Source organism: Tachyglossus aculeatus, chromosome X1 (assembly GCF_015852505.1).
Source record: "Tachyglossus aculeatus isolate mTacAcu1 chromosome X1, mTacAcu1.pri, whole genome shotgun sequence".
Lineage (NCBI taxonomy): Eukaryota > Metazoa > Chordata > Mammalia > Monotremata > Tachyglossidae > Tachyglossus > Tachyglossus aculeatus.
Window position 1 is genome coordinate 81,809,592 of NC_052101.1, and position 144,179 is coordinate 81,953,770.

General features: G+C 44.8%; 1 protein-coding gene and 2 non-coding genes across 3 annotated transcripts; all 3 read left to right on the forward strand.

The window, feature by feature from the left end:
* Positions 1 to 5,328: 5,328 nt before the first annotated feature.
* LOC119920098 lies at positions 5,329 to 5,466 on the forward strand. Its single transcript, XR_005447864.1, has one exon. It is a non-coding gene; the product is annotated as a small nucleolar RNA SNORA7 (small nucleolar RNA).
* Positions 5,467 to 8,428: 2,962 nt separating this feature from the next.
* LOC119920338 lies at positions 8,429 to 8,566 on the forward strand. Its single transcript, XR_005448093.1, has one exon. It is a non-coding gene; the product is annotated as a small nucleolar RNA SNORA7 (small nucleolar RNA).
* Positions 8,567 to 39,427: 30,861 nt separating this feature from the next.
* On the forward strand, positions 39,428 to 103,176 carry WNT7A (Wnt family member 7A). The gene is made up of 4 exons (XM_038772901.1): positions 39,428 to 39,498; positions 41,843 to 42,069; positions 70,461 to 70,732; positions 101,937 to 103,176. Exons 1-4 carry the CDS (start codon positions 39,428 to 39,430, stop codon positions 102,414 to 102,416), a joined length of 1,050 nt encoding a protein of 349 aa, XP_038628829.1. The 3' UTR covers positions 102,417 to 103,176.
* Positions 103,177 to 144,179: the final 41,003 nt, after the last annotated feature.

Below are 144,179 nucleotides of genomic sequence, written 5' to 3' on the forward strand. Positions count from 1 at the left end.
AAGTAGCCCCCCCCCCCCCCCCGGAGCAGATTGGATTGGTCGGGCCGGGAACGTCCTGCTTGGGCTCTGGCTCGACGCTCACAGCCGCTCTACTCGTGTTGGTTCCCCTCTCCGGCAAAGCTGCCAGTCGATATTATTTCCGACCCCAAATTCCTAAGTGTTAATTTCTGAAGTAAGGTGGAAAGCGAGATTCCAGGGGCCAAAAGGGTTGATTATGAACCATGGAAGGCGAATTATTGATAACGATGCGGACAATAATAATAATGTAATGATTATATTATATATCATATATTATATCATATATTATATAAATTATATAATTACATCGTTAATTATTGATAATATTGTTAATATTATATTAGTGATTATATTATAATAATTATAATTATAATAATGTTGGTATTTGTTCATTCATTCAATCGTATTTATAGAGGGATTACTGTGTGCAGAACACTGTACTAAGCGCGTGGGAAGTACAAGTTGACAACATATAGAGACGGTCCCTAACCAACAAGGGCTCACAGTCAACAAAACAAAACATGTTTGTTTGTGCTGTTCTAAGCGCTGGGGTGGATACAGGGTAATCAGGTTGTCCCACATAGGGCTCACGGTCTCCATCCCCATTTTACAGATGAGGTAACTGAGGCACCGAGAAGTGAAGTGACTTGCCCAAAGTCACACAGCTGACAAGTGGCGGTGGTCCGCCACCTAAAACTCAACATGTCCAAGACTGAACTCCTCTCCCTGACTTTCCCATCTCTGTTGACAACACTACCATCCTTCCCGTATCACAAGCCCGCAACCTTGGTGTCATCCTCGACTCCACTCTCTCATTCACCCCTCACATCCAAGCCGTCACCAAAACCTGCCGGTCTCAGCTCCACAACATTGCCAAGATCCACCCTTTCCTCTCCATCCAAACCGCTACCCTGCTCGTTCAAGCTCTCATCCTATCCCGTCTGGACTACTGCATCAGCCTTCTCTCTGATCTCCCATCCTCGTGTCTCTCCCCACTTCAATCCATACTTCATGCTGCTGCCCAGATTGTCTTTGTCCAGAAACGCTCTGGGCATGTTACTCCCCTCCTCAAAAATCTCTAGTTGCTACCAATCAATTTGCGCATCAGGCAGAAACTCCTCACCCTCAGCTTCAAGGCTCTCCATCACCTTGCCCCCTCCTACCTCACCTCCCTTCTCTCCTTCTACAGCCCACCCCGCACCCTTCGCTCCTCTGCCGCTAATCTCCTCACCGTGCCTCGTTCACGCCTGTCCCGCCGTCGACCCCCAGCCTACGTCATCCCCCGGGCCTGGAATGCCCTCCCTCTGCCCATCCGCCAAGCTAGCTCTCTTCCTCCCTTCAAGGCCCTACTGAGAGCTCACCTCCTCCAGGAGGCCTTCCCAGACTGAGCCCCTTTCTTCCTCTCCCCCTCGTCCCCCTCTCCATCCCCCATCTTACCTCCTTCCCTTCCCCACAGCACCTGTATATATGCATATATGTTTGTACATATTTATTACTCTATTTATTTATTTATTTTACTTGTACGTATCTATTTTATTTATTTTATTTTGTTAGTATGTTTGGTTTTGTTCTCTGTCTCCCCCTTTTAGACTGTGAGCCCACTGTTGGGTAGGGACTGTCTCTTTATGTTGCCAACTTGTACTTCCCAAGCGCTTAGTACAGTGCTGTGCACACAGTAAGCGCTCAATAAATACGATTGATTGATTGATTGATTAGAACCCACGACCTCTGACTCCTAAACCCGGGCTCTTTCCACTAAGGCATGCTGCTTTTAGAATAATGACAGCAGTGTTGACTAATAATAATGATGATGGTGTTTGTTAAGCGTTTACTATGTGCGAAGCACTGTTCTAAGAGCTCGGGGGGATACAAGGTGATTGGGTTGTCCCATGTGGGGCTCCCAGTCTTAATCCCCATTTTCCAGATGAGGTAACTGAGGCACAGAGAAGGTAAGTGGCTTGCCCAAAGTCACACAGCTGAGAAGCGGCAGAGCCGGATCCGAACCCACAACCTCTGCCTCCCAAGCCCGGGCTCTTTCCACCGAGCCACGCTGCTTCACTAAGCCCCCTGGGTAGTTACAATATCATCAGGTTGTACACAACCCCTGACCCACGTGAGTCTCACAGTCTAAGCAGGAGGGAGGATGGGTACGTCTGCTGTGTGGCCTTGGGCAAGACACTTCACTTCTCTGTGCCTCAGTTACTTCACCTGTAAAATGGGGATTAAAAGTGTGAGCCCCACGTAGGACAACCTGATCACCCTGTATTCATTCATTCAATCATATTTATTGAGCGTTTACTGTGTGCAGAGCACTGTACTAAGCGCTTGGGAAAGTACAAACAATAAACACACATTTCACATTCCCTGTCCACAAAATGTATCTACCCCAGTGCTTAGAACAGTGCTTAGCACCTAGTAAATGCTAAACAAATACTATTATTATCTATTTTACAGATGAGGAACTGAGGCTCAGAGAGGTTAAGTGACTTACACAAGGTCACACAATCGATCAGTCAATCAATGGTATTTACTGCGTGTAGAGCATTGAACTAAGCACTTGGGAGAGTACAATACAATAGAGTTGGTAGACACGATCCTGGCTCCTTCACTTGTCAGCTGTCTGACCTTGGGCAAGTCACTTCTCTGGGCTTCAGTTACCTCATCTGTAAAATAGGGACTTAGATGGTGAGCCTGATGTGGGACAGGGACCACATCCAACCTGCTTTGCTCATATCAATCCCAGCGCTTAGTACGGTGCCTGGCACGTAGTAAGTGCTTACAAGATACCACAGTTATTATTATTATCCTTATCCACAAGGAGCTAATTATTTTCTAGAGCTAGGATTAATGGCGGAGTATAAAGATATGTATGTAAGTGCTGTGGGGCTGGGGGTGGGGTGAAGATCAAGTGGTTAACGGGTACAGATCAAGTGCATAGGCAACACAGAAGGGAGGGTGAATAGGAGAAATGAGGGTTTAGCCAGGGAAGGCCTCTTGGAGGAGTGTGATTTTAATAAGGCTTTGAAAGGGTGTAGAGTGGGGGTATGTTGGATATGAAGTGGGAGGGCATTCCAAGCCAGAGGGAGGGTGGGAGCAAGGGGTTGGCGGCTAGATAGAGAAGCAGCTTGGCTCAGTGGAAAGAGCACGGGCTTTGTAGTCAGAGGTCATGGGTTCAAATCCTGGCTCTGCCAATTGTCAGCTGTATGACTTTGGGCAAGTCACTTAACTTCTCTGGGCCTCAGTTACCTCATCTGTAAAATGGGGATTAAGATTGTGAGCCCCCCGTGGGACAACCTGATCACCTTGTAACCTCCCCAGCGCTCAGAACAGTGCTCTGCACAGAGTAAGCGCTTAATAAATGCCATAAAAAATAGGCAAAGTCGAGATACAGTGAGTAGGTTGGTGTTAGAGGAGCAAAGTGGGTGGGTGGGTTGGATTGTAGTAGGAGAGCAGTGAGGTAAAGTAAGAGAGGGAAAGCTTATTGAGTGTTTCATAGCTGATGATAAGAAGTTTCCCTTTGATGTAGAGATGGATGGGTGACCCCAGCAAGCAAGTGGTGGAGCTGGAATTAGAACCTGTGTCCTCTGACTCCCAGGCCTGTGTTTTTTTCAGTCGGCCATACAGCCCCTACTCCCTCCCTCTGCTCTACCCCCCTCACCACCCCACAGCACTTGTGTACATATTTATTATTCTATTTATTTTATTAATGATGTGTATATATCTGTAATTCAATTTATTTATATTGATGCTATTGATGCCTGTCTACTTGTTTTGTTTTGTTGTCTGTCTTCCCCCCTTCTAGACTGTGAGCCCATTGTTGGGTAGGGATTGTCTCTGTTGCCAAATTGTACTTTCCAAGTGCATGGTACAGTGCTCTGCACACAGTAAGTGCTCAATAAATATGATTGAATGAATGAATGAATTCTTGTTCTCTCTTTTAACACCCATTAAATCCTACACTCTCTTCAAAAAAAATTCCCCTCAAAGATTAATTTAGCAGAACGTGGGATGAAGAAAGAGCATGGGAAAAAGAGTCAGGGAAGGGAATATCTACTCTGAATACCAAGAGCCACTCACAGGTCTGTGGAGAGGACTCCAAGGGGACCGTGGAAGTTCTACTACTTCTGACATTTGAAACTGGAATGGATCAAGTACAGGACTGAAATGAAAAGTTTTACAACCAAATATGAAAATATACCAGTTCCCTTAAGGGTTTCCATAACCCTCCATACCACAACACAGAGAGTAGAATCAGTATTTCATTATAAAATTTGGTCTCATTCTGTTTTATTGGTTTTGGGCATACAGGCAAGTACTTAATTTCAAGACAGGTGTTATACCTATAGCTATGTCCAAATTTGCCTAGTACAGTGCTCTGCACACAGTAAGCACTCAATAAATACGATTGAATGAATATCCATGTTGCTGGCATATGACTATGTTGTTATTATTGAATATTGAGGGCTCTGTACATCTCAGTGCTCAATCAGTCATCATTTATTGAATGCTTACTGTTTGCAGAGCACGGTACTGAGTGTTTCATATAACAGAGTTGGTAGCCATGTGCCATACCACAAGGAAGGTACAGTCTAGAGGGGGAGATGGACACTAAAATACATTACGGATAAGTGCATAGGTGCCATGGGGCTGCTCTGCACAAAGTAAGCACTTAATAAATACTTTTACTATTACTATTACCACATGGTCCTTGACTTCTAGGGACCAACATTCTAAAGCAGTGCGACGCAAACATCAAACATATGCTACATTCCGTAACACAAATACCATGCAAAGATCATTTGATTATTTTTAGAATTTTTTAGAATTCCTTTTAGCTTTCTTGTTTCAACTATCGTTATTCTTAACTGACAGATTCAGAGTGCTCAGGGGCAACAGCTGGACAGTTTGAGAACTGAAAACCTAGTCAGGTGCTCAATAAATACATCTTGATCTGCTGATCTTCCCATTACCAGCCTAATCTAAAAAGACTCCTTACTTGTGCACTTGACAGTGTAGAAGAGTACATAATCTGCATCTTCTTCAGGCTGATTATCAGTCCAGAATACTTTGCTGATGCTCTCCCCGACTTAGCCTTACTCCCCTCCCACTACAACCAGCCCACATGATTTGCTCCTCTAATACTGACATATTCACTGTCCCACTCTTTCATCTGTCTCACCACCAACCCCTTGCTCACGCCCCTCTTCCTGCCCCCTTCCCCCTTCATATCTGGCAAACAATTTCAATACTGGTCTTTAAAGCCCTACTAAAAGTATATTGCTGTTGTTATTGTTATGGTATTTGTTAAGCACCCCCTCAGAGTCGCACCTGGAGAGTTTCCAGTACTCCACCAGTCTCGACTACGGGAGGAAGAGTCAAGCAGAGGCATACCCATTCCATTCCTAGCTTGGCCAGTGGCTAGCGGGTAGAAGGCAACCTGCTACAAGTCAAGACTCCCCTGTGCTGGGCAGCAGCAGCGTGGGAGCGAGTCGAGGGCGGAGACTCAATTATTATTGTGTAGTAATAATGGTATTTATTATTTAAATATTATATATTAATTTATAATACATTAATATTATTTCTCCACTACGCCGTGCTGGGAAGCAGCACAGCATAGTGGATAGAACACAGGTCTGGGAGTCAGAAGTTCATGGCTCCACTACTTGTCTGCTATGTGGCCTTGGACAACTCACTTCATTTCTCTGTGCCTCAGTGATCTCATCAGTTAAATGGAGATCGAGACTGGAAACCCCATGCGGGACAGGGACTGTGTCTAACCTGATTTGCTTATACCCACCCCAACACTTAGTACAGTGCCTGGCATATAGTAAGCCTTGACAAATGCTATAGTTATTAATTATTATTTATTAAGCACCTTACTATATGCTAAACACTTGGGTAGGCACAAGATAATCAGATCAAACACAATCCCTGCCCCACAAAGGGCTTACAATAATAATAATAATAATTCTGGTATTTGTTAAGCGCTTACTATGTGCCAAGCACTATTCTAAGTGCTGAGAGAGATACAAGGTCATCAGGTTGTCCCACGTGGGGCTCACAGTCTTCATCCCCATTTTACAGATGAGGGAACTGAGGCCCAGAGAAGTTAAGTGACTTGCCCAAGGTCATACTGCAGACAAGTGGCAGAGCCAGGATTTGAACCCATGACCTCTGACTCCAAAGCCCGGGCTCTTTCCACTGAGCCATGCTGCTTCTCAATCTGAGGGGAGGGGGGCAAGGGGAGGTGAGAAACAGGTATTTCAGCCCCATTTGCAAGAGAGGCAACTGAGGCATAGAGCAGTTAAGAGACTTGCCTAAGGCTACCCAGAAGGCAAATAGCAGAGTTGGGATTAGAAATCAGTTTCCTGATGCCCAGGCCATGCTCTTTCTATTAGGCCATACTCCTTAATCTTATCTGTACAAAATAGGCTGAATGAGACTAGTTCCAAAAAATAATCCTGCTTTACACTACTGGTGGTGGAGCAATGACCAGCCAAGGCCCTTTCATTTCTGACACAGCCAACCATATAATTATGTAATAATAACAATAATAATAACAATGACATTTGTTAAGTGCTTACTGTGTGCCAAGCACTATGCTAAGCGCTGGAGTAGAAACAACATAATCGGATCCCATATGGGACTCACATTCTAAGCAGGAAGGAGAGCAGGTATTAAGTTCTGTTTTAGACAGGGTTAGACAATTAGTCTCCCTGTCTTCAAAGCTTTATTGAAGTTACATCTCCTCCAGGAGGTCTTCCCTGACTAAGCCCCCCCCTTTCCTATTCTCCCACTCCTTTCTGTGACGCCTGACTTTCTCCCTTTGTTTATCGCCCTCCCAGCCCCGCAGCACTTATTTATTTGTATTAGTGTCTGTCTCCCCCCATCAAGACTGTCAGCTCATTATGGGCAGGAAATGTGTCTATTTATTGTTGTACTGTACTCTCCCAAGCACTTAGTACAGTGCTCTGCACACAGTAAACACTCAATGAATATGATTGAATGAATGAATGAATGAATGAATGAAATCCCCATTCTGCAGATGAGGGAACTGAGGCACAGAGAAGTTAAGTGACTTGCCCAAGGTCACACAGCAGACAGGTGGCGGAGGTCACATTAGAACCCAGGTCCTTTGACTCCCAGGCCCGTGCTCCTTCCACTAGACCACAGTGCTTATGGAAATCCCGAAAATGTGTAGCCTAACATTTTTAGTAGGTGTCTGAGCTCAGATAATAATAATAATAATAATAATAATGATGGCATTTATTAAGTGCTTACCATGTGCAAAGCACTGTTCTAAGTGCTGGGGAGGTTACAAGGTGATCAGGTTGTCCCACGGGGGGCTCGCAGTCTTAATCCCCATTTTACAGATCTACTGATGGTGTCAAATGCTTTGGCAAGATTTAGGACAACAGCTTAGAAATCTTGGTGGTGCTCCCTGCACTTCTCCTGCCAAGTGAAATGCAGCAAAGATCGTGTCTGCTGTCCCCCACAATGTTTAGAAGCCAAACTGTGATTCTGGGAGTACATGGAAGCAATGTGGCTTAGTAGAAAGAGCATGGGCCTGGGAGTCATGGGACTTGAGTTCTAATCCCTACTCTGCCACCTGCCTGCTGTGTGATCTTGGGCCAGTCACTTAACTTCTCTTTGCCTCAGCTTCCTCATTCGTAAAATGGGTATTCAATACCTAGTCTCCCTCCTACTTAGACTGTGATCCCTGTGGGGGTCAGGAACTGTGCCTGACCAGAATATTTTGCATCTACCCCAGTGCTTAGATCAGTGCTTGACATATAGTAAACACTTAACAAATCCCACAATCATTATTATGGCCAACGGTGTTCTTTAGTGCCTTTTCCAGGATGACTCTGGATAGTCTTACCAGCAATGAAGGAGCAGATACTGCAACAATTTCCACAGTCAACTCACAGGCCTTTTTTCTCAAAGATGATGAGGATCGTGGCATCTTGGAAATCATGTAAGGAAGAACCTATGCAGACAACTAAACAGAACATCCCTCCCCGCTTGCAAATCTCAGCAGGGATATTATCAGGTCTGGGATTTTTGCCATTCTTCAAGGCTCTGAATAGGCAATAGAGACTTCATTCAGTGTTATGGTGAACATCATGAATTCACATGTTGGTATGTTAACTCTCACAGAGGTTCATTCTCAGTGGTATTAAGAAGATCATTAAAACATTTTTGCCATCTCTTTATGACTCCCTATTTATCAGGTGGGAAGGGATTGTCTCTCTTTATTGCTGAATTGTACTTTCCAAATGCTTAGTACAGTGCTCTGCATACAGTAAGCACTCAATAAATACAACTGAATGAATGAATGAATCTGGTGCACAGGTGGAGTCATCCCAAGCACTTAGGCACCTATTTACACCATCCTCAGTGCTTATATCCCATCTCAAGATCGCAACTGGAGAGTTTCCAGTACTCCACCAGCCTCGGCTACAGGAGGGAGAGTCAAGCAGAGGCCTACCCATTCCATTCCTAGCTTGGTCAGTGGCCAGCGAGTGGAAGGCAATCTGCTACAAGTCAAAACTCACCTGTGCTGGGCAGCAGCGGCATGGGAGAGAGTCGAAGGCAAAGGTAAACCGCTTTTGTATTTTTACCAAGAAAACTCTGTGGATACCCTACCAGAATGATTGTGGAGGGAGGTGGAGCATTATGGGAGAGATTTGTCCATGGAGTTGCTATGGGTCAGAAATGACTCAACAGCATAAGACAAGACAAGACTGCTTATATGTACATTTATTCAATTGTGCACACATTTATTTTGATTACTCTGTAAATACTTTTATGTCTCTCTTCCCCCGTTATAGTGTAAACTACTTGTGGGCAAGAAATGTGCCACTTCTTTGTTTTGTATTTCTCAAGTGCTTAGAATAGTGCATTGCATCCAGTGGGCATCCAATAAATGCTATTAATAATGGTGTTTGTTAAGCACCTACTATGTGCCAGGCACTGTACTAAGCACTGGGGTGGATACATGCAAATAAAGCTGGACACAGTCTCTGCCCCACGTGGGGCTCACAGTCTCAATCCTCATTTTACAGATGAGGAAACTGAGGCACAGAAAAGTGAAGTGACTTGTCCAAGGTCACACAGCAGACGAATGGCAGAACCGGGATTAGAACCCATGACTTTCTGACTCCTAGACCCGTGCTCTATCCACTATGCCATGCTGCTTCTTACTCCTCCTCCTCACCCTCCTATTTCACTCTTCAGTAGTGCTGAGGCAATGCATATTGTTCCCTATACACTCTTCAGGGGTGCATAAAAAATCCGTGGTTTGGTTTCTGCCTGCATAGCCTGGACTCTCATCATCCCTGGCATCCCCCAGCTTATCACCCCACAGTCCCAGGTTTCTTTGGAATGCCACAACATAGCGTGGCTCAGTGGAAAGAGAATGGGTTTTGGAGTCAGAGGTCATGGGTTCAAATCCCAGCACTGCCACTTGTCAGCTGTGTGACTTCGGGCAAGTCACTTAACTTCTCTGGGCCTCAGTTACCTCATCTGTAATAGTTCACTCTGCTGCCCAGATCATTTTCTCAAAAACCACAGAGTCCACATTTCCCTTCTCCTCAAAAATCTCCAGTGGTTGCCCATTCATCTCCATAGTCATTCATTCAATCACATTTATTGAATGCTTACTGTGTGCAGAGCACTGTACTAAGCACTTGGAAAATACAATTCAGCAACAAAGAGAGACAATCCCTACACACAACTGGCTCACAGACTAGAAGGGGGGAGACAGACATCAAAACAAATAAAGAAATAAAGAAAACAAGTGCAGAAATGCTCTGGGCATGTTACTCCCCTCCTCAAAAATCTCCAGTGGCTACCAATCAACCTACACATCAGGCAAAATCAATCAATCGTATTTATTGAGCACTTACTGTGTGCAGAGCACTGTACTAAGCGCTTGGGAAGTACAAGTTGGCAACATACAGAGACAGTCCCTACCCAACAGTGGGCTCACAGTCTAGAAGAGGGAGAAAACATAGATGGCCCAGATGGCCGGCAAAAACTCCTCACCCTCGGCTTCAAGGCTCTCCATCACCTCGCCCCCTCCTACCTCACCTCCCTTCTCTCCTTCTACAGCCCAGCCCGCACCCTCTGCTCCTCTGCCGCTAATCTCCTCTGTGCCTCATTCTCACCTGTCCTGCCATCGACCCCCAGCCCACGTCCTCCCTCTGGCCTGGAATGCCCTCCCGCTGCACATCCGCCAAGCTAGCTCTCCTCCTCCCTTCAAAGCCCTACTGAGAGCTCACCTCCTCCAGGAGGCCTTTCCAGACTGAGCCCCCTCCTTCCTCTCTCCCTCCTCTCACTCCCCATCCACCCCGCCTTGCTCCTTCCCCTCCCCACAGCACCTGTATATATACATATATGTTTGTACGTATTAATACTCTATTTATTTATTTTACTTGTACATATTTATTCTATTTATTTTATTTTGTTAATATGTTTTGTTTCATTGTCTGTCTCCCCCTTCTAGACTGTGAGCCCGCTGTTGGGTAAGGAACCGTCTCTATATGTTGCCAACTTGTACTTCCCAAGCGCTTAATACAGTGCTCTGCACACATTAAGTGCTCAATAAATACAATTGAATGAATGAATGAAGTAAACAGGCATCAATAGCAACAATATAAATAAATAGAATTATACATATCTTTACACACATTGAAACAAACTGGCATTAATATAAATAAATAGAATTATAGATAGGTACATATATACACAAGTGCTGTAGGACAGGGAGGGGGAGTAGAGCAAAGGGAGTGAGTCAGGGTGAAGGGGGGAAGGGGATGTGATGAAAAGGGGGGCTTAGTCTGGGAAGGCCTCCAGGAGGAGGTGAGTTTTTGGTAGGGCTTTGAAGTGGGGAAGTGAGCTAGTTTGGCAGATGTGAGGAGGGAGGGCATTCCAGGCCAAAGGTAGGATGTGGGCCAGGGGTTGACGCAGGACAGGTGAGAGCAAGGCACAGTGAGGAGGTTAGTGGCAGAGGAGAGGAGTGTGCAGCCTGGGCTATAGAAGGAGAGAAGGGAGGTGAAGTAGGAGAGGGAAAGGTGATGGAGAGCATCTGAAACTCTAAGACTGAGCTCCTTATCTTCCCTCCCAAACCCTGTCCTCTCCCTGACTTTCCTGTCACTGTGAGACAGGAAGGATGGTAGTGCCATCCACTGTGATGGGAAAGTCAGGGAGAGGACAGGGTTTGGGAGGGAAGATAAGGAGCTCAGTCTTGGAGTTTCAGGTGCTTTCTCTCACCTTGTCCCCTCCTACCTCACCTCTCTTCTCTCCTACAGCCCAGGCTGCACACTCCGCTCCCCTGCCGCTCACCTCCTCACTGTGCCTCATTCTTGCCTGCCCCGCCATTGGCCCCTGGCCAACGTGCTACCTCTGGCCTGGAATGCCCTCCCTCCTCACATCCACCAAACTAGCTCACTTCCCCCCTTCAAACCTCACCTCCTCCAGGAGGCCTTCCCAGACTGAGCCACCCTTTTCCTCTGCTCCTCCTCCCCTCCCTATTGCTCCAACTCTGTCCCTCTGCTTTATGCCCCTCCCCGCCCCACAGCACTTGTGAATATATGTACATATTTATTATTCTATTTATTTTATTAATTATATATATAATAATAATAATGATGATGATGGTATTTATTAAGCGCTTACTATGTGCCAAGCACTGGTCTAAGCACTGGGGTAGATACAGGGTAATCAGGTTGTCCCACATGGGGCTCACAGTTTTAATTCCCATTATACAGATGAGGTAACTGAGGCACAGAGAAGTTAAGTGACTTGCCCAAAGTCACACAGCCGATAAGTGGCAGAACCAGGATTAGAACTTATGACCTCTGACTCCCAAGCCCGGGCTCTTTCCACTGAGCCACGCTGCTTCTCTCTATATAGATTATATATCTATAATTGTATTTATTTATTTTGATGCTATTGATGCCAGTCTACTTGTTTTGTTTTGTTGTCTGTTTTCCCCCTTCTAGACTGTGAGCCCATTGTTGGGTAGGGATTGTCTCCATCTGTTGCCAAATTGTACTTTCCAACCGCTTAGTACAGTGCTCTGCACACAGTAAGCACTCAATAAATACGATTGAATGAATGAATGAATGACATCCAGGTGGAGCACTTAGAACAGCCCTTGACACACAGTAAGTGCTTAACAAATACCACCATTATTATTATAAATATTAGAACCCAGGTGTCTTGATTCTCATCTCCACACTTTTTCCCATTAGGCCATGCTACCTCCCGATTTATTGCTTAAAATCCAAGATCAAAATGTCCACTCCCTAGACAAGCGACTCCCTTCTCTCCTCTCTGCCCACTTTCATTCAAAAATAAAATGGAACTTTAAAAGCCTCAAACAGGAGAATATAGAATGACGGTCTATAGAGGCAAAGTTCTGGACTACCAGCATCCCAAAGTTCAGAAAAAAACTTATATCAAAAAGAAACTCCTTACCATTGGCTTTAAAGCTCTCAATCAGCTGCCCCCCCCCCACCCCTTGACTTGCTGATCTCCTACTACAACCCAGCCCTCACATTTCACTCTAACTCACGGTACCTTGATCTCATCTTTCTCACCTCTGACCCCTTTCCCACATCCTCCCACTGGCCGGGAACTCCCTCCCACTTCATATCGGACAGACCACCACTCTTTCCACCTTCAAAGCTTTTCTAAAGTCATATCTTTTCCAGGAGGCTTTCCTTAACTAAGACTCACTTCTTTTTGTATCTGTACCCTTTAAGCACTTTGATAGTCACTCCACCCCCACCCCATCCCTATACTCTCCCATTTCCCCTGTCTGTAATTTATTTTAATGTCTGTCTCCCACTCCAGACTGTCAGCTCCTTGTGGGCAGGGATCATATCTACCAACTCTGTTGTAATATTCTCTCCCATGTGTACTTATACTTACATTATACTCTCCACTACTTTTTTATGATATTTGTTAAGTGCATACTATGTCCCAGGCTTTGTTCAATGTTCTGGGGTAGATACAAGTTTATCCGGTTAGACACAGTCCCTGTCCCACATGGGCTCACAGTCTAAATTGGAGGAGGAGGATTTGATCCCAATTTTGCAGATGGGGTAACTGAGGCACAGAGAATTTAAGTGACTTGCCCAAGTTCTCACAGCAGGCAAGTAACAGAGCTGGAATTCAAACCCAAGTCCTCTGACTCTCAGGCCCAGGACCTTTCCACTAGGCCATGCTGCTTCTGTAGGCCATGCTACTTCACTTGCCTGCCGTGTGACCTTGGGCAAGTTACTTAAATTATCTCGTTTCCTCAGCTGTACAATGGGGATTTGATACTTCTTTTCCCTCCTACTTAAACTGCAAGATCTGTGGGGGACAAGGACTGTGTTTGACCTGATTAACTTGTATCTACCCCACTCTTAGAACAGTGTTTGACACACTGTAAGTGCTTAACAAGGAACACAATCATCGTTACTATTATTTGCTTAGTTTAGGGCTCTGCACGAAGAGCGCTTAATAAATATTATCATTTGATTGACAGGTAGTGGGCTTTTCAGATGTGGAGATGTGATCCATGCTTGGGAGAGGGTGGATGGAGAAAAAAAAGTCAGGAAAAGGAAACAGAAAACAGGAATGGATGGTAAACACATACCCACCCAGACATACAGGCTCAGCTAGACAAACATGCACACACACACATGCGTGCGTGCGCACACACACACACACACACACACACACACTCTCACCCACTCACCCTGAGAGATGCTACTTAGACACATGTTACTTAGACACACTTACTGAAAGATATATCCAGATAAAGGTCTGGTTTTATAACAGGCAGATTGCTCTGATTTTCAACTGGTCTAGCCCCTCTCTGCTACCAATATGGAACTGGACACTTTTATCAGGTAGAGGCAGCATGGTGTAGTGGATAGAGCACAGGCGTGGGAGTCAGAAGGTCATGGGCTCTAATCCCAGCTCCGCCATTTGTCTGCTGTGTGGCTTTAGGCAAGTCACTTCACTTCTCTGGGTCTCAGTTCCCTCATCTGTAAAATGGGGATTAAGACTATGAGCCCCAGCTTGTACCCACCCCAGTGCTTAGTACAGTGCCTGGCACATAGTAAGCACTTAATAAATACCACAATTATTATTATTATTATGTCCATTTTTCTTGTTTTAAGCACCCAGCCTCCTTATGCCATGGATCCTGCTGCTGACTTCTGCGGCTCCGATGTGGCACTGGAGTTAGTGGTGGAAGTACACTGAAATGCGCTACAACTTGGCTCTGGTAAACGAAAAAGTTCTGGAGGGATCATTCTGGTCTGAAAATTGTTTGCCTGGGGGAGCAACCCTTTGGACTGGTGGCAGGGGCAGCAGTGGCATTCTGGTTAGAAATTAGTTTCATTTCAGTATTCAGCCCTGTCTGGAATGCATACAGATCTGGGAGGGTAATGTAATGCAATGAGGAGAGAGAGAGAGAGAGAGAGAGAGAGAGAGAGAGAGAGAGAGAGAGAGAGAGAGAGAGAGAGAGAGAGAGAGAGAGAGAGAGAGAGAGAGAGTGTGTGTGTGTGTGTGTGTGTGTGTGTGAGGGTCAAGGCTTACTTCTACGAAATGGCCCCTGTGACATAATCACAATATGCTGCCTACCCGATGTAATGCATATGACATCTCCTTGTCCACAGTTTGTGAGGTCCATCAACGGTCATCTTAATCCAGGCTAACACGTACTCATCCAGAAAGACATAGTCAACATAGAGCTGAGCAAATAGCAGGAGGAGGTAAGAGAAGCAATAACAGCCAAGTTCAGTCACTGCTATCCCTGTTGGCTATCTGAAGTCCTTGTCATGGAGCCTGTAGGCAGGCCATCTCAGAGGTTAGTGGAGACAAAACTCCAGACATCACTGGTGTATTGGTAGAGGCTATGGCAAGTTGATATTTCTTCCTCTTACCTTTGCTCCTCCTGCTGTGTGACCTTGGGTAGGTCATTTAACTTCTCTATGTCTGAAGTCCCCTCATCTGTAAAATAGGGGTACAATGACTATTCTCCCTCACTCTAAGACTATGGAGCTGTCTGTTCTGATCTTGTATCGTCTCAAGGCTTGGTATATAGTGAGTGCTTAATAAATGCCATTATTATGATAAAGGAAGATATGGGTATGTATTTTTCCCTGCCAACACCTCAAACTTAATGTGTCTGAAGTAGAACTCCTCATCTTCCCATCCTGTCCTTAGTACACTTCCCCCCTTCAAGGCCCTGCTGAGCACTCACCTCCTCCAGGAGGCCTTCCCAGACTGAGCCCCGCTTTTCCTCTGCTCCTCCTCCCCTCCCCATCACCCCAACTCCCTCCGTCTGCTCTACTCCTCTCCCTGTCCCACAACACTTGTGTATATATGTACATATTTATTATTCTATTTATTTTATTAATGATGTATATCTATCTATAATTCTTTTTATTTATATTGATGCTATTGATGCCTGTCTACTTGTTTAGTTTTGTTTTGCTGTCTGTCTCCCCACTTCTAGACTGTGAGCCCGTTGTTGGGTAGGGATTGTCTCTGTTGCCAAATTGTACTTTCCAAACACTTAGTATAGTGCTCTGCACACAGTAAGCACTCAGTAAATACGATTGAATGAATGAATCCTCCCCCTGACTTTCCCATGACTGTAGGCAACCGCAATTAATCAATCAATCAATCAATGGTATTTATCGAGTGCTTAGAGCACTGTACAAAGTGCTTGGGAGAGTACAGTACAACAGAGTTGGTAGACACGTTCTCTGCTGACAAGAAAATTGCAGTCTAGAGGGAGAGACAGACATTAAAATAAATAATAATTATTATTATGGTATTTGTTAAGCACTTACTATGTGCCAGACAGTGTCCTAATCGCTGGGGTAGATACAAGCGAATTGGGTTGGACACAGTTCCTGTCCCACATATGGCTCACAGTCTTAATCCCCATTTTACAGATGAAGGAACTGAGGCAAAAAGAAGTTAAGTGACTTTCCCAAGGTCACACAGCAGACAAGTGGCAGAGCTTTGAACATCTCTCTCATCCAAGTTCATAGCTGATGCAGAGGGAAGGGTGTATAGGGGAAATGAGGGTTTAGTCAAGGAAGCCTCTTGGAGAAGATGTGATTTTAGGAGGGTTTTGAAACTGAGGAGAGTGGTGGTCTGTTGGATGTGAAGAGGGAGGGAGTTCCAGACTTAAGGGAGAACATGGGATAGATGAGCTCAAGATACAGTGAGTAGGTTGGTGTAAGAGGAGAAAAGTGTGTGGACTAGGTTGTAGTAAGAAATCAGTGCAGTAAGGTAGGAGGAGGAGATGATTGAGTGCTTTTAAACAGATGGTAAGGAATTTCTGTTGGATATGGAGGTGGATATTCTGGAGATTCTTGAGGAGTGGGGAGACATGGACTTGAATTGGTTTTAGAAAAATGATCTGGACAGCAGAGTGAAGTTGGACTGGAGAGGGAAAAGACAGGAGGAAGAGAGGTGAGTGAGGAGGTTAATGCAGTAGTGAAAATGGGATAAGATAAGCACTTGGATGGATAGAAGAGGGTGGATTTTAGCAATGTTGTGAAGATAGAATTGACAGGATTTGGTGACAGACTGAATTTGTGGGTTGAATGACAGATGAGTCGAGGATCATGCTATAGCTTTAATTGTATTTGTTCTGACGATTTTGACACCTGTCTACATGTTTTGTTTTGTTGTCTGTCTCCCCCTTCTGGATTGTGAGCCCGTTGTTGGGTGGGGACCATCTCTATATTTTGCTGACTTGTACTTCCCAAGTGCTTAGTACAGTGCTCTGCACAAAGTAAATGCTCAATAAATATGATTGAATGAATGAATGAATGATCATGCTATGGGCATGGGCTTTGAGAAGAGGAGGATAGTCGTGTTGTTTACAGGTATGAGAAAGACAGGGGAAGGATAGGATTTAGGTGGGAAGATGAGTTTTGTTTTGGACATGCTAAGTTTGAGGTGTTGGTGGGGCATCCAAGTAGATATGTCCTGAAAGCAGGAGGAAATGTGAGTCTGTAGAGTAGGAGAGAAATCAAGGCTGAGGTCAGAGAAACAGCGTGGCATAGTGAAAAGAGCATGGGCCTGGGAGTTAGAGGACCTGGGTTCTAATCCTGACTCCACCATTTGTCTGTCATGTGACCTTGATTTTCCTGTGCCTCAGTTACCTCATCTGTAAAATGGGGATTGTGAGGCCAGTGTGGGACAGGAACTGTGTCCAACCTAATATCTTGTATTTACCACAAGGCTTAGTACAGTGCCTGGCACATAGTAAGTGCTTAACAAATGTTTTTTATATATATATATATATATACATATATATATATATATATATATATATATATGTATATAAAAGGCTGGAGAGGTAAATTGGGGAGTCATCGGCTTAGGGGTGGTAGTTGAAGCCGTAGGAGCAAATGAGTTCTCCTAGGGAATGGGTGTAGATGGAGAATAGAAGGGGACCCAGAACTGAGCCTTGAGGGACCCCCACAGTTAGAGGGTTGGAGGCATAGGAAGAGCTTGCAGAAGAGACTGAGATGGAACAGCCAGAGAGATAGGAGGAGAAGCAGGAAAGGACAGTGTCAGTGAAGCCAAGTTTCACCATCATCTTTGTTTCACAAGCCTGTAACCTTGGTATTATCATCTCATCTCTCTCATTCAACACACATATTCAATATATCACCAAATCCTGTCAGTTCTACCTTCACAACATCTCTAAAATCTACCCTTCTTTCTCCATCCAAACTGCTACCATGCTGAACCATACAAGTGCTCATCATATCATAACTGCTTATCACTGGGGAAGCAGTGTGGCTTAGTGGTTAATGCACTGGCCTGGGAGTCAGAAGGACCTGGTTCTGCCATTTGCCTGCTGTGCAACCTTGGGTAAGTCACTTCACTTCTCTATACCTCAGTTACCCCATCTGTAAAATGGGGAATAAGATTGTAAGCCCCAACTCCTCACTATTGGCTTCAAAGCTCTCCATTACCTTGCCCCCTCCTACCTCACCTCCCTTCTCTTCTTCTACAACCCAGTCTGCACACTCCGCTCCTCTGGTGCTAATCTTCTCACTGTGCCTAGATCTCGCCTGTCCCTCCATCGACCCCTGGCCCACGTCCTACCTCTGGCCTGGAATGCCCTCCCGCTTAAAATCCACCAAACTAGCACACTTCCCCCCTTCAAAGCCCTACTGAAAGCTCACCTCCTCCAGGAGGCCTTCCCAGTCTAAGCTCCCCCTTTTTCTCTGCTCTCCCTCCCCTCCCCAACATCCCGACTTGCTCCCTTTACTCTATCCCCTTCCCCACCTCATAGCACCTGTGTATATATGTACATATTTATAATTATAATTCTGTTTATTTTTATTGTGTATATATCTATAATTTTATTTATAATGATGCTACTGATGCTTGTTTAACTTGTTTTGATGTCTATCTCCCCCTTCCTAGACTGTGAGCCCGTTGTGGGCAGGGATTGTCTCTGGTGCTGAATTGTACTTCCCAAGCGCTTAGTATAGTGCTCTGCACACAGTAAGTGTGCAATAAATGTGATTGAATGAATGAACAGTGCCTGGCACATAATAAGTGCTTAACAAATACCATAAAAAAATCATAATCTGCCTTAACTACTGCATCAACCTCCTCATTGACTTTTTGCCTCCTGTCTCTCCTCACTCCAGTAATAATAATAATAACATTTATTAAGCACTTACTATGTGCTGAGAACTGTTCTAAGTGCTGAGGTAGATACAAGTTAATCAGGTTGGACATGGTCCCTGTCCCACATGGGGCTCACACTTTCTCCAGTCCATTCATTCTTCACTCTGCTGCCTGAGTCGTTTTCCTAAAAAAAGTTCAGCTCATTTCATCCAATTGTATTTGCTGAGAGCTTACTCTGTGCAGAGCACTGTACTAAGTGCTTAGGAGAGTATGATATGACAATAAATAGACACATTCCCTGCCCAAATGAGCTTACAGTCTCCCCATTCCTCAAAAACCTCCAATGGCTGCCCATCCACCTCACATCAAACAGAAACTCCTTACCGTAGGCTTTAAAGCACTCAACCCTCCTCTAGCTGTACACTTCACTCCTCTAAAACCAACCTATTCACATACCTCGATCTTGTCTAGCTCGCAGTCGAGTCCTTGCCCACCTCCTCCCTCTGGCTTGGAACTCCCTCCCCTTTGATAGCTTACAGACCACCCTAAAGTCATACCCTCCTTAAGTCACACCTCCTCCAAGAGGTCTTACTCAACTAAGCTCTCATTTCCCCTGCTCTCTCTCTCTCTCTTTTTCTTTAAATGGTATTTTTAAATAATTATCATATTTGTTAAGTGTCAGGCACTGTACTAAGCCCTGGGATAGATATGGAACAGTAAGGTTGGACACAGTCCAATTCTCCCATAGGGCTCAGAGTTTTGATCCCCATTTTACAAATGAGATAACTGAAGCACAGAAAAGTTAAGTGACTTGCCCAGGATCATCCAGCAGACAAGTGGCAGAGCCAGGATTAGAATCCAGGTCCTCTGACTCCCAGGCCTGTACTCTGTCCATTAGGCTTACTTGTTCTTCTTTATGCACTTGGAGCTGTACCCTTTAAGCACCTGATTATTCACCCCACAGCTCTCCTGTACATATCTTTATACTCTACCATTTCCCCTAGTTGTAAATTATTTCAATGTCTGACTTCCCCTCTAGACTGTAAATTCCTTGGGAACAGGGATAATGTCTACCAACGCTATTGTAATGCACTCTCCCAAGCATTTAGTACAGTGTTCTGCACACTATAAGAGCTCAATAAATACCAGTGATTGATTGATGGATTTGTGATCTTGTAGCTCATTTGTCCATATGTTTCTTACATTTTTAATACTCTTTGACACTTTTGTTTAATTTTTGTATTTGTGCCTGACCTGTCTCCCCCATTAGACTTCAAGCTCCTAGAGGGCAGGGGCTAGGTCTTCTCTTTCCTCTTCATTACCTCCCGGGATTTGGTGTTTAATTAATGCTGTTGACTGACAGACTGATTTTGCAGTTTCCTCTGGCACCTCTGCCCTGTGCAAATCCCATGAGGGCTGGGACTTGTTTTGAAACCAGATCTGGCCAAGAACAGAAGGATAAACAAGGCCAGCTCAGTGCCAGGATGGGCTGGTGAAAACTTTTCCACTGAAGGCCAAAAGGTGGGGGATTGACTCCTTTATTTTTTCCATCCACAGCATGCTCACTGCTCACCCCTGCCATCTCTGGGAAGCAGAGAAGGGGTTCTATGTCCAATAGAGAGGGGCCTTATCTCCAAAAGAGACTGCCTTTGATGCCTTCTCTTCCTGTCCTGTTCCGGGACCCTCCTCAGCCCTCTGAGACTCTTCTCCATCCTGGCAATGATCGATCGAACACTGTTCCTTGGAATGACACAGGCCAGAGCAGTAGGGATGGGAGGGGCCGGGGAGGGGAGCTTAGCTGGGTTTGTCCCTCTATCGCTCGGCATGTGCCCAGCAGGAAGTCACATGTGGCACACGCCTGACCCAGGGATAGTGCAGGGAGGGGAGATATTTCAGGCGTGTGAGGAAGGGCAGGGACCACAAGATGAATCACTGTGGCAGTGATTATCCTGAGGAAAAGCCTTGAAGGGCGGGTGAGCTGTGATAACTGTCCTTCCAAGGTAACAACAAAGCAAATTGTCAGCTGCCCTGAACTGTTAAAAACAGAAAGTGCCCTCCTGCAAAAAGTAAAAAGGGGTTGGGGCGGGGGGGAGAGAAAATGGCCAGAAACCCTGCCCCTGGTAGACAGAGGCCCCAACAAGCCTTGTCCTTTACCTCTGTGCTAACATTCCAGCTAACACACAAAGCAACAGCAAATTGGGAACGGGTAGCTTCCAAGGTTATTTTTAGCAGATCAGACCTCCAACTAAACAGCAAGGAAAACATTTTTTTTTGAAAAGTCAGTTGCTATAAAGCAAGGAAATAAACTTTTGAAACTGTTTTGGTTTGAACCAAGCAAGGTGAGTGACCCAGAAAACTACTGAGCCCCGAGGATAGTCCCAGATCAGGTCAACTCCCACTGATAAAAATACAAATTGTTTTTCGCATGCTAATTGAACCACTGCACTGGAGCCAGTCCTGACCTGCCCTGTCCTGTTTCACCCCAAGGTGGGGCAGGGTTTCCAGCTGACCGAGGTGTCCTGCTGTCCAACCATGGAGTCCCTGTGGTTCAAAACATTCCAGTTGAGACCCAGGTATCCAGCTGGTTCCAGCTCAGGGCCCGAAGTGAAAAGTACCAATACAAATGGAAAATTCACCCACTCAGGGAACCTCTTGTGTCATTTCTACGTTAATTTGTTGGGTTTTTTTGGCATAGAATGAGGCCTCAGAGAACCTGCTGGGTCTGCCTGTCATTCTTGTTTGCCTTCTGCTAGGAGCCAAATACGCTTAGTCAACAGGTTAGTGAAATTCTTTGAATGAATTATCTTTGCTCATTGACACCCTCCCGGGCTGCTATTTGGGGATGAAGGCTGGTGCAGTGCTGAAGGCGTTCTGCTGTGGCCATTTTGTTCCAACTCTCCCTCCCCTCAGGGAAGCACACTGTGTTGGCCCCTGCTTTATGACAGGCACCAAGTTTCAGCATGATCCTCACCCTCTGCATGAATTCAAGGCTTGATTATTCAGGAGATGCTGGTCCAGTTGGACACTATTCAGGTTCCTCTTCCTTCTCCTGCTACCTAACTTTGGGACAGTTTTCTGCTTTTTAGAGCCCCTACCTTCATCTAACTGGAAACAAAAGCAGCGTGGCCTAATGGATAGAGGCGGCCCTGGGAATCAGAAGGACCTGTGTTCCAATCCTGGCTCTGCCACTCATCTGTTGTTTTACCTTGGGCAGGTCACTTCACTTCTCTGGGCCTCAGTTCCCTCATCTGTAAAATGGGGATGAAGACTATGAGCCCCATGTGGGACAGGGACTGTGTCCATCCTGATTAGCTTATATCTACCTCAGAACTTAGTACAGTACCTGGAACACAGTAAGCACTTAACAAATACCATTAAAAAAAGAGAGATCGCCATCTCTATGGATCCAATCTGGGGTGTGGAGTGCTTGCATTGAGGTAGACAAGACTTGAATGGGAGCAGATGCAGTATATGGGAAGACAATCCTCACCTCCGTGGTGGCAGTGGTGATGGTGGCAATGGCAGAGGCTGGAGCTTTTATTCTTACCTGCTCCTGCAGCAGCTATGCTGCTTCTTGTTGGACTCCCTGGAATTCTCATCTCTGACAGAAACCCAGCAAGAAGCGGCGATCTCAAAGTCATACTAAGATGTTACCCCCTCCGGAAGGTATTGCCTGATTAACTCCCTACCTTCCCCATCACTCAGCCACCTCTGATCTTCTATATTCATCTGTTTATTCATGTGGGCCTTTTATTTACATCTATTTTCTCTCTCAACTATAGTACATTTGTCAATTTAAGTCGATGGTCTTCCCCAATGGATTGTACATTCCTTGAAGGCAGGGATAATATTTTTTTACTTAATAATAATAACAATAATGGCATTTATTAAGCACTTACTATGTGCAAAGCACTGTTCTAAGCTCTGGGGAGGTTACAAGGTGATCAGGTTGTCCCACAGGGGGCTCACAGTCTTAATCCCCATTTTACAAATGAGGTAACTGAGGCACAGAGAAGTTAAGTGACTTGCCCAAAGTCACACAGCTGACAATTGGCAGAGTTGGGATTTTAACCCATGACCTCTGACTCCAAAGCCCATGCTCTTTCCACTGAGCCATGCTGCTTCTCATGCTGCTTCTACTTCTATTCTATGTTCCCCAGGTACCTAGTACAGTGCACTGCATGCAGTAAATGCCCTTGATGCTGATTATTATTATTATTATATTTGTTAAGTGCTTACTTACTGTTCTAAGCACTGGTGTAGATACAAGTTAATCAGTTTGTACATTGTACCTGTCCCACATAGGGCTCACAGTCTACATAGGAGGGGTAGCAGGTATTAATCCCCACTTTACAGTTGAAAAAACTGAGACAGAGAAGATAAGTGACTTGCCCAAAGTCCCACAACAAGCAATTGGCAGAGCTGAGATTAGAACTCAGGTCCTCTGACTCCCAGGCCCAGGCTCTCTGCAGTAGGCTATGCTGCTTCTCAATCAGTCCATGGTAGTTGTTGAGCACTAGTCCTGTGCAGAGCACTGGACTAAGCACTTGGGAGAGTACAACAGAACAGAGTTGGTAGACATGATCCCTGCCCTTGAGGAGCTTACAGTCTAGTGGGGGAGCACTACTGAATGAGGAGTAACAGCCCCATCCCCGTGTTTCTGCCCCATGACCCCATTTCTATCTCATCCCCTCATATCTGTCTCTGTCTCCCAATTCTGTTTCTCTTTGTCCTCACAATTCTCCTGTCCCCCAGTCAATCAATCAATGGTATTTAATGAATGCTTACTGTGTGCAGAGCACTGTACTACAACATTTGGGCATCAACCAAGAAAATTATAGTTCTTGAGATTAAAATGTCCTGGTTGAATGACAAGTACCCAGAAGATACATCCTTCAGAATGGAAACCAATGTCAAATCAGCCCCTGGTTTCTTAACATCAATCAATCAATCATATTTATTGAGCACCTACTATGTGCAAAGCACTGCATTAAGCTCTTGAGAGAGGACAAAAGGAACAAATGGCATAATCATCATCATCGTCATCATAATGATGGTACTTGTTAAGTGCTTACTATGTGCCAAGCACTGTTCTAAGCATTAAGGTAGATACATGGGGCTCACAGTCTTAATCCCCATTTTACAGAGAGGGTAACTGAGGCACAGAGAAGTGAAATGACTGGCCCAAGGTCACAAAGCAGACAAATGGCAGTGGTGGGATTAGAACCCAGGTACTTCTGGCTCCAGGGCCTATGCTCTATCCACTAGTCCACAGATTACTTTGTCAGCAGGTTTGGCTGTGGGTGGTTAGGATCATTTAACGTGGCAGAAGAGGGGAGACTTGCAGGCTGATCTATAAATTGTCTTTAGAGAATGCTCCATGTTGCTAATCTCTCTTTCTGCCCTCATTGAACTTAGATTGGACAAATGCATTCCTCAAAACCAATTGTTTCCCAGGCAAAAATCTAAAGCGAATAGACCATATCCCTAATTTTAAGAGTAATTTTTATTACTCTTTTTATTTTTGGTATTGGACTCCAAATTTTTAAAACTGTTCTGTAACAAGAAATTGGCAAATACTTTATAAGGTTCTGTCATGCAACCCACCACTCAGAATGTCCTGATTTCTTAGCAAATTCATTAACAATGAAGACAACGATGTCAAGGGATGGAAATATTTATGTCTCCTAGAGAGTCACCATTTTGAAACTTCATGGTCACTCTGCATTTTTAAAAGGGCTGAAGGCAGAAATAAAGTTTTTCACTTGTTTCAAGGAATGAACCACATGGTCCCTGCCCCCAAGGAATTTATAATCTAATCGAGACATTTACAATCTTATTTAGTTTATGTGAAAACATTGGCTTTATAATGTTGTATTTCAATCCCCTCATTTGTTTCAGATCCTGTACCAAGACCATGTAGCTTTTTAAGGTTTCTTTGCATATGTCCTTGGAATATTTTTCCTTGGGGGAACAGTGATATGAATGAACACTACCATTTTTTCAATTTTATCAAACAGTATGAGAAGCAGTGTGGCCTAATTCATTCATTCATTCATTCAATCATATTTTTAAGTGCTTCACTGAATGCAGAGCTCTGCACTAAGTGCTTGGTAAAGAACAATACAACAATGAACAGTGACATTCCCTGCCCACAAGGAGCTCACAGTCTAGAGGGGGGAGACAGACATCAGTACAAATAAATTAAATTACAGATATATGTATAAGTGCTGTGGGGCTGGGAGGTGGGGGGAAGGGCAAAGGGAGAAAGTCAGGGTGACACAGAAGGGTGTGGGAGATGAGGAAAAGTGGGGCTTAGAATGGAAAGAGCATGGGCCTGGAAGTCAGAGGACCTGGGTTCTTATTCCTGCTCTTCCACTTGTCTGCTGTGTGATCTTGGGCAAGTCACTCAACTCAGTTACCTCATCTGTAAAATGGGGATTAGAACTGCAAGGTCCATGTGGCATATGGATCGTGTCCAACCTGATTAGCTTGTATCTACCCCAGTGCTTAGTAAAATGCCTGGCACATAGTAAGTGCTTAAGAAATACCATTAAAAAAGAAAGTAGAAAGAGAGCCCTGTTGATCAAAATTTAGTCTGTTATCAGTCAATGAATCAATGATATTTATTGAGCACTTTCTGTTTGCCCAACACTGTAGTAATAATAATGTGGTATTTATTAAGTGCTTATTATGTGCTAGGCACTGAATTAAGCTCTGGGGTAGATACAAGATAATCAGGTGGACCCAATCCCTGTCCCATATAGAGCTCACAGTCTTAATCCCCATTTTACAGATGAGGAAACTGAGGTACAGAGAAGTGAAGTGACTTGCCCAAGGTCACACTGCATACAGGTGGTGGAGCTGGGATTAGAACCCAGGTCCTCTGACTCCCAGGCCCGTGATCTTTCTGCTAGGCCACACTGCTTCCCTGTACTAACAGCACAGTAGACGAAGAAGACTTGATTCTTTTCCACATGGAGTTTGCAATATAGGAGGGAGATAAACCTAAAATCATGTACAAATAAGAGGAAGAAGAGCTCAAATAATAGGGTATGTAAAATGATAAAATACAAAAGTGCCCAAGGAAGTAGTGAGTACAAAAGTGCTGAGATGAAAGTAGGGAGGAGGTGGCCTGGGGAGAAGAAGAATTAACTGGAGAAAGCCTTCTTTAGGAGGTGGGAGCTCAGGAGGGCTTTGAAGAAGAAGAGAACTGTGATCTGATGGATTTGAAGGGGGCAGGAGGTCCAGGCAGGAGGAAAGGCATGCAAGAACCACGGTTGGGAGGCAGGGGAATTGAGAAAGAGAAGCAGCGAGGAGGTGAGCTTGGGCTTTGTCTTAACTCTGCCCCAATACAATTTTATTACACTGTATTTTGGGGTCCCTACTCACAATATGTTAATCCAATCTCAAACTTGCGATTTAACACTAACTGGACCACCTTAACATAAGATTGACTTCTAATCTCTTTCCTGTGAAGAGACAGATTAAAGGGGATCCTGGTGCCTTGTAAATCTGAATGGGAGTCGGGGTGGTGGTGACTAGGAGTGCTGTGTAGGCAGCAGCCAAGGTTGAGTGAAACAGGGAATACAATTCAAGCCCTCTGTCATAATGCTGGGGGCCTTTCTGGGGCTCATGGCCTCAGATTCCTCCCTCTCAGGAGCTCCACCTACTATTGCTACAGTGAAACCCCACCTTCCTCAGGAGCAGAGACCCGTGAAGGTAAAGCAGCCAGGGCCTCTAGAAATCTTTAAAATGTTAGGGTTTTGCTGCTATTGGACTGGGGACAGGGGAGGAGAGGAGGAAAATGGGTTAGTTGTGTTTAAGAGTTGTTTCTGTGTTCTTTCTCCCTTACACTGTCACCTCCTTGTGGGCAGGGACAGCCTTCGTTTTATATTTTTTGTACATTCCCCAGCACTTAATACTGTGCTATGCACAATTAGGTGCTCAACAAATATTAACAACATATTTGGTGCAGAGAAAAGAGGTGCAGCACCCCCAAGTAATAACAGCAGTGTTGTAAGGGACAGACAGAGGCTTTGGATAGCTGCAGAGGCTGCCTCTCTTTGGGTTGATTCGGTCCCCTAGACACTAAGCTCACTGTGGGCAGGGAATGTGTCTGTGTCGTATTGTACTTTCCCAAGTGCTTAATACAGTGCACTGCACACAGTAAGCGCTCAATAAATACGATTGACTGAGTACTGAGGGAAGGGGTGGGATTCATTCCCCTGAACACTCCTGCTTCCCCAGTCTGGGCGCAGGGTGTGCCTCCAAGTGATCTCAGCAACCGCATGCTGGCAACAAACCTGCCTCCAACATAACAGCCACTGGAATGCACCCTTGTGCCACCCTAATTATGTGGCCCCAGACCCACATTGCTAGATTGCTCCCGTTCTCGGGAGCCTTGGGGCCTGCAAGAAGTTTTCTGAGCTGCAGGTGCCCCTAGGAGCTGCCTGGCAGAGAATCTGACTCTGACCCCAAAGGAGAGCCAACTGGGCTTGGTTTGTGGAGGAATTCCTCCAGTAGACTTATGTGGGTGAGAGGTGAGGGGTGATAAGAGAGGTGCAGCACCCCCAAGACATGTATAGTGCTTGAGGGTGTGCCCATGCTGGACCGGCTGGCACAAACTGGCAGGGTTTCTGCCATTAGTGGGTCAGCTGTGGGTTCTCTTCCCGGCTCGCATGAAAATAATGCCACCCTAAGAGCAGTATTAGGAGGGAGTAGAGCATAGGCCCTCACAGTCCACAACCCACAGTTGTCGGCCGTTGGTCCGGGGAACTGAAGGATATTATATAACTGAGGTTTACAAAGGATCTCAATTTTTTTTATGATGGCATTTATTAAGCACTTACTATGTGCAAAGCACTGTTCTAAGCACTGGGGAGGTCACAAGGCGATCAGGTTGTCCCCCGGGGGCTCACAGTCTTAATCCCCATTTTACAGATGAGGTAACTGAGGCACAGAGATGTTAAGTGACTTGCCCAAAGTCACACAGCTGACAATTGGCGGAGCCGGGATTTGAATCCATGACCTCTGACTCCACAGCCCGTTCTCTTTCCAGTGAGCCTCGCTGCTTCTCCAGGACCTGACATAGAGCCTGGACTTGCCTTCTCCTTCCCATTCATTCATTCAACCATATTTATTGAGCAGTTATTGTGTGCAGAGCACTGTACTAAGTGCTTGGAAAGTACAGTTCAGCAACAGAGACAATAATAATAATAATGATGGTATTTGTTAAGCACTTACTGTGCCAAGCACTGTTCTTTCCCTGTCCACAACGGGCTCACAGTCTACAAGTGGGGAGACCGGCATCTATACAAGTAAACAGCCATCAGTAGCATCAATATAAATAAATAGAATTATAGATATATACACATCATTAATATAAATAAGTAGAATTATAAGTATGTACATATATATACAAGTGCTGTGGGGGGCAGGGGGGTAGAGCAAAGGGAGTGAGTCGGGGTGATGGGGAGGGGAGGGGGAGCAGAGGAAAAGGGGGGCTTAGTCTGGGAAGGCCTCCTGGAGGAGGTGAGCCTCCAGTAGGGCTTCGATGGGGGGGGGGGGGGGAGTGTGATTGGTGGATTTGAGCTTGGCGGGTCGCGTTAATAACAGCATTTTCTTTCTCAGGATACATTTTTTGTTTAATAATAATAATAATGGCATTTATTAAGTGCTGACTATGTGCAAAGCACTGTTCTAAGTGCTGGGGGGGATACAAGGTGATCAGGTTGTCCCATGTGGGGCTCACAGTCTTAATCCCCATTTTACAGATGAGGTAACTGAGGCTCAGAGAATTTAAGTGACTTGCCCAAGGTCACACAGCAGACATGTGGCAGAGCCAGAATTAGAACCCATGACTTCTGACTCCCAAGCCTGGGCTCTTTCCACTGAGCCACGCTGCTTCTCTAAAAGGTCAAATCAAAGGTCCTGGTTCTCTCTGCTCCCATTCCACACTTTTCTCTCTGCTCACCAAAGATAATGTGCTGGATCTAAAGTGGAACAAAGTTGAGTACCCACTGCCCAGCTCTGGAAGGATGGAAAATTCCTGGCATCATTTTGTCCACCCTGGTAAGAGCCACACTAACACCTAGGGGCTCCCACAGCATGAAGCCTCAAAGCCAGTTAACAATAGCAACTTGTTTATGGGTCTGGGGAACTGGAGCCAACCCGAATTGGTGCTTTGTTGTTGTAATGGAAATGCACTGTCAGAGAGAGGGACAGAAACCAAGATAGAGATGGAGAATAAGAGGTGGAAAGACAGAGGGATAGAAATAGATTGAGGTGGAGAAAAAGAGACAGACATAGTCTGATGGAGACAGAGATGGAGACTGAGACAGAAAGAAACACTGAAGAAGATAAATAGATGGAGACAGAGATGTAGCAGTATGTTCCCAAGATCCCCCAGTCTCCAAGAATCCTAAGCAGTGGGTCCATTATTTGAAGAGTGAGTTGAAGCCTGGGTTTTATGGATCTGGGTCTCCCCTCTTTGGGAACTGCAATTGTAACTGTTCCTTACTACCTCTGCTTTAGCAAGAGAGACCAGGAGCAAACAGCTGCATTGTCAAAAGAAAATCGGGCAATCAAGGGAGTGGAACATTCATTCATTTGTATTTATTGAGTGCGTACTGTGTGCAGAGCACTGTACTAAGCTCTTATTTTCTTCCCCTATGAGGAACTGAAGGGACTAGGGAGAGGGTGGGGTGGGGGAAAGGGGAAAGAGGCTGCAGTGCTAGAAAAACAATGTGGCATAAAGTAACATGTACCTGCTGGTAGTTTTCACTTCCCAACATCATTGTGGACTAGTTATCCGAGGGTGGGTAGGGTGCCAGAGTGAGGAGGAAACTGCAGGCAGCAGGACAGTGGGGACACTGAAACTCAGCAGTGGAATAATCCAGCCATTTAAAATCAGGGCCTCTCCCTCCTCAGGGCCACAACATTGCAATGTCAGTCATGATACCTTATGGGGGTGGGTAGGGCATTTAAAAATAGAAGTCTGGGGGTTTGGGGATCCACTTCAAAAATTCCTGGCCTTCTAAAAGCAAAACTAGGTTTAAGGGTCCCCTTGGGGATCTCACCTCGGCCTCCTAAAATCCAGGAGCAAGCACCTATGCTGAGGATGCCATTCTTTGGAGGGCAGGAGGAGGTGAGAGAGGAGCTCATCCCAGAGGGCTCCTTTCCCAGATTCTTTCTCTTTACACTGTTGAAAGAAGAATGCAGCCTTAGGTAATAGGTCATAGCTAAAAGATTCCACATTTGAAGGAAAATGAATTCCCTAAAGTAGCTACAGTCAATTAATCAATCAGTCAATCAATCAGTGGTATTTATCGAGTGTTTAGTGTGTGCCGAGCACTGTACTAGGCGCTTGGGAGAGAACAATAAGGAATCAGCGAGACCTAGTGGATAGAGCACGGGCCTGGAAGTCTGAAGGACCTGGGTTCTAATACTGGCTCTGCCACTTGTCTGCTGTGTGACCCTGGGCAAGTCACTTCACTTCTCTGTGCCTCAATCATATTATCTGTAAAATGGGGTTAAGACTGTGAGCCCCATGTAGGACGGACTATTCCAATCTGATTAGCTTGTATCTACCCCAGGGCTTAGTACAGTGCCTGGCACATAGTAAGTGCTTAACAAAAAACGTAAAAAAACCCAAACACCATAAAACAAAACAAAACAAAAAACAGTACAGTAAAGTTGATGGACATGTCCCCTGCCCACAAAGAGCCTACAGTTTAAAGGAGGAGACAGACATTAAAACAAATTACTGATACAGGAAATGGGAGAATTTAAGGATATGTACATAAGTGCTGTAGGGCTGAGGGTGGGGTGAATATCAAGTGCTGAAGGAGTACAGATCCAAGGGCATAGGTGATAGTGGAAATTAGGACTTGGGGAATGTTTCTTAGAGAAAATGTGATTTTAGGAGGCTTTTGAAGGTGGGGGAAGTGGTGGTCTGTCAGATATAGAGGGGGAGGGAGTTCCAGGCCAAAGGGTGGACATGGGCAAGATGTCAGTGACGAGAAAGACGAGATTGAGGTACGGTGAGCAGTTTGGCATTGGAAGAGAGATGTGTGCGGGTTGCACTGTAGTAGAAGATCAACAAAGTAAGGTAGGAGAGGGAGAACAGATTGTGTGACAAAGTCAGTGGTAAGGAGTTTCTGTTTGATGTGGAGGTAGATGGGCAACCATTGGATGTTTCTGAGGAATGGGGTGATATGGGGTGATATGGACTGAACCTTTTTTTTAGAAAATTGATTTGGGCAGCAGAGTGAAATATGGACTGGAGAGGGAAGACACAGGAGGCAGGGAGGTCAGCAAGGAAGCTGATGGAGTAGTCAAGGTGGGATATGATAAGTGCTTGGTTCAGCATGGTAGCCCTTTGATGGAGAGGAAGGGGTGGATTTTAGACATGTTGAGAATGTGGAACTGACAGGATTTGGTGACAGACTGCTTATATGACTGAGTTTGAGAGGAGTCTTAAGCAAGATTTATGGTAGTAATAACAATTCTGATATTGATTAAATGCTTACTATGTGCCAAACACTATACTAGATAATCAGGCCAGACGCAGTTCGTGTCCCACGTGGGGTTTACACTATAAGTAGAAGGGAGAGTAGTTATTGAATCCCTATTTTACAAATGAGGAAACAGAGGCCTAGAGACCTGCCCAGCGTCATGCAGCAGGCAAGTGGCCTCTAGACCTGTAAGCTCCTTTTAGACTGCAAACTCACTGTGGGCAGGGAACGCATCTACCAACTCTGTTACACTGTATTCTCCCAAGTGCTTAGAACGGTGCTGGGCACACAGTAAGTGTCCAACAAATATGACTGCTTGATCAATTGATAGAGTGGTGGAGCCAGGAATAGAATCCAGGTTCTCTGGCTCCTGGGCTGGTACTCTTCCACTAGACCGTGCTGCTTCGCTGTGAGGAGCTGAAATGTACTGCAGTATTGAAAACAAATTTACACAAAATAATAACTCCCTTCTGGGCTCAATGTACCTTTGCACCCCCACCCCTGCACTGCTCTCTTCACAGTCAAAGTGAGCTATTCACCTGCGAATGTGGAAAACACCCTGATAACACCACCCAATTATGTCAAACCAATCTGAACGGTTGGGTAGGGGAGTGGTGTTTATCTCCACCCTCAAGTGACTTGGATTAACATTGGGGCTCATCCCCTTAAAACAGGCATTTTCCGAAGTATCTGGGGCCGCTGGGTTCCTGCCCATTGCATAGTTCCCACACCCAAGCAAGGAGAGAAACTGGTCCTATTGGTCTTCACTCCCTCTCCTCAGGCCTCAACAGCTGAAAGGAAAGAAGAAAAAACACCCTCAAGGTGGGGGCTTGTCCTCCACCACTCTTAGCATTTGAAGCGTGCACGCGCACACACACACACCTATTGATTTGCGTACTTCATTTATTTCTTCCTGTTTTTAATTTATCCGTGCTCTTGCTGTTACCAATAGTATTTATATTTTCCCTACTGCTCTCACTGTATGCATTCAATCGGAGTTTACCTTTCTCCCTCATTAGACTGTGAAAACCTGGAGAAGAAGGACCAGGTCTTTTACTCCTATTTTACTCTTCCAATTACCTAGTCCAGTGCTCGGAACACCATGGATGCTCAATAAATACTCCCCCTCTAGCCTGTAAGCTCCTTGTGGGTAGGAAACAAACACATCTCCGAACTCTATTATATTGTACTCTCCCAAGTGCTTTGTACAGTGAGCTGCACACAGTAAGTGTGCAATATGAATAAGACTGGTTGGTATTTCATGGAATGGAATTTCCTTGTTGGAGGGAGGGGGTTAAGGAGAGCAATGCAGGTAGAAGAACTTAATCTCTGAGAAATGGCCAAAGCACAATATAACAGGAGGTTAGGCTTAGTCCAGTTGGCTCCCTGGGAGAAAGTTGATCTTCCTAGCAGGCTGCTACTCAAATAGGTTTGCTTGTACTCAGCTTTAACTCTTGAAAAAAAAAATCCTCAAGTTTGGTTCAATGAGCAAGTGTGGTGAAAACTATCTCTCAATTTCAGTCTCGTCATAGACTGGATCCATGCTAGAATTCCAAGTTCCAACTCTGGTGGATAAATAGGGGTAATCATTGCTTGGGATTGAGATAGTGGTAGGGGCAAAGTCAGAGTTAGTTTGCCTAGCTGCTTGGAGCTAGGTTGGGGGGCTGGTTGGAAATTAGAGCCACCAAGAGAATGGCTCAGTTTCTTGGCTAGGCCCATGTCCATCAGGCTGTATAGGTTTGGGTTCCCTGACCTTCTGGCCAAGGCAGGTGAAGACACCCACCTTTCAGTTGTGGTGGCTGAGGGGCCTTCTTGCCCTCCCTGGAGTTGCAGCTAAAACCTGACCCTTCCCTGGCCCTGGGACTATGGAGGGGCTTTTCTTATCTCCCCTTCAATTCCCTCCCCACTCCTGAGCATGGTCAACAACATGGCCAGGAGGGTAAATGGAGGGAAGGTGGGATAAATACTTCACCCTGTCCATAATTAGCCAGTTTGCCTCTAATAATAATAGTGTTGGTTAAGTGCTTACTATGTGTCAAGCACTGAGGCAGATATAAGATAATCAGGTTAGACACAGTCTCTGTCTCACATGGGGCTCACAGTCTTAATCCCCATTTTGCAGATGAGGTAACTGAGGCACAGAGAAGTCAAATTATATGTCCAAAGTCACACAGCAGAGAAGTGGCGGAGTCAGGATTAGAACCCAGGTCCTTCTGACTCCCAGGCCTGTGCTCTATCCACTAGGCCAAGCTGCCTCTGTCCTCATCAAAGAGCTGTTCAGAGCTCTTCAGTTCCAGTGTCCTCGACCCCCTTGGAATCTCCTCCCCAACCATTTTGGGAGTTCTGATCTCCAGGAAAAAGCATTGTGATAGAGAATGAGAAATTTCCTATTAGTCATAGGTGTCAACGTTTCATTTTGAGTGAGAGAGTGAACTGGGGGCTGACTTCTAGGGAGTGGCAAAGAGCTCTCTTTGCCAACACAGTCCCCAAAGAGATAATGAGACCCAATAAGACCATGCGGTGAGGTTGAGGGGGGGTGTCATCCTCCTTGCCATCCATCCCTGGTCTTTCTTCCCTTCTTTTTAAGATCTACTGCAGGACCAAGAGAGAGACTTTTCGATGAAGGGGTGATGTACAAGGTAAGTAGTCAATAAATTCTGTTGATGATGGTGTTGATTATGTGAGATGTGAGATGAGTCTTCTAAACTGTGAGCCCACTGTTGGGTAGGGACTGTCTCTATATGTTGCCAACTTGTACTTCCCAAGTGCTTAGTACAGTACTCTGCACACAGTAAGCGCTCAATAAATACTATTGATTGATTGATTGATTGGGAATGTTGGTTTTACAGGCTGCTTACATTAGCCAAAACATTCTACTGTGACATGGGGGCATATAGCTTCTGCATATTTAATTCCAATATTTTGATCTAGCTTTTATCCTCTTTAGTTTTACTGACCCAATTCTTTCCTGGTTCTCCACCTTATCTCACTGGCAGCTCCTTTTCAGTCTCTTCCACTGGCTCTTTCTCTGCCTCTCATCCCTAGCTGGCAGGTTCCCTAAGGCTCTATTCTGGGTACTTGTCTCTTCTTAATTTACACTCACCCCCTTGGGAAGCTCATCTGCTCTCCTAGCTTCAGCTATCACAGTTGACAACACCACCCTCTTCCCTGTCTCTGAGGGCCACAACCTTGACATTAACTTTGACTCCTCTCTCTCTTTAAGACCCTATATTCAATCTGTCACTAAATTCCATCCGTTTTTCCCCTATTAAATATCCAGGATTCCCCCCACTTCCTCTCTGTTCAAAAGGCCACCATGCTGGTCCAAGTGTCTGTCACACTTGAACTTTACTGTGGTATCAGTCGACTCACTGATCTCCTTGCCTCCAGTTTCTCCCCTCTCCACTTGATACTTATTTCCCTAATGATCCTGCTGCACACATCTCCCTACTAGTCAAAAAACCTAAAATGGTTATCCATTCTTCCCTGCATCAAGCAGAAACTCCTGACCGTTGGCTTTATGGCATTCAGTCGTCTCTCTCTGTCCTACTTATCCACTCCCTTTTCCTACTACACCCCAGCTCACACTCTTCATTAATCTCTTCACTGTGCCTCATTCTCATCTCTCCTGCTGACAACGTCCTGCTCATGCCTCCCCTGTCCCCTTTTTTATGATATTTGTTAAGCATTACTATTTGGGAAGCAGCGGGGTCTAGGGAATAAAGCACGGGCCTGGGAGTCAGAGGACCTGGGTTCTAATACCAGCTCTGCCAATTCCTTGTTGTGTGACTTTGGGCAAGTCACTTAACCTCTCTGTGCCTCAGTGTCCTCAACTGCAAAATGGGGATTCAATACCTGTCCTCCCTCCTACTTAGCTTTTGAGCCCCAGGTGGGGCAGGGACTGTACCCAACCTGATTAACTTGTATCTATCCTAGAGCTTAGAACAGTGCTTGTCACACAGTAAGGGCTTAACCGATGCCATAAAAAGCACTGTTCTAAGCGTTGGGGTCGATACAAGTTAATCAGGTCCAACACAGTCCCTGTCCCACAAGAGACTCACAGTCTAAGTAGGACAGAGGTGCCTGGAACTCCCCACTCCCTTCAAATCTGACAGAGCACAGCTATCCCTGTTTTCAAAGTCCTTCTGAAATCATATTTACAAGAGGCCAGACCCAGTTAATTTCTAATCTCCTCTGTTTATATTCCCCCTCCAGCCTGTTCTACACTTCTGCACCATCTAACCACTTAAGTATTCACTACCTTCTATAGCACTTTCATCCATAGCCCAGTAAGAAAATCAGTACTTGAACTATTTTAGATATTATTGGTAATAAAATAGATAGGTGTAATCACTGACATTTGTACTCACTGATTGAAATTTGAAGAGCATTGGATGTTCAGCCTTGAGGGGGTGTATGGACAAAGGCAATGGAAACCCAGAAAAATCATTTCTAAGTTCGTGTTAATCACCTTTCCTGTAGAAGCTAGCAGGGTGGTGGGGGAGAAGAACACTAAAATAAATTGCAGAAGGTATTATGTTTGTACAGATTTATTACTCTACTTGTACATATTTTCTACTCTATTTTATTTTGTTAATATGTTTTGTTTTGGTGTCTGTCTCCTCCTTCTAGACTGTGAGCCCGCTGTTGGGTAGGGACCGTCTCTATATGTTGCCAACTTGTACTTCCCAAGCGCTTAGTACAGTGCTCTGCACACAGTAAGTGCTCAATAAATACGATTGATTGAATGAATGAATATTAGGGGAAGAAAAGGGGGATCCGTTCAATTCCTGCTCTTGAAACCATTCCGATTCCTTCCCTGCCCTTGCACCCCCCAGCCTGGTCAGCCCCAAAGCAGGCTGAACACCCCTGCCACATCAGGAACTAAGAAAGCCTCAACTGTCCTTGGACTGAACCAACAGCATTACAGAGAGGCCCAGTGATTGGAGTTAATGTCGGTCTCCCCTTCTAGACTGTAAGCTCCTTGTGGACAGGGATAGTGCTTACCAACTCATTTGTTTATAGTGCACTGTCCCAAGCATTTAGTACAGCGTTCAGTACACAGTAAGCACTCAATGAATACGATTGATTGACTGGCTGACTAGTATCTGGATTAGGGCCAGATGGTGTTTCTACTATCTTTCGTTAAAAAAATAAAACTGCTGGATCCCCTCTAGCTTTCTTTCCCAATCCCATGGATAGCTTCTTTTTGGTTTATTGTGAAAACAGCAATTCGACTCTATACGATGAAATCAATTCTGTTCCCCCTCAGTACTTTTCTCGAGGGAGGGGTAGCTCTCTTGAAGATTGGCGTCTGGCCGAGGCCGGTATTCAAGGCAGGTCCCACCTTCATCCTCCTCCAGCCTCGGCTCCGGTGCAGGGTTTTCCCGCAGGCGATCTCCCGGGGGCTCTTCCCGCTGGACTCCTGTGTATTCACTCAATAGATACGATGGAATGAATGAATGAATGAATGTACTTCTTGCGGCTACCAAGCTGCAGGGCGCCACCGTGCCCACCAGATGGCGCATGTACAAAGAGAACGCTCCCTCGGTGCGCGGCAGGTGGCGCGTGGGCCGCCTTTCTAGCGAGCTGCCGTTGCTGTCTAATCGACGCGCCAGTCCCAGCTTGCTCTTACCCTCGGGGTCTCCGATTCCCGTTTCAGTGCTACCCGGAGCTGTCCCAGGACGGGCAGAGGAAAGGGACTATAGGAGAAGCGCGCTCTCCTGTGCACCCTCGGAAACTCCAGCCCGACCTCTGCGTTGCACACTCCGTCAGCGGTCTGACCCAAAACCACCCTTTGCGCCCCCCCCCCCAACTTCCTACTCTCCAAGTCTCTCACCCCCTCCCCACTAAGGTAGTGCAGAATCGCGCCCCCGCCGCACTTGGCGCGTTGCGCGAGGAGCCGGGGTGGCCCGAGGCGCTGTCCCTTCGCCCCCTCCCTGAGCACGGAGTTGCCAGGGTTCCCTCCCCACCTTCATCGTGCACTCGCCGCCTGACCCCCAGAGAGTGTCTGGAATGGGGTATAGATTCCACTCCCTGTCGACCACTTGTTAACCTCGGAGCCCCGGAGTGGACTACAGGGAGGGAGGTCCCGGGGTACGTGTCGGGAAAGATGAGGGAGTGGGAGGGAATTAAAAATAAATCCTAGTTTTTATTGTTATTTCCCTTGTCAGGATAACAGCGGGAGCGGAGTCCTGATTCCAGGCCCCACCCCTGTTATCGTTCCGGTCACCTCCAGGCCCTAGTGCGGCGAGACGCAGTGGCCAACGGTCCCCACCCCAGTCCTGCTCGGCCCCGCTCCCCACTTCAGGGCCTCTGACTGGCTCCGAGTCCCTTCGGTGAAAGCTAAAAAAAAAGCGAGAGAAGGGGAGCCGGGCAGGGAAGCGGCGAGTTGCCCCCAATGAAAACTCGGTCTTCAGCGTCCCAAGTTCTTTTGTCAGGGTACAAACGCAGCAGAGCGCATGGAGCAAGGTGATCCACACCCCCATCCATGGCACCAGTCAACCTAGGGAGCGGAGAGAGACTGGCGGAACTAGGCCCCCAGATCCTCCCCCCTCCCCCGCACAAGACACCTGGGAAGCAGGAGGGTCCTTCCACCCTTCGGCTCGTTGCCTCTGCCCCGGAGCCAGTGACCCCAAACTGGAGCGAAGAAGCAGCCCCTCGAGGCCCTGGGGTGGGGGTGGGGGCAGGCGAGGTCAAGAGCCGCGAACCAACAAAGTGCTCTTTCTCCGTGGGCGTCCGGCGGAGAGCCGCCCCTCAATAACCCGAGATAAGATCGTCGTCAGCGACCAAGACCTGGGGCTCCGAGCCGCCGGGCCGAACTGAGCGCTTCTCCCTCGTCCCCCAGCACCAGGTTCCCCTGCCTTTACCCCCCCCCCCGCCCTTCCCACTGCAACGACGGCATCTCTGCTCGCGTCCCGGGTATCCCCCCCGTCTACCTAGCGCACACGCGACGCCCTAAAGAGACCCATTAAACCCCGTAGAGGGAAGAAGGCAGGGAGGGAGGGAACAGGAGGGCAAAGGACAGCAGGAAAAATTCTCCAGGGCCGCCTCCACCCTCTATCCAGCCCCGTTACTCGATCTCTCCCGAGAGGGCGGAAAGTGAGTGCTGTGTCCCGCGGGAGATGCGCGGGGTTTCTCTCCTGGGGAAGAGAGGGAGACGGGGAGGGGAGAGGGCGGGGGGCAAGAGAATTTGTGCCCGGGGGAGAGAGAGAGGCAGCTTTGGGAAGGCGCAGCTCCGGGATCGCACCGCGGAGCAGGCTCGCGCCTCTGCGCTCTCACAGCACCCCGATACTCCTCCGACCCTAGCCCATCGCCGGGGACCCCACAAGGTCGCTGGAGAGTCCAGATCAGGAGGCGGACAGCGGCAACCCGGGCAGTGCGCGCTTTCAAGCAGGTGATCGGCGGGCGGGCGGGTTCTCACGCCCCTCTCCTCCTCCTCCTAGCCTCCCCCCCCCCCCCCCGCCAACTCCCCATCCCAGCCTCCGCCGTCTCGCCCCACTCCCTCACCCTCCTTTTTTATTATTTAGGCAGTCCGCCCCCCCAACCCCTCCCCGTCCCCCTTCCCTGAGAACACGCCCCGAATATTGGGAGGAGAGAGATAGTAACATTGAACCAGAGGGGCTCGGGAGAGAGGCGCAGCCCCAACGCTCTGAGTAGTCCCAGTACTCAGGGGGATACGTGCGACACGGAGAGAAATCCAAGATAAAAGGAAAGAGAGAGAGGGAGACAGACAGAGAGGGATACAGAGAGATAGATACCTAGGGAGAGAAACCGGGATAGAAGGAGGAAAGAGAGAAAGAGACCGAAAGAGCGAGAGATCCCGAGAGAGATCCAGATAGACGGCAGACGCTTCAAAGCGCCTACTCTTTCCATCCCAGAACAACCCGGGGGACCTTTCCCATCATAGAAGCACGGACTCTCTCTTCCCGCTCTCACCCCATTGCCCCCCCTGCCCTAGCCTTAGCCCGGGAGCCCCTGTGCGTGATATGGTGATTGCTTTGATTGTCTCTTGGGATTTACGAAGACTGCTCCGGGCTCCTGCTCAGTCTCCGACTCTCCCCGGCCCCCGAGGTCCCGCCTGCTGCATTGCCGGGGGGGCTCAGCCCCGTGCAGGGCGCCCCCGGCCCGAGCCCAAGCCTTAGCCCCGCAGCCCCCAGCCCCCTCCCACCCTGTGCATGACGAGCTGAGCGCCGCCAGCGGGGAATATGAATCGGAAAACAAGGCGTTGGATCTTCCACGTCTTCCTGAGCCTGGGAATCGTCTATATCAAAATTGGGTAAGTCGCCAGGGCAGGGGCTAGAGGGTGGGAAGTCGGAGGATCGGGAGACCTGGGATGCGGAGCTCCTAGCCTCAGCGCCCCTTCCTCTCCCCACCCTCTTTGTCTGGCTCCTGTCCGGACTTGCTCGTGCCTCCTGGGGAAAGTTTGAGGAGCTGGGGTCTGGCGGAGGATGCAATGGTCAGAGCCGGGAGTGGCCAGATCTCCTGCTCAGAACGGAGCGAATCGTGGGGTGCGGTGATCAGAGAGGGGTAAGGATGGGAGAGGTGCGGAGGAAGGGGCTGGGGATAGAGATGCACAAACACACCCAAGTACGGTACAGTATCCAGAGATAACGCGGGCCGAGGACTTGTCCCCTCCGCCGCGCGCGCACAAACACACACACACACACACACACACACACACACACGTTACACGTATAGAGACACAGACATACCTAGGCACAGTTCCCCACGTCCATCCACAAAAGCGAGACTCTCACAGCACGCTGTAGAGACCCGGCGAGGAGTGGACAGCTCTGTATCGCTCCAAGCCCGGCCCTCGCTCGCGCCCCTCACCTCCTTGCCTTCCCCTCCCCTCCTCTTCCTTCTCCTATCCCCAGCTTTTCCAGGCGGGGCTGGGGTTCACGGGGCAAGTTACTCCAGCGGCGAGGGTGACTGAAGCCCCGGGAGGTAACAGGCTCTCGTCGGGGTGGACGTTGAGTCACCGGGCGGAGCGGGGCTTGGACTGGTGTCGGAAGGATTCATTCATTCGTTCAATCGTGTTTATTGAGCGCTTACTGTGTGCAGAGCACTGGACTAAGCGATTGGGAGAGTACAATACAGCAATAAAAAGAGACGATCCCGAGGGGCTAGTTCCCCTCCCGGCTCCCTTCCCACCGAGGGACACCCCGGCAGAGACATCAGACAGCGGCGGGGAGGTACCCCTGGCAGGTTGCTATCCCGTAGCGCTGCGGGTCTTTATTGGTAATTTCAAAAATCTCCAACTACCCCCGCCGCCCCCCCCCCCGCGCACACACACACACACACACACCCCTCACTGCCCTCCCCTCCCCCCCCCCCCCCCATACACACTCCGCCCCTTGCACACACGCCGGCCCGCGCTCTCACTTAGTTATCACAAAGTCCGGTCACGTTCTGGCGAAGACCGGGCACGCTCTTTGATCTTGAATCTAATTACGAATGAGGGGGAAAAAATTGCCAAAGAAAATAACCCAGTCCTCTCTCCCCACCTCTCAACCGCTTCTACTCCCCTATCGCCCACCCTCTCCCCAAACCCCACCCCATCAGCGGGAAAAAGGCGAAGAGGCCACACTGATCCACTCTTTCCTCTGAATGTCACTGTGTTATTGTCCCCAGCAGACACGTTGGGTTTGCCTTCATTACGGGAGGGAAAATGAGGACGATGGTATATATCCGCTCCCCCCACCCCCCCCCGCGGAATACACATAACCCACCAATAACATTAACCTCCATCACAGGGAGGGGATGGGGTGGGATGGGGTGGGGTGGCGGACGAAGAGGACCTACGTTCTAATTCTGGTTCCGCCGCTTGTCTGCTGTGTGACCTCGGGCAATTTACTTAACTTCTCTGTTCCTCAGTTCCTTATCCACAAAATGGGGATTAAGGCTGTGAGCCCCATGTGGGACATGGAATGTGCTCAACCTGAGTAGCTTATATTTATCTCAGCGCTCAGTACAGTGCATGGCACATAGTAAGCATTTAACAAATACCATGAGCAAAAAAAAAGTGCTGTATTTAGAGAAGCAATGTGGTCAAGTGGATAGAGCACAGGCCTAGGAGTCAGAAGGACCTGGGTTCTAATCCCAGATCCCCTAATTGTCTGCTGCGTGACCTTGGGAAAGTCACTCATGTGTCTCAATTACCTCATCTGTAAAATGGGGACTAAGACTGCGAGCCCCATGTGGGACAGGGACTGTGTCCAACCTGATTTGCTTGTATCCAGCCTAGGACTTAGTACTAGTGCCTGGCACATAGTAAGTGCTTAACAAATACGACAATTACTATTATTGTAATATCTATATGCACAATGCCATATAGCATGCATTAGCATAGCATTTATTGCTAATCACCACAATATTCATAGTCCTTTAAGCAAACTTCTCTTAGTTCTTAATGGCTTGAACTAAGGAGCCGATACTGGTGATTACATGCTTTGCTAAGATAAAGTTCAAGTCTTTTCTCTTTAAATAAAGCATCCTGAATTAGTCTCACCCACCCCCATTTCTCCCAACCCCCATCCCCACCCCCATGTAGGGAATCAATGTGACCTGAGAAACTGTTTTTTGCCCTGATGTCTGGTTTGTCTTTCTTCTCCTTCCAGGGGCTTCTCCTCAGTGGTGGCTCTCGGGGCCAGTGTCATTTGTAATAAGATCCCAGGGCTGGCTCCCAGACAGAGGGCAATCTGTCAGAGCAGACCCGACGCTATCATCGTGATCGGAGAAGGGTCTCAAATGGGAATCAACGAGTGTCAATTTCAGTTCCGCAATGGACGCTGGAACTGTTCTGCTCTGGGAGAGAGGACGGTCTTTGGAAAAGAGCTGAAAGTGGGTATGTTACCTTCTTGCAATGTACTGCTGGGGCTGGAACCACAAGGCCACCAATGGGGTCAGGCAGAAGAGGCTGTTTGAGGTAGTAAAGAGTTGAATGAGATGAACTTTATTCTTCATCAGGGATGCTGAGGACAGTTCAAACAAGCTCATATCACCAGGTATCTCCCTGGGACATACACTGCAGGAGAGTAATATGTAGCAAAATAATTCTGCAACTGCCTGCATGTTAGCCTGTATTCCTCCTACAAGCCCAGAGGTTGGGTCTACACTTGCAAATTAACCAGGATCTCAGGCCCTCCAAGGTACTCTCTCAATATTTCAGGAGAAAGTATTTATTTTGGCCTGAACTATTTATATATTTGTAGGCCTGGCTTATTGAAGTAATTTGATCAAAAAGAACTTGACCTAAGAGAAAATGCACATACTTTCACATACAGTCTAACCAAATAAACACTGTGTTTGTTTATAACGCAACCAATGAAAACTGAAAAAAAAAAGCAAAGGGATGATGCTAAAAATTTGTAAAATGGACAACTTCAAGGCAGTCTCAGGCTGGGTAGAAACAGGGAAAGTAAAAAGTTGAGTCAAAAAATGGAAACATTGGGGAAAAAAAGACAACTAGGCAACAACTAAGGAAAAAAAACAGTTCTCTGAAAAGCCGTTGGTTTATATGGAAAAAGTGACTGAATAATTGCAGAACTTTTTACTTAATTTACCTGTTTAAATTAAATTACCTGTTTAAATGCAGCCTTAGAATAATGGTTTCCCTTTACATGAGTCCTATGTATTGCAGAACATACACTGTCACCCTCTCAAAGCTCACTGAATGTTCAATAAGGCATTATCGTGTGTACACTTAGGTACCTTGAAATGTCATATGGGGAAGGGCGAAAGTAGAGAGAGAAAAAGAGAGAGGCTTTTGGTCAATTTGCAGTTTGAGGAGTGATTTTTATTCACCCAATTTTTCTTCCTAAATGAGGAATACCCTAGAACACAATTTTTAAAATGTTATGCATCTTAATTTAAGGAGATCCATGTTACTGTTTTGAGAAATCACTGCCACTATAGTCAGAAATCACTAGGAGTTTTGACAGATAGCATGATTGGGTATAGTACTCAAAATGAGGCTAGGCTGCTAAATTCAGCAGGAGTTAGAAACCTTTGATAAAATTGGACTTTGGGTCCAACAGATCAAGCCACATCAAATGATCACCTTCTGCTTTATCAATACCATTGAGGTTTATTTTCTTTAAAGAAGGGCTAAATTTTCCTCTAGTAGGCTATAGGTATATACCAGTCTGTCCTTCACATTCAAAGCTGATGCTGCTGAAGTGGAACTCCATCTATGTGTATTATTGATGAAGGCTAGCCGGTGCACACAAAAAATATAGTAAGGTGTATTCCCTAGCCCTTTAACCCATTGGATGAGCATTACTCCATCGGCTGCATATTAAGACTGTGTGCTCCATGTGAGGCAAGGACTATGTCCAACCTGATTAGCTTGTATCTACCCCAGTGCTTAGAACAGTGCTTGACACATAGTAAGCACTTAACAAATATCATTATCATTATTAATGCCATGGGTGCTGCTGAATAGCTCTGTTTTCTCTTCAGCTGGTCCCTCTGATGACTAATTGCTGCCTAGAAAGACCCCTTACCAACTCTCTTTTATTGTACTCTCCCAAGTAATAATAATAATAATGGTATTTGTTAAGCAGGTACTATGTGCAAAGCACTGTTCTAAGTGCTGGGGAGGTTACAAGGTGATCAGGTTATTCCACAGGGGGCTCACAGTTTTAATCTCCATTTTACAGATGAGAAAACTGAGGCACAGAGAAGTGAAGTGACTTGCCCAAAGTCACACAGCTGACAGTTGGCAGAGCCGGAATTTGAACCCATGACCTCTGACTCCAAAGCCCATGCTTTTTCCACTGAGCCACGCTCCTTCTCCTAAGTTCTTAGTACAGTGCTTTGCACACAGTAAGAGCCTAATAAAGATGATTGATTGCTTGAAATGGGTTTTGCCCATTCTGCAGACAAAAGCTGTACCAAGACATAGAACACATAAAGAACAGCCTCTGGCCCTACGAGCTTTGATCTTTCTAAAATAACAGGACACTGCTAGATTCATATGCAAATCAATATGGCTTGTGATGGGTTTTTATTTTTTCTTTAGATTTTGAGAAGCTTTGCTTTTGTGTCTAAATCTGGACTGTTGGGATAAGTGTTAATGTTTTTCATTTTTGTGTGAGACTCCTTACCCCATCCCACCTAATCAGAGAAGCCTTCAGGGAGGAGGTGAGATTTGCACTTTGAAGAAGGTTAGAAATGAAATGGTGGATGCCAAGTAGGATGCTGTTGGAAACATCAGGGAAGTTCATTCAATCGTATTTATTGAGTGCTTTCTGTGTGCAGAGCACTGTACTAAGCGCTTTGTGGTGGAACCTGGCGATGGGAAAAGGCCAAAGGAGATTGAGAGAGAGGATCAGAAGTGAGGGAAAGGAGGGAGAAAAAAATGCTGCATATGAGGGATCCTTTTTGGAAATTGTGTGAATGACTGGAATCTGAAACATAGGGTGATGGGAACCCATTGGAGGGTTTGGGAGGAAAAAATAATATGGTTGCAACCAATTTTTAACCAAGTAGTAGAGGGCTTGGAGGAGATTAGAGCAGTAAGTCTGACAGTCAGAGTGAAAGTCCACTTTATTGGGTGCTTGACACCGATCTCTGTTTGAGCTGGGGGCAGTCCACGCTTCGCATGGGTCCTGTGTTTGAGGGCCAGGTAGGGCCAGACCAAAAACAGACGCCCCTCAAGCCCCTCTCTGCCCATTTCTTCCTTGGGTAAGACCAGACCCAAAAAAGGCAACCAGATTTGGAAGACTTTGCTCTAATTTTGTATAGACAATCACTGGGGATTTATTTATTTTTTGTTTCTCCACAAAGGCTTTGAACAGAGAAAAAGCAGCTTTTAATTCCTTAGAAGACTTTGTTAAGCTGCTGTTTTGTCACCATTCTGTCATCAGTGCACTTTTATTTACTGTAAATTAAAAATAAATTTGCCTGAGAAATCCTCCAAATGCACCTACCAGTTCAAAAGGAAAAGCTGTCATATTTGCTTTACCTTTTAATAGTACCTTCATGGGCTTCTTCTGGTACCTTCTTTGTATTGCACTCTGCCTCCCTGCTATCACCCATTCCTTTTCCATCACCACAAAAAATTGGAGAAAAGTCCAGGTGAAAGTTCTTCATGACAGTGGCAAACATTTCATAAACACTTTATTAGAAATCGTTGCTGTCTGTAGCTGTGATGAAATTGTTCCTCCTCCTGCTGCTCCATCCTTTCCCTCTAGCTCTGTTCACACAGGGCTTGGCTGAAGTACTTCAGAGAAAAGAGGACCGACATTAAAACTTAAGAACATAAAAAAAATTGCCATTATTGAATCAGAACAATGGTCTATCCAGTACAGTATCCTGCCTCTTAACTGGATGCTGGAAAGAATGGATACTGGGAGAAACCATCATCATCATCATCATCATCAATCGTATTTATTGAACGTTTACTATGTGCAGAGCACTGTACTAAGCGCTTGGGAAGTACAAATTGGCAACATATAGAGACAGTCCCTACCCAACAGTGGGCTCACAGTCTAAAAGGGGGAGACAGAGAACAAAACCAAACATACTAACAAAATAAAATAGAATAGATATGTACAAATAAATTACATAAATAGAGTAAAAAAATATGTACAAACATATATACATATATACAGGTGCTGTGGGGAAGGGAGGGAGGTAAGATGGGGGGATGGAGAGGGGGACGAGGGGGAGAGGAAGGAAGGGGCTCAGTCTGGGAAGTCCTCCTGGAGGAGGTGAGCTCTCAGCAGGGCCTTGAAGGGAGGAAGAGAGCTAGCTTGGTGGATGGGCAGAGGGAGGGCATTCCAGGCCCGGGGGATGACGTGGGCCGGGGGTCGATGGCGGGACAGGCGAGAGTGAGGTACGGTGAGGAGATCAGCGGTGGATGGATGGATGTCGAAAACAGCAACTACCATACAGTTCCTCCACTCAATCAATCAGCCAATGTATCTATTGAGGGCTTATCCTGTGCAGAGCACTGTACTAAGCACTTGGGAGAGTGCAATAGAATTGAGTTGATAGACATATTGCTTGCCTACAAGAAGTTTATAGCCTAAACATACTGTTGCCCTTTCAGAGGTGGAGCAGGTAGAAGTGGAAGGAGTGAGGAGGAGGAGATCAGTTGGCATCACAGGAGTGTATTTGATTTCTTTTCACTTTCTCCTGCTCTGAAGGGGTGGGAGGGTTTATCACATACTTATTTATATTATTCTCTGTCTCCTAGTCTAGACTGTAAGATCATTGTGGGCAGGGAACATGTCTGCTTACTCTATTGCATTGTGCTCTCCCAAGTACTTAGTAGAGTGCTCTACAAGTAGCTAGTGCTCAATACATTCAATTGATTGACTGATTGCTCAGACCTCTGTTTAGAGCATCTGGTCCACTGCAAGACAGTTTTTTTTTCCTAGTGGAATTTCATCTGGCCATTTTTGTCCTAGCAATGATAAAGCCACATCAGAGCGAGTCTAGCGAGAAGATAGTGTTAAATTATGGGGCACGAACATGGTACCAGTAGGGGCAAACCATGTGTGCAAAGGATTAAATTTTGAAAAACTCTCACATAATCTCCACATATTTTTGGAGCCCTAAAGATTGCTCCCATGCTAGCTAGATAATATTAGGAGGATTTGATACTATTACCTTTTCTTGTAATTCTGTCCAGAAAGACTCAAAAGTGTTAGACTGAGCAGGTGCAGACTGTGAGATTACAGATTACGGATCTATGAGATTATATATGTGTATTCCTGATTTGCAGCGGCTACCTAGGAGTGTTGGCGGCTCTGTACTGTCTTCCTCACCCTGCTGTCCTGCCATCCTGTCCTGGGTTAGATAAGGTTTCAAGGAGTAGAGGAATGGTGATTGCCCCTAATATGGCAGTGGGGTGGTGAGCAGGGAAGGGTAAGTAGGAGAGCTCAAAATAGTAGCCTGTCAATCAGGGGGACATGCTGACACCAGGGTGCCTCTGATAGGCTCACAGGTGAAACTAATGGTACATGGCTCCAAAAATATTAATCTTGTTTACATCGGGCCCTGCCCACTAACATTAGTATAAGCTCCTATAGAATGTAAACTCCTTGTGGGCAAGGACCCTGTCTACCATCTCTGTTATATTTTACTCTCCCAGGCACTAAGTACAGTGCTCTGCACACAGTAAGTGCTCAACAAATATGCTAGATCGTGACTCAATGGAAAGAGCCCGGGCTTGGGCGTCAGAGGTCATGGGTTCTAATCCCAGCTCTGCCAATTGTCAGCTGTGTGACTTTGGGCAAGTCACTTAACTTCTCTGTGCCTCAGTTACCTCATCTGTAAAATGGGGATGAAGACTGTGAGCCCCACGTGGGACAATCTAATCACCTTGTATCCTCCCCAGCACTTAGAACAGTGCTTTGCACATAGTAAGCGCTTAACAAATGCCATTATTATTATTAAGTTGGCATCTAATATTAGGTTTTCTCTGTGCAGATATGGGCCCATATTGGAGTTTTCTAAAGGAAAATTTCTTTCAAAAATTATGTCTGCCCCAGCAAAGTTATAGTTGAATTGCAACCAGAGGTTCAGTGGCCAAACTGAAAGGTACCAGCAGAAAGTATATTTCTGAGCCTCTTCTTAGTCACTCCTACCTAGAGAGAGACAGCATCTGAAATCCTGTGGGCTCCCAGCTTGTGTGAAGTCCTTAAGGGCAGGGATTTGTGTCCACTAGGTGTATTGCATTGTACTCTCCCCAGCACTCTAAACTGCCCAACACAGAGTAAGTGCTCAGTAAATACCATTTATTGATTAATTGATTTATTGATTGATTGAGGTGGCTTTAAGGTACTTAATTTTCAGCCTTGAAAGATCCACAGAAATGTGAGAGGTGTGGTTATGTCTAGACAGGCAAATTGAAATGGAGTTTTGAGGCAATTAAATGGAGGCCACCCAAGCATGAAGCAGGGTGGGAGGATGGGAATGTGATGGGGGTGGCAAAGTCTAAGATTTTTCCTGTCAGGTCCAAGTGCTCAAGTCAGGGTTGCTGGGTTGGCTTGGGGGTGGGGCTAGTGGTGTGTGCCTCCGTGAATAACTGCAGTACCTATAGGATCTCCCTTCTGTGAGTACTAGGTGGGAGAGCAGATAGCTCATCCAAAGTGATAATGTGTCCAAAATAGAAGTTTTAATGGAAAATTAATTAAAGAAAGGCACACAACTGGTGTAGACAGGATAAGAGTTTTTGTCTCCACATCCCAAATTCACTAGAATGTTGCTCAACCCTCCATTTATTTCATGCTCTTAGTGTAGGCAAAGGGTGTTTGCATGGGATGGGGCTGGGAGCAGGGAGAAAAGAGAGAGGATGAGAATACCTGCATGAGACAGACATGCTTTTCGAAGAGAGTTTTAGCAGAGAATATTCAGTCAGGAAGCAGCGTGGCCTAGTGGATAGAGCATGGTCCTGGGAGTCAGAAGGACCAAGGTTCTAATCTCGGTTCTACCACTGGTCAGCTGTGTGACCTTCAGCAAGACACTTAACTTCTCTGTGCCACACTTACCTCATCTGTAAAACAATGATTAATACTGTAAACCCCATTTGGGACATGAACTGTGTCCAACCTGATTATCTTGTAACTACCCCAGTGCTTAGTACAGTGCCTGGCACATAGTAAGTGCATAACAAATACCATTAAAAAAAGGATCCACAGGGAAAACCTCAGCACCTATTTAACCATAACAGTGATTGAGCTGTGATTACAAAACCAAAATGATGAGAGTCACATACCTCTAGTCCTGCCCATATCAGTTTAAATGGCATCAACATAAGAAGCAGCGTGGTCTAGGGGATAGAGTATGGGACTGGGAGTCAAAAAAATCCTGGGTTCTAATCCTGGCTCCACTACATGTCTGCTGTGTGACCTTGGGCAAGCCACTTCACTTCTCTGTTACCTCATCTATAACTGAGACTTGAGAATTGAGACTGTGAGCCCCACATGGGACATAGACTGTGTCCAATCTGATTAATTTAGTGGCAAGAGCACAGGTTTGGGAGACAGAGGACATAGGTTCTAATCCAGGCTCTGAACTTGTCTGCTGTGTGACCTTGGGCAAGTCACTTAACTTCTCTGTGCCTCAGTTACCTCATCTGTAAAATGGGGATTAAGACTGTGAGCCCCACGTGGGACAACGTGATTACCTTGTATCTACCCCAGTGCTTAGAATAGTGCTTGGCACAAAGTAAGTGCTTAACAGACACCATAACTATTATTATTATTATCTACCCCAGCACATAGTACAGTACCTGGCATAAGTACACGCTTAACAAATGCTATGAAAACAAAAAAAAAAAACCCAAAGCATGCTGACTTGACTGGCAGGAAACATCAGAGGTGTTTCAGCCCTCCTCAGGTTTGTCCTTCTATCCCACTACTGACCTGGGTGACCTCAGAATAGTTTCCAGAGTCCAGTAAGGCAACAACAAGGTAGGAATGGGGTTGAGGGGCAAGGCTGCTACCACATCTAGACCACAACAATCAATTATGAATATTTCCCTGCCAATGAGCAGGCACTCATGAGAAAGCTACTAACTGCCTTGTCTCCACAAGTCTGGCCTTCTCAAGGTGAAATGATGCTTAATTGTAATAAAAAACAAAAACAAAAACAAAACAGCTATCAACTCCTCCTTTATTGGACTGAAAACATGGCAGGAAATCTTCCAATCATATTAACTTGAATTCTTATTCTTTTTTACCTAACTGTTGTGAAGATGGCCCAGTATGCATGTGACATAATCATAATAATAATAATGATGGCATTTATTAAGCACTTACTATGTGCGAAGCACTGTTCTAAGTGCTGGGGAGGATACAAGGTGATCAGGTTGTCCCATGGGGGGGCTCACAGTCAATCCCCATTTTACAGATGAGGTATCTGAGGCACAGAGAAGTAAAGTGACTTGCCCAAAGTCACACAGCTGACAGTTGGCGGAGTCGAGATTTGAACCCATAACCACTGACTCCAAAGCCCGTGCTCTTTCCACTGAGCCACACTGCTTCTCATATCCATATAGAGAACATAGTCATATTACTCTCTTCTGGCCTCCACCAAGAAGCTAAATGGAGGATTCCCCTATTCTTCTTTTCAGGTTTGATTCCTCTCTCATTGGACTTGCAGAAACTAGGGATCACCAAATAGGTTCTAATTTAAATTACTTGTGTTCTAGGACAGAGATGCTCCTGGGATGCCAGGGTGAGGTTGTGGAAAGACCTTGCTCCTTATATGGCACAGCTCTCTGCCTTTGAGCCCCAGGGATAGGAGGACAGGCTATGATTTTCCAATACCATGGAGAATTGCTTAACACATCTCTTGGTGGAGACCCCAGCTATAAAATAATAATAATAATAATGATGGCATTTATTAAGTGTTTACTATGTGCCAAGCACTGTTCTAAGTGTTGGGGAGGTTACAAGGTGATCAGGTTGTCCCACTGGGGGCTCACAGTCTTAATCCTCATTTTACAGATGAGGTAACTGAGGCACAGAGAAGTTAAGTGACTTGCCCAAAGTCACACAGCTGACAATTGTCGGAGCCGGGATTTGAGCCCATGACCTCTGACTCCAAAGCCTGTGCTCTTTCCACTGAGCCATGCTTCTTCTCTGCTCACCGGCACTCCGGTCACCCCCTGCCATAGGGTAACTGAACGGGACCCTGCCAACTGATCGATAGATCAACATTTTATTCACCTCAACACCAGAGAAAGCAAATTTACAAAACAGTAGTTATGAAAGGGGGCTCATTAGTGTGAAGGAAGCTCGAGTCTGCTCCATTAGAGCTCAGGACACACCAGCCCATTGAGTCTGCTGTGAGCTGATCTTGGAGGGTCTCCCCGGAGAGAGAAAACCTATGTAAGTCAGATGCTGCCAGAATTCCCCATAGCTAGTCCCAACTTCAAAATTCCCTCTCTGTTGTGACTTTTTCTGACAGAAACTTTTTCTGGCAGAATAATGAAGTGATATATTCTCACAAGGAGTTTACACTCTCATGGGGAACATTAGTGTCAACTCTGTCCCTCATCAAAACTTAAGCTCCTTTTGGGCAGGGAATGTGTCTACCAACTCTATTGTACTTTCACAAGTGCTTAGTTCAGTGCTCTGCCCACATTAAGTGCTCAATAAATAACAGTGGTTGATTGATTGTAAGCTATGGGCAGGAGAAATGGCTGAGAGGATATTCATCATGCCATGATGTTACTCTAGCAGTCTGAGTTAGATTCTGCTCCTCTGTGCCTAATGGTGACTTCCAATCAAGGACAACTACTTTCTGTGCTCATGCCCCAGTGCATCTCATGGAAATCAGCAAGCCAGGTAGAGGAAGGAGTGTCTTGAGGACTGCATTTAGTCTAGGTCATGGGGAACATAAAAAGCAACATAGCCTAGTGGATAGAGCATGGGCCTGGGAGTCAGCAGGACCTGGGTTCTAATCCCAGCTCTGTCATTTGTCTGCTGTATGACCTTGGGAAAGTCACTGAACTTCTCTGTGCCTCAATTACCTCATCTGTAAAATGGGGATTAAGATTGTGAGCCCCATGTGGGACATGGACTGTTTAACTTGTTCTACCCAAGCATTTAATACAGTGCCTGGAACATAGTAAGCACTTAACAAATGCCACGAAAAAAGGACACCTTTTATACCTTAAATGATAGCACGATACAGACCAGTCTCAATTATCCATGCTAATGGGAATAGGATGTGGAAAAAGAGTGACAGCCTTCAGATAATCCAAAAATCTTATTTTAGTAGTAGTAGTAGTAGTAGCAGTAATGCACTGTGATAGGTGTTTGGGAAATATAGAATAAAGAAGTGACACGTTCCATACTCACAAGGAGTTTACACTCTAATTGGGGACATTAGTGTCCCTCATCAAAACTTAAAAAGTAGCAGAACTATCTGATTTGAACTTTACTTCATTTCTGGTGGATGGGCAATGAAATGACTAAAAATGGGGAATAGGTGAGATAAGGAAGAGAAGTAAAGAACATGAATAATCTAAAAACTAGATTGATAATCAGTACCTCCAGATTTGGCAGTTCAGTGGTTTACACAGAGACCTGCCTCCAAGGGGTGAGCTTATTTCTTAGAAATCATTTCTCAGTAGAAAAATGCAGTTTTTGCCCAGAATCAGTATGAGACAAATCTCAAGTTAAGGGATTGACTAACTGCCTTGTCTGTTGGGTAGGGACTGTCTCTATTTGTTGCCAACTTGTACTTCCCAAGCGCTTAGTACAGTGCTCTGCACACAGTAAGTGCTCAATAAATACAATTGATTGATTGATTGATTTCTAGCCCTATTTAGCTCAGTTGTGGCAAAAGGAACTAGGAACTTTTCATTAGCTTGCTGAAGAGTCAGTTCTTGTTGGCATCACTAAAGCAACACTGGGATTTGTGATTTTTTATTTTTCATTTCAAATTCTTGTCAGGTGTGTGCCTAGTGCTGAAATGTGTCCAAAGTCAAAGGTGTGCCTTTCAGGGGAGAACTTTGGTTGAAGGAGATGAAAGTTTTCTTCTTTGAATGACCAGGATGTGAGGTATTACACTGAAGAAGGACCTTGATTTGGACTTTAGAGATGAATCAAAATTCATAGTAAAATGTTTTAACCTAGGGACAGGTGAAACTCTGCTGGTGCACTGTTAGCACACACACATACATTCAGGACTTAGAACAGTGTTTGGCACATAGTAAGTACTTAACAAATACTACTATTATGATTATCATTACTTATATGATCTGAGGGCTCTAGCTCTTACTTTGCCCTTGAATTACCCAAACATTTCAGGGAGAAATATGTGGCTCTTTCAGACCAAAGGTTTTCATGCATCTAACTACTACTTTTGAGGGGTGTAACCATGCCCAGCTCATCCTTCAGGACCTGGATTGGAGTCTTGGGGATCTAGTGGTGCTAAAGGGATCCAGGTTTTGGTCCACTGAGCCTAACAATCTCATTTCCAATGTAAGTGCTAGTGGCAAAGCAGTGCCCAAAAGTAGCTTTGTGTCCCAGGCTCAGACTTTGAAGAGGTGATGATTATCACAGCAAGATAAAGAAATGGCCTCAGGGTCCCCATACTGTAGCTGCAATTCACATCAGAAAGGTTTCATACCTGACTTCAGATGATATGTCTTGTGGGTACATGTTTTAAAGAAACAAAAAGGGTTACGTTTCTTGAGAAGAGGGTGGGGGTGGGCCAGCTTAAGTGCATACTGTACTACACCTGGTGCGGTCGATGCATTTTCACCCTGCAGTGAATGCAGCTACATATAATATACTGTCAGAATGAAATATGCATCAATGTGGGACATATTCTGAAATACCAAGTGTTGAGGATGATTCATACATTCCTAAGAGAGGCTTTCATTCTGTTTTGAGATCTCTCCTGTACCTGGAAGGATAATTTAAACCTCAGTTCAGAATTTCAATAATCTGTGTGTCTATAAAGCAACATGAAGCACAGAGAGCAGCACGGTGTAGTGGATAGGGCACAGGCCTGGGAGTCAGAAGGTCATGGATTCTAGTCCTGGTTCCACCACTTGTCTGCTCTGTGGCCTTCACTTCTCTTTTACCTCAGTTACCTCATCTGGAAAATGGGGATTGAGACTGTGAGCCTCATGTGGAACAGGGGCTATGTCCAACCCAATTTACATGTATCCACCCCAGCATTTAGTACAGTGCCTGGCAAATAGTAATCGCTTAACAAATACCATGATTATCATTATTATTATTATTTTATTATTATAGAGGTAGGCAGGTAAAAATGGTTAATGGTCAGAGATTGTGGAGCTAGCGAGGGCTCATATGCTTGAGAAGCAGCGTAGCCTCATGGAAAGAGCACAGGCCTTGGAGTCGGAGGACTTGGGTGCTAATCCCAGCTCTGCCACTTACCTGTTGTGTAGGCTTGGACAAGTCACTTCCCTTCTCTGTGCTTCAGCTCCCTCATCTGCAAAATGAGGATTCATTACCTGTTCCCCCTCCTACTTAGACTGTGATCCCCATGTAAGGCCTGATTATCTTATATCTACCCAGTGCTTGGCACATAGTAAATGCTTGACAAATGCCACAATTATTATTATTATTTTCAATGATAAATGTGTACTAAAATCTTTTCAAAACTATTTGAGTGGGGAAAAAGAACTTCCTTTCACACCATATTTTTAATCCTCCAGAAATGTGACTTGCAAAGATATATGTGTATGTATTTGGTCTTGAATAATAGGAATACTAGAGAAAAATGATTTTTGACACCACTGCTTCATTAGGTTAAGATCGTAACAGGCTGTGACTACCCCGTCTCCTCCAGTAGGGTTTAACCATCTGAAAATCCCAGAGTTGTGCTCTCCTTTCTTTGTTGCCTCTCAGAGCACCCAGGACAGGACTTGCCCTGCAAGATGCCATATCTACACAAGGACCCCAAACCGATTTGTCATGGAAAAGCTGAGTTTTAGTTATGAATCCTTATGGGGAAAGCTTAATGCCCAACTCCTAGATAATGGTAGCGGAAGCTGTGGCATGTAGACACAAAATTGCTCAACCTCATTCTGAGTCCATCTCAGAAACCATGACATCAGCATATCAGCCTGATTGTCACCCTACCAACCCTGGGTGGACTGAGAGTCAAGGCAGACAGGCATTGTGGGGAGGGGAGGGAGGTTAGGTCTGCCACTATGGCACCCTTGGACATCTTCTGCCAATATTATGAACTCTTGAACCAACTAGAAGGCACATAGGAGAAAGTTGTACCATGGACCTACTGCAGGGCCTCTAATCTCACCTTTTCAAGGTGATCTGTGCTGAAGGTTAACCAAAAGGACAGATACCTTCCCCCTCCTTTCGTTGGATTAAAAACAAGGCTGGAGGCAGGTGTAATCTGCTCAGATTCTTTCCATTTTTGAAACTCCTGTTTGCCTGTTGTAACCACATTATTTGAATGATGCTGTTTTTTTTAAATACCTGAAATTTTTTCTATATTTGCAATCTTTGAATAAATTGTTAGCTTTATTAACTCTTCTCGGGCCAGATTTCTGTGCTTTCCTTCCTTGATATACAGTGCTTTATAAGTCTTGTTGGCTTCACCAGTGGTTATTACCCTTTAAAATTTGATTCAATACTCCAGGACAGTACATTTATGAATAGGAAGAGGCAGGTCCAGTTGTGTAGGCAGAGAATGAGCTTCTGCTTACCTTTGTACTGACTGGAGGTTTTGAGATCAGTGAAATTCTGAACTGGTTCTAATCATGCTACAGGATTGGCAAGATATGCTGTATTTTCCATCTGTATATTTTCATAATCATCATATATTTCAACTCATGTCAAGGCAGATAACTCCCTCTCTGACCCATTGGCTTTAAATAGCAAAAAATACAATGTGCTGTGTGGTTTCCAGTAAGATACTGAAATACGCTCAGATAATATTCCGGTGCAGGCAATTTAGGGCCAAGCTGGAGAGTGATAGGACAAAATTTATTACGCATATTTGGATACCATTTTATTTCCTTTGAACAGCAAACTATCATGATCATTATCTTGCTTAACTGTATTCTAGTTTCACTTAAATGAACTAGACATGTTAAGCTGTGTCATATGTGAAACAACATGGTTGGGAGAAAAATCCAACTCTTTTAAGATTCACAAACCATTTAACACACACAGTTACTAGTCAAAATATTTTAAAACCAAATAGTTTAAGGATAACTCAGTTCTACCCTTATGCAAAGTCTTAAGTTCGGGGTTTTCTGTTTTCACCTTAAACAATCCTTTAGAATGGCTAAAGTGCATCTTCAAATAGACTAAGGTTCACAGCTCCTTCTGTCCCTAAGCCAGTGTTGAAACCATCCAAGACAGTCAGCACCTGGAGCCCAAATAATAATCCCAGCTCCTCTACTTGTCTGCCGTGTGACTTTGGACTAGTCACTTAACTTCTCTCTGCCTCAGTTACATCATCTGTAAAATGGGGATTAAGACTCTGAGCCCCACGTGGGACAACCTGATTACCTTGTATCTACCCCAGCACTTAGAACAGTGCTTGGCACATAGTAAGCACTTAACAAATACCATCATCATTATTATTATGATTGCTGAATGAGGATGAGAAGCTAATGTTTCACTGCTTTCTCGTAGGAGAACTTAACCAACTCAGCTCTTGACTGGCAAAGTCTCCCTGAGCTTTAATGTTGGTGTAGAGTAAAACAGAGTTATGTCGGTGTTGGGTTGATTCTTACCTGCATGGAATTTTCTGGAAGCCAAGTTTGGCAGAAACCCACGGTCCCCCTGCCTGATTGGCCTAGCTGCCCAAAGACCTAGAAGCTCTGACTTCTCACTTGAGGGAATACCCTTTACTGCTGAATCAAAGAAATGGGGGAGTCTCCATCCCCCGTAAATTTTGAAATGCCATCCGGCAAAGCAGAAAAAAGCTTCCTCTGGGGTATGGCCTTCAGGACTGAGCAGGCTGTGCTATGTCTAACTGTTGCTCCTCTCCTTCTTCTTCTGCTTGGGAACCTGCAGAAGCTTCTGGAACTCCACTTGTCAATATCGTGGGGGTTGAGGATGGCAGAACAAAAATGGGTAGAACTTCCTTTTCATGGCTTCCACCCCTCAGCCTAAATTGTTTCAGGATTCAAACAAGTAGAACACAGAAACTTATTTATGTACAATGTGAAGAGGAGCTAGTGCATTCCTAAATTACTGAGGAAATTGTTCAAGAAGAATGAATTTTGCTGAACATGCTGCACCTACAGTTCTGGCCAAGGTCAGCAAGACCCTGGGTTTTCTGCTGTGGAATTGCTCGGGCCGACTTCCTTTCTGCACATGAACCAAATGCTGCAGCTAAAATAATCTTCCTTCTCACTCTTTTCCCTGAATCCCTTTTATCTTTCAGCTCAATATTTAAGCTTCTTGTCCTTACTGTCAAGGCTCTCTACTACTCTGCTTGCCCAGACCTCCTTTCCCATCTCCACCTACTCCTTAACTCACTACTACCTACTCTCCCGGCAAGCACATCTTTCCTTTTTATTCTTCCACTCCCACATCTTTGTATGTGGCCTCAAGCTGCCTTTCACACTACCTGTCTGGTGAGTCACCTAAAGACTCACTTCTTCCAGGCTAAATGATCAATCTCTAAAGGCTGCCAGAATGTAACCAAGATGTGGGTTCAGGCTCACACCTTTATTCCCTTGCATTAGTGATTCACAACCACTAGATTTAGAGTGTGAGGCCACTATCCTGGGACAGCCCATAATTGTAAGTCCAATACTTTAAAAGTTTCAATAACAAAATAAATGAGAAAATGTTTTGGTGTTTTTTTTAGTATGTACAGTACAGGTCAACTCTGTTTTGTGCTGTAACAGCAGGCCCAACGTTTACTTCTGCAGAAATGAAATACTGGCGGCATCCCTTTTTTGCTGGTGATCAGATAACTCCGCCCCTTTCCTATCCCAGATCTCTCTCGTTTTGCCTCCTCAGCGCCTCTTCAAACTTCCTCCATTCCTGTGGTCCCTCTCCTTCCTCTGCTCCCACCCGGTATCATTTGAAAGCATTTTTTTTTTACAAACCTATTTCACTTCTGTGGTCATGGTCAGTCCCTTGCCCACTTGCAGCCCCCCATGGCTGCTGCAGTACCCGAAGCTGCAGGGAAGGGACCAGCCATAGACATGTTGTTAAAACAAGTGGTTTCCCTGTGTAGAGGGAGAAGAGGTAGAGCCACAGAGATGGAGGTAGTGAGTGGGAGGGGATGTATGGGAGCCCTGAGGGAGTGGTGGACGTTTGAAGGTGGGGAGCAGAATGGGAGAGTCCAGAGGGCAAGGAGGGAACAGGGTTACCTGCTTGCCACCTGGAAATGTCAAAGAGGGGGAAGCACAACTATTTTGCTTAAGCTAAAATAAGTCAGCTATCCTCTCAGGGTCACACTTGGAGAGTTTCCAGTACTCTACCAGTCTGCAGTAGAGTCAAACAGAGACCTACCCAATATGTTCCTAGCTTGGGCAGTGGCTAGTGAGCGGAAGGTGATCTGCTATAAGTCAAAACTCACCTGTGTTGGGCAGCAGCGGCCTGGGAGAGAGTCGAGGGCAGAGACTCAAACTTACTGCACGGAAGGAGGTGATGGTAAACCAGTTCTATATTTTTACCAAGAAAACTCCATGGATACACTACCAGAATGACTTCAGATGGGTTGAAGATAACTCAACAGCATAAAACAAGACAAAATAAGTCAGCTATATTAACATGGAACCCTCAGTTTGTAAGCTCGTTGTGGACAGGGAATGTGTCTGCCAACTCTGTTTTGTTGTACTCTCCCAAGCACTTAGTACAGTGTTCTGCACATAGTAAACACTCAATAAATGCCATTGATTGATTCCATCTCATTATTTCATTTCCACCCTAAACATATAAATAATGAAGGACAATGAAGGACAGTTTTTCATTTTCAAATATGACACTATCGTTGATGATATTCTATTTGTGTGTGTATGTGGCTAAAAATACTGAAAGGTGACCAACAATTCATTCCACATTGTATAGCTGTGAAGATTGCTTTCCTTGCTGAACTAGTATATTTGCCAAATGCTGGGCCTGATAATATTTTCGATTCTGCTCCTTGGAATTCCAATTTTTCTGAAGTTTTTGCTCAAGGAAAACAATTCCTCTTCTGATTACCACTTGACAGGCTGGTTTGCTGCTGCTCTCTCCCAAGAGTTCACTGCTGCATCACATTCTTTGAGACTGTGTTTCACTATGTTTTTTTTTATTTATTTTTCCCTTCCTGCTAATGTGTGCCCACAATATAGTAGCTATTTGGGAATCCTGCTATGATCCATTCTTCTCAAGTGTGCCTGCCCAGCACAACTGTGTTGCTGTAAACATTGCCTCAATGCTGGTGAGCTAATGGCATTCCAAGACCTCACTGTTGGTAATCTTGTCCTACCATTTGATTTTGGGTATGGCTTGCAGATGATGCTGTTGAAACTACTTAAGGAGTTGGGTGTGTCTCACAGTCATATAAGAAGATTGGTTTTCAATCAATCAATCAATCAATGGTATTTATTGAGTGCTTATTGCAAACAGGGCAATGTACTAATGCCACAAATGCTTTATAGGCCTTTAGTTTGGCATGAAGATTGATGCAACATTGTTACCATTGTTACCTATCTGTCAATCTCTCAAAGAGCATACTGGCTTCCTTGATTTGTGTTCGCGTTAAACAGCATAGCATGAGCTAGTGGATAGAGCACTGACCTGGGTTCAGAAGGACCTGGGTTTCAATCCTGGCTCCTCTACTTGTCTGCTGTGTGACCTTTGGCAAATCACTTCACTTGTCTATGCCTCATCTGTAAAATGAGGATTAAGATCAGGAGCCCCCTGTGAGACATAGACTGTGTCCAACCTGATTAGGTTGTATCTACCTCAGCGCTTAGTACAGTGCCTGGCATGTAGTAAGCACTTAACAGATACCATAAAAATAAGTAAAGGGAGATTTTGCTTTATTTGAAATTTTCACTTTATCATCATCATCCACTATCAGTATTTACTGAGTACCTCCCTTGTCCACAGCAGTATTCTAGATGCTTGGCTCATGCAATAGAAATCCGTAATGGAGTTTACAGTCTAACGGAGGAGACAGGTATACACAGATAGTGTAAGTATACATTGGGAATGAAAGAAAGAAACATAGTTACAACTGGATACAAAAAGAGTGAACAAACAAAAAAAGAGTAAATAAGTGGCGTAAATAAATATCAGTAAATAATATGATATATGCATAAAAGCTGAGGATAAGGATTCGTTGGAACATGCCTCCTGAAGGAAATTGTTTTAAGAGATCTTTGAAGATGGTTGGGGGGGGGGGGCACGTTTTAGTGAATTTGAGTGGGGAAGGGAGTCCCATGCAGGGGGAAGGGCTGAACACTGGATCAGAGATGGGAGAATTGAGAGCAGGGTACAGATAGTAGGTTAGCTGGAAAGGAGGCAAGAGTGTCGCCAACTTGTACTTCCCAAGTGCTTAGTACAGTGCTCTGCACACAGTAAGCGCTCAGTAAATACAATTGATTGATTGATTGATTGAGTGGGAGGTGCGGTGTTCCAGAAGGAGAGGGCAGGAAAGAAAGAGAAAGAAAGAGAGAGCAGTTGAAGAACCTTGAACTCGATGATCAGGACTTTGTTCAATGTGGAAGAAAATGTGTACCCATCGGAGGTTTTTAAGGAAGGGAGCGATGTGCACTCTGGATGGCATTTTTGGAAGATGATTCTGGCAGCCCAGTATAGGACAGATTGAAGAAGGAAGAGGCTTTAGATAGACCATTAAGGAGGCTGATGCAGTAGTCCACCCCCAAGGTAACAAAGGCTTGGATCAGGGTGATGGCCTTAAAGGATAGAGAGAAAGAGGCAAATCTGGAAAATAATAAGGGGCTCAGACTGTAAGCCCCATGTGGGACAGGGACTGTGTACAACCTGATTATTTTATTGCTTGGAACAATGCTTGACACATAATAAGCCCTTACCAAGTACCATTAAAAAAATGAAATTTCTAAAAATTTTTTTAAAGGTTCCTGTCACAAATTCTTGAGCCTATTCTTGAAGTCAAAATTCTAGATGATAAGGATTTGTTTGCCTTGATGCATTTGTCTGCTTCCATTCCCAGCCACACCTCTACCTGTTTTCCTTATCTTTAGCAGCCACAGCCACACCAATCATAAGAGCACACCCTTTGAAAACAAAGTACTTCTCTCTTCCTAACCCTAACCTTCCTCCCAAGGTCATCACTTGCCCTTTTCATGGCATATCCCGAGTCTTCCACTGTTTCATAGTACTCCAGTTTAAGTTTTACGCACCATTTTCAGTTTGAACCACAATTACAACAACAATAGCATCTTTCTTCCTGAGAATTCAAAGCACTTTCACTTCTATGATCTTATGTTATCTTTGTATCTTTTCTGTGAGGCAGGGAAGCAGCTGGTATTATCCCTGTTTTCAGAGAGCGATTGTAAAACACAGAGCTGTTAACCTGAAGTTGTCCAGTGAGCCACTAGTGGAGCTAAGGTTAGAAGCCAGGCTTCCTGACTCATTTCTCAGTACTCTTTCTCCTAAACCAATTGTCCACCCATAACTTTTAGTTTTGGGCAAATCACTTGTGCAGAATTCTGTTAACTGGTACCTTCAGAAGTTATACCAGCGGGGACAAGTTGCCAAGGATAGGTGGCATTTCCCTTTTCCCGCCCTGTTCTAAAATTTGCCACTGTTGCTTTTGGGGCATCTTGTTAGGACGTACATACGTGTCTGCCTGAAGCCAAATCTGGGTGAATGGTGAAAATAACATCTGAGCTAATCCCGCCCTCTGCTTAATGGACCATATGTTCACAGTCTTTCACAACTCAATGAACCAGAGATTGGTAGCTGATGATAGTCATCCCAATTAAGACAAGCTTACCTTGAGATTGCTCACTTGACCTCCTAGAGAAAAGGCAGCCAGTTTGTGGACCATGATACTATTTCCTTATGTGTGCTTCCTGATTTAGCCAGGGAATATGAATAATTGACAGCAGTAACCATCAAGGGGTGCTGGCGGTTCCTCTGTACCAGCTACTCACTACTGGACTCTGGGTATTGCCCAAGGCCATCCGAGGAAGGCAGAGTTAGCGGGTGTGAAAAAGCCCAAGACGCTCTCTTACTGACGTCATAGTTCCTGTGACAGATTTGGAAGTGGAATTAGTGGTGGAAGGCCCTGTGGCTAGTTGTGCCACATTTGCACATTTCTACTCATTTTCTTTTCCTCCAGTAAGTGTGTGAATGGACTTGTGTGGAATGGGAGCCCAGACAAATATTTCTATAGAAAAATCTGTTCAGTAAATATATCATTGCCTTGGGTAGATTTTACATGGTCTCACTATTCTCACTGCCTATCCCCAAGTCAAAAACCATCCCATCCACTCACCGTGTCCTCTCTCCTTTGGGTGCCTTGATTTGGAGACAGACTCCAATTATTTAACATACTGAGTCATTTTTGGAGAGCAATTTTCTTGTGGTTTACTTCTTTGATTCCTATCTTCCAATTCCCGCAGTCTTCTGCTGGCCAAGGTTCCTGGTTCGGAAAAAGACATTTTTATTTATCAACTTGAGAGCCTAGTTCTTTTCTTTTGCTACCATCATTATCTATTTACTGTTTCCTTATTGCAATACATTACACAAGGTGTCAAGGGAAATCACAAGAGAAGTATAAGACAGGGAATTTACTGTCTAAATTGGAGAGATAGGCAAGCATGAAAAAACAAGTGTTCAAATAAAAAGGACAAGAGCACAAAATATATACAGACATTCACAGCTATGTTTGTAAGTGCTAAGGAAGTAGAAGTAGTTGGTGCATATATCTGTACATTTGTGTATGTTTTTGTTTGTCCTCATTTGCATCTCTTATGTTTTAGTTTTAGATTAGTGGTGGGCAAAATACAGCCCACTAATTAACCCTATCTGGCCCACCACTACGTCCCACACAAGTAATTATTATATATTAGCAAGCCACTCAAGAATACCTATATCAAGTTTATTAGCATGTTTAGAAGTAGTAGATGCTGAATACCGTTGTTGACTGACCAACACAATTTCAGATGTACATATATATACATATATAGCTATACATACATGTATAAGCATGCATACATATGTGTTTATATAGAAATGAGAACATACACAGTTGTCCTTCATTTTTGAAAATGACGTTACTGATGGTGAGTTCCTATCTATGCATGTGAGTGTGGCTGAAAAGACCGATGTGTGTCCGACACTCTCTCCCACACTGTTTGCACGTAAGGATGGATCCCTGCTGCGCTAATGGGTTTGTCCTATACAGGGCCTGTCTCTGTTTTCGAGCCTGCCTCTTGGCCTCCTGATCTTCACGAAGCCTTCATGAACCAGCCAGATATGGAGTCGACATCGTGAAATTGAGTGACACTAGACTTCCTGATGAAGGACAGCTTACAGAGACAGGTGCTGGGTACACCTTCTGGAGAGGCCTCCCCCTCTTCAGAGCGACACCAGAGTCTCTCACCTCCCAAATCTGCCAAGAGGCTTAAGGGACTGACTGATGTCCCTCTGCCTGCCTCCTAGAGCAGAAGTGCTTTGCTACTATCATTAGTGCCCGGGACCCAACAATGGCAAGTAGAAATGAAGAGGAAGAAAAATTCTGTAAGGATCCAATTAGGCTCATCTCATCTGCTTCAAATTCCAATAAGATGATCATCATGGGGGATTCCAATGGGCAGAGATTCCAAAACAGGGAAACAGGGAAAAAGAGTCATTGGTTTTCATAAATGTAGAAAGCTAAACGGCTATGGCCCAATTCTACTTAATGAAATTGCAAAACAGCAGCTCAAAATGGCCAACACTATCTCTTACTTCCTAAAAAAGAAGAAAGCATCTTGGATGAACTTAAAGCCTAAACAATGGCACCTCACAGATTATGTCATCAAAAAGTGGCATCCAAGCCACCAAGAAGGTGAAGCATCAAGCTCCCGGAAAACAAAGTGATCTGCAAGGTACTCAATGACAGCAGTCCTATTGGAATGTGGAACCCCAGCTATGAGTAACAACTTTGACAGTGAATAAGCACCTTTCAGTGATACCGCCTACCAGGGAGACTTCAATATAGTGGGTGGGTATGGCAAGGAGACACCATCAAGACAGGTTTGCCGAAAATGACTCGGAGATTGAAAGATGGTTTGCAGCAGAGGAGGAACTGCATCAACACCACCTCAACCCCACCTTGCAAATTCTCATAATCATATCAAAATGGAGGCCTTCAAAAACCTGTGAGGGGCCATACTGCTCAAACTAAGAATTATGTGTGACCAGTGGTGGGACACCAAAGTTGAAGAGATCCAGGGATACGTTGACCCCAACCAAATACAGACTTCACCTTATCATTAAAGACTTTCTGTGTACTGAGTACAAATGTGATCACACTCATCACAGAAAAAGAGGGGATGCTACACAGATGGCAAGAACACTCCTGAACAGGCTTTTCACCACCGAAGAGGAAGCCCTAAGAGGCACAGAAAACAGAGATATACACACCTGCTAAAGGGATTACTGGAATGATTGGAGTGACTTTCATCGATTTTATACCAACAGACTGAATCAACCTCTGGCCAGATCTACACTAGCATATCATTCAGATAACTGAAATTAAAAATATAATGTCTCCTGAAGTATTCAGATTGCTACTGGAGACCTGGATTATGCATAGAAAGCTTCTATATTTTCTTCCCCAACCCCCGTGTGTAGATTTCCTTTAGATAGTGTCTTTCTTTCCATCTTTTGTTCCTTCCAGGGACTGACCATAATATTTGGCCCCAAGAAGTAGGGTTTGGGAGTGTGTATTTAAGTCCAGTGAGTGGGCATTTTATCTATTCAGTTATCCAGTGTTTACTCTGGTGGGTCTAAAATTGCTTCCGGAGAGTAACCTCATGTTTTGCAAAACTGAAAGTAAGTTCTGTGAAAGTCACTTGCTTATTTATGTTATGCTGCATGGGGCAAATCTATGCTCCAGGCTCTGCCCTCATCCTATACTGGAGGGAGGGAAAACAAAGATTGATTGATTGAAGGGGTGACTCTCAAGGAAGACATCCTGTCCTTCTCCTCTTTTCTCCCCTTCTTCTCTCTCTCTCTCGTGTGTATAGAGCGATATATATTATATATCTATATCCACACGCACACTTATATATGTCTGATTCTCCATTAAGCACTCTGGATCACAGTTGGCGATTGACTGGGTGGGTTGCAGTAGGAGGTAAGGGTGCAAAGTGCTTACCCACACCCACTACCATAAGCTGCCCACTTCATGCCTGCTTCAGCCCTGTCTCCTGGAGGAACAAGGCTGCAACGAAAATGGGAACTTGGGGAGGGGGCCTGATAGTAAACCCTCCACCTCTCTTTCCTCTCCACTGCTGCCACCACAGAGCCACAAACGCCCATGGAGGCAGAGTTCCCTGTCCTCCCCCACATCCCTGCCTCATGTTCCTGCTGATCCCTCCCCCTTGACCATTCCCCTGCCCGTTCTGGTTGCAGGGGTCAGAGCCTCTATGGTGGAAAACAGACACCCCCTCCCTCAACCTCTCTCACCCTCTCTTAACAGCTCTTCTTCCTGGTTCCCACCATAAGGACCCAAGTCCTCATGGTGGTGCCACCCCCTCCCCCTGCATTGCCCATTCCCATTGCGGGTGCCAAAGTCCCCATGTCAGGAAATGCCACTCCCCACCCCAAGTTCCCACCATCTGTCCCTCTGCCATCTACTTACCAGCTGTCTCCAACATCATTTCTGGTAAGTATTCGGGGTTGTTGGGGGTGGGTATTTATGGTTCCATTGCCGCCTGTGTGTTCACGTTGCGTCAGTATCTTTGTATCTGCACGTCTGTGACTCTGCTTGTGTTTCTGTGTGCCTGCTTCGCTGTCTGTGTACAGGGCCAGGTTTGCACTTCACATTTGTTCACATACACCCTAGACATATGTTCTTCAACTTCGCTTGTCTTGCCTGACTTTCATTTTTTCTGTAGAAAATATGTAAAGAAAAATGGAAATACATTTTGTAAATAAAAGTACTAGTCATTGAAATGGTGAGGATTTTGATAAAATAGGTTAATCCATCTAGCTGAACGTAAATCAAATGGCATTGCAGGTGTAACTGCATATCCAAATGAATTGCATGCTTATTTGATCTAAAATGATAGCAACAGGTAATACGTGCTTCCTTTATTACCAGCAGTTCTTTGTTTTAGGTGTAGTACTTTACTAAAATAATATTATTTTTTAGCAACATGCTTTTATGGGTTCAACCTTTTTGACTCTGCTCCGTTGGGAGCATCCGCTCTCTGATCTAGTGGGCACCCGTACAGTGGGTAGTTCCATCAGAAGGTATCAAGCGTATACTATATAGTATCTGGGAATGGATGTGCTATTCATTTTCCCTAGCAACAAAGCCGTATAACCTTATTATTGTCATTATTATTGTTAACTTCAATTAAAAAACAATCACCATGCTAGAATACTGGTGTCTATTTTGCTTGTGGGTAATCCACCCCTATCTATGTGTCCATGTGGCTGCATTGCTGCCTGCGTGTCTCTGTGTTACATCGCTGTCTGCATGCCATGTGTGTGTGTGTGTGTGTGTGTGTGTGTGTGTGTGTGTGTGTGTGTGTGTGTGTGTGTGTGTATGAGAGATGCACACTCATATGACAGTGGGTCTTTGCTAGTGTTACATTTTGGGCCTCATACCTGGCAGGCAGGAACAGATGGATGTTCAGGTGGAAGCCTCTGCCTTTCCCAACCCAGAACAGGCAAAATCCTTCTATTTCAGCAAAGGTTGCTCCTCTGTCTGCCACTGTGGGATGGTATTCCCTTTTCAAGGCGCCTAAAGGCGCAGGACAATTAATCTTTCTTTGTAAGCTACTTGTGTTGCAGGGGCTGATCCCATGGCCTACCCCCCTCTCACACGTTCCATTGAGGAGGACAATGGCAGAGCTGGGCCTCAGCTCTGTGAATCCCGGCACGATCATACTGTGAGCAAAAAGTTCTATGATATTATTGTTATGCCAAATAGCTTTGAAATTTCCCTCACCCCCTTGACAGGTTGAACTAATGGCATTTTCATCTTCATTACACCATTACCTCTTTGCTGAGGTAGATAAAAGAAGCAGATATTTTCATGAAAAGACTCACTTATTGTAAATCTAAAAATACCCACACTAATGTGCAGCTGTGTGGGGTGGGGGTGAAGTGTACAATTTCTCATCCAATCCTTCTGGCAACATGTCCACTTTCTCTGAGATTGTTGCATCCCAGCCTTTGGAGATGTCACTGGGCCTTGCTGGCCAAAGACAATATCCTTTCAAATGAAAAGGACACTTTCTCTCTGGTTTCTCACTTAGGAACATTACCATGTGTTTTCACTTGACATTTTTAATCTCCCTAAATCCATTCTTCGATTACAAAGAGAACAGTGAGCAACCGGGGGACCTAGTCACCGTGCACTAATCTACAGCTCTAGCAGAGGTTGTGGATTAGTGCATAATGAATAAACCCCCTGGTTACTCACTTTTATTCTGAGGTGTGATATTATGGTGATTAATACTGCTATGGCTGCTACTAAGGGTAATGATGCTATCCCTTGTTATAACGTGAAAATAGTATTAATCTGAGAGGATAAATACAGTGTTCCCAATTCTGCTCTGGTGAAAGGCAGAGATGGACTGTCGTCAGTCAATGGAGGGACACTCCACTGGCCTTAGACAAAGAGGGGCAGAAATACTACCCTGCCTTGCCCTGTGCAAGGATGCTAGGCAGTCCTTGCTCTAGAGGTATGTCCTCACGGGTGCTCGGCTCCAGGGCCGAGCAGTTGGGCAGGTGATGGTGGGGAATCTCCCGTCAGTGAAGCAGCACAACCCCACTCCTCTTTGCCTCTCCAACGATATGAGGAAAACAGCTGTGTAGTTAGAGACTCGAGTGGGTGAGGGCACAGAGTACTATTACCAGATAGATAGCTCCAACTCAACAGTATTAGCACAAGCATTTTCATCGTAGCTTTCAACGCTGGCTCTCAAAGAAACCCTGAGAGCTTTTGGGGAAATTTTAAAGGATCCCAAACCTGGAGCTGCTGAGTTCTGTACTGCTGATTGCTTGAGGGGGGTGGGGGGAAATTTGTTAGTACAACATGATCACTTATGCTCTTTCTTCTTAGCTACTGCATCCTCTTTCCTTGCCCATCCCTCCCCGTATCACCTCATTCCCCATTATTTCCTCCTCCCCATCGGCTTCTCTTCTTGCCCATGAAACCAAGGGAAGATATCATTTTCACTCGACCCTTCTCAACAGTATGGAGATCATGCAAGTCTCCTTTTTTGTTTGGTAAAGGGGTGATGGGATCCCCGGCAGAGTCACTGAATGAAAAGGTCTGAGAACAACTGATCTTTATTCTTTCCTGAATCCCTGTCCACATCCCTCTGAGGTGAGTTTGAGGCAAATATCAGATCCAGGGTAAGGAGGAGATTCTGGGGCATGGAGAGGTAAGGGGATTGCTCACCCAGCAACCTAGTGATAGACCTTGGAAAAGGCTTCTTCCTGGTGACTGACTTCTCTAGTCCAGCACTCTGGGGGAATCCTTGTGATTTAGTGTTAGGATTGATGCTGCTGAGAATGAGTTGAGTTGGGGGTCCACTTCCAATTCACCAATTCTCATGTTCCGGATCCTTGGTCATGCCATGTTGTGTCTCAGTGTCCCTAGCTGGTGAGCACAAAGAACTGACCTTGCCGCCTGCCCACATAATGTAACTAGATTTCCTGATTTGAGCAGGCCAGTCAATCATGGTTTTTAGGGTTTTTTCCTGCCACTCAGATGGCTCTCTGGCAGATCCCAACCTAAGGTTCTGCCTTTGGACAGGAGAGTGGGAGGGCACCCAACACGCACAGCAATTGTGGTCCCAGCACAGCAGCAGAGTGGAGGAGGCAGGGTGGAGGAGAAACTGCTCAGTCTCTTTCTCCTTTTCCCTCTCCTCCTCTTCACTCTTCTTCAGTCTTCTCTTCCTCCTCCTTCTCCTTCTTCTTTTCTTCTTTGGTGACAGCAGCAGCAGCAGCAGCAGGAGACAGAGACTGACCCGGACCTTCCTGGGTCAAAATTTAGAGGTTCAAGTGCAACCAGAATGATGTGTTGGCAGCTGTGCTGGAAACTCCAAGGTATTGCCAGGAAGAGGCCAGTTAAACCAGGGCAGATGTTGCTCCCGCCAGTACTTCTGCTTCCTCCCAGATGGTGGTAGCAGAGGGTGGCATAGCCTGGCAGTGGTGATGGCAGATGGTGGCTCAGTCAGAGCCCCCTTTCCTTCTCTCTTCCTGCCCTCTCTCTCCCTCTTTAAATGCTGTTTTCAGGAATGTGAATCTCCTGAGACTTCTGTTAAATTCAGTAATTGTAGGGCTCAAAGGAAAACAGCAACTCTTGTGGCTCTGTTTCTTCAAAACTCAACTTGATGAAAATTAATTAGGGAGACATTGGCTTTGCCTGTCAGTTTGGAAAAAGTGTGCTCTCTGAGCAAAACTCTCCCTGCAGTTTTGAGGGTACCCTTTGCACACCCTGATACAGTGTTCTCTAATATTCAATGAGCAGGGAAATGTGCTGACGCTGCACCCAGACCAGACACTCACTGCTAAACCATCAGCTTCTGGGGAGCCAGCATGCTATCTGTATACAAATGGTGGCCTATTCAATTTCCTTTTAATGACCTGATTCTATGTTTCTCTACTCTGAAGCCCTGATGGGGCCCCGCACTGTTCTAGGCACTATAAACACTTTTCACAGTTGAGGCATTGATTGTCAAAGACAGGAAAAGAACTCAGGCAGTCAGGTTTGGAGACCTATGCACCTTTCTTGCTACCTACACAAAAAGAACCCATTTTGAGTCTTAGAAACCTCTGACGCTAGAGTCCTGAAGGCCAAGGCAAAAGGCCTCCAATGAGGTATGTACTAATAAGAACTGAGTGGCATTTTCAGGGGCTGGCCTTCATTTTGGCTTTTACTCCTACAATCTTAGGCTGGGAGGCACCTTGAAAGATCTTCTAGTCAGGCACTTTCCTCATCTGGGGTCCACTTTTTCCACAAAACCGTGGAAGCAGGGTTGATAAGGGTGCTCCCAGGCTGCTGATATAGTGGGTGGGCTCTTCACTTTAGTACTTGGGAAATGGGAAATGTGTGCTGCAGAATGGAAAAGCTATCAGCTACTTTTTCTGAACTAGTGCTTGAGGGGGTCTGGGAAAGTGTCCACTCAAACAGGGTTAAAACAAAGATGGTAGCATGCCAGAATTCACAGTCACAGCAGGGAGATTAGCATGGGAACCTGATTGGGATCTATCCCCCTCTACCTAGGCAGGGTCATACCTAAACCCTCTCAGCCAGATGAGAATGTATCCTGTTTGAAAAGCCCTCCAGAGATGGATCTTCTACATCTTTCCTCCAACTCCCACCTATAGAATAGCCTTTACCGTCAGAAAGCTCTTATTTTAAAGTCAATCTAAATCCCTCCCTTTGTAGCTTAACTCCATTTCCTCTTATTCTGTGTTCAGGAGAGATAGAAAACAGCCTGTCATCATCTTTTGTAATTTAGTCCCTTTAGAACTGAATACTAAGCTGTCTCAACTTTCTCTTCTCCCAGGTAGAGCAATCCCAGTGCCTTAAGCTTTTGATTCCTCAATATGACAATGACAATTCCATTTCTCATTTCAGGGAGCCGGGAGGCGGCCTTCACCTATGCCATCATTGCCGCGGGGGTTGCCCATGCCATCACGGCCGCCTGCACCCAGGGCAATCTGAGTGACTGCGGCTGCGACAAGGAGAAACAAGGGCAATATCATAAAGAAGAAGGCTGGAAGTGGGGCGGCTGCTCTGCGGATATCCGCTATGGAATAGGTTTCGCCAAGGTGTTTGTGGACGCGAGGGAAATTAAACAGAATGCCAGGACACTCATGAACCTCCACAATAATGAGGCAGGACGGAAGGTAGGTCTGCACTCGTCACCACTAAGGCAGGTACATTTGAAATTCCATGCTGCCAAGGTTCTACTTTTAGGTGCCTCCCATTATAAAAAAAACCAAATTTGCTTCCCAAAATCCAAAGGCTGGAAGGAAGCTCAGGGGGCCATTTAATACACTTGAATACCTTAGGACTACTAGCCCTTCTGCTGTATATGTTTTTGTGCTCTCCTCAGCTTGTTCCCCATGCAAACTCCTGATTGGCTGAAATGTCCTTACGCAGTCCTTGGTCCTTGTCCTTAGCATAGTGCCTGCCACATAGTAAGTGCTTAACAAATATCATAAAATAGAAAAACTACAAAGGAAAACCTGTTGGAGTCTGCTGTCTGTGAGCCCATTAAGGCACACAAGGAATGGTGAAGATAGGTGATGGAAAACAGGGCTCAGAAGAGAAGCTCAGACCAATGGCATAATGGAGGATGAGATTTGTAGGAGTGTGAAAAGTTAACACCACCTTCTGCCATCCAATCTGGGGCTCTGACACCCATTAGTGACCCTTCCCTATAGATTCAACCCAGCTGGGCTAAGGGATTTCATTCTGTGTTGTTCGTATATACATAATGCTAGTGTCCAGGAGAGGGCCAGGTACTTTGTGAAGTGTTCCAATGCTTAGCACAGTGTTAACATAGTAAGTGCTTAGTAAAAATATCATCCTTATTATTAATTGTTAATTATTATTAATCATTAGGGTGAGGTGGGGAGAATTACATGAACTTGTCAAGCAACTGAAGTACAAAGGAGTAACAGCTAACTTGAGGATGACAGGCTTGCCTATCTCTTCCACCCGGTAATCTGCTGAGCTTTTAACCCTGGATTGCATGCTCCTTGAGGGTAAAGAATATGTCCTACTTCTCTGGAATATTATCTAAGCTCCCAGTAGAGTGGCACTCAGTGAGTACTGTTGATACTGGTCCTTGAGGAAATCACCAGGGTCAGCAGCTCTCTTTGCAGACAGAGACTTCACTCCAGGGCAGATTCCTCTCTTTGGGAAACAATGCGCCAAGGCATTCGAATGCAGTCACCTGACCCAGAGTCCAGCGTGACTCTGTTTTTTGGAAAAGATATTACTGACAGTAAGATCCTATCCAGATATGTGAGTGTGACTGGAAAGACCAGTCCATGATGGACACACCCTGTTGCATTGTTTGCACATTGTAGCCATGCTACGCAGATGGGTTTATCCCCAAAAGGGCCTGTCTCCATTTTGGAGGCTGCCTCCTGGGATCCTACTCTCCACAGAAGAGCAACCCTTCTACTGGTTGTTGCCCATCAGGTTGGCAACTACCAATGGTCCACTACTAATTCGCATTGACTGGGTTTCACTATGTCTTTCAGTTGCTTATTCTGCCCTCCCAGCTTGCATGTGCCCACTTTTGGTTCACCCAACAGCAGCTGTCTAGGTATCCCGCTGTCATCTATTCTTCTTACATGCCTGCCCAGCAGAGCTGTGTTGCTGTGAACATTGCTTCACTGCTGGCGAGCTGAAAGCATTCCAGGACCTCATTGATGGCGATCTTTTCCTGCCATCCATTTGATGTTGAGTATGGTTCATAAGCTGTCCTGGTGAAACTGCTCGAGAAGCTGGGTGGGTCTTCTATAGTAGGTCCAGGTCTCAGTCATTCTGGAGCCACACGGAAGGTCATAGGGGCTTGATCAACAGCCATATAGACCTTCAACTTGGTATGGGGTTTGATATCCCATTATCACCACACTGTTTTGCAGTTGCTGAAAGCCATGCTGACCGTTTTTAAATCTGTTTTTTAAGTTTTGCTTATCCATGCATCCCCAGAAGTCTAAGGGGAACCTTCCCCTTTGGGTCTCTTGCAAAGTAAAGGGTCTCTGTGCTGTAAAGAAGCAAATCTGGCCCAGGAAACCAAGTCATAGCATGGGGATTGGAGGAATGGGGAGGGCATAAAAAGGGAGGCGTGAAAAGGTGGAAAGCAAGGGAAGCTGATCTGAGTATCCTTGTGCCTCCACCTGAATTGGAACTGATGTCATCACCCTCGTTCAGTATCTGTTACACAGGTGAGAGATGACTAAGCCAGAGCATGTCTCTGGAGAAGGTGCCACTCAGAACAAATGGCCCTAAGTATGTCCACGCCACTGGCAGCGCCCATAAGGCTTTAAATTCACAGGTGTGTGTGGTGCACTATGTTTTCCTTGGTTCCTTTTTTTCTCTGCTCAGTGTCTGTGTTCTGAAAGGTGAGAAGAGCAGGGTCACCCCCAGCTCTGAAATGCCCAACAGATTCTTAGGCTTAAGGCACCAGGGCTAGTACTGCTGCTGTTTTTGCTGCTCTGACTTTTTCAGGCCGACAGTGCCAGGGCTCAGCATGCTCTCTGCTCTGATGAGAGCTGCCACCGTATAGTAGGGAGAAAGTCTTCCCTGGTCTTTAAGGACAGTGCTGACTTTCCCAGTCATGCTGAGTTTTCTTAAGAAAGTTTAAACCAGGACTGGATGGGACCCATAGACTGCTAAGGACAGCTGTGCGCTCCTAGGCCTGACCCTGGTCTTTTCACCTTCGCGCTTTACTCTTAAGCCATTTCCAGCTCTCCCCATGACACTCTAAATGGGAAGTCTCCTCGTGCCATCATTCCCTTGCTGTGCTCAGTCCCTGTGATATTTTTCAATCGACTGATTCACATAGCAAACTCTTCAGCCATTAGATCCCAGCTGGGATCTTTTCCATTTAAAGGAAAGTATTCCAGGAAACTGATCTCCCTGTTCGGGCCAAACGGTAGTTTTAAGTTCAGCCAGGTCTAGATGAGTCTGTGTGTGTTTGTGTCAGATCTTCTAGGAAAGATATTTATGGCATGTTTCTGCCAATGGGACCACTATTAGGGACATCGAGAAGAGCAGGGCATTTCTAGTGCAGGAAAGGTCTATTGTCCCATGTTACTATGGGTGGGTGGTGAGGACAGGATCAAATTTGTCTCTTCCTTGCTGTGCCTTTTACTCCTCTTTCCTTCTGACATTGAGTTTCCTTGAATGGCAATGTATGTCAGTGTTACATCACTGCTGTGCTGAGTACAACTCCACTGGATGAGTCACTGGGATGAATCACTGATTAGATGGCAATGCAAGGGGACCCCAAGGTGGCTCTTTACTGACTATTTCTCTTTGAGAAATGACAAAGCCACCCGATTTACTAATTCTGACATCATTGGGATCAGGGGAATGTAGAGGCAGCTTCTGAGTTGTCTGTTCGAAGAAGTGTGGAATGAGGATGAAGCTGGGGAGAATTGAGTCTCTAGAGCTTGGGTAGGATAGACTACTACTACTAATAATAATATTGATAATAGTGGTATTTGTTAAATGCTATGTACCAAGCACTGTTCTAAATTCTGGGGTAGATACAATCAGGTTGGACACAGTCCCTGTCGCATATGGGGCTCACAATCTTGATCCCCATTTTACAGATAAAGGAACTGAGGCACAGAGAAGTGAAGTGCTTGCCCAAGGTCACACAGCAGGCAAGTGGCAGAGCTGGGATTAGAACCCACATCCTCTGTCTCCCAGGCCCATGCCCTTTCCACTAGACCATTCTATTTGCTCTCCTATCTTGGGGAAGAGAGTTGGACAAGATAACGCAGGGGCATGTTAGGATGTGGAAATGGAATCAATCGTTCTCTATTATCACCATGTCTCTATGAAACTAGCATTAGGAAACTAGTCTCCTTTCTTCCTGGAGTCTTCTTTCCCATACCTCCTAGGGACCCAGCTTAAAGATCCATATGATTAGAAATAAACCTTGCCTCTATCAACCTTGCAATCATTAGCAGTATTTACTGAGCACCTACTGTGTACAGAGTTGTGAGAAGCAGCATGCCCTAGTGGAAAGAGCATGGGCCTGGGAGTCAGAAGACCTGGGTTCCAATCCCAGATCTTCCACTTGCCTTGCTGGGTGACCTTGGGCAACTCCCTCAAATTCCCTGTGCCTCAGTTCCCTCATCTGCAAAATGGGGATTCAGACTGTGAGACCCATGTGGGACATGGACTGTGCCCAACCTAATTAGCTTGTAGCTACCCCAGTTCTTAGTATAGTGCCTGGCACATAGAAAGCACTTAACAAATACCATTGAAAAAAAGAGCATTATACTAAGCACCTGGGATAGTACACTAAAGTTAGTAGATACAGTCCCTGTCCTTAAGGAGTTTACAATCTTGTGGATGTACAATCTACTGCAGTCATTGTCCCTCCCTGGAAAGCAGATAAAGCACCAACGATGTGTCATCCACTTTGGCAGCTCCCTATTCCCAGTTCTGTTTTCATTCCCATTCTGAAGGATGGGCTGGACAGTCCGGAGAACCTAGATCACGTTCTGATCTCTAGAACATGAGGGCTGACACCCCAGGTTTCTCAACCTCAGAGGGGGAGCTGGGGGAAGCAGGGGCCTATAGAGGGGCTAAGAAGGCCCTCAAATTCATGTGAACTCTGATACTCTCCTTAAACAGGTCAGTCAGTAATCGAATGGGGAATAGCCCTATGCCAAGCAATCAGACATGAGAAGAAGAACTTGTCATACATCTTGGCCCAGCAAACCACAGTCCTCTCCTGTTTCTTTCTGTGTTTGAGCTGTGACTTTAGCAAGCTCTCCTTTATTGAGGTGGATCTAGGATGAAATGGCGAAATAATATAGTTCCCTCTAAGTTAAGGTTTGAACTCAGGAATCTAGAGGGAATGGCAGCCTGGCTGTATTTGACTCTCACCTCAATCGATCAATTGATGAATGATACCTATTGAGGGCTTATTGTATGTGAACGACTGTACTAAGTATTTGGGAGGGAACAGCAGGGTGAGTAGACATGATCCCTGTCCTCAAGGGCTCAGACGGTTCTAAACCGAAAACAGCTGATTACCCGGGCACAGCAACAAGACACAACTCTGTGGGGGTCTCTGTTCAGGGAACCTCAACCTTGGTCTTTGCAAGAGGATTGTTAGGTGGTAGGGAAGACAGCCCTTGATCTGTTGTCTCTTAGGCATGAAGCTGCTGAAACTTGCCTTAAGCCTGAGGGAGTCTAGGGATTGACAAAAATGAACTGAAATAATTAAAAGTCGGGTGAGGCTGCTCTGAATCGTCTGGATTCAGGAATTGGGGCAGATTACAGTCATCTAGGGGAAATGGGGGTCTTGAGGTTGATTGAAAGGGCAGGATTCAATCTAACCATGCAGAGGGGACTCCAAACTGATAATTCTTCCAGCAACCCCATCCTGCAGGCTGAATAGAGAAGAAAATCACATTCTTCCCTTCCAGTCCACTCCTGAAGGATTAATAGCATCCAGATAGGCTTCCTCTGTGCCACAGAAGGAGAAAAAATAATAAAACACTGTGGTGCACTGGAAATAATGAAAAATGATTGTGATAAAGGCAGTGATTGAGTTGACCCTTTTTATGGTATTTGTTAAGCGCTTAATAAGTTCCAGGCATTGTACTAAGTGCTGGGGTAGATACAAGCTAATCAGGTTGGACACAGTCTATGTCCCACATGGGGCTCACAGTCTTAAGCCCCATTTTACAGATGAGGTAACTGAGGCACAAAGAAGTGAAATGGCTTTTCCAAGGTCACACTGCAGACATGTGGCAGAGCCAGGATTAAAACCCTGGTCCTTCTGACTCCCAGGCCCTTGCTCTGTCCACTAAGTCACGCTGCTGGGCCCTGTCTCCAGACAGGTGACTACTTCTAAATCTCAGGGCAGGTTGATGTCAATATTCCTTAAAGATCTTCAGGAACAGAAACCCTACCATTTCCATTGATAACCTGTTCTACCATTTTCCTGTGGTCAGGAAATTCTTCTGTCTAACCTCTCTCTTGCTTTAATTTAAGCTCATTTCCTCTTGCTGAATCATCTGAAGACGTGAAGAAAAGCTGTTCAGGGTACTCCCGATGTGCTTGACGACATCCCTTAACTTTCTCTTCTCCAGGCCAGGCAACTCTAATTTCTTTACACTCTCCTCCTAGATCAGTGTCCAGTTCTTTAACTTTTCCTTTCCTCTCCTCCTTTTCTTTGCCCACCCCCGTGGGGCCGGCAGGTAGACTGTGATTGCTCAGGGAGAGACCAGCCTGACCCATGCCAAGTGGCATTTCTCTTCTATCTGTTCTTTGATGAACTAGTCAGAATCGGCAAGGGCCAACCTGCCTAGCCACTAGGTCTGCATTGGGTGTGCCTGCCCCGAACCTGACCCAACTGTGAGTTGGTGCTGCTGGGCTGATGAAATTAAAAAAAAAACCAACCATACCTCAATGAAATAAAACACAGGTCCTGGGCTCTCTCACTGAATTTTGTTCGTATTTGAAAGGATCAAAGATCTATTTTATAGCTCTCTCACTGTTTTTAGATAATAGTCTTAAAACAAGACTCAACTTGACAGACAAGTTCTGTATCTTGTCAACAGCAGGAGTAGAAGATAAAGGCAACATTAATGTTATTCTAAATTATGAGACGGCATCGGACTGCACAAGGGCTGTAATCCACAAGAATGAATTCTCATTCCACTTGTCCTCCAGTTTCAACTAATCAGAAATTGTGATACATGGTCCTACTTGTACTTTGGCTTTCAACTTCTTTTTCTACCTCATGTGGTTGAAAACCGAATTCCTGATTTACACTGGAGATTAGGAGTGATAAATGTTGATCATTTGCCTGCAATCACTGTTTTAGTGGATGCTGTCAGCAGGACCCAAGCCTGTTCTGGATGAGTTGTGCCTAGACCAGGGAGTGGGGGGATTACAGAGGATAATCCACTCACCAAGACAAAGCACCAAGGTCTCTCTCTCACCCCCAGCCCCTGATTTCCAGCTTCACTCAGTTCTCCTATAACCCAGTGGTTACCTTCTTCATACACCGCACAGGAAGGAAAACTCACGCAACAGTCAGTTTGCCTTGATCGGGTCTGGGCACATGCTTCCAATCTTTCATACAACCTTGCGTCACATTCTATCCAGACAGATACTTGTCTGGGTAGAAGCAGCGTGGCCTAGTGAAAAGAGCATGGGCCTGGGAGTCAGAGGGCCTGGGTTCTAATCCCAGCTCTGCCAATTGCTTGCTGTGTGACCTTGGGCAAGTCACTTAACTTTTCTGTGCCTCAGTTTCCTCAACTGTACAATGGGGATTCAATACCTGGTCTCCCTCCTACTGAAGACTGTGAGCCCCATGAAAGACAGGGACTGAGTCTGACCTAATTGGCTTGTACCTAACCCAGCACTTAGGGTTTGACACATAGTGATTAACAAGTTCCATAAAACAAACGGACAAGCAGAAGAACATTCCCTCAGTCCCCAAAAGTGTTCCATCCGAAACTTGAGAACATGGGTTCTGGAGGTACTGAGTGTGCTTGTCCTTCTATAACACACATCTTTGACCTGCTGTTCTTAAAGAGGATCAATGGAGATGACCAGGGTCTTAATAATCAGGGTATAAATGATCAGGGTCTTAATAAAAAATTTTGATATCACTGACTTAGGGACTGTGGCCTGGAGGTAAGCATTAGATGCTGTTTGGCCAAGGAGGATGATCTGATGAAGCCTGGAGTACAAAGAGCCACACGCCTGCTCACCCTGCCCACATTGCTGTTTATTTTGCTCTAAGTGAACTCTCTGCTGGCTCAACCCTGGATGATGGGGATCTAGACAACACTAGTTTGGGGCTTCTGGTCCAGGCCTGGGTCATCCCCAGTCCAAAGACCTTGAGGATTCTGGAAATGATCTGGGGTTCAACTCCACTTTGGGGGACCATTCCACTTACGGAATTGCTGGAATTGCTCTATTCTTTGCAATTTGGGAAGTAATAACACCAAGGTTATTTCTCTGCTTTGGCCTCCTGCTTCTTCAGGTGACTTTCCTTCTCCTGAGGCAGAAAGAACCGCTCCGCTTTGCCTAGAACTTGCCTAGGAGGAAGAAGAAGAGAGAGGCAGGGATTCCTTGATCAATCAGGTGACTGGTGGGGATTGACTACTGAACCTAGGCCGACATGCTCATCAAATTCTTTCTCTGCTCTGCTGCTTCCCACATGAAGACAGAGGCTTCAGAACCTAGCTGGCTCTTCAACGGTGGCCCAGAGCAGCAATTGCCCCTCTGACCAAGTGCACTGAGACAGGAGGCAGCATAGAAAATCTCTCTGAGGAATACAACATTGGGAAGGGATCTACAGGGCCAAATTGTTAGAGGGGAAAGGTGCTGCTGGAGTCTATTTCAACATTTGCTTCTCAAGGCCATTCAGAGTGGTAGGACCAGTTCAAGGGTAAGATCAGTTGGCCTAGCATACAAGAGACCTGGGCGGCTAGTGGACCCTCCAGGAGGAGATGACTGCCTGATGGCTTGCTGTGAGGGGAAGGGGCAGGGAGGCTAGCCATGCTCCTGGCATGCTCCAGCTCTAGGGGCCCATGGGGGCTTTGAGGCTGCTCAGACTGGAATGTGTGGCTCCCAAGGAAAGTGAGCTCAGGTAGATGGAATTCCCCTGGAGGAGTGAGGGTGGAGTGAGAGAGCTAGGGACACTCCTGGCATTTTCTGCCATCCCAGGGACAAGAAGGGACTCTGCTCATGCCACTCACTTTCTGTTCTTTTCCTGGCACATGTTGTGGCAGTGAGAATTGAATCATCCACCCCTCCTCTCCCTCCACCCTACCCTTCACCCTACCCTCCAGTGACAAAGGGTGAGCCAGTGAGACTGGAGTGGGGAGTCATTTCCTGAGGGCCAGACGGCTATGGAAATGGAGCCGGGCCCAGGGGGAGCCTGGTGATAAGGATCTCCCTGCTATGCCTACCCACTCTCTCACCCACCTCCCGCCAGCCACAAGTACCACTTGGACCCTTTGTATATTTGCCAGCAGTTGAAGAGCAGCGAAGCACAACTAGAGATTGAACATGGGCACCCTGCCCAACAGCTTCAGGGAGAAGCTAGGCATTCTGGCCCCTCCTCTCCACCTGCTACTACCAAACACAAACCCTCCCCTCCCCAAACTGGTATTTGGCCCTGCTCTGGCCTCTCCCTGATGTGGCCCTGGAGACTGCTGCTCCTTTGGGAAACTGGGCCAGCTAAGAAGGAAGCCTCCAACTATGCTGTACTGTACTCTCCCAAGTGCAAAGTATGGTGCTCTGCACACAGAAAGCGCTCAATAAATACAATTGATCGAATGACTGGTGTTCCCTCTAGTCTTTTCCACAGGGGCTCTGGAAGTCTTGGGTATTTTCCCATAAAGAAAACTCAGCTGCTATGAAGAAACAAGGAGAGACAGGGACAATCAATCCATCAATCAATAGCATTTACTGAGTGCTTACTGTATGTAGATCACTGTTAAGTACTCGGGAGAGTACAGTACAATAAAGTTGTTAGACACAATCCCTGCCCACAAGAACCTTACAATCTGGCAGACCAGAGCACTACTTTCCTTAGAGACACTGCCAAATGAGAATCTCTCAGGATTCACGGAAACACAGTTGACTCTGTGCCTCTGCTCAGAAGGCACATCTGGATTAGGGAGACTCTCCAGCCCAGGCCTAAGGATCTTAGGCTTCTTGCTGAGTCCCGCCTCCACCACTTGTCTGCTGTGTGACCTTGGGCAAGTAATTAACTTCTCTGTGACTTAGTTAGATCATCTGTAAAGTGGAGTTTAAGACTGTGAGCCCCATGGGGGACAGGGACTGTGTCCAACCTGATTACCTTGTATCTACCCCAGCGCTTAATGTAGTGCCTGACTCATAGCAAGCATCTAACAAATACCATAAAAGTAAAACAAAAGAAAAAACTGCATCTGACCTAGACCCAGTAGATGTTTGTGGATGCTAGTGATAGTGATTATTTTTTCTTTCCCAAGATAGGCCAGTTCAGGGATAGCCTACCTGGACATAGCCTCCGCCACTTCTTTTCTGTGTGACCTTGGGCAAGTCACTTAACTTCTCTGTGTCTCAGTTACCTCATCTGCAAAATGAGGATTAAAAGTGTGAGCCCTACGTGGGACAACCTAACTACCCTGTATCTACCCCAGGACCTAGAACAGTGCTTAGCACCTAGTAAGTGCCTAACAAATACCATAATCATTGAAGTCGCTGGCGTCTTTTAAGGAGATTGGAGTGAGATGGGACCAAGGGATTTCAAAATTTTGTTCCCTGGAAGATAGCAAACCTCAGCACACTCCTCTTTCCTCCTTCCCCTGCATTTCTAGTCACAGCAAAGAAAAATCCCCATTGAATCTCAGGAGTTTACAGAGAAGGGACATGGCTATCAAGTTGTTATGTGACAGGTTGCAGGTCCTGAATGGCGGTGGGAGTGCCACAAGCACATAAGCAGAGTTAGGAAGTGGACCCACGAGCCAGGACTTTCAATCACCATTTTTCTGCCAACACTTTTCTTTGTTTCACCTTTGTTCCCAGGACAAAATCTCTTCTTCCAGTCTTGACCATTTCCATAACTCTAGTCCCTGGCATCTGAAAGTCAGCAGCTCTCATCTTGGGGTGTTTTATCAGGAGGGAATATCAGCTCTTTATCCATCATTAACCTGGTAACTCAAAGAAGGTGGTGGTGTGAACTCCTCCCACCACCCCCACCCCATCTGTCACCTGATCAAACTCACTTCTTCAGGGAAGATTCTGACTCTGCTGTTTATTCTCACACAAGCAGGGTGCAGGATGGCTGTTGGTATGTCTGCCATTGATGTTCATGGGCACATCCTTCCACACCAAGTCACGTAGGTACTTTAAGTCCCACTGAGTCCTCCACAGAGCATGGCTGGGCTCCAGCCCACTTGTATGTATCTCAGAAACAAGCTAATGTTTGGTTGTGTACAATCAAGAGCAGCAGACACCAATGTAGTGAGATTGCCATTGCTCCTGGGGGGATAAAAGGGAGAAAAGAAGCAGATTAAAATCATGACATAGAATGTAAGGCCTAATTCTTTCTCCAGCCAAGTGGCTTTCTGTTCCCATGGCTTCATTTGCAGCTCTTCTTAAACGCTGGATTTCCAGAAGAGGTGTGGGTACTGCAAAGGGGGCACCAAATTTCCCGCTGCAGGAAGCAGTTCTCCTTTGTCCCAGGGAGAGGGTTTACATGAAAATTATGAATTATCACCTTACAGGTTCAGTTCCAAATGACAGAAGGGGCCTAAAATGTTGGTCATTTGATTTTTACACAGACTACTGAAAACCTAGCTTTGGCCATTCAGATCAGGAAAATGTTTGAAATCCTACCTGAACCAGGGTGACTAGTCATTTGTTTCCAAGGTCCTAAATGAGGGGAATTTATTGGTTTCGGTTTACGTTTTGGTGAGCCGTTGAGTCAAATGCTTCACTTCAGGGACAATCGGGGCCTTTGTTTGTTGAAGATCTAAACCTGAGTGAGCTGGGGGACCATGGCACTATCAAATATGATGGGATGGAGACAGGGAGAGACCGGCACAGGAGGGGGCAGAGAAATGGACTCCCGGAAGGTCAGAGTGAGGGGCTGAGGGGGAAATATCCTACTTAAGAGATGGAGAACAAACTTCATTAACTGAACTCTTGCCCTGATGTGTCTTAAAAGCCCTGCTAGCATGCTGAGGCCTGCATCCTCGGGAACTCTGGAGATAACACTTTTGGACGCCTTTCCCCATTCTTATAATGTACTGGATAATAAATTATGGGAAATGGACAGAGTTCTTCTTTATAGCATTAGGGAAAAAGAGAGGGAGAGTGTTAGATCAGTTTGTGCTTATCCTGTTTGTCTTGTCTCTGATCTCCCCCAAGGTCTGGATCTTCTCTCCCTAATACCTTCCATTCAGAAAACTCCAGGGTCAGGTTGGAGTTGAAATTGCTCCTTTCCCTTAACTTTGGCTCCTGGGCTAATGTGCTATTTTCTCTGCCTTTCTAATAACTAGATTTGGGTAGCTTTATGCACCAAGGTTTATGTTTTCAGAGGCTGATTATCCAAACTGTTGATTTTTCAGACTCTTTTGATTCTTCTTCTTCCTCATTTCCATATTTTAGGCATTGCTCTGCCTGCTAGCTAGTCTCTGTGGCATAAAGCAGGCAGGTTCAGGAGGGATCACCTTAGTAAAATATAGCTCCAGATTAGGTGGAGGAGAGGGTTGAAAATATCAGCTGCAAAAAGAGATTTCAGATTATCCATTTATTCCTTTTACTCATTACTATGGATAAGTATTTAGTACAGTGCTCGGCACACAGTAAGTGCTCAATAAGCAGGTTGGCTCAGTGAAATGAGCACGGGCTTGGGAGTCAGAGGTCATGGGTTCTAATCCCGGCTCTGCCACTTGTCTGCTGTGTGACTTTGGGCAAGTCACTTCACTTCTCTGTGCCTCAGTTCCCTCATCTGTAAAATGGGGATTAAAACTGTGAGCTCCATGTGGAACAACCTGATTACCTTGTATTTCCTCCCTCCCCCCCATGCTTAGAACAGTGCTTAGCACACAGTACGCACTTAACAAATGCCATTATTATTATTAAATATGATTGAATGAACAACAGTGCTTTGCACATAGTAAGTGCTTAATAAATGCCATTATAAGAAAAAATAACCGATCTTAGGCTGAATTTGGGAGTTTAATGACTCTGAAAAGCCAGGCGCTACTGGGAGTCCTCTTGATACTTGTTTTTTTTTTTGTGGAATCCAAACTGGAAACTTCCATCCCTCAGACTATGATGTATCTAAGTATCAGAAAAGGTAATTTACTGGTTCCGCAGAGGAGTTGAACAGACCTGCCTTAAAGCTTTCTGCTTGGGGGGTTAATTCCTCCCCATAACTCGTCCATCCCACCTCAGCTGATTAGAGCAGGAGGGGTGCTTAAGGGTGGGGTAGTGGAAATTTGCAGTAGATGTTATGATTCCTACCTTTCTTCCAGGCAATGAATAGTGATGGGTTCTATTTGACGTGTGTGCATGTGTGCATGCATGTGTATGTTGTGTGTTTTTACTTCTGGATTTGAGACTTTTAGAAAGCAGACCATGTCCATCCAGCAGGTTTTCTAGCTTGAGTTTATCCAGTCTAGCACACCAGAGGCTGAGAGAGGAAGAAGGGAAAAGGATGTAGTGGGGGGAGTTCTCTGAATTTTGATATTGAATGGACAGCATGCAAATGATATGTAAAACAGCTTTGTTTTTGAGTCAGGCAGTTTTTGTAACAGTACTACATCCCTGTGAATTAGATCACTTTCAGTGGGGAGAAAGAGCACATTAAAAAACTAACGAACTCGATTTGGCACTCTCTGTGGTTAGCTCTTTTTGGTTTAGTAAAAGATCTCCCTGAATAATTTTCTGTGCTTGCCAGGAGCCACAGGCCCACTGGTCCAAGAAAGACTGTAAAGGCAGTTACTTGGTCCAGTCTACTTCTGGCCTGAGCTTTATTGACCAATCCAAAGTCTGGCCTAGTCCAAAGGCCACAGAAGGGTAAAATTTAGTTCACTAAAGTGGTAACACTGAATTACTGTCCACCAGGCTGATCTTTGTCCTTCAGTGGTCTTTCAATAGTCCTTTGCTGTGTTGCATTATTTGAAACTGTGTTTCTTCTTTAAGTCATTTATTCTGCCCTCACTGCTTACCTGTGCCTCCTTTTAGCTGCTTGGATATCCTGCTTTCATCCATTCTCCTCATATGTCCCACCCAGTGGTGTTGTGTTGCAATGAACATTCCTTCAGTGCTAGAAAACTGACTGTATTCAACAACAGCTCAAGCTGTTTTCCCCCACCTGGAACTCCCTCCCCTTCCAAATCCACCAGCTCACAGCTCTCCCAATTTTCAAAGCCTTCCTTCAGAATCCCACCCCTCCAGGAACACTTCCCCAATTAATTCACATCATAATTCTATAAACTCCACAAAGTCACCCTTAGCACTTATTCCTAGCCTCAGCACTTATGAATGTAGATTTATGTGTATGATCATTAATTCAGCTATTTCATCCTGACATATTTACACAGCTACCTGCTAAATCTTTGTTCTTCCTCCTGTTCTCCCTATGCGTAACTAATTTTTGTCTTTCTCCCCCTTTAGTAGTAGTAATGGCATTTATTAAGTGCTTATTGTGTGCAGAGCACTGTATTAAGTCCTGGGAAAGAATTAACAGGTTGGAATTAGATAGGGACCTTGTTCCTCAGAGATGCTTTAGACTGTAAGTTCCTTGAGGGCAGGGAATGTGCTTGCTTTTGTTATACTCTACCAAGTGCTTATTATTCATTCATTCAATCGTATTTATTGAGCTCTTACTGTGTGCAGAGCACCGTACTAAGCGCTTGGGAAGTACAAGTCGGCTACATATAGAGGCGGTCCCTACCCAACAATGGGCAGCTTTGTACTCAATAGGAACTAGATAAATATCACTGATTGATTATGTTTGTGGACCTCATTATTTGTAATCTTGTTCTTCTGTTTGAGGTCCCATATGGTTCATAGGTAATGCTGGTGAAACTTTTCAAGAAGTTGAATGTGTCTTTGGTAGTAGGTCCAGGTCTCACAGCCAATATAGGAGGTTGTACACCACTTCAGCTTTGTATGTAGGTCGATACCCCGCTGTCTGTCAACCTCCCAGAACCCTTGCTGGCCTTCTGGATTCTATGTTATACTCTAGTGCCTATTGAGAGAAGGGTTGCTCTCCTTGGGAACAGGCTCAGTGGAAAGAGCATGGGCTTTGGAGTCAGAGTTCATGGGTTCAAACTCTGGCTCTGCCAATTGTCAGGTGTGTGACTTTGGGCAAGTCACTTAACTTCTCTGTGCCTCAGTTCCCTCATCTGTAAAAGACTGTGAGCCCCATGGGGGACAACCTGATCACCTTGCATCCTCCCCAGCACTTAGAACAATGCTCTGCACATAGTAAGCACTTAACAAATGCCATTATTATTATAATTAATAAAGGTCAGGATGCCAAGGTGCAAATGCAACCACACAATAAGGAATATCTTTATGTGCAAATGATGCAGAAAGGAGTATCGGTTGCATGTCAGTCTTTTCAGCCACACTCCTGCACATGGATAGGATCTCGCTTGTCAGGATATCTGGCAAAAAAAATAAAGGACAGCTCTATAAAAAGTTATTAAAGAGAACCCCAGTAGCTTGAAAGATTTAATACAACTTTCGAAGTAGCTCACCCTAGGCAGTAATTTTGGCCCAGTGAGAATGAGACTCGTGGCGTTGGAAACCTTTATTCTATGGAGACAGTTGATAAATAAGGCCAAAACTCATTTAGATGCACTGCAGAAATGAAGGAAAACTGAGCGGGTAGATTTGGGGGTGGAGAGCAACATGGGGAGAAAGACTAATTTTTGGACAGCCAAATAAAATTCCAAGCCTGGTCAGCCCCCATGTCCGCTGTTGGGAACTAGAAGTTGGGTGATTTTTCTTTTCTTCCTGGGTTCTTTTGTTTGGTATTTTAGGAGTGGTGTTTGTGCCATTTAGCAGTTAGGAGTCTGTCAGCATTTTAATTACAGGCCCTAATTTTCAACAGTTTATAACTCAACCATAAAAATTTGCTCTCAGCTAAAACTTGGCAATGGGACCCCACCTCTGAGTGATTTACTCATTCATTTACTTCTATATTTACTGCCATTAAATACCCACTTGCCACTTTTTTAGAGTACAAGGGAAAGAGGAATTTACTTTTTTTATCTAGTCCTACATTACTGATCTGACTACAAAATTTTTCTTTCCATTGTTGAGAACACTACAGATAGCGATAAAATCTATGAAATGATGTTGCACATTATTTAAAATGATTGACTGTGAACTACCTTTTGATGACTAGACAATATGAAATTCCACTTCTTGCAACTTCTTCATTTGTTTCAAAAAGGTGCCTTTCAAAAAAACATGAACTGTGGAGTTTTAAATAACCCCTCAGACCCATAAGTGGGGTTCATCAATTTATTAATTCATCACACTGGCCTATAATAATAATAATTATTATAATATTTGTTAAGCACTTATTATGTGCCAAGCACTGTTGTAAGCATTGGGGTAGATACAAAGTAATCGGGTTGTCCCACGCAGAACTCACAGTCATAATCCCTATTTTACAGATGAAGGAACTGAGGCACAGAGAAGTGAAGTGACTTGCCCAAGGTCACACAGCAGGCAAGTGGCGGAGCCGGGATTAGAACCCATGTTCTCTGATTCCCAAGCCCGGGCCCTTGCCATTAGGCTATGCTGCTTCTTGTCTTTGCTCAACACCCTGCACTTCTTTGTTAATTATTTTAATTTTCTATAGCCTCTTACTGGAAAATGAAATGTAATTACAGTGGAAAACTCCCAAACGAAATGATCCCTATTCCCACCTGAGAGCCTCCTCTGCAGCTCACTGTAATTGAGCCCAACATGTTTTCTGAATAAATGGTTACTCCTTCCAAACACAGGGACTGAAAAAATGGCCTGCCTTTCCCCTGGTGGGAACAACTTCCCTAGAAGACCCTTGAACAATCTTTCAACTGGAAACATTGCACAGGGAGGGAGATAAAGCGAGACTGGAAAAAAATGGATTCAGCTAGAGGCAGGAAGACAGATATTGCACTCTGAAAATGGTGTTTATGAGCTGGTCTTCCACATGCTTATCTTGGTGGAGCAGAATGGGAGTTCTAAAAATGATTCCAGCTCCCAGGACTCGTGACACATTTTCTGGGATGTCATCTGCTCTGCTAAATACGTTTTTTCTTTCAAGGAGGTTAGTTATTTGGGAGGGAGGGGCTACATTTTCACCATGATGGTAAAACATCAGATCTGGAGGGGATTCAACCACTCCACTTTACAAATGACCATGAGCATTTGCAGTAGCTTCCTGATTGAAAAATGGATAACACACCAAACTGGGTGGAGGTAGGTAGAAAAGCTGGATAAGCCAGGAACGGTGAGTGAATCCAGTGACCTAATGATAAATATTTTTCAGACAGTTTGCTTTCAAGATTCAAAAACTCAATAGAGATGCCAAACAAGACCTTAGGAGGCTTTTCTATTATTCCCAAACCAGAGGCATAGAATTAACTCAGGTGTGAATAGAGGCAGAACTATTCAGTTGCTGGGGTGGCTGGCTGGCTCAGAGTACCAGGTGCTTGGCGCTGCCCACAGGGAGGAGAGATAACCACAGTGGGTTTCTGCTTTGGATCTTTTCAGGCCTGTTCAGAAACTGGAAAGAGTGGCAGAGGCAATGGAGGCAGCAGCTAAAGTGGCAGGGTGAATATCATGGCAGTGTGGCTTAGTGGAAAGAGCATGGGCTTGGGAGACAGAGGACATGGGTTTTAATCCTGGCTCTGCCACTTGTCTGCTGTGTGACCTTGGGCAAGCCACTTAACTTCTCTGTGCCTGTTACTTCATCTGTAAAATGGGGATTAAGACTGTGAGCCCCAAGTGGGACAACCTGATTATGTCGTATCTACCCCAGTGCTTAGAACAGTGATTGGCACATAGTAAGCGCTTAACAGATACCAAAATTAATAGGGCAGCAGAGAATGCGAACAAGGCCTCCTCTACTGCCCCACTTCTCCACCTGCTCCAACAACATCTGGGGAGAGGTATGAAAAGAGGTAATCTTGGGGAACTGTGGGGACCTTCAGCCTGCCTGTGCCTGAGGCTTGAGTTCTGCTCTTGGGCATGAAGTCAGAAAAAATGTTCTGTTGGGTGTGACTGTGTCTTTATGGGTTAAGTGAAGTGGCTGAAATAATGATCTGTAAATCTCAGGGTAATCAGCTATTACTGAGAAAATAGGAGTTTTGTTGTTGTTGTTGTTTTTCCTGCACAGCATGATCCTGATTGACTATTGAATTCAGCTTGCCACTTCTCCTTCGTAAACAAAGCTTGGGAGAAATAAATGGGCTTTGAATTCCTAAAAGTTAGGTACTCAGGTACTTTTAGGAGTACTGTACTGATTTATAGTCAGCATTTTTTTTTTATGGTTCTGTGACCGTGTTTCCCATCCCTCATCTGAGGACATTCAGGGCATTAGTAAAAGGGAGTTAACATTTGGGTACAAAGTCTGGTTTTCAATGTGAATGGCAGACTTTGTCTCATCAGGCATGTATGTAGGTCAGTAGAATATCAGGATTTAAGCTGTCCTCTGAATTTAAGCCACAAATTGGGTGTTAAATGACTAGATGCCTGTGCTTGTCAGTGGACAGGAAAGGCAGGGGGAATTTGGCGTTAAAAGGATACAGATCTTAACGTAGCTAGTAAGTCTAGTGTTGGAAGACTGTCAGTAGGCTGGTCAATCAGGCAGCGGTACTGAGTGTCTCCTCTATACAGTACTTGTGGCTTGGAGAGTGGAAGAATAAGACATGGCCCCTGCCCTTGAGGGGTTTTCAATCTACAGAGATAAAATAAATCCTGAGGGATGCCGGAGTGATTGGAGTCACTTAATTGAGTGAGATAGCAAAGAAGTTTAGTTTCAACACCATTGATAGTGAATATAGTAGTAATAAATGTTATTTATTGAGGGCAGTGCACTACAGAAGGTTAGTGGGAAAGCACAATAGAAGCAAAATGCATATTCCTTGCCCACAAGGAACTTACAATCTAATGGGAAAAGGGGCTGAAGGGACAAATGGTAGGGGCCATCCTAGGTTCCTGGACAGATTTATATTAGCCTTGCATGGTGACTTCTACTTTTTAGCTATTTCCAAGCCAAAAAAATGGGAAAATACTTCTTAATTTGTTATGTGTACAAACCTAAGACTAAGACAAATTTTGTTACCTTTGAACTTTCTATCTCCAGCAGAAATCACTTGCCAGAACTTGGGCACTATTCACCTGAACAAGGTGCCAAAAGCATTGTGAAGATGTGAGCTTCTTAGTTAGACACTGATAAGAAATGTTCTTGACCTCTGTTTGACATCATTGTCCAGGAATGGTATTATGTTCATACTTGTGGATATTGATGAGGTTTCTGAATTTAAGAAGGCAGACTTGGGCCACCTCTGTATCACTGGTGATGAAAACAAAGCTTTCCCTAAAGACATTGGGCATGCTTGCTTTGCTTCAGGTTATTTCACTTGCATTCCAACAATATAAAACTTTTTTCCAGATGAACATGAATACTTGGTACAATTCAGTAAGTACAATAGGGCTTTAAGAATATGATTAGAAAGAAAATACTCCAACTGTTTACTGAAGAAATGTTTTTTTTTTTCTTTCATCAAAGTTGGCCAGAAGGAATACACCTGCAGTTAAGTGAAATTTAACTTCTGGTTATGATTAATAGATGCTATGTAATGATAAGTGACTCTTCTTATACCAGGTAACATGTAAGAAGGCTTGTACCTTTAAACCTTAGCCAAATCTCTGACAATTATGTTTAATTGAGAAATGGCTCTGCACACAGTAAATGCTCAATAAATACGATTGAATGAATATTTATAGATTGGAAAAAAAGGAAAAGTTTACCATGAGAGACAAAAAAATATGTTGTTTCCAAACCCAAGAAATTTAAAAGCCACATCTTCTAAGCAACATGCTGCATATAATCAAAACTCATGTCATCAGGGGTGCTCAGATGAGGTCTAGATGAGATGCAGGTAAAAACAAACTGGTACCTCCTCCAGGCAAAAGCCCAAAATGTGATCTGGCCAAAGGCAGTTTCTGCTTGGGACCCCCAAGTCTCTTCTCTTCCCTAGCTGCTCAGCTCCGAAGCTCAGGTCTCAAAAGTCCTCCTAGAAATGAACAGCCTCCTAGACATAATGGTCTCTTCTTTGCAGACTTTTAAATCTCCATGACTGTCTTCTACCCTCTCCTTTACCTCCTCACATCATAACCTCAGAATCTGTGTGTATATATGCATATTCCCTCTCTAGACTGTGAGGTGGTTGTGGACAGGGAACGTGTCTACCAACCCTGTTGTATTGTACGCTCCCCCCCACACAGTAAGTGCTCAATAAATATGATTGATTCACTATTTCTATGCCTTTCTGCCCTGGTTGAGAATCAGATCCTTTGTGGCAAGGAACATGTCTTGTGTTTCTGTTGTAATTCCTAAGCAGTTAGTTCAGTGTGTTGCAATCAGTAGGTGCTCAGTAAATACCAGTTCCTACCACTAGTATTAGGGTCTGCTGACAGAGTTCCTCATCCCAGATACAGTCACTCAAGGGAGCCAAACAAAAAGGTCTTCTATCTGATTTCCTTTGGGACCTGGGTATTTGGCATGTGCTGATTTGCTTGAACAATATTACTGGGGACCTTGAAGGCTCAGAAGGAGAGAAAGTGTGTCTGGGAAGAAGCCAAAGCCCACCTCAAGGTGTGGCATCTCTGCTGATTTCTTGGTGGAGAGGTTACAGAGCTGTGTAGCCTGAGCCTCTAATCCTCCTCAGAGTTCTCTAAGTTGCTCTGGCACAGGAAGGGTCAGCCTTGGTAGTGAAATAATTAAGTTGTTTCAATCCCTTTGGCTGTAGCCTGAAGAATCAATTAAACAGTCAATCAATCAGTTGTATTTCTTGAGCACTTATTGAGTGCAGGGCACTGTACTAAGCTCTTGGAAGAGTACAACACAATGATATAGTGGACACATTCCCTGCCCACAACGAATGACACACTTGCTGGAGTCTATGCTCCATGAGCTTCCAGGCTCATTGAACGGCCTAACATCAGCCGAGGCACCAGATTCCACCTGATTTGTATTTTTTTTCCAGGGCTTTTCCCAAGATCTCAAACACCAATTCAACAATGACTACCTGAAACTACACGGGTGAGATAAGGGGTCTGCTAGATATGTTGAGACACTAAAGAGAGAATGGATGACAGTGGCCTAGTGGAAAGTGCACGGGCCAGGGAGTCAGGGGACCTGGGTTCTAATCCTGTCTCTGACACTTGCCTGTTGTGTGACCTTGAAGCAAATCAGTGAACATCTCTGTGCCTCAGTTTCCTCAACTGTAAAATGGGGATTCAATATCTGTTCTCCCGCCTACTTAGATGGTGAGCCCCACGAGGGTCAGGGACTGTGTCTGACCTGATTAACTTATATCTACCCCAGCACTTAGAACAGTGCTTGGTGCATAGTAAGCCCTTAACAAGTTCCATAAAAAAAGACTTTCAAATAGTACAAAAAGCAGTGTAAAATGGACACTGGTCTTCTTCTCCTCTCATTTCTCCCTCATGTCCTCCCTTTCTTACCCCTCCCTCAACTCTCTATTTCACCAGACTCAGAGAATCCAAGCATCTTCTTGCAGCAAGCATACTGAGACACAGAGAACCCCACGGGAGCTAAATATAAAGGGAGTAGAAAGGAGAAGCAAAAGTGTTCAATTTCCTTTAGACCTCCTACCTGATATTCTTTTTACCTGCTGGCTAATGGATTTGTGTTTGTTTTCATGTTGGTATTATAGCAATCAGGAATGGACAATTTTAAACTGCTTAACAGTTAACCAAGGCAACCTTTAATATACTGAACCTAACCTTTAAAACACATTGATAAGATGACTTTACTCTCAGGGCAGCTGCTGCTGATCCAGTCCCCCTTCAACATCTCAATTTATGGGAGAGGGGGGCATATTGAGAGCTGTGGAATGGGCAGCAGCATCAACAGCTGCCACCCCATGCAGGGATTCTGCTTCCTGCCTCCAGCAAAGAATGAAGGAAGCAGTGGTAGGAGGTTGTTTGCAAAGGCACTTAAAGATTATATATATATGGGTAGATTGGGAGCTGGTTAATGATTAACCAGTTAAACAGATACAATTTTAATAGTTTCAATACTTTAAAAATGAAATTTGCATCCGTAAGTAGCGACACCGATATCAGTCCTTGTTTAGAAACAGTCTAGAAAATGACTATACAGTATAAAGAACAAGAGATCTCAGCAGGATCTACCCAACATGAAAAACCATGCAATGCTTTACTTCAGAGAGGAGAGCTAGAGGTGAACTTGTGGGGGGCTTTTGAGATTATGGAGAATCAATCAATCATTCATATTTGAGTGCTTACTATGTGCAGAACACTGTACCAAGTGCTTGGGAGAGTACAATACAGTAGAGCTGGTGGACATGTTTCCTGCCCACAGCAACAACAACAATAATAATGATAACAATAATAATGGTGGCATTTGTTAAGCACTTACTATGTGCCAAGCACTGTTCTAAGAGCTGGGGTAGACACAAGGTAATCAGGTTGTCCCATGTGGGGTTCACAGTCTTAATCCCCATTTTACAGATGAGGTAACTGAGGCACAGAGAAGTTAAGTGGCTTCCCCAAGGTCACACAGCAGACAAGTGGCGGAGGCAGGATTAGAACCGAAGTCCTCTGACGAACCCAAGTCCTCTGACTCCCAAGCCCGTACTCTTTCCACTAAGCCACGCTGCTTCTCTAAAGTCTAGAAGGGGAGACAGACATTAATATAAATACATTAAATTATGGATATGTGCCTAAGTGCTACTGGGCTGGGGAGGGTGAATAAAGGGTGCAACTCCAAGGACAAGGGCGATGCAGAAGGGAGTGGGAGAAGAGAGAATGAGGGCTTTAGTTAGGGAATGCCTCTTGGAGGAGAAATGTTTTCCATCAGGCTTTGAGGTGGGGAGAGTTGGAGTCTGTCGGTTAAAAAGAGGGAGGGAGTTCCAGGCCAGAGGCTGGACGTGGGTGAGCAGTTGGTGGAGAGTTGATGAAATCTAGGTACCATGAGTATATGAAGGTTATGAAGGAAATAGATTTGCCTCTCTTTTGTAACTGGGTAATGGGATCGAAGTTCACTCATTCAACAGTATTAATTGAGCACCTACTGTGGGCAGAGCACTGTATTAATAATGATGACATTTATTAAGTGCTTACTATGTGCAAAGCACTGTTCAAAGCACTGGGGAAGTTACAAGGCAATCAGGTTGTCCCACAGGGGGCTCACAGTCTTCATCCCCATTTTACAGATGAGGTAACTGAGGCACAGAGAAGTTAAGTGACTTGCCCAAAGTCACACAGCTGACAATTGGCAGAGTCAGAATTTGAACCCATGACCTCTGACTCCAAAGCCTGTGCTCTTTCCACTGAGCCACACTAGGTGCTTGGGAGAGTAAAAGAGCAGTAAAGATCACAAAAGCAGTAAAGCTCCTGCCCTCCAGGACCTTACAATTTAATGGGGAGAAAGGCAGATATAAATTGTGCATACAGTGGCAGTAACAAGACTATCATGAGGGAAAGGAAATAAAAACATACCACAGATCATTGTTGTTGCTGTCTTCCTTGGGGAAGACACCATTTACTTCCCTTTTGAACAGGGATCTCTAAGCAGTCGGCAAACATAACCTCCATTAGTCCCTTTAACTGGGCTGGAAAACACTTTTATCTCCATTTTAATTAAGGGAAAATTAAGGTCTGGAAGACTACAATGGCTTCTCTAGGTGAGTGGGAGAGATAATACTAATAATAATAATAATGGCATTTGTTAAGCGCTTACAATGTGCAAAGCACTGTTCTAAGCGCTGGGGGGGATACACGGTGATCAGGTTGTCCCACGTGGGGCTCACAGTCTTAATCCCCATTTTACAGATGAGGGAACTGAGGCTCAGAGAAGTTAAGTGACTTGCCTAAGGTCACACAGCAGACATGTGGTAGAGCTGGAATTCGAACCCATGACCTCTGACTCCAAAGCCCGTGCTCTTTCCACTGAGCCACGCTGCTTCTATGAAAATAGCTTATTGCTATTTAAGTGCAAATAGCTTCCATCCCCAAGCTCCCTGCCTCCCAGATTAGGCTGCAGGAGGGCACTGCACTCTTGGACTGGGGTAGTTACCCTAGCTAAAGGATTTTTGCTCTCTTTTGTTCATTCATTCAATCGTATTTATTGAGCATTTCATTCATTCATTCAATCGTATTTATTGAGCGCTTACTGTGTGCAGTGCGCTGTACTAAGCACTTGGGAAGTACAAGTTGGCAACATATAGAGACAGTCCCTACCCAACAGCAGGCTCACAGTCTAGAAGGGGGAGACAGACAACAAAACAAAACATATTGATAAAATAAAATAAATAGAATAGTAAATTTGCACAAGTAAAATAGAGTAATAAATATGTACAAACATATATACTGGTGCTGTGGGGAGAGGAAGGAGGTAAGGTGGGGGGGATGGGGGGAGGGGGAGAGGAAGGAGGGGGCTCAGTCTGGGAAGGCCTCCTGGAGGAGGTGAGCTCTCAGTATGGCTTTGAAGGGAGGAAGAGAGCTAGCTTGGCGGATGTGCGGAGGGAGGGCATTCCAGGCCAGGGGGGAGGACGTGGGCCGGGGGTCGACGGCGGGACGGGCGAGAACGAGGCACAGTGAGGAGGTTAGCAGCAGAGGAGCAGAGGGTGTGGGCTAGGCTGTAGAAGGAAAGAAGGGAGGTGAGGTAGGAGGGGGTGAGGTGATGTAGAGCCTCGAAGCTGAGAGTGAGGAGATTTTGCCTGATGTGTAGCCACTGATTGGTAGCCATTGGAGATTTTTGAGGAGGGGAGTAACATGCCCAGAGCATTTCTGCACAGAGATGATCCAGGTAGCAGCGTGAAGCATAGAATGAAGTGGGGAGAGACAGGAGGATAGGAGATCATAGAGGAGGCTGATGCAGTAATCCAGTCGGGATAGGATGAGAGATTGAACTAGCAGGGTAGCGGTTTGGATGGAGAGGAAAGGGCGGATCTTGGCGATGTTGCGGAGGTGAGACCAGCAGGTTTTGGTGACGGATTGGATGTGAGGGGCACTTACTGTGTGCAGAGCACTGTACTAAGCACTGGGGAGAGTACAATATAACAATAGAAAGACACATTCCCTGCCCACAATGAGCTTACAGTCTAGAGGGGTAGACAAACATTAAGATAAATAAATTACGTATATGTACATAAGTGCTGTGGGTCTGGGAGGGGGGATAAATAAAGGCAGCAAGTCAGGGCGATGTCCCAAAGGGTGTGGGAGAAGATGAAAGGGGGTGGGGTGCTTAGTCAGGGAAGGCCCCTTGGAAGAGATGTGCCTTCAATAAGACTTCGAATGGGGGAAGAGTAATTGCCTGTCGGATTTGAGGCGAGAGGGCGTTTTAGGCCAGGGGCAGGATGAGGATGAGGGTTCGGTGGAGAGAGAGATGAGATCGAGGCGTAGCGAGAAGGTTAGCATTAGAAGAGCAAAGTGTGTGGGCTGGATTGTAGTAGGAGAGTAGCTTTCAAACAATTAATAATAATAATAATTATGATATTTGTTAAGCGCTTACTATGTGTCAGGCACTATACTAAGCTTTGGTGGAAACAAACAAATCGGGTTGGACACAGTCCCTGTCCCACACAGGGCTCACAGTCTCAATCCCCATTTTACAGATGTAACTGAGGCACAGAGAAGTGAAGTGACTTGCCCAAGGACACAGCAGAAAAGTGGCTGAGCCTGGATTAGAATCCATGACCTCCTGACTCCCAGGCCCATGCTCTATCCACTACACCATGCTGCTTCTCAATTAGCCATGGGGGAACCCAGGAACCATGCCTGAGATGGGGGTGGGGAGGCTTCTGATGTGCCCCGTTCCATTACTTTCCTTGGAATTGGTGGCTAGTTGCTTTTTTCAGTACTGGAGTTCGCTTAAAAAAAGTTTAAGCTCTTGACTTAGAGAAGCAGTGTGGGTCAGTGGAAAGAGCACAGGCTTTAGAGTCAGAGGTCATGGACTCAAATCCCGGCTCCACCAATTGTCAGATGTGTAACTTTGGGGAAGTCACTTAACTTCTCTGTGCCTCAGTTACCTCATCTGTAAAATGGGGATTAAGACTGTGAGCCCCCTGTGGGACAACCTGATCACTTCCCCAGTGCTTAGAACAGTGCTTTGCACATAGTAAGTGCTTAATAAATGCCATTATTATTATTATAAAAAGGATGAGGGCTAGTTTGTGTATTTGTGCTATTCACTTAAAACCTAAATGCATTGAAATCCCCTCAATCCTTGCTCCTTAACCCCAGATTCCTCTAGTCGTCTGCTTATTTGGGCATTGAAGTGGCTGCAGCTCTCCTTTTCCCAGTTAGGCTTGCCCCTCCCAAACAAGCTCTGGGTAGGATTTTGCCTCAGGGTGTACTCAAACTCCACTGCAGTCCTCCTTCAAGAACTGCCCAGCTTCACTTTTTTTATTTTGCTTTTGATTTATTTTTTCCCTGGGGCCTATTTTCATTTTCTCCCTTGTCATTTGTTTTCTCGCAGCATCGCTCCTCCCACATTCCCCACATCTCAAGCACATTGCTTTCCTCTCAAGAACCTCTTGGCTCAGTGGTCCAAGGAGGTACGAATGCAAGTTTGAGCAATTCTGAATCTACTAAGGGCAGGAATGGAGAGGATTTTGGGTAGTTCTACTCCCAGCTCTGCCTTAGTGTACCGTATAGGCATGAGGTGAGCTTATTTTGGGGAGAGTAATTACCCATGGAAAATGTCACGCTGACCACATTCCTACCATGCCATGCCTAACAATAACAATTCTAGAGCTAAGTGCACACATTAAATGCTCAATAAATATGATTGATTGATTGACTGATTGATCAGGTAGTCATGCACTAGTTCCCCACTTGAGGCCAGCAGTTCCATCTTTTCCATTCACTCTACGCCACAGGCAGGCCAGGCTAGGTGGGAAGGCAAGAGTTGACATCTTCCCCCAACCCATTCCCCAGAGAAAAGTTTTCACTTGGGCCAATCAGGTAGCATGTGAGAAAGCATTCTTACTACAGATGACCTTGTCTCCATGATCTCACCCTAATGCTTTCTAGCTTTGCTCTGCTGAACTAGAACCAAAAATTCAAGTTAATAATAGTAATGATAGTAATAATGTCTACTGAACATCTGTGTGCAAAGTACTGTACTGAGCACTGGGTAAGAATATGCAGGTGGAGATTAGACATGGTCCCTGGCCTCCCAGGGATTTACAATCTCAGGACCAGGGGACAGGGGAACTGGCAACAGATATAAGGAAAGAGAAAACAATAAAAACACAAAGCATAAAAATGAGGACAAGGATAAAGAGAAGGAATAAAAACAAAAAGAGCAATAGGGTACTCAGTAAGTCATAAGAGTTCTCTGACAACCCTCACTAGCTTCATCAAGCTGTATTTACTGAGCTCCCACACAACTGATCCATCCCATCAGTCCACTAAGTTCCTTCCTGCATCAATCAATCAATTGTATTTATTGGGTACAGAGCACTGTACTAAGTGCTTGGGAGAGTACAAGGGCTGTCAATTCCATTTCAAGCTAAAAGGATGTGATTGAATCATACTCATTGGAGTTTTGTTCAGGAATGTATTATTTCCTAGAACAAAGAAGTCAGTCCCAGGAAGGCCCCTTTTTTTTAGGAATGTGGGGTTGGGGGAAGACTGGGAAACTTCTAACAGTCTGGGGACTTTCTTCTAAGTCCTTAGGCATCCTTAAAAAATGAATTTAAAAAACTAAAAAAACCCTCCAACTCAACAGTTTGAGTTTTTGGAGGAAAGGAGTTATATAAATTCGAGGGACTAGTATTATCACCATCACTGTCACTATTGTTGAGCCCAATTATCCCATGCATGTGGGTGGGAGATTAAGGTGCCCCAAAGAACAGGCAGCTCCAAGAGATCCAGCCTTGACTAAGCCATTCCCCCATTTCAGAGAGCTCATTAATACCCCATTCAACTTGAGACTCCATTTTCAAATCCCTCGCTGCATGGCTGATTGATAAAATTTGTCCTGGCATATTAGATTTGCTCTTTCAACTGGGAACCCCAGTTAACTGTGACCCATCTGATTCATGAGCCAGTGATCAAAATGGCCCTGGAGAGACCTTTGTATCAGGAGCAGATCAACTGCTCTTTGTTCCCTTGTGACAGGCTCTGAGATTACAAAGGAGCCCCTTGCCCCCTGTTCCAGAGAAGAGATCTGAGAAGAAAGGAAGAATGGCCCCAGTGGGAGCTGAAGAATAGGAAGATTATTTTAATCAACTAGCCAAACTGTTGCTAAGGTCCTAAGTGCTGGATCCATATACATATTTTCCTCTGCAAGCAGATATTTGGGTGGCAGTTAAACATGCTCAAGTAGCCTGCAGCTTCAGCATATAAATTCTGAAATACAGGCAATTCTCAATTTTTTGGAATCGTGGGGCCTGACATCAGTTCAGTTTATCTGGTAGTTTCAATATTCTTGCCCATCAAACCTTTTACCAGCTCTATGGGCAAGGAGCAAAACTCTACTTGATTGAGTTCTATCTCTCTCCATCTCCTGCATATCCTCTGGCAGAGATGCTTATGAGCAATGAAATGGCCAAAAGGTGGAGAGTAGGTGAGAAAGACAAAAGCCCTGGCTAATTCACAAACCGGATCATCAGTCCTTGTAGAACTGAGAGTTGGCTGAACCAAACTGTGTCTTACAAGTTCAAAAGTGCACCAGGGTTTGAGAACCAGAAAGAGTGCTCAGGCTGCCTTTTGAAGGGACTGAGACAAGTGACTGTCCCTAAAGTCTTCCTGATCAAACTGCTGGATCATGAGGGTTCGGGAAACAACAAACTGATTCTCAAAACCCAGATTTTGAGAAATAAGTATAAAACCTTGAGCCCAATAGGATCCCTTTTGTGTGAGTGTGGAAATTATGTACCAGCCAGATTTTTCTCATGGCCCCTCATCAACAGGGACCCACGTCTAACTCTGTTTCCTAGCATGTTGTTTGTGCTCTTTGGGTAAACTACCAGAGGAGAGATTTATTTCCTAATTTCAACCGGGCAGAAGACCTAAACAGAGTTGGAGGAAAGAGAGGTGCTATGGTAAGTTTATGGTGGCAGAGAGGCTTAGATTCCAACTTAAACACATAAAAGTGAGGAAAACCAAGCACCATGGTCTAATGGAAACCCTGACTTTCACAACACATATCCATGCCACATTTATGGCATTCTCCATAAGCTCTGTGAACGGTGGATGGGTTTGGACTGCCTTACTTCTGCATATATTGGGCATATAGATTAGTGTTGGTGATACATATCATTTGAGACCTTTGTAAATCAGTCTCCAGTAATGATTTTCAAGCCCTAGGGAAACCTGATTTATAGAGCTTCCACCTGCCATGGAAGTGATTTGGGGAAAGTGTTTTGGAACTTGCACTTTGAAAGTTTGCTGAAAACAAGTGCATGGGGAGAAGACCGGGGCAATGTGACCATGGTGGAACACTCTGCTTTATTACAGTTTAATGTAAACACAGGGCTTTCCAAATGCATAGTTCCATAGGATTAGATCGGATGAAGCTAATCTGATTATAGTGCCCATCAAACCCTTTTCACAGAAATGCTCTACTGCATACTGATTACCCTTAAAAAAAGGTCTGCATTCATTAAAGGATAAATACCTCAAATCCGCAGTGGTCTGGTGTGATCTTACCAGGATCAAAGTCATTTAGATGGGGCAAGCAACCAAATGAAGAGCCTATATTTTAGGAAGAGTATGAAATTTAGTTCAGATGAGAAAATCCCTGGATCTTAATATTTGTTTTAATAAGTAAATTGTAATAAATGTGGAGTTTGGAGAAAAGTGGTATTAAAAGAGATAGGCAAATACTTGAGATGATTACTTACCAGTCCACAACAGTCTTCTGTAGTCCATTCATTCATTCATTCATTCATTCATTCATTCATTCAATCATATTTATTGAGTGCTTACTGTGTGCAGAGCACTGTACTAAGCACTTGGGAAATACAAGTTGGCAACATATAGAGACGGTCCCTACCCAACAACGGGCTCACAGTCTAGAAGGGGTAGTCCACTGTTCCTACAGGAGATAATGAGGTACTCAGGGAGCAAAGTGTTTTACTGGCAGAATTGCTTTGCCCATCATCTGTGCTTTGTTGAAGTTCTAAACCAAGTCAGTGTCCTTCCCCTCCACTCAACCCTCACACTGATGGGAATAGCTGTAACTTGACTGTTCAAAGGTGTACCTGGGCTGGAATTGCATGGGTAGCAAAATGATTGCCACCCATCCCAGTCCTCTGATCCTGCCTCAAGAGTGCTATGCGTTGCTGAAGGGGAGCAGGGGCACCCTGTCTGCAGGGATGGCAGGTCTGTCTTTGTTCATGGCTTTGTGATCCTCTCCCCTCTTCCTTCCTTACTACATAAAATGGCTTAAAACTTTTGAAGACAGATTCTTTAGTTTTTAATTTTCCCTGTTCTGTTTTTTGCAAGGGGGAGAATAGAATTCAATATTTTGGTGTTAGATGTTCTGGTTAAAAACAAGTGGTACACACTTATAGATTCCATTAGTCAAAAGCATTGACCAAAATGATCTTATAATTACATAATAATGCTCATTCAAGTATCACTCACTCAAAAAGCAGAGTTTTTTGCATTGGATTGTTAAGTACAGTGAGAGTCAAAAGGACCCTTAGGGTTCACTTTAATGCTCAATGAATACCTCGGATTGATGGATTGTACTCTCCCAAGCACTTTAGACAGTGTTCTGCACAACGTAAGCACTCAGTAAATACTACTGATTGATTGATTGGCATTGTCTATTTCTTGAAAACATATCACCTGCAGAAGAGATAATCGCATGGGGAATAAAAAGTGCCCTTCAAATAACTGAAGGAATTTCTGAGTGAAAAACTCAAGTTCATTACCTCAGTATAAGATGATCCAGTGAAAGAGCACAGCTCTGGGAATCAGGAGGGCTGGGTTCTAGCCCTAGCTCTGCAAGGAGGGGAAGGCCTGCTGGGCCTCCGCCATCAGTAGGTGAAGGTTTCTGACCAAAGAACCTACCACCTTGGGTGTTCGGCGAGGTGGACAGGCCCAGCAGGAATCCATCGATCATTCAGGAATCCTGACAAACAGCTAGTTAACATGAGTGGGAAAGACAAGGGAGTGCTAGTGGTGAGTTGTAACCCACTCTCTCCTTTTAGCCAATTCCTTTGGGTAGATATTCAGGCTTGAAGTCTCAGGCTTGGCTGTCATTCCTGACAGATGAGAGAATGAGCTTAAACTCTAGATTAGGGAGTCAGAAGAACTGGCTGGCTATAAAGGTCTGCAGCGTTAAATAACTCTTCCTTTTCTGGAGAAATTTAAGAACAGGTTCGACCACAATCTGTCTGGGTTGGTTTTATGACAGTCCTGCCCAGAGGCAGGGGGACAGATTAGATGACCTCTGGAGGTTCTTTCCAATCTTGTGGCTGAGATGAAATGGGACGGAAGTGAGGCAGAGTTATGTGGCTGTGCTCTGAAATCTCAGTCAAGGGAAAACAGTTTGGACTGAAGAATCTTGGATCGTGCCCCCCCCCCCCCCCCCCGAGTGATGTGATCCCCCTGTTTTTTGCTTTGTCCACTCAGATCCTGGAGGAGAACATGAAGCTGGAATGCAAATGCCATGGAGTGTCAGGCTCCTGCACTACAAAGACCTGCTGGACAACACTTCCCAAGTTCCGGGAGCTAGGCTACATCCTCAAGGACAAGTACAATGAAGCGGTGCACGTGGAGCCAGTGCGGGCCAGCCGCAACAAGCGCCCCACCTTCCTCAAAATCAAGAAGCCACTGTCCTACCGCAAGCCCATGGACACGGACCTGGTGTACATCGAGAAATCACCTAACTACTGTGAGGAGGATCCCGTGACAGGCAGTGTGGGGACCCAGGGCCGGATGTGCAACAAGACCGCCCTGCAATCCAACGGCTGCGACCTGATGTGCTGTGGCCGTGGGTACAACACGCACCAGTACTCACGGGTGTGGCAGTGCAACTGCAAGTTCCATTGGTGCTGCTATGTGAAGTGTAACACGTGCAGTGAGAGAACAGAAGTGTACACCTGTAAGTGAACAGTGAGAATGGGGTGGAAGGGAGAGGTGACTGCTACCTGCCCCTTCCTGCTGGGAATGAAAAAATAAAATAAATGAATAACTTACATTTGCACATAATCTGGACTGGCCTGCACGAGACTTGTAGCAAAGATTGGCCCTCTTCCGAAAGGAAAGGATTCATTCCCTAGCTCTTTCCCTCAGTACCAGAACTCCCGCTGAGATGCTGTCAGACTAAGGAGATTCAGAGAATGCTGCCAAACCAGCCAATGACAGCAGCAACTTGGAGGGAACCCCAACCACACAGAACACGCCCACCCAGCCCCCATAGCCTGATAAGTCCTCAAATGTAGATTTGCAGCTCTAAGATGACAGCCCTGGGGAACAATGCCAGCTCAGTGCAAGGACTGGAGCTGGTCAACTGCTGTCGGTTTGGAAGTACAGCCTTAGATGGTTAAACACCCAGCTACTATTCAAGGGAGGAAAACAAGGTTAAAAAACAAAACAAAACCCACTTCAGCTTTCAAATGGTGTTTGCGCAAGCTCGGTGAAAATGCCCCCGTGTGAATTCCTTCTTAAGAGTGGATTATGTGGACAAGTTTCTGCACTTGTGAACAACTTCTGGTGTCTCTCACCTATTTTCATTTCCACGGTTGACTTCCACAAACATCACTGCTGCTGTTTGGCCTCGGACATTGGTTTGTCTCCTTTGTTCATGCTGCAGGTTTTTGCAGGGATTTGGGACATCTCGGCATAATAATAGCAATATTTAACAATTTATTCAGATAAAACTAATATTAATTTATTTAATGAAAAGAACTCTATCTACATTTGGAACCATTCTGCAATTAAAGTAGATGGCTGGCTTTCTTTGTGGAATAATTGTATAGATATGGCAAGAAAGAAAATGGGGCTGTATATATTATTCTTTACTCAGCTATTTCTACTAGATGTATTTGCAGGATAGTTCTTGCAGTACTAGTTGTTTAATTACAAAAGCAGGCATCTTTTATAAATATATATATAGATTTTTTTGCTGTTTGCTGCTAGTTGTCTGGAAAATCTAACTGGGAATGATTTGGATAATTTTACTAGGACACACTTTTTTGTTTTGCATTTAAACCCCATTATGAGCATCTGGTTTGGAACATGGATATTTAACAAAAGAGAGCAAAAAAGCAAACCTCCAGACAATTTCCATCTTTTGGAAAATGAACCATAGGATAAGAGAATATATTTTGTAAGAGACTATTTTTATATGGATATTTTATTTATACTACATCTGCTTGTGTATTCTACAACCATGCATTTTTTTAGAACAACCACAGACATCATCATTCCTTGGCTATCTGATGGAGAATGACAGGTTGGCTCCCAAACCCCTCAGCAGCATGTGGGCTCTGTTCAACTGTTCAGGGTGAACATATCAGAAACTCTTCAAGCCTTCTTCCAGGAGTGTGTTTACAAACTGTTCCTTGGGCTCTTCACTTGCTGTTCCGATTTGCAGACTGTGCAAAACAAGGCCAGGGTGGGTAGCATTGGGCTGGTCACTTGACCTGGCAATGCAATGGGTATTAACTGGTTGCTCATTTATCCCATTCAGTAGAAAGGAGGAAAAAAAACAACAAACAAATCTGAACAAGCTTCCCTCCTGTGCCAGTCATTAAACTGTGGCATTTTGATTAGCAAATGTGCTGTGTGTACTTTCATTTAAACCTTTATATTGTGTTACTATCAAATTTGATTTTATCAGTGGAGGATAATAGACTATGATTTTAAAAACCAGCGTGATACACAGCAACTCATTCTCCCAGCCAGGATACGGAGATTACAGTTGACCTGATCAAAAGGTTTTCATTGCCATATTCCATCCCTAGGCCAAAATAGGACTTTGGGGTTTTAAAATGCAAACACTTCATGGTATTTGTTAAGCACTTTCTATGTGTCAAGCACTTCTAAGCGCTGGGGTAGACACGAGTTAGGTCGAATACAGTTCCTGTCCCACATGGGGCTCACAGGCTAATTAGAAGGAAGAACTGGTTTTGAATTGCCATTTTGCAGTGAAGGAAAATGAGGCACAGAGAAGTTAAGTGATTTGCCCTAGGTCACACAGCAGGCAAGTGGTGGATCTGGGATTAGAACCCAGGACCTCCAGCTCCCAGGCCCTTGCTTTATCCACTAGGCCACACTGCTTCCTCCCTCCTACCTTTCCCCTTGGAATTTCATGATTTCATTCCCTGCTATGGAAACCATTGCGCTTTGTGGATCAAAGATATTGGGAGTAGAGGAGCGACTGAGCTAAGGATAGGGAAATCTGTATATTTCTCTAGTGTTCATTTAGTTGATGGATTAATATGTCAGGAACCATCGAGTCAGGAAGGGGGCCTAAATCCAGAGGCATAGAAAGGAGAGAAGAGTTTAATTGAGATTTTGCCCAAATATCTTCCTTTTCTTGATTTGCTTGAGCTAAAGATTCTCTTCTTTGCCCTCTTCCTTTAAAAAGACAGTACCTGCTCCATGCAATGTACAATTACCATTGAATACACAGTGTGACTTTACAGACCTGCCATTTACCACATAATATACAGTATTACAGAAATTCAGACTCCAATGTATGAGAAATCAAAGACAAGTCAGATAAGATGATCATTTACTTTCACGCTTGTGAGTCAAGGCTCTAAACATATAATTTAAAATAATGAAAGTATTTTTTATAATAATGAAGTTTAAATATTTTCAGGCTAGTAATTTTTGTGTATTAACAACACAGATGGAAAATAGGACTGAACATGGAACAAATGTGAACCCCACGAAGATTTTTAATCACATCGCTGAAGGAGCTGTTAGGAACTGTCCAACACGCTTTAACCACCAGCCCAGCCACGGATATTCAGTACCTCTCTTGCAATTCTTACTGTTTGCCCAAGAGGTTGGGTCAATCCTTGCTAATGTGTGAATATCTCTCGACTTGTTACAGCAGAGTTTTTACTCTTGGTTTTTACAGTAGGGACATGTCCTGCAAAACTGCTACTTCCTGCAGCTTCCTCTCCATTCCACATGTGTACAGCCACACTGTGTGCACTGGGGTTTTGAACACAAGACTGGAAGCCCCAGGTCTCATCTCTGCACTTATGACTCCTCTGCCACCCTTCATCCCCATGGTGTTGACCTCAGTCTCCCAATCTGTAAAATGGAGATAATAATACTTACCTACCTCACAGGGTTGTTGTGAGGAATGATTCATTAATCTTTGTAAAGCACCATAAAGGGGAAAAGTGTTATATGAGTGTTAAGTATTATTATTAATTCCTAAAACAGATTTCTCCAACAATTTTTCTCATGGTAATAAAAAACTGGATGTATGTTTAATGAGAGGCTATTTTTTCTTGGATTTTTTTGGCTGAACTAGCTGAGGTTGGTTTTTCCTCAAATTTTTTTGAAGTGTTTAAGTCCTTTACTGGGAAAAAAATTTAAATCACTATTTAAAAACCACAGGCCTAAGCACAGGACTTCTCTGAAAACATGCTTTATTCCAAGTGTAGAAAAAGATGAGGATCATTAGTGCTGAGAGCAGGAGTTCCCAGACCTGGGAGAGGCATAGTGTTTCTTAGTCATGTGGAAAAAGTAGAAGTTCAGAAACAAGGTCTGAAAATTGGGCTGTATCCTTCTAGATAAGAGATATCTGCTTCTTCAGATTCCTGAGTTAATTGTCCATTCCTTACATGTTTTTGAATGGCATGAAGGCGGGGGGTGGGGGGTAGCAGGGAGAGAGAGAGACAGAGAAAGAGAGAGATTCAGACAGAGACAGCAGTAGGTGGGAGAGGAGAGGGAGAGAAAAAGGATTTATGCTTTTGTTAATTTTTTACCCTTAAACAGTTTGTTCTTTGTTCTTTGGGAAACAGGATCTAGCTGAAGAACCATACAACAGGGTTATAGACACATAAATGTAGCACAATGCAATCATCGATAGAAAATTTATCCTATCACTTCTACACACTGGTTCCTGCAGCCGAATTCATGCTGACAACCTGATAATCTCCCAGAGCCACTCAATTTTGCTATGTAAGAAAGACTAGTCCAGGGCAAAAATATAGAGCAGTGATCTTCCTATCTATGGAAGTAAAAAACCTTCATTCTCACCTAAGTTTTTAAAATTTTACTTGGCAGTACAGCAGGTGAAGTTCCAGACAGTTTGCCAAGGAAGTGAAAGAGCAATGTTGCTCACCTTTGTAGTTTATGTTTTTGATGGGCAGATCCCTGGACCACAAATTTTTATAAAGACCAAAGAATCACCAGGACCACAAATTGCATGTCCTGTAGTTATACAAATCTCAATGGAGTCGTGTCTTTCCCAAGCACTCATTACTCTGGGGAACAGTCCACAATCTAGGATGGAAATGTCACTGACTCATTGCACCAACAGGGATATTCTGAGATTGCGTAGGTCCCAAGAAGAAAAAGCGAGCACAGAGGAGGAAATGAAGTTGACTTTAATGGCAATGTATTTCTGGGACAATAGCAGTGGCTGAGTGTGCTTGGAACTGGTGGGTCTATTGGCTCTCCTTTCTTGGAAGTTTATTTTGCCCTTCATCTGCCTCTGTGAGGATGTTCTCGAGGTAAAGGGGATGTTTTCAGAGGCTTGGATCATTTGCTGAATCCCAGAGCCCTTCCGGATAACTCTAACCTCTGAACATATGTCTCCAGGACCACTTATTACTATTATTATTAAGTTCCGTCGAGTCGTTTCTGATTCAAAGTGACTCCAGAACGCCTTGTCCTCTGCCATAATCCACGACCTTTCTAATGGTTCTTCCATTATTGTCGTTATGGTCTCTATTCATCTAGCTGCTGGTCTGCCTCTTCCACATCTTCCCTTGACTTTTCCTAGTATTAGTGTCTTCTCCAGAGAATTAGTCCTCCTGATTATGTGTCAAAAATATGTTAATCTGAGTCATTTGGCCTTCCAAAGACCACTTTGGTTTAATTTGCTTCAAAATCCATTTGTCTGTTTTTTGGGCAGGCCATGGTATTCACAAAAGCCTTCTCCAACACCACATTTCAAAATAATTGATGTTCTTTCTATCCTGTTTTTTCACTGTCCAGCTTTTGGATCCTCATATTGTCACTGGAAACACCATAGAGTTGAAAATTTGACCACTTGGGGTTTTTCAATACTCCAGTTTTGTTCCCCTGCTTGGTTCTCTCGGGACTCTCAAAGCAGTTTCCAGAGTTCAAACAGACTGGAAGTAGCGTAAAGGGGCAGAGTGCAAAGGCGAGCCCTTCTAGGAAGCAGCTGTCAATCAAGTAGCCTCCTAGGTTAATGAGGAGGCAGAATCTCAACCAAAAGAACCCTGTCTGCATGGACAGAAAAAGTGGATCAGATTATCGGCTGATCCATAGAAATTGCAATAGAAACCACCATTTGAGATTACAACTCCATTTGTGAGGAGGATAAGTCTACTGATAATTCAAAATTATTTCTTCCAAGGGTCTTTTTTCCTCTGAGCAGACTTGTCCAATATTTTTTGTTTTTCAGACTATCGAGATAGTAAACTGATTTATTTTTGTGTTGGAGCTGTACAGTATTTGAAGTGAAAGAAGGCATGTTACATTTACTTGGTGTCTTCATCAGCCAATTGATTTCTATCAGGTTCCCATTGAACTTTTGACAGAGTTTCTATTCTGGGAAGCAAAAGTCAGAATGAGTTAATGTAAATGGCCACCATCAAGATGAATTTCTAACATAAATGTCCATGAGGAAATATTGTAGAGTCAGGCTCCCCTAAAGGGAGTTAGAGACCACAGTTGGCCCAGTCTAGGAGCGGGGGGTGGGGGCTAGGAAGTAGCCCCATCAGGACAGGGTATAGTGCTCCCCTACATACCAATGGCAAGAACTGGAGGGTGTGTGACAAAAGTAGATGGAACTGGCTTTGAAAAGTGAAGACGTTTAAAATATGACTGTCTCTGCCTTCCTCTTCCCTTCTTTCTCTCTCATTCTCTCTTTGTTCTGCTTGAGTAATTGTCAGAATATTTCATCGTTTGCCCACTTCTAATTGCCAACTGAATGAACTGAATTCAGATGAAAACAGGAGAGGGAAAAACAAAACCCAACAGCCGTTCCTCAGAATGTATATTGTGTCTATGTAGGCCAAGGAGGAGAGTTCTGAATCAATCATGGAACAAATGTAAGCTGGCAGGCCCCCAGTGCCTTAGGTGTATTTCACTTCCGTTCATCGAGAAAGTCCAGGGCAAGGAAGTAGAAATGCTTAGCATCAGTCACAAAACACCAACCGATTTCATAACAAGTTGAGTAAAGGTAATACAAATGCCTTAATTGATGACTTTGGCACCAAAGCTGTCATGTTGATGACTTGCTGGAGCTGAAGGGGAGTTAGCCATTTGGTGATAGATTGTTCTGTCTTTATCCTGTTACAATGACATCTGTTGATTCACAGACCAGCCACCAGTTACTACAACAACGCCACTGGGCTTTAGAAAATGCTGTTGAGCCTCTATGAAAGTCTTGGCTCCCCATTAGCAAAATGTTAACTGTGCAAAACCAAATAACATTTCATTTTGTTTCCTAAAAAAAATAATAAAAAATTCAGAAAAAGGAAGAAGTCAATGCTGAGCAGAGAACGAGAATGTTGAAAAGATTCTGAGAGCAGAGACGGGAATCTAACTTGCTTATAGGCCATCACGATGATTCAGTGATCCCCCTGGAATACATTAGTGTGATGCTCAGCCCAAGCAGAGAAAAGAATGTGATTTACACAACAACAACTGGTTTGGTTTTCAGGCTTCACTAGGTCCCTGTGGACTATTTCAGTTGTGGCCCTGAAGCCATTTTGTAGGGCATGCAGAAGCCCTTCTCAAATTCAGTCTGGGGTTAATAATATTAAGACATTTTCAGAAATGCAGAGTGCCAGCTGCAGGGCTGAAATTTGGAGTTTGGGCTCACACAAGGTCTCAGGGTTTTAGCTCTGGAGGGCTTCAGTTTGCTGTAAAATGTTAGAAACCAGGACTTGAAGATTGGTGTCTTATTTTTAGCAGTAGAAAGCGAGGCTCTGATGCAGGCTTAGGTGTAAGAGGTACAAGCACGGTCTTCAAAGTCTTCGAGGGAGGTGAGAAAGCCAGTAAAAGTCCAACAGCCTTCTGGAACATCAGTCAGCGGCATCTGTGTTTATTAATAGCCCCTCATATGCACACACATGTACTACATACTACTGCTGACTGTCCTTTTCTTTGTACGGGGGATTGACTGACAAGCAACCAATGATCCATAGCACATAGAACATGTGTAAGGATAGTTCATCACTGTGCTGTTGTGTTGACTGTATGTAGAATCTGTGCCTTGCTATCTTGATCTTCCTGAAGTTGCTACTCAGGTAGAACAACTCCCTTCCTGTTTGCCACATGGCAGGATGGACTGTCCACTGTTACTGCCTCCCAACTGCCACTGATAAATCACACTGTTTCAGACTATGTTTCTCTATGTCTTCAAAATGTCTGTTCTGCCTGTCCTGCTTGCTTTTGCCCCCTTTCAGTTCACCATACAGCAGCTGCTTGGGATTCCTGCTCTCATTCATTCTTCTCAAGGGTCCACTTCAGTGAAACTGTGCTGTAATGAACAATTGCCTCAATACTGGTGAGCTGACTTCCTTCCAGGACCTTATCGCTGGTCATCACGTCCTTCCATTTGGTGTTGAGAATTGCCCACAGGTGATCTGGTGAAAGTGCTCTAGAAGGTGAAAGCGTCCTCTGTAATATGTCCAAATCTCACAACCATATTGAAGATCAGACACCACCACAGATTTATAGTCCTGAATTCCTTGATGTTCTGTTCTTGTCACACTCTGTCAGACTCTGAAAAGCTATGCTGGGCCTTTTGGAATTCTGCTCTGGCTTTCTTTGCGTATCCATGCATCATTGGATAGTGCATTGCCTAGGTCAGGGGTGGCCAAGCTTTGTGAACTGAAAAGCCGCAAACTAAAAACATAATATGAGCGAGAACCATAGATCAAAACAGTGAGCAGGCATGCTGGGGGGGGGGACGGGGTCGTGGAGAGCAGGTGTTGCTTCTGGGGAAGGAAGGGATTGGGGAGGGCTAAGGGTGCTGGTGAGTGGTGGAGAGCAGGGCCTCTCCGGGGTTTAGGGGGTGATGAGTGTCAGTGGGGGGGGACTCCTAGGGAGCTGGAGCTGAGAAAGAAACCATGTAGGCAGGGACATTACCACCTCTGCTGCCGCCCCTAGACTGTAAGCTCACTGTGGGCAGGGAACGTATCTCTTTAATGTTATATTGTACTCTCCCAAGTGCTTACTATAATTCTCTGCACACAGTAAGTGCTCAATAAATACGATTGAATTGAATGAATGAGCAGTGGCACACTGCACCCTGCAACTGCTCTCCCCATGAAAATAAACAATAAATTGTGATGCTCACAGCAGGTGAAGAACTGTGTAGCGGCATGGCCTAGTGGATAGATCATGGGGCTGGAAGTCAGAAGGACCTGTGTTCTAATTCTAAATCCACCATGTGTCTGCTGTGTTACCTTGGGCAAGTCATTTCATTCAGTTGTTCAATCATATTTATTGATCGCTTACTGTGTGCAGAGCACTGTACTAAGAGCTCAGGAAGTACAATTCAACAACAAATAGAGACAATCCCTGCTCACAACAGGCTCACAGTCTAGAAGTGAAGTCACTTCACTTCTCTGTGCCTCAGTTATCTGTAAAGTGAGGATTAAGACTGTGAGCCCCATGTAGGACAAGGACTGTGTCCAACCTTAGTTTATATCTACCCCAGCATTTAGTACAGTGTCTGGCATGTAGTAAATGCTTAACAAATGCCATTTAAAAACATATATGTTCTCAAACTGCATTCTGGTGACCACTAGCCTAGGTAGAATAATTCGGTGTTAGAATTTAAGTTCTGTATTGTTATGGACAATCATTGGTTCTTAATAGGGCTTCCCGGCTTAAAGGCTATTTCAAAACCTTAGTTATCAGTCCATATTGCAGTATTGACTCTGAGATCATATATTCTGGCCCGCAACTTGATCTGAAGCCACATTTCATTTCAAATAGTACACAGTAGATTATATTCTTCAGTCGTCTGTTCAGAAGGACTCTGGCTAGAATTTTGCCACCAATGGAAGGCAGGGAGATTCCCCTATATTTTCCACAGTCAGCTCTCTCCCCTTTCTTCTTGAAGATGGTGATTATTATGGTGTCTTTGAAGTCTTGTGGCATTTCCTCAGTGATCCATATATTGAAGAAAAGCTTGTGCAGACTTTTGAGGACCTAATCCTCACTTCTGGCTTGTTGATTTCTGCAGGATTGCCATCAGATCCAGGTGCTCTCATTTTCATCAAAAGTCATATCTACAGTCATATCTCCATGTTCTGGCTGATTTTCTATGCTTTGGAGGGCCCTTGCAAGGCATGTTTAGGAGTACATTGTTTGGTTCTTGCCATCTGTTTAAAGATTTGTTCCTTTTCCATGATATTTACAGCATGACAGATACAGGAAAAGTGCAGAGAACACCACCAAGACCTTTATATGGAGTTTATTGCTCTTCCCTGACTCATCCTCATCAAGGTGGCATGGAATAAATCATTCATTCACTGGTATTTATTGATGGAGGGGTTAAAAAGTACTGGATCTACCACTTAGCCCTGCTTTATTCTGTTGATAGGGAAAGGGTCAAACAGGATCTCTTCAAGTCTGACTTGATTGACTTTAATATTGTGGAACACTTTAAGAATATCGGCAAACTTCTCAGTACAACCAAATTGGCCTAGCAGTTGCCAGAATTCAAGTCAGTTAATGGTGTCCAATATTTTCAAAGGGACATGAAAACTCTACAGAGGTTTTAGGTTTGCTCCCTGTGTTTCTTTTAAACCTCTCATGCTGCAAATATTTCATCTGCTGTACTTGTGATTTAGTTTGAAACCACAGTGCAATTCAGAAGCAGTGGTGCCTAGTGGACAGAGCACAGGCCTGGGACTCAGAGGGAACTGGGTTCTAATCCCAGCTCCTCCACTTGTCTGCTGTGTGACCTTGGGCAAGTCACTTAACTTCTCTGTGCCTCAATACCTCATCTGTAAAATGGGGATTAAGACTGTAAGCCCCATGTGGGACACCGACTGTGTCCAACCTGACTGGCTTGTATCTATCCCAGCACTTGTACAGTGCCTAACACATAATAAGCACTTAAATACCATTAAAAAAAAAATGTTAGTCCATGGTTGGCTATATTCTTTGATAATGTGTTTGGAAGGAGTCCTAGTAAGGTCTTTCTGGCAATGAAAGACAGTGGAATGCCTCAGTAGCTTCCACAGTCACCACTCCCATCAGATTCCCATCCTGATACCCAATCATTCAGTAGTACTTACTAAACACTTCAGTGTAGTGCACTGTACTAAGTGCTTAGGAGAGAACAATAGTCAATCAATTGTACTTGTGTGCTTTCTGTGAACAGAACATTGTATTAAGTGCTTGAGAGAGTACAATATAATAATTAAAGTATGTGTTAAGCACTTACTATATGCCAAGCACTGTTCTAAGCACTGATAGTATTTGTTAAGTGCTTACTTTGGGCTAAGCACTGTTTTAAGCACTGGGGTAGATACACGGTAATCACATTGTTGAATGTGGGGCTCACAGTCTTAATCCCCATTTTACAGATGAGATAAATGAGGCACAGAGGAAGTGAAGTGACTTGCCCAAAGTCACACAGCAGACAAGTGGTGGAGCTGGGGTTAGAACCCATGACCTTCTGACACCCAGAGCCTTACTCTATCCACTATGCCATGCGACATGTTTCCTGACCAAGATGAGATAATAGTCTAGAGGGGGAAACAGACATTAAAATACAGATATGTACATAAGTGCTGTGTGTCTGAGGGAGGTGTGAATAAAGAGTGCTAATGCAAGGGCAACCCAGAAGGGAGTGGGAGAAGAGGAAATGAGGGCTCAGTTAAGGAAGGCCTCTTAAAGGAGATGTGCTTTTACTAAGAGAGTGTAGTAGAATTAGTAGACATGATATCTGTCCTCAAGAAGATTACATTCTAGCATTTCCATCCTGATATTGGGATAAAGAATTGGATTCAGATTACCTGTTCTATGGAGAGGCCTTTTTGGAAAGAATGAAGACATTTGTGCTGAAACAGGCACCTGGACTTGCCTCTTAGATGTGGTTGCTTTTGACGAGCCTTTGAAAGGAAACCTAAGGCAAATGACACACTGATTGGGGTACATAATCTATCCTACTTCATTGGCATATATTTCATTCAAAGGGAGTGATTATATTAGTCTGCAAAGCCAATTTCCCTTTACGTCCCCCCCAGAAGACTCAAAATCCTCATCCTGAGGCCTTTCTGCCCAGCTCTACCAGCATTTCCTGTAGTCAGAGTCAGATTATTGTAGTAAATGCTAAGGGGATTACAATGGAAGAACCTATCCCATCTCGAGATTAGAGACTAATGGGGAGTAATAGAGAAAAAGAACAAATATCATTCTGGAAACAGAAGCAAAAACTCCTCACTCTCGGCTTCAAGGCTCTCCATCACCTCACCCCCTCCTATCTCACCTCCCTTTTCTCCTTCTACAGCCCAGCCCGCACCCTCCGCTCCTCTGCTGCTAACCTCCTCATTGTACCTCGTTCTCGCCTGTCCCACCATCGACCCCTGGCCCACGTCCTCCCCCTGGCCTGGAATGCCCTCCCTCTGCACATCCGTCAAGCTAGCTCTCTTCCTCCCTTCAAAGCCCTACTGAAAGCTCACCTCCTCCAGGAGGCCTTCCCAGAATGAGCCCCCTTTTCCCTCTCCTCTTCCCCATCCCCCCCGCCCTACCTCCTTCCCCTCCCCACAGCACCTGCATATATGTTTGTACAGATTTATTACTGTATTTATTTTACTTGTACATATTTACTTTTCTATTTATTTTGTTAATGATGTGCATCTAGCTTTATTTCTATTTATTCTGATCACTTGACACCTGTCCACGTTTTGTTTTCTGTCTCCCCCTTCTAGACTGTGAGCCCGTTGTTGGGTAGGGACCATCTCTATATGTTGTCACCTTGTACTTCCCAAGTGCTTAGTGCAGTGCTCTGCACACAGTAAGCACTCAATAAATATGATTGAATGAATGAATGAAAATAAGATAAAAACAAATCAGATAACAGAAACAAGGGAAGCCACATGGCCTAGTCGAAAGAGCACAAGCCTGGAAGTCAGGGGACTTGGGTTCTAATCCCTGCTCTGCCCCTTTTGTGCTGTGTGACCTTGGGCAAGTAACTTTAACTTTGTGCCTCAGTTACCTCATCTGTAAAATGGGGATTATATCCTTCTTCCTCCTATTTAAACTGTGAGCCCCAAGTGGGACAGGGACTCTAACCCACTGATTATCTTGAATCTACCCAAGCACTTCATACAGCACTTGGCACATAATAAGCATTTAATAAGTACCAAAAAAAAACCCCAAATGCACCAAGGACCTGGAAGACTATAAACATATTGGTTTTAGGTTTAGAGATTTACCTGTAGTAATTGGCATGACAAGTCATAAAGGGTTAACCTGGTAAAGATTCCCACAGAAAGTAGGTTTCTTTCTGTAATACTTTGAAAGAGAAGGAGATAGTTGAGAGAAGGGAAGGGCCAGAATCAGGAATAGGGCCCCAGAATGAACCTCGGAGAGTGGCTGTGCGAGGGAAACTGGAGCATTACACTTCACCCTCTTGCCAGTGCAGCCTGAGGAGAACCAAAGCAAGGACTCTTCCTCCTCCTCTCAACAGCCTCCCCTTTATGGTGGGAACCCTGAGGCTGAGGTCCCGGCCATCCTGATAATCGTTCTGCTTGTAGGAAAGACAATCCCAGGTGGGGAAACAGCTAGTTCAATTATGGAAGAGCTGTGCTGAAGGGGTGACCAGGGAGCCTGCCAAGCACAGAACAGGCAAGCTGCCAGTGTGCCACGACCAGAACAGGGTAGCTGGGGTGTAGTTTTCCTGACCAGGGAGAGTGATCACTCTATTTGGCCATTCACCTTTTCTTCCTCCAGTTAAGTCACAGAAGACAGGGTCTTAAGGGAGAGTTCAGGGTGATTTCAGTCAGACTAAGCCATCTATCACCCTTTGCTAGAAAAGTGGAATCAGCAGCCAATGTGAGCTCACTTGACGGTGATGACGGCAATCATTGGTGCTGGGCATTAAAGTCAGTGGAAACAGGTACTATGAGATCTGGCTTAGTTATTCCAACAGAGGTAGAGGTTCATTATTACTATTTAAAAATGGTGGATCTAGTGGAGGGAAAGAGGTTTATTGCTGAATCTGGATGAGGGGAGAAATCATCTATCTGAGATTCTTTAGACATTTTTCAGCCTGGAAGCAGGGAACTGGGCCAGATGCCCTTTTGAGGTCCCTTTCTGCTCCATGATTGCAAGATTTTATGATAATTGTTTTTATTAGGTACTTATAATGTTCCAGAGCACTGTGCTAAACACTGGGATAAATGCAAGATGATCAAATTGGATAAACATTCCATAGAAGGGTTCACAATCTAAGAGGTAGGGTGAGCAGGTATCATTCTGATTTTGCAGATGAGGAAACTGAGAAACAGAACAGTTAAGAGATTTGCCCAAGGTCTCAAAATAAGCCATAAGTCAAACTAGGATTGGAGCTGGGTCTCCTGACTTCTAGCTCCATGCTCTTTCACCTAAGCCATGCTGCTTCCTGTTTTATCATTCTTCGGGTTTGCTGTTCCTGACACCTCATTCATTCAATCATATTTACTGAGCACTTACTGTGTGCAGAGCACTGTACTAAGCGCTTGGAAAGTACAATTTGGCAACGGATACAGTCCCTACCCAACAAGGGGCTCACAGTCTAGAATGGGGAGACAGACAACAAAACAAGAAGACAGGTGTCAATACCATTAAAGTAGATAAATAGAATTTTAGATATATACATATCATTAATAAAGTAACATAATACATATGTACAAATATACACAAGTGCTGTGGGCAGGGGAAGAGGGTAGGGCAGAGGGAGGGAATGGGGGTGATGGGGAGGGGAGGAGGAGCAGAGGATAAGGGGGGGCTCAGTCTGGGAAGGCCTCCTGGAGGAGATGAACTCTCAGTAGGGCTTTGAAGGGAGGAAGAGAGCTAGTTTGGTGACTTTGCTCAATTCCTTGATGGGTCTTCCCTACTGCAGGGGAGAGGGCCCAAGTAAAGGAATAACCCTCCCAGGTGAACAGAAAGAAGGCTGCAGTTCCCCTGCTGAGCCTGGTTGTCTTGGCTACAGATCGAAATTCCTATGTCCTTCAAACATACAGTATGTAACCTAGGAGGAGGCCAAGTAACTCTGAAAAGCCACTAACATCTGATAGTACGGCCGTGCCCAGGGACGACGCCAGAGTGGTGGCACTTGTTCTCTCTTCAGCTCTTTATTTGCTATCTGACTCTCCAACCCCTCCTTGCCTAGTCCTCCCAACTCTCACTTAATCCCTCTGAATTATCCCAGAACAAAGCTTTGATTTGGAAAAAAGGACCTAGAGTCTGACTGAGGCCCAGATGTGAAACTGTCTGATTTGGAAGATTGTCCCCAAGAATTTCCTCTCCTCCCCTCAGTGCTTAGCCATGGATCCTATTCTCCTTTCTTTTTTTAAAAAAATGGTATTTAAGCTACTATGTGCCAGGCACTGAACTAAGCACTGGGGTAGATACAAGTTAATAAGGTTGGACATAGTCCCTGTCCCGCATAGGGCTCACAATCCTAGCCCCCATCTTACTGATGAGGTAACTGAGGCCCAGAGAAGTGAAGTGACTTGCCTAAGGTCACAGAGCAGAGAAAGTGGCAGGGATGGGATTAGAACCCAGGTCCTTCTGACACCCATATCCATGCTCTATCTACTAGGTCATGCTACTTCTCAGAGGCAGTCCTGAAAGCTTAACTGGTAGCTGCCTTATAAAGAAGAAGAGGTAGAAGAGGAGGAAGAAAAAGAAAAAAAATACACCTTCCACACATACTTTATTCCAGCCTGCTTTGTGCTATGGCGGCGACAGTGGTGGTGGAACAGATGATGTCAACACTCTGTACCACCTGCCCAGTACAAAATGCTACATTTTTAAGGAGAATAAGAGGCAGGTATTTCCTAGACCCATTTAAGGCCCTGTTAATTGATTTGAAAGTTCTGGAAAGGCACATCAGGCCTGAAGAATATTATAATCATCCTGCGAGCAGAGACACAGTCACCCAAACCCACCATACTCACTAACATTTGTCATTTCAAGTTAATTATATAGCTGGAGCATTATTTCCTGAAAATGTGTGTATTCGCTTTCCAGAGAGACATGGATAACATCTTCATCTGCCAGGAACAGGATTAGATTTGACAGAGTTATGTTTACCAACATAAATTTTATCACCTATTTCTTACAGCACCTAGGTACACCTGGAATGCGACAGTGGTTAATGATTTATATTGGACACTTTGACGACGGCTGTTTTTGTTGGAATTATGCCATAACTTAGTGTCTGCAACTCTGCCCTACTGGGTCAGGACAACACATCAGTCAAGTAAACCACTTAAGTAAATTATTGAGCACTTAAATTGACTTTTTAACTTAATATGTAATTACTTCCTTGAGCAAAATACTTTCGCTGACATCACCTGCCCAGGATGCTTTTTGTGCTATCAAAGATGTAGTATTGACTGTGTGCAAACAAGAACTGTGGTGGGGTATGGGCCCAGGAATCCGACTGCCTCATTCAGGAACCATCTACCCTACAAGTGTCCATAATGCTGTATGCCCAGTAAGCTAACCCACCTGTGAAAAATAGGGTCATTGAGCCCGTCATGTGTTCCCAAACAAGTCCTCCTTGTTGGAGTTCGCTGAGGGAAATTATGGGGTGGTGGTGAGGATGGTGACCAAAATGGCGGTGCACCTGGGTTGGGTTCTGTGGAGAAAAACTGAGTCCAGTGGGTCAGAAAGAGCAATGGGAATTGGCCAGGACCTGTGCCCCCAGATGTCACAGAGATAAGGCAGGGCTGGAATTAACTTCAAGTTCATAGACAAGAGTTTTCAGTTCTAGAGAAGAGATAAATCTTTCTAGACTAAACTCACTGTGGGCAGGGAACGTGTCTTATCTACTCTGTTATCAACTCTTGAGCACTTAGTACAGTGCTCTGCACTCAGTAAGCACTCAATAAATGATTGATTGGACTCCTCCTGTCCATTACCAATTGAATGAGTAAGGTTTTCTTCAACAGTTTTGCCTCACTAGTTAGTGTCCCAGTTGAAACTAGGACACGAAAGAGGAATGCAATTACCCCCAAACAACAAAAAGTTCTCCACCCTCCCCAGGATGATGTGGAGCCTGATTGTAGGGTATTACCTTTCCCCTCCTCTGCTCTAGTTCATTTGTTTCCATGGGGCCTCAGTTTCCCCATCATGCATTCTGGGTCCCTTAAGTAGCATGGGGTTTTTATGATAATAGCACTGGAAGAGGTAAAGGCTAGAAAGGATATTTATAGGGGTTGATAGGATGGAAAGGACAGAGCCATCTGAGGATCCCCTGCTCTCCAGAACAGCCGCTCTCAGGGGGCCCTGAGTACCTGGAACAGATTATTCATTAAATGTTGCCCTGGGCTGTATAAGCATGTGTTACCTTTCACAGGTGAGCAGAGGAGACTGAGAAAGGAGTTCCCTCGACATTAGGATCAGGTCCCTTGTTATTAGACAAGATTTCCCCAAAGTCAAACATCTGCTGCTTCTTTTCCTTTTAGGTTTTTGGACACTTTGTTCCATTTCAAAGATTTGGGGTGGGGGAGAGAGAAGTGGAAAGATGAAACTCCCTTTTCCAGCCCAAGGCTACCCTAGGCAGCTGCCCCACACCATTTCTCGTGATGTCCTGGGAATGACCTCAGCTCTCATTTCAAGGGGCCAGAGTTTCAAAGGAAAAAAGGTAACAGACGTCTCCGTTAGTGGTTCAGTGGCTTCTGGTCAGTCTTCCTGAGACTGGGTGAAAGGCATCAGTGGTCCCAGAAGGTGAGTTTCTGTAAGGGGTTTGGAAGTTCTTCTATAGCAAGGGGAAGCAGCGTGGCTCAGTGGAAAGAGCACGGGCTTTGGAGTCAGAGGTCATGGGTTCAAATCCTGGCTCTGGCAATTGTCAGGTGTGTGATTTTGGGCAAGTCACTTAACTTCTCTGTGCCTCAGTTACCTCATCTGTAAAATGGGGATTAAGACTGTGAGCCCCCTTTGGGACAACCTGACCATCTTGTAACGTCCCCAGAGCTTAGAACAGTGCTTTGTACATAGTAAGCGCTTAATAAATGCCATTATTATTATTATTACAGTCCAAACTGAACACTCTGTCATTCCTAAAACCCAAGGCTCATTTCCGTCCAGGCAACTTGGAGCACTTCCAAACATAAAAGGTCACCAAAGGATGACCTGAGCTCCTTTCAACGTACTGGTCAAAAGAGCAAAGCTCAGTTCCTCGTCCTCTTTCCGACTCGTAAAGACGTCAGATTCTAGAATAAAAGGCCCCACATTTGGGTTCCTGTGAACTCTAAGCCTCAGGCAGTTACATTTTAGACTGCAACAGTATGTTCCACAGGCCATTTGACTCACTGATGGAGCTCCCATTTTACTTACTGGGAGTTCTTAAGTGATTTGTTCCTTGAGATTTCAGTTAGTGTGCTGGGGATTTTAAAGTAAGTCATGCAATAAGAACAGTCACGTCATGCCATGTACCTAAAATAAACCAACAGAAAATCCCCAGCCTATGCCAGGGATTTTCTTGGTTTCCCTGTAGCAACTCATTAGTAGGGAATGAAAGTTGGATACCAGCAGCTGCAGTCATCATCTTTGTTGTGGATATAAAGATGGTGATTGTTGCTGCTGGTGCTTTATTTGCATTCCATTTTATCTTCCTTGTTGCTCTACACACCCCACTCCATCCCCACCCCACTCTTACCCTTGCCCAGCAGCTCCACCATAGCTACAAGGCTGCACGGAACCAGGCTCCCCTCAGTCTTGGATTTTTACCTAAGCCCCCTTGCCATTTGTCCCTGGCCCATTGCAGCTGGGTTTCTCTCTCTGATGGATGACAGTAGCCCCTCGAGAAAGATAGGCTGAGGGGGGAGTTACAGGCTGGGAAGAGGTACTCTCCAGGCCTCCTCACAGGGCCAAGGGGGTGAGCTTGGCTGTATTCCCTGCACCTTACCTCTTCCCCAGCTGACTCCAGACTTCCCTGTTGTTCCCACCCATCTTCTTCCTTCTCCCAGTGGTTCCACAGCAGAGACGAGGCTGTAGGCACCAGGTTCCTCAGCTCCTGGGTGTCAACCCTGCCCTCTGCCCTAGACTCCCCAGTCCGCCTACACAATTCCTGCACTTAGAAGCAGTGTGGTGTAGTGGGTAGAGCACGGTCCTGGGACTCAGAAGGACCTGGGTTCTAATCCCGGCTCTGCCATACGTCTGCCGTTGAACTTGGACAAGTCACTTCACTTCTCTGGCCCTCAGTTACCTCATCTCTAAAATGGAGTTTGAGACTGTGACCCCCACCTGGGACAGGGACTGTGTCCAACACGATTTGTTTGTATCCACATAGTAAGCACTTAACAAATACCACAATTACTATTATTATGCTAAGCTATTTTAGCACAGCAAGTCTTGAGACGAATTCCTATCATGCTTGAGCCACCGGGTCCAAAGCCGGTCTGCATCATGAATGTATATTACATAAAATGCATAGACATTTTATCGTATAGTGTTGTTTCCATATTTTAAAGGTTTGATTTCTAACACTAGGTTTAATCCCTTAACCCTATTCCAACTGTAGCTCTAACACCTGCCCCAGCTCTATCTCTAACCCTGCACCTAATGAGGTTTTTCAGTGGTTGAAGATGCTAGTAAGACGCCTGTGTTCATTTGGACTCCACCCAACCACCGCATGCAGAGTTCTTTCATTATTTAACCAATAGTATTAGTTTCACTGCTGAAAGTTTTTTTATGGGAACAAAACCTAGATGAAAGCCAGAGATCCCAAACTGTTTGTTTAATAGTCATCCAACTATTTTTGGCTTGTAACCACACCCACCACCTGCATGGGTAAGAACTCACCCCGTTTATTCCCGGAATAAATGTAATAAACACAAAACAAAGGGCAAGCAATCTGCAAGAACCATGCTCAGTCAATTCCAAAGAGTTTCATGCCTCAGTGGCCCTTCACCTCCTGTCCTTCAAGGACAGAACCACAAATCTATCACAGCTACATCCACCAAATTATTTGCTCTGCATTTCCAAAACCAAGTTGAAACTCTGCTTCCTTGAAGAAGGCTACACCAATTGAGTCATAGGAGGCAAGGCTTTCTGTCTGCCTCTCACCACAAACTCCTTCACCTTGATAATGGTAAGAAAGATATCTATAAAAGCAAATCATAAATGGAGATGTGACCTTTAGATTCTCTCCTCCAAGAGGCCTTCTTTGACTAAGCCCTCATTTCCTCTTTTCCCACTTCCTTCTGTGTCACCCTGACTTGCACCTTTTATTCATCACCCCCAGCTTCACAGCTCTTGTAGTAATTATGGCATTTGTTAAATGCTTACTATGTGCCAGGCCCTGTGCTAAGTGCTGGGGTAGATACAAGTGAATCAGGTTGAATACAGTCCCTGTCCCACATAGAGCTCATAGTCTTATCCCCCATTTTACAGTTGAGGTAACCGAGGACCAGAGAAATGAAATGACTTGCCTAAGGTCACACAGCAGACAAGTGGCATAGCCGGGATTAGAACTCATGACCTTCTGACTCCCAGGCCTGTGCTCTATCCATTACACTATGCTGCTCCCCAATGAACACATCCACAGTTTATGTATTTATGTTAATGTATGTCTCTCCCTCTAGACTGTAAGCTCATTGTGGGCAGGGAATATGTTATATTTTTGTGTTGTACTCCCCCAATCGCTGTGTACTCTGCACACAGTAAGTGCTCAATAAATTCAATTGATTGATTGATTGATTGAAGTTCCAGGAAGGCAGGGGCGGTACTCTAAGTTTCTAAAAGTGATCACTACCATGAAATTAAATTGAAATGGATTTTTTATCAGTTTGTACTCAATCAATCCATGGTATTTATTGAGTGCTTACTGTGGGCAGAACATTGTACTAAGTGCTTGGGAGAGTACAGTACAACAGAATTGATAAACATGTTCCCTGCCAATATGGAGCTTACAGTCTGGAGGGGGCGACAGACATTAAAATGAACTTACGGATATATTTATGAGTGCTGTACGGGGAGAGTGTGGGGTGAGTATCAAGTACTCAAAGAAGGCCTCATGCTTAGTCTCTTTCGTGGACTCCTCCTCTACCTCCACCCGCTAATTGTGGGAGTCCTTCAAAACACATTACTGGATCCCTTTCTATTCTCCATTTACACCCACTTCTTTGGAGACCTCATTTGCTCCCATGGATTCAACTAGCACCTATATGCAGATGATTCCCAAATCTACATCTCCAGCCCTGATCTCTCCCCCTCCAGACTGTTAGCTTGTTGTGCAGGGAATGTGTCTGTTTACTGTTGTATTGTACTCTCCCAAGCATTTAGTACAGTGCTCTGCACACAGTAAGCACTCAATAAATATGAATGAATGAACTAGCATCTCTGTGCAAATGATTCCAAATCTATATCTCTGGCCCTGATCGCTCTCCTCTCTGCAGTCTCACATTTCCTCCCACCTAAAGGAACATCTCCACTTGGATGTCCCACTGACGCTTCAAATTTAACATGTCCAAAACAATGCTCCGCATCTTCTCACCCAAACCATGTCCTCCCCTTGACTGTCTTGTAATTGTAGACAACACCACCATTCTTCCTATCTCATGAGCCCCAAATCTTGATGTTATCCTCAATTCACTGCTCTCATTCAACCCACATATTCAATTTATCACCAAATCCTGTCATTTCAACTTTCACAACATTGCTAAAATCTGCTCTTTCCTCTCCATCCAAACTGCTATCATGTGAATCCAAGAACTTATCTTATCCTGCTTTGATTACTGCATCACCCTCCTTACTGACCTCCCTGCCTCCTGTCTCTTCCCACTGCAGTCCATACTTCACTCTGCTGCCTGGATCATTTCTCTATAAAAATGATCAGTCCATGTTTCCCCACTCCACAAGAACCTCCAGTGGTTGTCTAGCTACCTTGGCATCAAACAGAAACTTCTTACCACAGGCTTTAAAGCGCTCAATCACCTTGCCCCCTCCTACCTTACCTCCCTGATTTCCTACTACAACCCAGCCCACATTGCTCCTCTAATGCCAATCTACTCACTCTACCTCGATCTCATTTATCTCACTGATGACCTATTGCCCACATCCTGCCTCTGGCCTGGAATGCCTTCCCTCTTCTTATCCACCAGACTGTCACTCTCCCCACCTTCAAAGCCATATAGAAAGCACATCTCTTCCAAGAGGCCTTCCCTGACTAAGCCCTCATTTCCTCTTCTCCCACTCCCAGTCTGTGTCACCTTAGCACTTGGACTTGTACCCCTTATTCACCCCTCCCTCTGCCCCACAGCACTCATGTACTTACCCGTAATTTATCTCTTTTAATGTCTGTCTCTCCCTCTAGACTGTAAGTTCATTGTGGTCAGGGAACATGTCTACCAACTTTGTTTTGTTGTACTCTTCCAAGTGCTTAGTAAAGGGTTCTGCTTACAGTAAGCACTTAATAAAGGTGATTGATTGATTAATCGCTGGGTGGTGAACTGCCTAAGTAGCAGAATTTGGTGACAGCATTAAGTTCCATGGTGCCCATGACCATCTTTGGTCACGTTTAGGGCTTCCCAGGTGTCAGCTAGTACACAACCTCAGTTTACTTCAGAGTGATTGTCAAGCAATTCATAATTGTCTGCTTGTGTGTGTACTTAGAACACAGTCATCAGAATGTAGTTTTTTTAAGGTATTTGTTATGTGCTACAACCCAACCCACATACTTTGCTCCTCTGGTACTAACCTTCTCAATAGGCCTTGATCTTGCCTGTCTCGCCGCCGACCCCTGGTCCACGTCCTGCCTCTGGCCTGGAACACCCTCCTTCCTCAAATCCGCCCAGACAATTACTCCCCCCCCCACCCCTTCAAAGCCTTACTGAAGGTACATCTCCTCAAATAGGCCTTCTCAGACTAAGCCCCATTTTTCCTCATCTCCCACTCCCTTCTGCGTCACCCTCACTGGCTCCCTTTGCTCTTCCCTATCCTCCCAGCCCCAAATTCTGCAATTCTATTTATTTGCACTGATTCCTGTCTCCCCCTCCCCCCAGACTGTGGGCTCATTTCGGAAAGGGGTTGTCACTCTTTATTGTTGTATTGCACTTTCCTAAGCCCTTAGTACAGTGCTCTGCACACAGTAAGTGCTTAATAAATACAATTTAATGAATGAATGAATGCTTACTATGTGCCAGGCACTGTATAAAGCTCTAGGGTAGATACAAGCTAATCAGGTTGGACATTCATGTCCCCCATGGGGCTCATAGTCTTAATTCTTATTTTACTGATGAGGTAACTGAGGCACAGAGAAGTAAAATGACTTCCCCAAGGTCACACAGCAGACAGGTGGTGGAACCGGGATTAGAATCCAGGTCCTTCTGACCCTCAGGCCTGTCCCACTAGGCCATGCTGCTTCCCCAGGCCACACTGTTTCCTCTGTGCTTATGCCTCTGTGGTAGTTTACCAGTTACTGATTATAGTGCATTGCATCTGGTAGGTGCTCAATAAATACTGTTATTACAGCAGTTCTTGGAATATCACAATCATGATATTCTAGATGGTTTGATGAAGTCACTTTGGAAGAGTTGCCCTGTAGATGGGAAGCATTTTCTGCCCATATTGTTGCCCGAGCATTTTGCTAGATGAGCCCCTGTCTGCTGATGGTGTCAATTTTTTTTAAGATCTATGAAAACAGTATAGAAGTATTAGTTTTGCTGTCCATGCTTCTTCCGTATCTCTCATAATACAAATATAGCATTCCTGTTTCTGCTTCAGGAGCTCAGTCCACAAAGATTTTTAGGATATTTGTTCAGTGCTTACTTACTATGTGCCAGGCACCATAGTAAATGCTGTGGTAGATACAAGCTAATCAGGTTGGATACAGTCCATGTCTCCCATGGGGTTCACAGTGTTAATCCCCATTTTACATGATGAGGTAACTGAGGAACAGAGAAGTTAAGTGACTTGCCCGAGGTCATACAGCAGACAAGTGGTGGAGCTGGGATTAGAACTCAGTTCTTTCTGACTTCCAGGTCCACACTTTATCCACTAGGCTAAGCTCCTTCTCAATGTTTCTGTTTAGATTAAAGATTCTGGTTAGGATCTTCCTGGCAGTAGAAAACAGTGAGATAATTTGCTAATTTCTTCTTCTTGATGTTGGTGATTAAGGTGGCATCCTTGAAATCATAAGAAACTCATATGTATGGGACTTCTGGATCTTTCAGCTCCACATGAGGCTGCATTGCATATTCAATGTCAGAAAAAGCCCAAGTGAGTGTAGCAATTAATCAATAAATCAATAATATTTATTGAGTACTTACTGTGTACTGAGCACTTCATTAAGCACCTAGGAGAGCACAATACAATGGAGTTGGTAGATAGCAACCCTGCCCAGAAGAAGCTTAGAATCAACAGAGGTGTCCAGACATTAAAATAAATTCCAGATAGGCAGCAGGTAAGGATACATATAAAAGTGCTGTGGGGCTGAGGGTGGGGTGAATATCAAAGTTTTTAAGTGGTACAGATCTGAGGCATAGGCTGAGTCCACAGTAGCATTATTCAAATAATTCAGGGCCCATGTACACTTTGCTTTCAGTTGTTTTTTTATTTAAACAAAAACGTGCTTTTTTTGGGGCCAGAAATATTTCCACTGGCCAGTCATGGCCTAAAGAAGGCCATGGGAAGTTTCTGAGAATTCTCTCAATTCCATGGTACTCAAAGCAGTCTGACTGTAGGTAACAAAAGAAGTTTCCTAAAATTTGGTGAGAAACATCCAATGTAAGAGGTACACAGCACCTCTGGTTCTTCTGAAACATTTAAAAGTAAATGGATTTAGTGAAAATTGCTAGTTGGTTGCAAAAAAAGTATTCATCATTGAGCTTTCCAGTTTAACTATAGGGGATTAGAAGTCCTTTAAATCAGTATTTTTACATTCTTAATATTTCACATCAATCTTCCTTTGGAGTAGACTTTTAACAGAATTTTGCTTGAATGTTGGTGACAACTCTTGGAGCCTTTATGGAATAGAACTCACTTTCTGCATTGTTTTTTTATTCCTAGGTGGGGTGGTGGAGATCCATTTTTGTTTGCTTTTCTTGATATATGAGAAGTCCTTCTTACATAGCATAACCCAGTGGAAAGATCATGGGCCCGCGAGTCAGAAGACCTTGGTTCTAATCCTGGCTCTGTAGCCTGTCTGTTGTGTGACCTTGGTCAAGTTGCTTAACTTCTCTGGGACTCAGTTACCTCACCAGGAAAATGGGGACTAAAACGTCCTCCCTCTTACTTAGACTGTGAGCCCCATGTGGGACAGGAGCTGGGTCCAACCTGATTATCTCATATCTACCCCAGTGCTTGGTAGAATCCCTGGAACGCAGTAAATGCTTTCAAGTACAATAAAAAAAATTCACCAAATGAAACTGATCTTTGTCAATAAAAGACAATTGTATTCATTCATTCATTCAATCGTATTTATTGAGTGCTTACTGTGTGCAGAGCACTGTACTAAGTGCTTGGGAAGTACAAGTTGGCAACATATATATATACAATTGTATGAATTATGATGTAGGCTACTTCAGGTCTGTTCACTGAGATAGGTATTTGAGTAGATAGAGTTACTGAATAAACATTTGCCCACAGTTTTGCCCACTGTTGGTAGGGACTGTCTCTATATGTTGCCTACTTGTATTTCCCAAGCGCTTAGTACAATGCTCTGCACACAGCAAGCACTCAATAAATACAATTGAATGAATAAATGAATGATTCATCACTCTCAATCAATCCACATATTCAATCTGTCCCAACATCTCTAAAATCCACCCTTTCTTTCCCATCTAAACTGCTAGCTACCACATTGATTCAAGCACTTATCCTATCCCAGCTTGATTACTGCATCAGTTTCCTTAGTGCCCTCCCTTTCTCCTGTTTCTCCCTACTCCTCTCCATACTTCACTCAGCTGCCTGGATCACTTTTCTAATAAATGGCTCAGTCCATGTCTCCCCACTCCTCAAGAACCTCCATGAGTTGCCCATCCACTTCCAACTCAAACAGAAACCCCTCACCGTTAGCTTTAAAGCAATCAATCATCTGCCTACCTAGCTTGTTGATTTCTTACTACAACTCAGCCCAATCACTTAAACTCCTTTAATTCCAACCTACTCACTGTACCTCAATCTTGTCTATCTTGCTGCCAACCCCTTGCCCATGTCCTCCCTCTGGCCTGGAATTCCCTCCTGCTTCATATTCAAATGACCACCATTCTCCTCACTTTCAAAGTCTTATTAAAATAAGATCTCCTCCAAGAGGCCTTCCTTGACTCAGCCCTCATTTCCCCTACTTCGTCTTCCTTCTGCATCACCCTTACATTTAGATTTGTACCCTTTAAGCACTCGATATTCACTCCACCCTCAGCCCCACCACACTTATGTACATATCGATAATTTATTTATTTATATTAATGTTGTATATCTCCCCTATGAGGGAGAACAGGTATTTAATCCCTATTTTACGGATGAGAAAATTGAGGCACTGGGAATTTAGTAATTTACCCAAGGACACAGAGCTGGAATTAGTACAGTGCTCTGCACACAGTAAGTGCTCAATAAATGCCATTGATTGATTAGAACCTAGGTCTCCTAACTCCCAGGCCAGTGCTCATTCCATTATGCCATGCTGCTTCTCCTAACTATAACAAATTATGCAATTTCTTAAGTGTACCTAAATCAATCTGAGCCAGTTTAAACATATCAAAATTTCAGGTTAACCAACAAGAATCTAGTTTCCCAGAGATTCATTAACTTTTCCAATTAAACTTCTATCCAATCTTATTTATGCTGTAGTACAGTATCTGTGTCCATGCAGTGTCTCTAATTAGATTGAATTCTCCTTAAGCAGTAAAGATCATGACTTCTTCCTTGGAAACACTCTCAGCATCTCCTTCAAAGTTCTACGTACGAAGTAGGGGCTCAATAACTAATTTTGACCACAAACTCCTTCCAACTCAGCAGCTATTCATCTGACAATTGACTTTTAATGGCCCTTCTTTTGGGTTTCAGGAGGCATTTTCAGGTGGCTAAATTACAGATGGATAATGCATGAAATATAATATCTTTTTTTTTTAAAAAAAAGGTATTTCACATTAGAATCAACTTGGCAAGTCCAAACCCCTGCAAGGAAAGGTGGAACAAAGAAGTTTTCTTAAGGCCAAGTCCACTCACATATGATTCTCTCACACTTGAGAGAAATGATGTCTAAACTCAGCACACCACTTGGCAAAGCTCGGTCTCATTGAATCACTTACTTGAGTGAAAACAATTTGTGGTGGAGATGAAGCTACCATCAACTTGCACCACAAGCATTTTTTTTTACAGGAGGTTTTCAAATGACCCCAGTGAAACTTCCCTGGATTACTAGTTGCTTAGTTTAACACACTCGCAAAGACTTGAACAGAAGGACAGAGGGTTATTAAAGAACACAGATATAAATGCATTTTTGAACTGAATTTTTCCATGTTACAGATGACTAGTGACTCTTTCCAAGGTCATTAATCAAAAGAAGATGAAATCAAAATACTTCTATATGTTCTCTTTTTTTTTCCAAAAAATGTTGATTCTTGATCTACTCTTGCAGGTTTGCAAGAATGTTACCCTTGCCATTCTGACACTTTCAAATGCCTAGTCACCACACCCAGTTCTACAACACCCACCTCTAGACACCAGCTCTTTCAGCCAATCCATTCATCAGAAGTCGCTAAGTCCTCACAGAAGGCAAGATCCACTTCAGCTGTCACTTTAAAATGCATCATTGCTTAACCCACCTCAATTACAGAACTAAACACAGAGACGTTAATGGATGTACATGGGGCACAATTTATCTAATATGCAAAAGACACATTTTTAACAAAAACGAGTGTTAACTTGTTGGCTCAATTTAGAAAAAAATGTAGAAACAACCACCCAGAAACAAATGGGTTTTATTTGGACTTCATGGCAAACTGGTGTCTTCAGAAGTCATCCTGTCTGTAGTTTTGCACTACTTTGGATCGGTTTTTGTGAAAAATAGAGAGAGATAAAGTGAGAAAGAGAAAGAGAGATTTAATGCCAATCAGAGGCAAGGAAGGTTTGTACAGCAAGGAAGATTTGTAAGGAATACAACACAACAAAGTGACAGCTTGATCAATCTAAGTTTCCAGATAGATTTATCCAAGATCAATAGAGTGGTGGTTGGAAAACCCCTCCAGGACTGATCCCATCCATGGGGGGTCCTTAACCTGTTTATCATTCTGGCTAACAGCTAACTTGTTTTTTTCTCAAGGGAGGATTAGCATACAGCAGACTAAGGAAAATGGAACAACTGGATGCATTTTGCGGTAAAACTCCTCCAAGTGTTGGAATTTAGTTTATTTTATCTAGTTCAACTTATAAATTAGCAATTTTTGTTATTTTCAATTCAGGAGATAACAAAGAGGGACCCTTATTTAATCAGAGAAACTTGGTGCTAAGAAACCTTCACTTTTTAGGGAAGAATGCAGAAGCATTCATAGAACCCTGATGGGATTGGTTGGATGGCTGAAACCACTTCAAGAGGATACAAAATGTAGGTGGGATGTGTGTCCTGGGAGAGATTGATTCCAGGGCTACCATAGCATTTTAGCTGCAGCATAGGGTTTGGTGGGGGAAGGGGAAGGGAGAGGGAGGAAGAGGAAGAGGGGGGAGGGAGAGAGAAAGAAGAGGGGGGAGGGAGAGAGATAAGGGAGAAAAGAGGGAGGGAGAGAGAGAGAAGAGGGGAGAGAGAAGGGAAAGAGTGGGGAGGGAGAGAGAGAAGGAAGAAAGGGGAGGGGGAGGGAAAGAGGGGAAGGGGGAGGGAGAGGGAGGGGAAAGAGAAGGGAGCAGAAGAGAGATAGGTTATAATGGGGAGAGAAAGGGCGAAAAAAGAAGAGAGAAAAGGAGAGGGAGAGAGGGTAGAGGAAGGGGGAGGGGGAAGGGAGGAAGAAGGGGGAAGTAGAGAGAAGGGGAGGGAGAGAGGGGAAGGAGAGAGAGGAGGGGAGAGAGGAAGAGAAATGGGAGAGAAAGAGAAGGAAGGGGGGGAAGAGAGAGGGGGGAGGGGGGAAGAGAGGGGGAGAGATGGGGAGATAGAGTAGTGGGGAGAGAGTAAGGGAGAGAGAGAGAGTAAGGGAGAGAGCGATTAAAGGAGAGGAAGGGGGGGGGGAAGACAGAGAGGAGATAATAAGGGGGAGAGAGAGGTAGTCAGTCAATTATTGAATGCTTACTGTGTTCAGAGCACTGTACTAAGTGCTTGGAAGAGTATAATATAACAACAGACACATTCCCTGCCCACAATGAGCTTACAGTTGAGAGGTATACTGCTTACTCCACATTGTTTGAGAGTACACAGAAAGTAAGGGGGAGAGAGAGAGAATAAGGGGGAGAGAGAGTAAGGGGGGAGAGAGTAAGGGAGGAGAGAGAGAGTAAAGCAGAGGGAGTGAGGTGGGGAAGAGGAAGAGAGAGTAAGGGGGAGAGAGACAGAGTAAGAGAGAGTGTATGGGAGAAAGAGTAAGAGAAAGAGTAAGGGGGAGAGACACATTAGTAAGGGATGTGGAGAGAGAGAGAGAAAGGGAAGCAGCAGTGTCTAGTGGAATGGTCATGGGCCTGGGAGTCAGAGGGCCTGGGCCGGCTCTGCCAAATGCTTGCTCTGTGGCCTTGGGCAATTCACTTAACTTTTCCATGCCTCTGTTCTCCTGTTCTCCTCCCACTTAAACTGTGAGCCTCATGTGGGATTTGGACTATGTCCACCCTAATTCACTTGTATCTACTCCAGCCCTTTGAATAGTGTTTGACACATAGTAAGCATTTAACAAATGTCATTAAAAAAGGAGGGGGATAGAGAGAGTAAGGGGGAGAGAGAGTGTAAGAGAGAGTGAGAGTAAGGGGGAGGAAGAGAGAGAGGGTAAGGGAGAGAGAGAGGAGGGGAGGATGAGAGGGAGGTAGGGAAGGGGGAAGGGGGAGAGGCTGAAAGAGAGGTGGGACGATCTGTTGGATTTGCACTGTTTTTGGGGGGATTTGGTTTTGGCTGACTTTGCAAATCTCATATGGAAAAGACTGTTTCTTTCCTTCTGAAAGAACCCCAAGGAAGGTTTTAGAACTGTGTTTTTGGCAGCAGGCGTATCATCTGTTCATTTAGCACCTAAAACTTCAATTGTTAAACAGGACCCTAGGAGTTCAGGCCTAACCCACCCAGGGGCATCTGATTTCATTCATTCATTCATTCAATTATATTTATTAAGCGTTTACTGTGTGCAGAGCACTGTACTAAGTGCTTGGAAAAGTACAATACAACAATAAAGAGTGAAAATCCCTGCCTACAATGAAATCACAGTCTTGATGCACCAATCTTACAAGCTTACTTTACCATCTCAATATCCCAAGCTAATCTTTCTCTCCAGATTGGAAACTGGGAGAAAAAAACACCAAATGCCTCTTTTCCTATGAGCTATGATAGTGTGGTTAAGGTGTCTGAGCCACATGGTGTCAGCCAGCTTCAAATGACCTGACAACTACTTTTATAGTAATAATGATAATATTGATGCTACTTGTTACACTCTATGTGCCAAGCACTGTTCTAAGCACTGGGGTAGATACAAGTTAATAAGGTTGGACACAGTCCCTGTCCCACGTGAGGCTCATACTCTTAATACCCATTTTACAGATGAGGTAACTGAGGCACAGAGAAGTGAAGTGACTTGCCCAAGGTCACACAACAGACTTGTGGTGGAGTCAGGATTATAACTGAGCCCCCTCCTTCCTCTTCCCCTTGTCCCCCTCCCCATCCCCGCCGCCTTACCTCCTTCCCCTCCCCACAGCACCTGTATATATGTACATATATGTTTGTACGTATTTATTACTCTATTTATTTTATTTGTACATATTTATTCTATTCATTTTAGTTTGTTAATATGTTTTGTTTTGTTGTCTGTCTCCCCCTTCTAGATTGTGAGCCCGCTGTTGGGTAGGGACCATCTCTATATGTTGCCAACTTGTACTTCCCAAGCACTTAGTACAGTGCTCTGCACACAGTAAGCACTAAATACAATTGAATGAATGAATGAATGAACTCAGGTCCTTCTGACTCCCAGGCCCATGCTCTATTCACTAGGAGTTAAAAGTCTTACTAGCAGCCCCCCTCTTCCAGCTCAGGTGAGTAGGACCTCTATCATCTGGTGATCTTCCAGGGAAGGGAAGAGACCCAAGTCTTTCAGAGTATTACTCTCCACCACGATTTACCTGCTGGGAACTCCCGGTAGGTGTATGGATCTAGGACATTTCATCAAAAAACCCTCCTGCCCTCCCACTTCCTTTTGCGTGTGTGTGTGTGTGTGTGTGTGTGTGTGTTGACCTCTGAAGAAACTGGGGATAGAGAAATGGAGTAAGAAGAATGAGGTATTATCTATAAAGAAATAAGAAGACCCTTTTCTTTGAAAAGCATTACCAAGATACGGAACACATCAGCTTTATAGTCTTTGTCAGAACTGTTGAATTTATTTGCCACCCCATTCTAGGAAGACTTTCTCTGGAAAGCCGAGGCACTACTTCTGATATTAGAACATTTTCATTATTTCCTTGGCCTGAGAAGAATATATGGGGGGGAGAAATTTTGCAGCTGATGAGTATTACAAAGAAGAGCTGAGGGACAATGTGGTCTCTCCACAGTCAGGTGCTGAGGTATGTTGCTTCTGGATTATATATGCTTTATACTTTCCCCAAAGCAGTGTGCTTTGTCTCCTTGATCTGGTTTACTCCTTGTGGACTCCATCACAGTCATAGATGCCAATGCCAGGGAGATATTCATTCATTCAATTCGTATTTATTGAGCACTTACTGTGTGCAGAGCACTGTACTAAGCTCTAGGGAAATACAAGTTGGCAACATATAGAAACGGTCCCTACCCAACAATGGGCTCAAAGTCTAGAAGGGGGAGACAGACAACAAAACATGTAGACAGGTGTCAAAATCGTCAGAACAAATAGAATTAAAGCTATATGCACATCATTAACAAAATAAATACAATAGTAAATATGTACAAGTAAAATAGAGTAATAAATCTGTACAAATATATATACAAGTACTGTGGGGAGGGGAAGGAGGTAGGGTGAGGGGGATGGGGAGGAGGAGAGGAAAAAGGGGGCTCAGTCTGGGAAGGCCTCCTGGAGGAGGTGAGCTCTCAGTAGAGCTTTGAAGGGAGGAAGAGAGCTAGCTTGGTAGATGGGTGGAGGGATGGCATTCCATGCCAGGGGAAGGACGTGGGATGGTGGTCGACGGCAGGACAGGTGAGAACGGGGTACAGTGAGGAGGTTAGTGGCAGAAGAGAGGAGGGTGCGGGCTGGGCTGTAGAAGGAGAGAAGGGAGGTGAGGTAGGAGGGTGCGAGGTGATGGAGAGCCTTGAAGCCAAGAGTAAGGAGTTTTTGCTTGATTCGTAGGTTGACAGGCAGCCACTGGAGATTTTTGAGGAGGGGAGTAACATGCCCAGAGTGTTTCTGCACAAAGATGATCTGGGCAGCAAAGTGAAGTATAGACTGAAGCGGGGAGAGACAGGAGGATGGGAGATCAGAGAGGAGGCTGATGCAGTAATCTAGTTGGGATAGGATGAGAGATTGAACCAGCAAGGTAGCTGTTTGGATGGAGAGGAAAAGGCGAATCTTAGCGATGTTGTGGAAGCAGTTGGTGCTTCTACTGGACTCCAGGGCTAGGATGGGGATTTTTATCTCTCCTGCCTGGCTTTAGGGCCAGTTGTGGGTCCCTATCCCAGACCTGTCCTCATCTGGCACAGAGACCTGAGGAAGAGTTTTCTGAGCCCTAGCCAGACTCTGTCTCTCCTTTGCTTCTCTCATTTCTGTCAACCCTCTATCTCCCCTGTCTCTATCTTCCACTGCTTGGAGCCCCCCACCCTTCGAAGCCCCACCTCTCTAGAGTCTCAAGTTCACCTTTGTGCTCAGATAAATGGCTGGCACCTGTGGCCCAAATACAATGGACCCTACCATGTAATTTTGGTTTGCTAAACCATGAAATCAGAAATGTTTTTGGGTGACATATAGTGCTTGCTCATCTACTCTGCTGTTATGATCCAAGGGAAGAAGAGAGAAATAAACACTTTCTGATGAAGGCTGTCTTGGTAAATAACCATTTTCTCTCAGCCTAATCCTCCCTGGGAATGTGATCATCTGTCATAACCCGCTGGGCGTCCTCTGCCCAGGAGCACATGCCCAGATGAGAGAGAATGCAATAGACCATAGGTGATGCCCCCAAGGCCTCGATATTGACTTTTCTTTCTCTTGGACATATGTTTCTGGTTTTATTGCATATTGAGAACTTTGTTTCAATGGCAGGTACAGCTGTGATTGCCATCTCAGCCAGAAGGCTCCTAGCACTTCAGAAGTTCCCAATTCTTGTGTATGAAAAAGTTCAACTCTTGCAACCTATGAGTTTTGCTAAAGTCTCAGGTGCAGCACAGTTGTCCCTTAGTTGAAATGGCAAAAAGTTCATTTCCTTGGCTTCTGCAAGCATCCTCCCTTTTTCAGAAGAAAGTTAATGGGTGAATGCAAATATTTGACACACCCTGTGACTTATTGATCTAAAATGAAAGCACAGGGGCTATTTAAAGATGCTGATTATCACCAAAAAACCTCAAGATCCGGACAACTACAACATAAACATTTAATCACTAAACATGAAAAGTGCTGCATCACTCTCTTTTGTTGTGAGAGGTGGGTGTTGCTAACTGATTTATTTTTGCTGTATTTTCCAGCAGACATCAATGGAAAGATTGATGAGTCCACTGAGGAAATAAAACAAGGTGAAATTTGGATATGCTCCTAGTTTTCTTTGGGCAATGAGCTGAATATCAAAGGTTTTCACAAGTTCTTTTCAACAGGCCAATAATTAGATGAATTGTTAACTTTCTAGGGCAGCACCCCCTCTTTGCTTTTCAAATTGGGTCATCCAGAAAACAAAACAAGCTGCTAGCCCCAGACTTCCTGCCCAGCTTCTGGTCTTCTGTGGTGCTTTCATGAAAAAAAAACCCAAAGAGAGATTTCCAATCCTTATCTGCCAATGGAGATCCCATTTCCCAACTTCACCTTTCTTCTCAGCTTCTCTCCCTTCCCCCAAGATCTGGATTTTAAAGATAAACAGATAAGGCCTCTGATCAGATTTCTGGGAGACTGGTCCCAATTTAAGCCCCACATTGGGCTCCTCTTCCTTGGAAAACAGCAAGAAGATGATATGCATACGTATCTCCTTTTCTCATTCCTAGAGATGGGGGGGGGGAGGTTGGGTGGGCTTTCCCCTACAGAGTCCGGAAAGTCATCTGATATGTTGGGAGATCTTCAAGTGCTTGCAAACTCTGCAGTTTCATATGTGTGACTGGGACATCCAAATGCTAGAAAACAATACTCACTTCTAAAATGGTAATTCCAAATTAGCATGATTAATTAGCATGCTTAATTCTTTAGCAAAGAGAAAGATGAAAAAACAATTATTCTTGTTGATGTACTAAGCTGATGGTGCAAAGTTCTGTGGACATGTCAGTCTTTATTTTAAGATACCTCCCCTTAAGCAAAAAATAAGGCCTCCTGTGGCACTCAAGAAGCTAATGTGAGACCCACAGTCTTGCCCACACGAAGAGCAACTCTTGCCACAGTCATGTTCTTTTGCTGGCTCTGTATTAATTTTTTACCTCCTTTCTGTTCAAGAACATAAAGGGAGGTCAGTGTAAGTGCAAGCCTGCTGGAGGAGAATATGACCCATTCACCCCTTCTGTGCATGGACTCATGCAGACTTTTTTTCTTTAACGGTATTTGTTAAGCACTTACTATATCCCAGGCACTGTATTAACCACTGGGGTAGATATAAACAAATTAATTTGGACACAGTCCCTGTCCCACATGAGGCTCACAGTCTTAATCCCCATTTTACAGATGAGGAAACTGAGGGACAGAGATCAATCAATTGTATTTATTGAACACTTACTGTGTGCAGAGCACTGTACTAAGCACTTGGCAAGTACAAGTTGACAACACATAGAGATAGTCCCTACCCAACAGTGGGCTCACAGTCTAAAAGGGGGAGACAGAGAACAAAACCAAACATACTAACAAAATAAAATAAATAGAATAGATATGCACAAGTAAAATAAATAAATAGAGTAATAAATATGTACAGACATATATACATATATACAGGTGCTGTGGGGAAGGGAAGGAGGTAAGATGGGGGGATGGAGAGGGGGACGAGGGGAAGAGGAAGGAAGGGGCTCAGTCTGGGAAGGCCTCCTGGAGGAGGTGAGCTCTCAGTAGGCCTTGAAGGGAGGAAGAGAGCTAGCTTGGTGGATGGGCAGAGGGAGGGCATTCCAGGCCAGGGGGATGATGTGGGCCGGGGGTCGATGGCTGGACAGGCGAGAACGAGGCACGGTGAGGAGATTAGTGGCAGAGGAGCGGAGGGTGCAGACTGGGCTGTAGAAGGAGAAAAGGGAGGTGAGGTAGGAGGGGGCGAGGTGATGGAGAGCCTTGAAGCCGAGGGTGAGGAGTTTCTGCCTGATGCACAGATTGATTGGTAGCCACTGGAGATTTTTGAGGAGGGGAGTAACATGCCCAGAGCGTTTCTGGACAAAGACAGTATGGGCAGCAGCATGAAGTATGGATTGAAGTGGGGAGAGATACGAGGATGGGAGATCAGAGAGAAGGCTGATGCAGTAGTCCGGACGGGATAGGATGAGAGCTTGAACGAGCAGGGTAGCAGTTTGGATGGAGAGGAAAGGGCGGATCTTGGCAATGTTGCAGAGCTGAGATTGGCAGGTTTTGGTGACGGCTTGGATGTGAGGGGTGAATGAGGGAGCGGAGTCGAGGATGACACCAAGGTTGCGGGCTTGTGAGACGGGAAGGATGGTAGTGCCGTCAACAGAGATGGAAAAGTCAGGGAGAGGGCAGGGTTTGGGAGGGAAGACAAGGATGTAAAGTGACTTCCTCAAAGCCACACAGCAGACAAGTGGCAGAGCTAGGATTAGAACCCAAGTCCTCGGACTCCCAGGCCCATGCTCTTTCAACTAGGCCACTTTGCTTCTCTGTTCTTGGACAGGAAACTAGGGGGTGTGTGGTTTTGGGCAACTGGGAGAATGGGCACCGCTCCTACCTACAAGTTTGGAATCTGTTTGTTTCTGGGGTGAAAGAGTGAGTGAATGAGACTTCTTTAAACATACACAGACTTTTAAATCATATGAATTCCTGACATAGGATCTTAATGTACTGTTATTCATCTGGGGTCTGACTGTTTGCTGTGAAGTTCCAGTCAGGTGACTAGGGGAGCAAAAGAGAGCGTGGGAAATATTTTGAGGAGAGCTCCTGCTACCCTTCCTATTCCATAAAGTAAATCCTGGTGTGTGTGTGTGTGGGGGGGGGGGGGGGTAGGTGGGTGGATGTGTGGAGTGAGATGTTGATGGTAGGAGACACTATCTCTAAAATTACCTCCCAACTCTGCCTCTAAAATCCCACCTCAGAAGTCAGAAGTGGACACTCTTATGCCGAGAATGGCATTGGCAAATTCAGCTGTGTGAATGTGCAACAGATTCACTTGCAACACACAATGTAGAGATGAGGTGGGGGGTGGGGGAGAACACAAGTTGCAACAGGAGATATCAAGGATGTTTCATACAAGGAAGTTGTGCTCTGAACACGGTCTTAGCCAAATGTCATTATATGGTAATTATGGCCCCATCGCCCACTTAGATTTGCATCCTAGGCATGTGGAGGCCTATAATTTCAGGACTACCACAAGCAGGCTTACAGTGCACTGTCTCCATAATGAGGATTTCTGTGAGCTTTGAAGCAGTGCAAAGAGGGATTTGCCAAAAGGGTCTGAGTTTGGAGTGAAAAACCTTAACTTCTAGCTGAGGAAAGGTAACCAGAGGCCTTGAATTGACTGCTGGAAAGGGCTCGAGGGATGGCACCAGCATACCAGCATTGTCTTCTCAAAGTATTGTCCCCTTTTGTGTCTACAAATCTAACACAGCCAAGGGCACAGCAGCAATGGCATCTGAGGACAATGCTGGTTTATGAACAATGCTGGGTGTCCCCTTCATGCCAGCATTTGAGTTGCTTCAGCCTCTTTAAATTGAAGATATAAGAAATCCTCAAGCACTCGAGCTGTTTCAGCCTCTTTAAATTGAAGATATAAGAAATCCTCAACATGAGGAATGGTCAGTTTCTTTCCCCTCTCATCCCATTGCTTACTTCTCTTCATTTCCCAGGTGAGTCCTTGCTTTGAATTTTATATTATTGTTATTTGTCAATCGAGCCAGTTGAGGTTTTACTTTTGTTAAGCTTCTGTAAAGGCATGATACAGCAGGTGCTAGTGAAAGTCACTTCTGGGTTTCCCCAAACTGTACAATAAACTGTTCTTAATATAACTATTTACCAAGATACATAGCTGCTGGTTTCTGAGGAGCTTGGAGCACACTATACGTGTTATTCCATTTTCCCTCAGAAGGGGTGATACTGGAAATTGGTCCTATGAGGAAAAGTTAATGAAGAAATTGGGGTGGTTAACCTAGAGGAGAAGAGTGACTTAACTGTTGGGAAATACATGGAGGATTTTTCTGAGGAAATTATAGACTTTATATATTCCGAGTCTACTGAGGACCCAACAGAAAGAATTAGGCAGTGGTAGTAGTAGAAGTAGCATTATTAATAGAGTTCACTGAGCATGCAATGGACATGATGCACTGTACTAAGTACCTGGGAAAGTACAACAGAAAGAAAAGACACATTCGCTGCCCACAAGAAGCTTTTTTTTAATGGTATTTGTTTAGCACTTACTATACACCAAGCACTGTAGTAAGTGCTGGGGTAGATACAAGATAATTAGGTTGCACACAGTCCATGTCCATGAGGTTCACAATCTTAATTACCATTTTACAGATGAAGTAACTGAGGCACAGAGAAGTGAAATGACTTGCCCAAGATTACCCCGTGGACTAATGGCGGAGCCAGGATAAGAACCCAGGTCCTCTGTCTTGCAGGCCTGTACATTTTCCACTAGGCCACACTGCTTTTCAATAAACTTATATTCTAACCAGGGAGAAAGACATAAACATAGTTTAAATGGTGGAATCAGAATAAATTATTGAATGTATAATTTAATATACCTATATAAACAAATGCCAGGGATGAGTATACTTAAATACATAAGTACTGCAGGTGGTTGTTGGGCTTGATACAACTTAGTGTTTGGGGAATTAATCAGAGAAGGCTTTTTGGAGGAAGTAGGATTTTAGGAGCATTTTGAGAGTGGGGGAGGGCTGATGTCTGGCAGATTTTGGTGGAGAGGAAATTCCAGGCCAAGGACACAGCATGAACTAAAGGCCTGAAGTGAGTAAAATGAGAGTGGGGTATAATTAAGAGGTGAGCTTGGGTATAATGAAGAGTATGAACTGGGGAGTAGAAGGTGCTGAGATTTGATATGTAAAATGGAGTGAGATGTGGAAAACCTTGAAGCCAGTGGTAGGGAGTTTTGTTTGATTTGGAGGGAGATGGGAAGTGTTTGGAGGTTTTTGAAAAGTGGGGAATTGGCTGATGAACGTTTCAGAAAAATGATTTGGGGATGCTGATATAGCAGTAGTCTAGCAGGGACAGGACAAATGCTTGGAACAAGGGTGATGGCTGTCTGGCTGGAGGGGAAGGGTGTTATCTGGGAAATGTTTTGGGGGAAGAATCAGCAGGATATAGCGATTGATTGGATGTGAGAGCTGAATGAGTGGTGAGTTGTGGACTTCAAGGACAGGGCAGGATGGAGGTGTTTGGGAAGGAGATGGGTGATCCCTGTTTACTTGTTTTGATGTCTGTCTCAACCCTTCTAGATGGTGAGCCCATTGTGGGCAGGGATTGTCTCTATTTGTTGTTGAATTGTACTTTCCAAGTGCTTAGTACAGTGCTCTGCACACAGTAAGTGCTCATTGATTGAATAAGATTGAATGAATGAAAGTTAGAAGGAAGGGAGCGTTTAGGAGGGAAGATGAGAAATTCAGTTTCGGGTACGTTAAGGGTGAGGTGCTGGGTGGCCATACAAATGGAGATTTCTGAAGGTAAAAGGAGATAAGGAATTAAATAGCAGGGAAGAGAGCAGGTCTAGAGAGAAAGATTTGGGAGTTATCTGCAAAGAGGTTGTAGCTAAAGCCATGCAAGTTGATAAATTCCGGAAGAGAGTCGGTGTAAGAAGAATAGAAGACTGAGAATAAAATCAGGAAAGATTTTATTTGGACATGAAAAAGAGTTTTTTAAAAGGACCAAAAAAGCCAACCCAAAAGAGTGGATTCACTTCTTCTTGAATTGATTGCTGTTTGGGTCTCAGCTTTGGCAAATTCATCCGGGAAGTTCTTCCTCCTGCCCCGGCTCAGTTCCCAAGACTTTTGGCTTTCCTGTCTCCCCTTCCTGTACCCCAAACATGCCCCACTACATTCCTGGTCCTCTCCATAATCCCCTCTATTCCTTTAACTGATTTATTTTTTCTGCAGCTCCAACCAAGCTCAGTCCCATCAAGGGTCTTGCTTCTTTTGTTACTGCTGCCACTTCCATGGCTGCTTCCACTGCTACTGGTCCCTGTTTTTCTTGGCTGCAAAGTTAAGGTGCCCACCCCGTTGTATCCCCTCCACCCCCTGGCTTTATAGAGCTGGAAGGTAGGGACCATCAAACACAGAAGGAGCTGGGGTGGGGAAATGTGGCTGATGCACTGACAGGAACAGTAAGCTCCTTGGTGGGACCCAGAAAGGTTTCTTTGGGTTTTTTGTAAGTGGTATTTGTTAAGCACTTACTTTGTATCAGGAACAGTACTAAACGTTGGGGGAGATACAATGTAACCAGGTTGGACACAGTCCCTGTCCCACGTATGGCTTAATCCCCATTTTACAGATGAGGTAATTGAGGCACAGAGAAGTTAAGCCATTTGCCCAAGGTCACACAGCACACAGTAGCAGTGATGTGATTAGAAACCAGGCCTTTTGACTCCCAAATCCATGCTCTTTCCACTAGGTCATGCTGCTTCTCAAAGTTTGGAGCATCAGATAAAGATCAGTTAAAAGAATAGATATAGAGTGGGGGATGTAAGAGGGGATCAGGGAGACAGGAATGGGATCTTGGGGAGCAGAGAAGGGGAGCAGGAAAGCTGAATACTGCAGGGAACCCAAGGGAGGGGATGCGGGAAGGGTTGGATTTATATACCTTGGATGGGTAGTAGGGCCAACTTTACTTCAGTGGAAAAGTCATTGTGTGGATAACTCCTGAGGTTCCTTGGACAGGGAAATTTGTTTCATTAACAACTAGCTGAATGAATGGTTCTCTGAGGAAAATCATGAGTCTCCAACTTGGGAGAGTTCAAGAAAAGAGTCAGCAACCTCCGCACCTATATAGTTTAGTCAACTTACCTGTCTAGAGGCAGGGAAAAGATCTGTCAAGGTGCCTTCTGTGATTCTGCCCATTTGACAGATGGGGTTATGTGATTTGACCAAGGTCCCAGAGTAAGTCAGGTTCTCTCTTCTGTGCCTTAAATCATTAAATGGTTAGCCAATGGGTTGAATATGTGAGCATGAGTCCCTATGCACTTAGATATTCCCAGCGATGGTCTTTGGCATCTAGACTAGAATCCAGTGAGTTCAGGGACTGAGCTGGGGCTAGGACCAAGACTTCTGACTGCCAACCTAGGGCTTTCCACTAGGCAGTAGCCTAAATGACCCCCTTGGGCCTGTATTTAGGGTCAGCTGTTTCACCAAAATTGGTGGATGATCATGCTGAATCAGACCTCTAGACTAAACTGCTTTCTATTTTCTTTGAATACCTCTTGGTTTTCCACTGTACATTTCTGAACAATGGATGTTGAAATCAAATATTTTTCCAAGTTATTCATCACTCCTTCAAAGCCAGCTTTTTATTGAGACCATCATTTTTAGCTACTCCCTTTTCTACATCACCACAGAAAAATCTCAAGTGCAACCATTTCTAAACCCTCCTGATCACTAAACCCTAGCAGTTTGCCTGCTTCACTCTCATTTATCACATCTTGTTCCCAAGCCTTGAATGGACTAACCTTGTGGTTGTGTAACATTATTATGTGGTGCAGGCAGCCTCCTCCAACTTGCACGTCTTTAAACATTCACCTCCTTTTCGTTTGACTTCAGGCACCAATGGACCTGAAAGAGCCAAGTCTGATAATCTCTCCCTCCCACATTTTTCTCTACTTTTGGGCATGGACAACCACCTGAAATTCTGAAGTGTGTGGTTGGAGTATCACATTTTCCCCTCCTCTCTGCGCTCTGTTAGCCCTAGAGCCTCGGCCCCCAGTACTCTGTTCGCCTCCTGGGAAACAACATTTCCCACAGCACCATCAAGGAGACCCCATCCCATTCTGCTTTCCACCACCCTGGTGGAAAAGAGAACAGCACCTGCAGCATGAGGCCCCACATAACCTGTGGTTAATGGGTATACAGTGGATTCTGAATCAGAAGAAGCCTGAAATTCCCCTCCTCTACCCACAACATCGTACTGACTCTTGTTTTTATTTAGTGCAGCCTGCATTTGTCCTAGTCTCTTATGCTGTTTTAATGTTTTATTGTTTCAATTGCTCCAGCTGTCTGTTTCCAGACCTTTTCCCCACCTATATTCATAGACTGTGAGCCCCTCGAGGGACAGGGTCTGTGCATAATTCCCACCTGTACACTTTTCCATGGCTTAAAGCAGTGCTCTGCACACACTAAGCACTGAATACTATTACAATTCTAGGCTATATCAGAAGCTGGAAGAAAGTATATACTCTAAAACCTTGGGATTTCATTAGGAAGGCTTTGCCATTATTTTGGGATGTGGATATACTGAAAACACCCTGCCCTCCAGAAATCAAAAGCTGTCTGTGGCACTATTAGGTACTTTTAACAGTTTTCAGAGAGTTAATGGTCTCAAAGCCCCCACATGCCTCTCTCTCTCCTTCAGTCTATATTACAGCTACTTCATTCTGACATTCATGCATATTATATCCTTTTTCTTCTTTCTGCTCCCACTGTTTGTAAATAATTTCGATAATAATAACTATTATTATGGCATTAAAGCGCTTGCTATGTGCTGGCGTGGATATAAGCGAATCGGCTCACTGTCTCAATCCCCATTTTACAGATGAGGTAACTAAGGCCCAGAGAAGTGAAGTGACTTGCCCAGGGTCACACAACAGACAACTTGTGGAGCCAGGATTAGAACTCATGACCTTCTGACTCCCAGGTCCATGCTCTGATCCAACTGACTCCTACATTAAATTGTTAGCTCCTAAGGGGCAGGCATCTGATCTTTTGCTTCTGGTGTACTCTTCCAAACACTCTAATACCATGCTCTGCACACAGCAGGCGCTCATTAGTACAGTGCTCTGCACACAGTAAGTGCTCAATAAATACCATTGATTGAAATATTATTGATTGATTTTCCTAAAGCTGTGAGATCA

What these genes read in the sequence shown, in the direction of transcription:
- WNT7A (XM_038772901.1), top strand. Translation starts at nt 39,428, where the DNA reads ATGAATCGGAAAACAAGGCGTTGGATCTTCCACGTCTTCCTGAGCCTG. An exon ending in TGGAAAAGAGCTGAAAGTGG is followed by an intron (nt 42,070 to 70,460) that starts GTATGTTACCTT and finishes TTCTCATTTCAG; the next exon opens with GGAGCCGGGAGGCGGCCTTC. An exon ending in ATAATGAGGCAGGACGGAAG is followed by an intron (nt 70,733 to 101,936) that starts GTAGGTCTGCAC and finishes TTGTCCACTCAG; the next exon opens with ATCCTGGAGGAGAACATGAA.